This window comes from Papio anubis, chromosome 14, assembly GCF_008728515.1.
Source record: "Papio anubis isolate 15944 chromosome 14, Panubis1.0, whole genome shotgun sequence".
Taxonomy (NCBI): domain Eukaryota; kingdom Metazoa; phylum Chordata; class Mammalia; order Primates; family Cercopithecidae; genus Papio; species Papio anubis.
Window position 1 is genome coordinate 24706084 of NC_044989.1, and position 120441 is coordinate 24826524.

At 48.3% G+C, this 120441-nt stretch overlaps 1 protein-coding gene and 1 pseudogene across 3 annotated transcripts; one reads left to right on the forward strand and one right to left on the reverse strand.

The window, feature by feature from the left end:
* Nucleotides 1-4206: 4206 nt before the first annotated feature.
* EFR3B (EFR3 homolog B) lies at nt 4207-118149 on the forward strand. 3 transcript variants are annotated; one of them, XM_009183800.4, is made up of 23 exons: nt 4207-4418; nt 52906-52982; nt 54581-54708; nt 64909-65059; nt 83906-84027; nt 87489-87638; nt 89269-89403; nt 89847-89925; nt 90657-90792; nt 91031-91192; nt 92112-92223; nt 92596-92647; nt 94641-94813; nt 95662-95737; nt 96419-96580; nt 98138-98269; nt 100347-100414; nt 102181-102308; nt 103420-103511; nt 108766-108814; nt 110971-111077; nt 112766-112815; nt 113294-118149. In XM_009183800.4, exons 1-23 carry the CDS (start codon nt 4412-4414, stop codon nt 113397-113399), a joined length of 2454 nt encoding a protein of 817 aa, XP_009182064.1. In that variant the 5' UTR covers nt 4207-4411; the 3' UTR covers nt 113400-118149. The 3 variants fall into 3 exon arrangements, with proteins under 3 accessions (XP_009182064.1, XP_009182065.1, XP_021780339.1); XM_021924647.2 differs by lacking the exons at nt 4207-4418; nt 52906-52982; nt 54581-54708 and adding an exon at nt 57817-61001; XM_009183801.4 differs by lacking the exons at nt 4207-4418; nt 52906-52982; nt 64909-65059 and having other exon boundaries at nt 54616-54708.
* Nucleotides 40815-42679, reverse strand: LOC101010169 (annotated as a pseudogene).
* Nucleotides 118150-120441: the final 2292 nt, after the last annotated feature.

Consider the following 120441-nt stretch of genomic DNA (forward strand, 5'->3'; position numbering starts at 1 on the left):
CACCTCAGAGAAGCTGGGTATGGGCCGGATTCCTTTGCCACTGAGTACATAGAGCCCAGAAAACAATGTTGGCTGCTGAGCCCCGGGGGAGAACAGAGAATCAGAGCCTCTTTTCATGGTTCTCACAGGCCATATGACACACAGATGGGAGAAGCTGGCATCTGCAGGGCCAAAGGCCTCTGGCCAAGGCACCCATACCAAAGGGGACAGACTGGCCAAAGTGGCCTTATCCCTGTCTCCTTAGGAGCCACATTCTAGTGGGATCTGTTTGGTGGCACAGGTTGGGAGCATGGATGTGGAGGCCTGCTCCAGGCCTGGTTCAGTCATGAGGATCCGGGAGCACCCTCCAATGGCTGGTGCTAACTCCAGTTGCCAGATAAAACACAGGTGGAATCTGAGTTTCAGAAAACAAACAAAAAATGTTTTTAGTATGTCTCACAGAGTGCCTGGGGCGTACATTAGAAATCAGTCCTTATATATTTGAAATTCAAATTACATTGGGCATCTTGTATTTTTATTTTTTTGAGACAGAGTCTTACACTGTTGCCCCGGCTGGAGTGCAGTGACGCGATCTTGGCTCACTGCAACCTCTGCCTCCTGGGTTCAAGTGATTCTCCTACCTCAGCCTCCTGAGTAGCTGGGATTACAGGCACCTGCCATCATGCCTGGTTAATTTTGTATTTTTAGTAGAGACGCGGTTTTGCCATGTTGGCTAAGCTCGTCCGCCAACCCTAGAGCTGACAGGAAGGCTTTTGGGTTGGGCGGTTTTACAGGGAAAATTTTCTCTAACAGCATTTTTCCTTTACTCTCACATCACAACAATCAACGCAGAAGAGTTGTGACCAAATGTGTGGGGGGTTTTCTCCACACACCAAGCAGCTGGGTGTCCTCTAATGCCGTTCTGACACTGAAAGATACTGTCAGATCCCACAGTTGAGGGCTCCGTCCCCAAGACTGTTCCCCCTAACACCAGTTGTAAGTCCAGACCTCCAGAACTTCTGACAAACTGGCTTCAAGTTGGGGTTCCCGTGACCCCCTCTTCGGGTTCAATTAATTTGCTGAAGGGGTTCGGAGGGACTGAAATTTGCGAAGGTCAGAGATGGTAGAGGAAAGAGTATGGTAAGTGTGGTGTGCAAGCCCGTCTGGTGGGAGCACAGTTGAGGAGGGAACGGGAGGTGGAAACCAGGTAGGAAAGGAAGTCTGGGGCCCTGTTGGGAGGACCTTGAGTGCTGTGCTGTTATGATAGACAGTTTTCCTCCACGATTCCTGGCTCATAACTCCCATAGACCTTGTTACAGTCTTTTGTTGTAATATTGAGTGTGTTAGGCCACAGGAAACAAAATCTCTCCTTCTCCTGCCCTCCTTTCAACTGCCCCAAGGCAGGACTCTAATCTTTCCTGGACTTTCCAATGGTCGTTCTTAAGATAATTCCCAGAGAGGTTCCCACCCTATACCCTGGGGGAAGGAATGTTGACGTTATGAAGCTTTCATAAAAACCCAAGAGGACAGGGTTCAGGGAGCTTTTGGATACCTGAACATATCGAGGTTCCTGGACGGTGGCGCCTGGGGGAGGGCCTGGAAGCCCTGTGCCCCTCCCCCCACACCTGAATGGTTGTTTTTTCTCTTTCCCTTCACGAAACTCTTCCCTGCTCCTTATATGAGCCTCCATAGTCATTATAAGATTTTATGATAATTTTGACATGTCTCCCCGCTCCTAAGTACCTTCTACAGTGTCTAGCACGTCATAGGGAGTGATCGGTAAATGACTGATAGAAAGAACAAATTAAACCATCAGCCTTATAAGTCATCTAAACAGAGATCTATACTTCTCATGCAGAATTGACCATGTTTTCTTCTTGCCCAGTTATTTTTCTTTTTTTCTTTTCTTTTTTTTTTTTGAGTCGGTGTCTCGCTTTGTCACCCAGGCTGGAGTGCAGAGGCACAATCTCAGCTCACTGAAATCTCTGCCTCCCAGGCTCAAGGGTTTCCCCTGCCTCAGGTTCCCAAGCTGCTGGGACTACAGGCATGCACCACCATGCCCGACTAATTTTTGTATTTTTAGTAGAGATAGGGTTTCACCATGTTGGCCAGGCTGGTCTTGAACTCCTGATCACAGGTGATCCTGCCTTGACCTCCCAAAGTGCTCAGATTACAGGTGTGAGCCACCACGTCTGGCCTCAAGTAATGTTTTTATCAGTATTCATCTGGAATTCCTTGCTAGACCTTTCATTCTTTGAAGACAGACACTGCATTTCCTTCTGTACTGCAGACACCAATGTTTCATGAGTATATTTTGTGTTGAGCAGAATTGTGGGAAGGGAGTGTCTCTGGGTGATCATATCAAGTTAGAGCCGAGATTCTTCTTCCTGCTCCGGTTCAAGTCTGACTCTCAGTCAACCTCAAAGCCACCTGGCCTGGTCCTGGAACTGAAGAACAGAGACAGAGCTTATTTGTGAGATGCAGTGAGTGTGTGCCCAGGGGCAGGGGTCTAGACTAAATGTGTGTTCCAGGAACCATCCCATGGTTTCCCTTGGGGCTGGCATGCTGCTAAGAGAGTCAAAGAGGTCAAGGAACAAGAAGAAAACCTGGAAACAGCAAGAGAGTGGGGCACGGGCATGAGGTGGAGGCCCAGACCAGAGAAAAATAGGAAACATAAGTTTTGAGGGCAACAGACTGAGCACTGTTTCAAGAGTCTGGCAACCTGGATTCTTTCTCTGGCTCTGTCCCTGCCTTGAGCCATGAAGGAAGGAAAAAAATATTCATGAGTGCCCACTGTATCATTTCATGTAGATTTTATTCCAGTTTCCCAACAGTCCTGCAGGAAGCTGGGGTTGAGAGAGTAGATCACTGGCCTACAGACACACAGCCCAGCATAACAACATAAATTAACCTCTCAACATTAAAAGAAGTAAAATGAAGTTAAGTTCAGTTCTTAAATATCTTTAAGTTCCTTTCTTCTCTAACTTCTACTAGTATAATATTTCTACCAGTAGAAAAAACAAAACCAAACCCAAACAACTCTCAACCATGGGGCAAGAAGAACTAAGAAATCGATGTTGAAAGGCCAGGAGGGTCAGGAGAAGTGTCTCAGGCCTGTAATCCCAGCACTTTGGGAGGACGAGGCGGGCGGATCACTTGAGGTCAGGAGTTCCAGACCAGCCTGACCAACATGTTGAAATCCCTTCTCTACCAAAAAATACAAAAATCAGCTGGGCGTGGTGGCATGCACCTGTAGTCCCAGCTACTCTGGAGGCTGAGGTGGAAGAATCGCTTGAACCCGGGAGGCGGAGGTTGCAGGGAGCCGAGATCGCTCCACTGTACTCCACCCTGGGCGAGAGTGAGACTCTAGGTCGGGAAAAAAAAAAAAAAAAAAAAAAGACAGGGGAACGTGTTCAATGTAGAGAAGGCTGGATGAGAAGCCCAGGAAAGTCCTGAGCTAGCTTAGGAGAGATCTTCAGGTGTGGGGCGTAAGCATGAGCCCCTGCCTCTCTGTGCCTCTTCCTCACAGGGTCACGGCAGGTGCAGAGCTGGAATTCAAGTCGGCCCTGGGGCTCAGCTAGAGAGGATCCTGGCGGCAAAGCTTGCGAATTACACATATAAATCGGGGAGAGGAAAAGCAAGCGGACTTCCTGCAGCCCTTGGGGGTTGGGAGTGGGGTGCGTTTCCTGCGTCCCTGACCCAGGAAGGACGCTGTTTGGTGGTAGCAAGCACCTAGCCAGAGTGGCTGGGCACCTAGCAAGAGAGTAGCTCGTAGGACGCAGCTGAGGGCTGGAGGGCTTCATCAGAGAATGGCGCTCAGCTAAGGTAGCCAGGAGAGGGTGGAGGTTATCCCCCAATTCCCATCCTTGCACCCCCGGCTTAGCCCACGCAGCCTGGACAGAACTGGAGGAGGGGTGCACCTGCAGCTCCCAGCGCCCCGGCTGACCTCGAGGACCCCAGGTTAGGGAGAGCTTCCGAGCGCTCCCACAGGAGCAGGGAGTTGGGATGGGTAGCTCCGCAGGTGCACGCCGCAGCCCTTAGGGCGACAGCCTCGGAAAACGCGCATCTCAGGCTGTGGGTTTCTCGGGGGCGGGGCACAGGGGCGGGGCGGGGCGAGGGGCTCGCAGCGGCCGCGGGTTGGCCGAGCCGGGAGGGAGGGGAATCACATTAGCATAGCCCCCGCCCCCTGCGCGCAGCCGGGCCCAGCAACCCGAGCGGAGGCGGCCGCGGCCAGCCCGGCACTGAATGGGCTGGCTGTGCCCGGCTCCGTCCCGCCCGCGGCCGGCCCCCGCGTCTGCTCCCTCCCCTCCTGGGCTCCTGTCGGCCGCCGCCAGCCCCCGCCCCGACTGTGAATGAAAGGCGGGCGCCGCAGAGGGCTGGCTGGGAACGCCGCTGCGACGCCGGCCTCCCGGGAGGCGCGCGCCCCGCCGAGATGTACGGTAAGGAGGGCTCCGCGCCCGGGCCCGAGCCCGCGGGGGCGACTCCGCAAACTTCCCGGGCGCGAACCATTGTCCCCCTGCGCGGCCCCGGCGCGGGGCCAGGCCGCCGACCCGGTGCCCGGCGGGGCTGTTGCGGTTGCTCTCTGCGCGCGCGTCTGCGCTGCGAGGACAAAGATGCCTCGGGCCGGGGACCCTGGGGTCCTCTCCAGGCCCGGCGCGTGTTGGTGCTGGGCGGTGGTCCTTCGGGGGGCGGAGGCTCAGGGGAAAGCGGGTCTCCCGGAGCCGAGCAGACCGGGAATGCTGGTGGAGGTGGTCGTGTGGCAGCATTTGCGAAATTAACAAAAGCGGTTTGTGCCTGGTAGTTTTCTGCGGGAAGCCGGTCCAGGGCTGAGGGAGACGCCCGCGGCCGGTCGTCTGCGCGGCTCAGAGAAGGCGGGAGGCGGCGCCGAGGCCCGGGAAGCAGCCAGTGGCCGAGTCTCGTCTCGCCGGCCTGAATGGACTCGGCCTCTGCCTGCCCCTGCCGCCCTGCGGGATCCAGGTTCCCCAACTTCCAGATTTGTCCTCCGCAGTGATGAAGGGAGGAGACGCTGCTGAGAGTGCAGCACAGCCCTGACCTCTCCCCGCCTCCACCGCCATCCCCTCAACTGCCGTGCAACAGTTAGCCAGACCCTCACGATGCACGGCTCTGCTTGATCATTTGCCAGGAATCCCTCTGGTTTTGCAGGCAGTGTGGGTGAAGAAGAGAGAGCGCGTTGGGTCCCACAGTGCAGCTCTGATGAATGGAGCACTAGAGACCTAGACCAGTCTCAGAATGGACTGCATTCCCGAACCTGCAGCCCATCAAGGGCTGTGCGTGTGTGTGTGATCCCAGTAGACGTAAGTCCATGAAAACCCACGTCTCTGGCAGCTCTTCTAGGGCCAGCAAAAGAATTGAAGCTGTGCTCACCTCCCACCCCCACTGCAAGGTAGGGGCTCAGGCTGCACTTGAGGGGTCAGTGTTTGGAGAAGATTGCTTTCCCAATTTAACCCATCGTTCGGATGCTCAGCTGCCTCGCTCCTGGAACAGACTGTGAGTCACAAAGTTTGTTAGAGGCAGAGGAAACTGAGAGCCTGGTGGAAAGGCTCAGCAATTGGTGGGCCCCCCTACTGAGAGAGAGAGAGAGAGAGAGAGAGAGAGAGAGAGAGAGACTGACTCAACTTTTTCATCAGTCTCCTTCCCTGCCCAGTTGCTCAAAAATACATTTGCATTTCTGATCCAGGGTGAGACATCAGCAGGTCCCCTCAGCAAGTACCATTTCTCTTGGACCAAGTGGGGGGAGGGGGAGGTTGGCCTGAGAGGCTGTGCTGCTGACCACTGGGGACTCTGGGGAAAGGTAACAAGGCGGTTGTGCTTTATAAGCCAGAGGTTGTGAGCTATATATATATATATAGATATAGATATTTTTTACTCTTTCTGTTTTACCCCTATTCTTTTCTGCAGAGGGAGCAGCCTGAAGCTGCAGATCATTTGACAAAAGCATGTGACTGCAGGGGCACCTGCAGTGGGGAAGGAGTTAGGACAGGCTCATCAGAATGGGTCAGAATTAGGAACTGGGTTCTGCTGGACTGCCTCATTGTACTTAGCCCCAGATAATTTGAGATATCTGAAGGTGGGGGTCCCAGGCTGCCTCTGTTGTATGAAGCAAGACAAGGAAGAGCTGGATAGTCAGAAAGGTGAACTGGGGAGCCAATGCATCTGGGTGCTATTTTCAGACACATCACAGATTTTCATTTTTCTTTTATATTTTTATTTCCCCAGATGCAAACAGAGATGGTATTTACCCTGAATGATTCATAGAAAGATTGTAATGGAGGAATCCTCTGGGCAGTTGCCTGCAGCAAAGGAAAGTCACACCAAGCTTGGGTGGGAAATTATTACTGAGTTGCTGGGTGCAGAGTCTGATCTTAGGAGGTGTGGGAGGGAGCCCACTCCCCCTGGTGAGGACTCAGCTGCCTGGATTTTAATATATTCCTGACTTTCATGAAAAGAAAGGGTTTGTGTGATATTTAAAGTCATTTTCTCACCAGAAATCAATAGTGATGAAAAAAAGTGAGTAAGGAGGTCGAGGGGGAGCATGGAATTACAGACTTCTTATAATTGCTATTTTCTTCTTGTTTTACAAGTTATTTTTCCAGAGTGACACAGATGGAACAGGGCAGAATGAAAACAGGGGCCTCCTGGCACTGTGCTTCTCCCCCTCCCACCTCCTAGCCTCCACCATGTGTCCTATAAAGGCTCATTAGAAAAATACCACCAGGGGTTTTATTAACTGATGGGCAGAGAGGCCCCCCTGTGGAGCCAAAAGTCACCTAAGCGCTTTAGGTAAAGGTGTCCCTTGTCCACCCACCTTGGTGACTTGTGCCACTATAAATTTGTCTTCCCATCTTTCCAGCTCTGGAGGATCTCCCATCCTTCCTCCTCCTCACCCTGCCTCTGCCCTCCACAGCTCAGCCTTCTTCATTCTGCTTATGGGAGACTGGGAGCCCCATGTCTTTGCTGAAGGACACAGTGCTATCCAGGATAGAAGGAATCCTTGTTCTGGGGTCATCCCATCTTAATCCAGGAGCCCTTTGATGGCTGGGTGACTTTAGGCAAGTGGGATTGTCATTCAGAATTAAATCCCTGTATACAAAAGTGAAATGCATGTCTGTCTACCTTCCAGGTCCGTTGTGAGCATCACAAGAGGTTCCGAGCTCCTGAAACTGGTTGCTCAAGAGCCTGTCCCCTTTGGGCCCCCTTGGACCTGTTCCCTCCTCTATTCTCTGCCAACTCGGGCACAGGCCTGTTTGTATCACCTGCCACCCCCGCTTACACTCGCACATCACCTCGACTGTGCCAGTGCCAGGCCGCTGAGCCACTTCTCTTTCTCAGACTCACCCCAGCTGTCTCCTCACCACTCAGTCATCCCTAAACCCATCGCTTTCTGGAAATGGCTCTCCAAAAGGACACAGTGACTGCCCACAGTTTTGTGTGGGAATCCTATGAAGGCAGATTGACAAGGGACATGAAAAAATGAAAGCATTTTTACTGGGGTGGGAAGATCATTAGCAAATTCTCTGTAAAAATGGATTCCCATGAGCTTTTCCTTTTGTTAGTATTATACAGCTAAGGCTGGGCGCAGTGGCTCACGCCCGTTATCCCAGCACTTTGGAAGGCTGAAGTGGGCAGATCACCTGAGGTCAGAAGGTCAAGACCAGTCTGGCCAACATGGCGAAACCACGTCTCTACCAAAAGTACAGAAATTAGCCGGGCGTGGTGGCAGGCACCTATAATCCCAGCTACTCAGGAGGCTGAGGCAGGAGAATCCCTTGAACCCGGGAGGCGGAGGTTGCAGTGAGCTGAGATTAGCGCCATTGCACTCCAGCCTGGGAGACAAGAGCGAGACTCTGTCTCAAAAAAAAAAAAAAAATTATACAGCTAAGAGTTTCCCTGTTGCTCTCATGTGGGCTGGAGAATCCCATTTCCCCGCTGAGGTGAGACAGAGCTCTGAGAAATGCCACCCTCTGAATTAGGGCAGCCGGCTAGGAGGGACATTTGGAAAGGATTTCCCCAACCACAGTCTGCGCACCCCGATCCCACTAACACCAAAGCTGCCCTAATTCTTCCTCACCGCTGAGTGCTGCCTCATCCTCAGCAAATGCCTCTCGTCCTGCTTAGTGGTTGAGAATGCTGACTGTAAGGAAATAGCAACAGCAAACAACTTTTTGAAAATGTGCTTGGGCTGGGCACAGTGGATCAGGCCTGTAATCCCAGCACTTTGGGAGGCCAGGGTAGGTGGATCACCTGAGGTCAGGAATTTGAGACCAGCCTGGCCAACATGGTGAAACCCCATCCCTACTAAAAACACAAAATTAGTCAGGCATGGTGGCACACACCTGTAATTCCAGCTACTGGGGAGGCAGAGGCAGGAAAATTGCTTGAACCTGGGAGGCGGAGGTTGCAGCGAGCAGAGATAGCATCACTGCCCTCCAGCCTGGTCAACAGAGCAAGACTCCATATCAAAACAAAACAAAACAAAACAAAAAACCACACCAAAAATGTGCTTGACGGAATCCTGTTTGGTGAGTGAGACTGATGCCAGAAGGGTGGAGAAACTACAGGGCAAGGCAGGCTCCCCCTGAGGGGCAAAGTCTTACCTCTGCAGAAATCTCCATGGATGCCCTGCTCCTCCTCACGGGCGATCCCACAGCACATGTGCGCATGTGCACACACATGCATCAGCCTCCTCCCCCAGATCCTGAGGTTTCTGCAGCCCCAAGATGCAAGGTATGGTCTGTGCATGTGGGAGCTGTGTGCCCTTCCCCCTCCTACCCACCACTCCAACTCTTTTATTCCCCGTGAGAAGGGGGCCAGGTGAGCCTGTTTTCTCTCTTGCTGCTCACAGTTCAGTGAATACAAGTGGTCACAGTTTTTTCCTGTACATAAATAAAAATAAAAAAGGTAATATTATATTACAGAAAATCTGGAAAAGAGTGGAGAAAAAAAATCATCCACAATTTACCCATTTAAAGCAAACTTCTATATATGACATCAATTACCGCTCTGGTTTTGTGTTCACCTCCTCCAGCCCTTTCCTTGCTATTTCTTTTTGATCCTGGCTTCAAGGAGCACCAAGAACCCCACAGCCTAGGTCTGAACCCTAGCTCCGACCCTCGGGTAATCTTGAACTCGAGCATTTCTGAGCCTCTTTCCTGCCTCTGGAAAGATGACAGCAGTGTTTATCTCATGGCAGAGATGAATTAGGATAAGAGAGCTGCCCCCACTTTCCCTGCCCCTTTTCTTAACTCTCCTTTCTCTGTTTCCTAGTTAGTTTTTTTTTAAATTTTTTAATTATTTATTTATTTTGAGACAGTCTTGCTCTGTTGCCCAGGCTGGAGTGCAGTGGCGTGGTCTTGACTCACTGCAACCTCCACCTCCCAGGTTCAAGCAGTTCTCCTGCCTCAGCCTCCCGAGTAGCTGGGATTACAGGCGCGTGCCACCACGCCCAGCTAATTTTTGTATTTTTAGTAGAGATGGGGTTTCACCACATTGGCCAGGCTGGTCTCGAACTCCTGACCTCACACTGATATGCTCACCTTGGCCTCCCAAAGTGCTGGGATTATAGGTGTGAGCCACCATGCCTGGCCCTTAATTTTTCTTTTAAAGGCAAAAATAAAACAAATAAGAATTTTTGTTCCATAAGATTAAGAACAGTACTGTGATACCGTTCCTTGTATCAAACAAAGGAAAAATGTAAACAATCATCTAATCCCTCCAGAAAATCTAGAAAATACAGTAAACTATAAACATAACATTTACTATTCTAGTATCTTTCTTTCCATGTGTTTGTTTAGGTGGTTGGAACCATTCATTATTTTAGAGACAGGGTCTTACTCTCCCCCAGGCTGGAGTGCAGTGACACTATCATGGCTTACTATAGCCTTAACCTCCTGAGCTTAAGTGATCCTCCTGCTTCAGCCTCCTGAGTAGCTGGGACTACTCAGGAGCATGTTCAACCATGCCCAGCTAATTTTTTGTTTTTTGTAGAGATGGGGTCCCACTATATTGCCCAGGCTGGTCTTGATCTCCTGGCCTTAAGCATTTCTCCCACCTCACCCTCCCAAAGTGCTGGAATTACAGGCATGAACCACCACACCTGGCCTGAAATCATTCATTTTAAAATGTTTCGTATCCTTTTTTTTTTTTTTTTTCCACTTGGCACTAGAATATAAGCATGCCCCACAAGTTAGTACGCTCGTTGGCTATCATTTTTAATGTCTATGTAATGGTGCACTGAAAGGATGTATAATTTTGTTATTGTACATTTAGGGGTGTTTCTGTATTACTGCCCCTGGAGAAGTACTTGGTACTCAAAGCTTTCTGTGAACTTTGGAATTTTTCCCTAGACTGTAGCCCTTCTAATGGATTGGTCAAGGTATATAAACATTTTAAGACTAGTTACATATTGTCCAATTATTTTCAGTTTGTATCCATTATACTCCTACTAGCAGTTATAAAATCACCTATCTCTCTGTACTCTCAAGAGCATTCAAGATTAAGATTTTTTTCCCCTAGTACTTGCTAATTTGATGGAAAATGTATATCACTTTAACTTGCATTCTTTATTATTAGTGAAACACTTCTTTATCTTCTAACTATTTGCGTGTTAGTGAATTGTCATGGGAGTATGAGTTATTAACTACTTGCCTATCTTTTGCTGTCTGCTCTGTGTTTGGAAGGGATATAGACTAGGGATATAAGCTATCAAGTATTTATGGAATAGCAGCTATGTATGATACTACAGAGGCCATCATGAGGGATGGAAGAATATGCAAAAGTAGTTTCTGTCAAGAACATTAGAATTTAACTGGGCAAACAAGTTATAAAACATGCAAACAATTAAATGATACAAAGTTCGGTAAAATTGCACTGTTCTGCAAAGTGGAATGGAGTTACTCATCAGGTGTTCAGCCAGCAGTATCTTGAAGTGGAAGAGACCCGTGCGAGGTGGAGCCATCTGGGCAGGCTTCAGAAGCAACAGCCATTTCTCCTCTACCGAGGAGTAGAGGAGAAGGGAGGTGGGTGTGGCTGGTGGAGGCACCAATGTGAGGAAGTGTGTGTGGAGGTGGGGATGGAGAAGACCTGTCCAGGGAGAGTCGGGGGGCTCGCTGGGTTTGAGCAGAGTTTAAGGGGAGAATTATGTGATAGATGAAGAGATAGGCCAGTTGCGGTGGGTCACACCTGCAATCCCAGCACTTTGGGAGGCCAAGGCAGGCAGATTACCTGAGGCCAGGAGTTCGAGACCAGTCTGACCAACATTGTGAAACCACATCTCTACTAAAAAAAAAATACAAAATTAGCGGGGTGTGGTGGTGCATGCCTGTAATCCCAGCTACTTGGGAGGCTGAGGTAGGAGAATCACTTCAACCCGGGAGGTGGAGGTTACTGTGAGCTGAGATTGTGCCACTGCATTCCAGCCTGGGCAACAAGAGTGAAACTCCGTCTCAAAAAAAAAAAAAAAAGATAAGGCGATAATGTCAAGATAAGGAGTTTGCACTTATTCCTGTGAGCAGTGGGAGCCATTGATGGTTTGAAACTGTCTAAGGACTGATTTGCTCAAGTGATGTGAAGTGAAATCAAGCTGGGGGCAGCTGTGCAGGGTGGTGGGAGGTGATATGAAAATGAAGAGAAGCAGAGGAGGAGACAGTTATTGCAGCCACAGGTGGTGGCCTAAGGAGCAAGAAAGCTTTGGACCACAAGTTTCTGTGCATATGCAAAGGATGATGTTGGCTCCTTTAAAAAAAAAGCTCCGTGTGGGGGTGCAGGGGTAAGGGTGAGGAAAAGGTGAACTGAAACTTAAAAAAATTTTTTTCCATGGTACCTAAAATGGGGGTTATATAAGCAGTTATTTTTAAAAAGTTGATTTTAAAATAGAAAATAAATTACCTAGAGTTATACATTTATTCTGAAGAAGATTTGGGGCATATGTTTTACACACACATGACAATACATAAAGAGATCAAAGCAAAGAAAATCTTAGACAAAAAAAAAAGCCAGGAATAAAGTCATTTCAGAGAAAAAAATGCATATAAGCAGGCCATGTTGCAAATTCCATTTTGAGCTTACTGTAGGCCAAAATTAAGAGGGGGAAAGTCATTTACAAGATTCATTAGCATTGTAAAATTAATGAGATTGCCTAGGACGAATACAGCTTTTTTGGGATGCTAGGATTTGAGAGGAATTCATCCTAGAAGAGGAGATACTGCCTAAACCTTGGTCTAAATTAGATATTTCTTTTGAAAATATAGTCACCTTAATCTGCTCTTTATCTATTTGCATGGTATTAGGATTGGTCCAAATGCGAGTTTGTGGAGAGGTTGAGTGACTGATTTCCTCGGTGGAATTGCCACTGACCCTGCTCTCGGCTGCCTCCTGGTTTGCTCACAGAGGCTCCAGCCCCTTTGCAATTGTGGATATGATTTCTGTTTTTTTCCTTCTTTTTTTTTGAGACCGAGTCTCACTCTGTTGCCCAGGCTGGAGTGCAGTGGCGCGATCTCAGCTCACTGCAACCTCCGCCTCCTGGGTTCAAACGATTCTCATGCCTCAGCCTCCCAAAGTACTGGGATTACAGGCGTGAGCCACTGTGCCTGGCCTGATTTTTCTTTTGATGGATGATGTGATCTTCTGAGATCTCTCACTGAGAAGCTGTTCTTGCTTTCACCATCTCAGGAGGCCATCTGGTCACACTCCTTTGCATACCATATTTTAATTCACCGTATGGCCATTCATCACTAATATTTCCCTTGTTTGTTTCCCCTAGTAAACTGTAAGCTCCATGAAAGCAGAGAATACATTTCTCTTTTGTGGTTTTTTTTGAGACACAGTCTCGCTGTGTCACCCAGGCTGGAGTGCAGTGGCGCAATCTCAGCTCACTGCAACCTCTGCCGCCCAGGTTCAAGTGATTCTCCTGCCTCGGCCTCCCAAGTAGCTGGGATTACAGGTGCGCACCACCACACCTGGCTAGTTTTTGTATTTTTAGTGGAGACGGAGTTTCACCATGTTGGCCAGGCTGGTCTTGAACTCCTGACCTCAGGTCATCCGCCCACCTCGGCCTCCCAAAGTGCTGGGATTGGCTGGGTTTAGCGGCTCATTCCTGTAATCCCAGCCCTTTGGGAGGCTGAGGTGGGTGGATCACCTGAGGTCAGGAGTTCGGGACCAACCTGGCCAACATGGTGAAACCCTGTCTCCACTAAAAATACAAAAATTAGCTGGGTGCGGTGGCATGTGCCTGTAATCCCAGCTACTCAGAAGGCTGAGGCAGGAGAATCGCTTGAACCTGGGAGGCAGAGGTTGCAGTGAGCCAAGATCACACCACTGCACTCCAGCCAGGGCAACAAGAGTGAAACTTAGTCTCCAAAAAAAAAAAAAAGAAAAGAAAAGAAAAGAAAAGAAAGTGCTGGGATGGCCGGGCGCGGTGGCTCAAGCCTGTAATCCCAGCACTTTGGGAGGCCAAGGCGGGTGGATCACGAGGTCAGGAGATCGAGACCATCCTGGCTAACATGGTGAAACCCCGTCTCTACTAAAAATACAAAAAAATAGCCGGGCGAGGTGGCGGGCGCCTGTAGTCCCAGCTACTCGGAGGCTGAGGCGGGAGAATGGCGTGAACCCAGGAGGCGGAGCTTGCAGTGAGCCGAGATCGCGCCACTGCACTCCAGCCTGGGCGACACAGCGAGACTCCGTCTCAAAAAAAAAGAAAAGAAAAGAAAAGAAAGTGCTGGGATTATAGGCATGAGCCACTGCACCTGGCAGAGAACACATTTCTCTTGTTCTCTACTGCATGTTTAGGGCACAGAACACTGCCTGGTCCTCAAAAACCGTGTTGAATGGATGCATTCTGAGCGAGGCATCATCTTTTCCATTTGCTTCTTTGTAACTTCTGACTCACTGTATATATTTCAGCCTCAGGTGGGTTCTGAATAACAGCACAGTTACTGTTAATGTGGCTTCCATTCATTGGGCACCACTGTGTGCCAGGCAGAGCTCTTCTTTTTTTTTTTTTTGAGACGGAGTCTCGCTCTGTCACCCAGGCGGAAGTGCAGTGGTGTGATCTCTGCTCACCACAACCCCTGCCTCCTGGGTTCAAGCGATTCTCCTGCCTCAGCCTCCTGAGTAGCTGGGATTAACAGGTGCACGCCACCCTGCCCGGCTAACGTTTTTGTAGTTTTAGTCGAGACAGGGTTTCACCATGTTGGTCAGGCTAGTCTTGAATTCTTGACCTCATGATCTGCCCGCCTTGGCCTCCCAAAGTGCTGGGATTACAGGCATGAGCCACTTTGCCCGGCCTGTGCCAGGCAGAATTCTAAGCACTTTTTTTATGGGGATAAACTTGTCTGTACTAAGCAGTTTTTATGTCTTATATAATCTTCCCCAAACTCTATGATGAAGGATTAGTATTCCCATTTTAGAAATGAGAAAACTGAGGTGTAGAGAGGTTTAATCACTTCTCCATGGCCACCCAGTTATGTGAAAAGTCTGGGATTTGAACCTCAGCATTCCAGCTCCGGAGTGTGGACTCAGCCTCCTGTCACACTGTCCCTAGAACATTCTGAATAGTCCAGAGAACACAGGTCTTTCCTCTGTGGAGCTCACTGTACTTCAGACTCATGCATTATTAATAATTTGGGAAGGGCAAGAGAATGTAAGACGCAGGGCTGAAGGTCCCAGGCCAGTCAACAGCGAGGCTGCGAGCTCTCACTTCTGGATCACTTCTCTCACTTCTCACTCTTGGCACCTTTCCCACCTCCCTTTACTTTGTCAAAGAGAAAGAAGGGCCCCAGGAAGAGCTTTGGGGACCATAGTGAGGATAGGTCCTGAGAGACAGGCCAGAGAGCAGGCTGAGGAGGGCGGAAGACAACGCAAGCACCGACAATGGCCTGGAAAGAAAGCGTGGGCATGCCTTTCAGAGACAGGCAGACTGCACGGTGGGGTGTCACCACCAAGGCTGGGTCACACACACCTGATGGGCAGTGTTCTTAGAGATGGGTTCCATGGTCAGTCAGTGCTTGGCCTGGAGAAGAGCAGAAACCGGGAACCTGGCATTGCAGGAGGAGCTTCTGCTCTTCTGATGGTTTGGGTGTGAATTAAAACTCCTTCCCTGGCCAGGCGCAGTGGCTCACGCCTGTAATCCCAGCACTTTGGGAGGCTGAGGTGGGCAGATCATGAGGTCAAGAGATTGAGACCATCCTGGCCAACATGGTGAAACCCCATCTCTACTAAAAATACAAAAATTAGCTGGGCATGGTGGTGTGTGCCTGTGGTCCCAGCTATTCAGGAGGCTAAGGCAGGAGAATCGCTTGAATCCGGGAGACAGAGGTTGCAGTGAGCGGAGATTGCACACTGCACTCTAGCCTGGTGACAGAGCGAGACTCTGTCTCCAAAAAAAAAAAAAAAAAAAAAAAGAACCAAAAAACACACAAACGAAAAATTCCTTCCCTTCATCTTCAGGTCCAGGCAGCAACTGGTGCTTCTAAGAGGTGGAGCTGGGACCGGGCTGTGTGGTGCAGGCCCAGTCCTGTGCAGATCCCTTATCCTTAGACAGCAAAGCTGTGCAGTCCATGGGTTAGGCTGGAATTGATGGACACATGGTGGTCCAAGTCCCAGATGACCATCTTCCAGCCAGAGGGCCCTGGACATTTAGTTCGTCTTTGTCTGAGCTCATTCTTCCCCCTGGAGAGGTGGGATAATTAGTCTGCCCCACTCGTGAGGGTGTATGAGGGGGATTAAATGAGATAATGTCTATGTACATGGACTTATATTGCAAGACACCATACCTGTGAAAGGTGACATTATTACCATGCAAGTAATTCTTTTTTTTTTTTTGGAGATGGAGTCTCCCTCTGTCACTCAGGCTGGAGTACAGTAGTGTGATCTCGCCTCACTGCAACCTCTGCCTCCGAGGTTCAAGCGATTCTCCTGCCCCAGCCTCCCAAGTAGCTGAGATTACAGGTGGCTGCCACCATACCTGGCTAGTTTTTTGTATTTTTAGTAGAGACGGGGTTTCGCCATGTTGGCCAGGCTGGTCTCAAACACCTGATCTCAGGTGATCCGCCTGCCTCGGCCTCTCAAAGTGTTGGGATTACAGGCATGAGCCACTGCACCCGACCCATGCAAGTAATTTTTATGGATGCTTCTGGAATATAGCCATACCCTTTCCAGAAAGTGACAGTCCCTGCATACAAAGATGAGTGTGTCATATATAGGCTGTATTTGTTAATGAAAATCCTTAGAAGGGTCTGGGTAGTAAGAACATAGAAACAGGGCTCCTGAGATACTAAGGAGCCTGCCTCAGTGCTGTCTATCCACCCTGAGAGGGGACAACCATGAACTGATTACCTTGAATACGTCCTCATCCTCTAGAGGGCTGCCCGCAGGTCAGCAGTCCATGACTGTGTCCCTCTCATCTCTGCACTGGAAAGACAAGAAAATCTCTTAAGCCACAAAGAGGACAGAGGTGACATCTTTATCTAAATCCTTATGCAATTCTAAATTCGTATGCATGACTAAAATTTTGCAATGTTTATTCCATGCCATTCTATTCATTATCTCAATTCAGAAGAACTCTCTGGAGGTGGATGTCATCATCATTTCTGTGGTTGGGTGGAGAATGCTGAGATTCAGGAGTTCAATAACTTGCCCAAGGTCATGCAGCTGGTTCAAGTCTGTTCACTCCATTGCCTCCTAAGCAAGCATTCACAGAGCTTCACATGACATTAAAACACTGCTTTGTGCCTGACGGCAACTGCACATGTCTTATGCCAAACAGCAAATTTTACTATTAGAGAACTCCAAATTGAATATTTTCATAGATTTTACATAGATAACTTATGGCCTTACGTCTAGGACTTGGGTTATACAAGTCCCTCATTGGGGACCCACAGGGCCTTTTAAGCTCGGTGCTCTATAGTACGTCCTTTATCCTGACAGAGTGGTTTGTCTATAAATCTGAGAATTAGGGTTCCTAGATTCAAATGCTAACTGTCTTATTACCGTGCAGAAGGTCCCAGATAAACTCAAGCATTCAGAAGCCAGGAGTCTTGAATCTTAGCTTGGCCGAGCTCCCATCCCACCCTTGTCGTAGCTATTCATAAAGACTTCTTTCCATTTCCTCACTTTCTTTTTAGCTGGGTAAAAAGAAATACTGTTTGTGCATTGCATGAAGGATAACCCCTAAATTACGAGAACATTTTTGAAGACCTTGCCTGAAGATCTTGTAGAAATGAATGAGTTACAGTGAAGGGATGCATCCCTAGCACCGTATAGCTGCTCACAGTGTGTGCAGGAGGGATGCTTCTAGAGCAGAAGCATACAGGGTGGATGCTGGGAAAATCTGGAGCTCTGCAGGCTCCCTCCAGGTCTCCTCTACTGTATCTTAGAGTTTACTATTGTCATTTATTTCTTTACACAACAGATCAGTGAACCTCTTGAGGACACTATCTTAATCAGCTTTGTTTTTCCTAGCATCTGACAGGGAACTTTGGTATGTAGTAGTAAGAGTCCAAATGTTTGCATCTGACTATAAAATAATGATACATATCATCCATTAGTCTACACCTACATAGCAGCCGGTGTTTCCAGGGTATCAATGAACATGGGCTGGGGATTTCTCTAAGGTCAGAGAGAGTCCTGTAGTGACAGCAATCATATTTTGTCATCTCAACATGTCTTTTCATGGATTTTTGTTCCAAATAAATAAAGAATATATTAGAATACAGCCGTTTGGGTTTTCCTCCATACTTGGAGGTGTTGGTTGCCGACACAGCCCCTCGGCCTTCCTGCTGAAACGGTTAAGGCTGTTAGAAGGACTTCTCATGTATTTCCTCCTTGGTTTGTGGCACTCAGGATAAATGTCACAGTCTTTTCTTCTGAAAGGAAGGTCATTTAATGGTATAATTACGGATAAGTCTCTATTTTGATTTCCATTCATATTACTTATGCTTTTTCTTCTTTACAAAACAAGAATGATGAAAAGGCCCTTTGAGGCAGAGGCAGTAAATGTCTGTATCTCGTTGCCTGGAAGCAGCCAGCTGGAGTGTTCCTGAGAAACCACTAAGCAGCCTTGTGCACCTTCAGCTTGTGTGCAGTAGCAGGTCTTCAGGTCATATACAGACAAAGCAGAAGAGGGAAAAACAGCAGGGTCTTCCCATTGCTGTCATCCAGCTCCTAAAAGTGCCTGATCCTACAGGCAGGCCTGGGCCCAGCAGCTGGCAAATACAGTAAGCACGTCTGACCGTCCAAAAGCTTTTCCACAGGGCTGCTCAAAACGTCCTCCTCTCCCCCAGACAGCACTCTCAGAGTGGGCTGAGTGTTCTGGAGAGGCATGGGTGGCACTGGGAGGCGCCAGCACCGTCCTTCTATTTTATCAAGGACATTTCTGGACAAGGGGGAGAGTTGGCCATTAGAGGTGATTGCTGTGTAAATTTGGGCAAGATTCTCAACCTCTTTCAGCTTCAGTTTCATCATCCGTAAACTCAGAGAGCTGGAATGAACGGGCTGGAAGGGTTTTCCAGCTCTTCTGTTCTGCAGCTGAGGCACCCGGGGCTGGTGGTACAGCCAGAGTAGAAGTTTTCAGAAGATCCCAGAGGGAATGTAGGTGCTGCCATCTCAGGTTCTTTATGTAACCTGGCTATGCGTAAATCTCCTCATTGGTAAGACAGGGATAATGCTCCCTTTGTGAATTCAGTGTCTGTCTGTCTAATGGCATGACCCCCACTGGTGTAGCGGTAGGTAGGAGCCGTGTCCCTTCCAAGTGCTGGTGCTACAATTCTTGCTCTGCATGCATTCTGGTTTCACAAAACTTCTGCATGGTGGGTATGCCTTTCCCTGCTTCCTCTGCCATTTTCAGATAAGTTAAATGCCTTGTGCAAGTCACCCAGATCGTTAAGTGGCATGGCTAAGAAAAAAAAAACAGGTCTGTTTTATTCCAACGCTCTTCTCTTATATCCCACATAGATTCTTATTGAAAACACCATTATCAGGCTAGACGTGGTGGTTCACGCCTATAATCCCAGCACTTTGGGAGGCTGAGGCAGGTGGGCCACCTGAAGTCGGGAGTTTGAAACCAGCCTGACCAACATGGAGAAACCCCATCTCTACTAAAAATACAAAAATTAGCTGGGCACGGTGGCACATGCCTGTAATCCCAGCTACTCAGGAGGCTGAGGCAGGAGAATCGCTTGAACCCGGGAGGTAGAGGTTGTAGTGAGCCGAGATTGCACCATTGCACTCCAGCCTGAGCAACAAGAGCGAAACTCCGTTTATTAAAAAAAAAAAAAGAGACCATTATCAATTGAGCTACAGTAAAATTAAAAACTTTTGTGCGTCAAATGATGCTTTTCAACAGTGAAAGGCAACCTACAGAATGGGAGAAAATATTTACAAATAAATATTTACAAATAATATCCTGGATAATAGGTTAACCTCCAGAATATATAAAGAAAAGAGCACCTAAAGCTCAACAAAAACAAGCAACTTTGATTAAAAATGGGCAAAGGATTTGACTAGGCATTTCTTCATAAAAGATCTATAGCTGGGCATGGTGACATGTGCCTGTAGTCCCAGCTACTCCAGATGCTGAGGCGGGAGGATCACTGGAGCCCAGGAGTTCTGGGCTGTAGTTCACTATACCAGTCTGGTGTCTGCATTAAGTTTGGCATCAATATGGTAACCTCCAGAGAGCAGGGGACCACCAGGTTACCTAAGGAGGAGTAAGCCAGCCCAGGATGAAAACGGAACAGGTCAAAACTCTCATGCTGATTAGTAGCGAGCTTGAGCCTGTGAATAGCCACTGCACTCCAGCCTGGGCAACAGCGTGAGACCCTGTCTCTTTTAAAAAAGAAGTGGCCAAGAAGCATATGAAAGACTCCCAACATCACTCATCATTAGGGAAATAGGAATCAAAACCACAGTGAGATACTACTTCACACCCATTAGGATGACTATTATCAAAAAAAGCAGAAAATAAGCAAGTGTTGGCCAGGCGTGGTGGCTCACGCCTGTAATCTCAGCACTTTGAGAGGCCGAGGCAAGCAGATCACGTGAGGTCAGGAGTTCGAGACAAGCCTGGCCAACATTATAAAACCTCGTCTCTTCTAAAAATATAGAAATTAGCCAGGCATGGTGGTAAGTGCCTGTAGTTCCAGCTACTCAGTAGGGTGAGGCACAATAATTGCTTGAACCCTGGAGGCGGAGGTTGCATTGAGCCGAAATTGCACCACTGCACCCCAGCCTAGGTGACAGAGTGAGACGCTGTCTCAAAAACAAAACAAAACAAAACAAAAAAACAATAACCAAGTGTTGGTGAGGATGTGGAGAAACTGGAACCATCACTGTGTACGGGTAGTGGGAAAAAAATGGTGCAACCACTATAGGAAAACAGTATGGTGACTCCTCAAAGAGTGAAAAATATAATTACCATATGATCCAGCAATCCCACCAATAGACATAAACCCCAAAGAAATGAAAGCAGAGATTTAAGACATCTCTACACCCATGTTCACAGCAGCATTATTCACAATGGCCTAACCATAGAAGCAACCCAGGTGTCCATCGACAGACAAACGGATAAACAAAAATGCAGTATCTACGTATTATTCAGTGTCTTTTTTTTTTTGAGATGGAATCTTGCTGTGTCTCCCAGGCTGGAATGCAATGGCGCGATCTCGGCTCACTGCAGCCTCCGCCTCCTGGGGCCAAGCCATTCTCTTGCCTCAGCCTCCTGAGTAGATGGGATTATAAGCATGCTAATTTTGTATTTTTAGTAGAGACGGGGTTTCACCATGTTGGTCAGGCTGGTCTCAATCTCCTGACCTCAGGTGATCCACCTGCCTGGGCTTCCCAAAGTGCTGGGATTACAGGCATGAACCACCACACCTGACCAACATTCAGTCTTAAAAAAGAAGAAAATCTTGACACATGGTACAACATGGCTGAACCTTGAAGATATTATGGTGAGGGAAATAAGCCAGTCACTCAAGGACAAGTAGTGTATGATTCCACTAGTATGAGGAAGCTAGAGTAGTCAAATTCATAGAGACAGAAAGTAGAATAGAGGTTACCAGGAAATGGGGGGAGGGAGAATGGGGAATTGTTGTTTACTGGTTAGAGTTTCAGTTTTGCAAGATGAAAAGAATTTTGGAGATAGATGATGGTGATGGTTGTGCAACAGTGTGAATGGACTTCATGCCACTGAACTGTACATTTAAAAATGGCTAAAATGCCAGGCGTGGTGGCACATTCCTGTAATCCCAGCTACTTGGGAGACTGAGGCAGGAGAATCGCTTGAACCCAGGAGGTGGAGGTTGTGGTGAGCTAAGATCGCGCCATTGTGCTCCAGCCTGAGCAAGAAGAGTGAAACTCTGTCTCAAAAAAAAAAAAAAAAAAAAAAAAAGACTAAAATGGGCCGGGTGCAATGGCTCACGCCTGTAATCCCAGCACTTTAAGAGGCCGAGATGGGCGGATCACAAGGTCAGAAGTTCGATACCAGCCTGGCCAACATGGCGAAACCCCATCTCTACTAAAAATACAAAAATTAGCCAGGCATGGTGGCGCACGCCTATAGTCCCAACTACTCAGGAGGCTGAGGCAGGAGAATTGCTTGAACCTGGGAAACGGAAGTTGCAGTGAACTGAGATCACACAATTGCACTCCAACCTAGGTTACAGAGCGAGACTCTGTCTCAAAATAAATAAATAAATAAAAAAGGCTAAAATGGCAAATTGTATATTGTGTATATTTTACCATAATTTTTTTTAAAAAGGTTTTCATACACACGTTATCAGAGTTCATCATACCCTTTGCCAATGGCATGGATCAGACCACGTTGATGGCTTTGTGTAGTCACCTTATTGCTCAGGGGTGTCTATAAAAGGAGACTCAGAAGCTGGCATCTTCATATTCTTTGGATCTTTGGAAAACTCTTCCAACTCAAATTAAGACTATCATTAAAGTGCCATTTTTTTCAGTAAAGAAAGTTTAAATAAAATTAAGAGAATGTCTGCTACCGTGTTTTGTGAAAGTGCCTGGAGGAATAATTGTCAAAATTGGAGTACCTGTTGGGGTGGTCTGAGTTAATGGCAAATGGGCTATTCACCTTGGGGAGGGGGCAATATCAAAAAACTAGCTGCTGTCTGCTGGGCGCGGTGGCTCACGCCTGTAATCCCAGCACTTTGGGAGGCCAAGGTGGGCAGATCATGAGGTCAAGAGATCAAGACCATTCTGGCTAACACGGTGAAACCCCATCTCTACTAAAGATACAAAAAATTAGCCCAGTGTGGTGGTGGGCGCCTGTAGTCCCAGCCACCCAGGAGGCTGAGGGAGGAGAAGAGCGTGAACCCAGGAAGCGGAGCTTGCAGTGAGCTGAGATCATGCCACCGCACTCCAGCCTGGGTGACAGAGCGAGACTCTGTCTCAAAAACCAAACAAACAACAACAAAAAACCCCAAAAATCTAGCCACTCTCCTTCTGAGTGACAAAACCGAGGTACTGCGAGAGACCCATGGTGACTGCTGCTGGAAAGAAGAGAGCCAAGCATATTCCACAGAAGAGGATAAATGTGAATTCCGATGTTGGCTCCAACTCAGCCACAGGGGTTGACACCTTGAATTGGAGGATGATTTTTTTTTTTTTTTTTGAGATAGTCTGACAGTCTCACTTTGTTGCCCAGGCTGGAATGCAGTGGTGCAATCTTGGCTCACTGCAACCTCTGCCTCCTGGGTTCAAGTGATTCTCATGCCTCAGCCTCCCGAGTAGCTGGGACTACAGGCGTGTGCCACCACACCCAGCTAATTTCTGTATTTTTGGTAGAGACAGAGTTTCACCATATTGGCCAGGCTGGTCTTGAACTCCTGAGCTCAAGTGATCCCCTTGCCTCAGCCTTCCAAAGTGCTGGGATTACAGGTGGGACACACTGTGCCCAACCTGGAGGTTGATTTTTGCTCAAGCTGCCTCTCACACGGGCAATGTAGATGGCCTACTCAGAAGTGAACAGCAACGAGCTTTATTTATTTACTTATTTATTTATTTATTTATTTATTCTTGAGACAGAGTCTTGCTCTGTTCCCCAGGCTGGAGTGCAGTGGTGTGATCTCAGCTCACTGCAAGCTCTGCCTCCTGGGTTCATGCCATTCTTCTGCCTCAGCCTCCTGAGTAGCTGGGACTACAGGCACCTGCCACCACGACCGGCTAATTTTTTTGTATTTTTAGTAGAGATGGGGTTTCACCATGTTAGCCAGGATGGTCTCAATCTTCTGACCTCGTGATCCACCCGTCTTGGCCTCCCAAAGTGCTGGGATTACAGGCTTGAGCCACCGCACCTGGCCCTTACTTTTTTTTTTTTTTTTTTTTGGAGACGGAGTCTTGCTCTGTTGCCCAGGCTGGAGTGTTGTGGTGTGATCTGGGCTCACTGCAGCCTCCACCTCCCAGGTTCAAGTGATTCTCCTGTGTTAGCCTCCCAAGCAGCTGGGATTACAGGTGCGCACCACCACGCCTGGCTAGTTTTTTTGTATTTTTAGTAGAGACGGGGTTTCCCCATGTTGGCCAGGCTGTTCTCAAACTCCTGACCTCAGGTGATCCACCCGCCTTGGCCTCCAACTGCTGGGATTATAGGCATGAGCCATCCTGCCCAGCCTACTTATTTTTAAAAAAAAAAAATCTAATGCCACACCGAGGAGCCACCCTGTAATAATTGCGGATGTACTGGCCCTGAAAGAAACCCACTAGAACACGAACAATGGTTATTTCTAGGTGGAAGGATCATGGGTGATTTAAATTTTCTTTTAATTTTTTTTTCTTTTTTCTTTCTTTCTTTTTTTTTTTTTTTTTTACTGTTCCTTGAGGAGCAGGGCCACCTCATAGGCCATAGGCAGTGTATGCAATGGTTTCAACTTTCTTTTAAAACGTATTTTGTATTTTCTACACTTCATGTAGTGAGTGCGTATTTTTAATTTTTAATTTTTTCCCCTACAACTTAATGCTCAGAAGTGAGCATGTATTTTTAATGGCAGAACGTAAATATAATTAAAAGTGTTCTTCATCACCAGGGGCCTTGTGGGTAGCTGTCTAGACTCTTCTAATTACGTTTCAGAAATCATTATGTAAGAATATATGCAAAAACAAATCTATGATAATAGAAATCAGATAGTTGGGCCAGTGGGTTGACTGGAAAGGGGGACTTTGTGAGGGGATTAGCAATGTCCCACCTCTTGTTTGGGCGATGGTTACACAAGTGTAAAAGCAGTCGTCGAAACTCAAGGTACTGAATGCTTAAATGTGTGCATCTTACTGCATGTTAATTATATTGCAGTAAAACAGGAAACCCTGGAAGAGAAGAAAACATCCGTGCAAACAATCCCAGGGCTGTTTTGCAGTGCTGGCAGTGGGTATACTAGGAGACGGATGGTCAAGGGCCTGTGCCAGCCCGCACCAGGACTCTTACCAGCAGCCCAGCACCAGTGAAAGGGCTTATTGAGAACTGCTGGTCGGGGCTGCAGGCTGGGGCCGCAGGCTACAAGACAACTTACGTGCCGAGTAGCAAGCAGTGGAAGCTGACCCGGGAAGTCCATCCAGTTGGCAGCTGGGAGGCTGATGGTGCCGGCAGGGCAGTGGGTGGAGGCCTTTACAGCAGGACCATCTGGGTGTCAGACCTGCCTTTTGGACACTGCCATTAGCATTGCTGACTCTCAGGGGACCTTCAATGACAAAACCTGACTCTCCTAGGCCTCTGGCACTGTCTCAGCACAATCACAGACATAGCTGAGCAGATCTGGGTATGGATTGATTTTTCTTTTCTTCTTTCTTTCTTTTTTTTTTTTTTTGAGACAAATCTTGCCCTGTCGCCCAAGCTGGCATGTAGTGGCATGACCTCGGCTCACGCAACCTCTGCTTCCCATGTTCAAGTGATTCTCCTGCCTCAGCCTCCCGAGTAGCTGGGATTACAGGTGCCCCCCAACCTGCCCCACCCACCACCCCCGGCTAATTTTTTTGTATTTTTAGTAGAGACGGGGTTTCACTGTGTTGGCCAGGCTGGTTTTGAATTCCTGACCTCAAGTGATCCACCCGCCTCAGCCTCCCGAAGTGCTGGGATTACAGGCGTGAGCCACCACGCCTGGCTGAAGGATTGATTTTTCCATTTCCTCCTTGGGGCTTTTGTGACCTCACAGCTCACAGTAATGCCATTCTCCTAAGAACACAGAGGCTTTAATGACCTTATTCACCTGTTCCTTAATGTGCTGGCTTGTGACATCTCTGTGTAAGGATCTATACCCCCTGGCTAGGAATAGTATATTTTTTTCTAATGGCACACTGAAATGGATTAATCTCAGTGTGTGCTTTGCAGGCCGGGGGTTAAGTGTGAAGACCCTGCAGTCAGACAGCCCTGGGTTTGAATCCAGCTACCCCGTGTAGCAGTTAATGTGACTTTGGAAATGTTACTTAACTGCCCTAAGCCTCATTCTGCTCATCTGTAAAATGGAGATAGACCCCACCTCAGTGTTGTTGGGAAGATTAGGTAAAAAATGCATTCAAACCTCCTAACAGTTCCTGACCGATTGTGAGAGCTTTATAGATGTTAGCTGATGCTCTGATGCTGATGTTAATTACAGAGCTTGTAATACATATTTTACCATCAACCGATCCTTTTAATGACAGTGTGGCAGTAACAGGGTCACCCTCTCCAGGGGCCTGAGGGTCTGCATTGGAGGAAGGGTTTTCCACTCCTCATTTAGAGCTTTTCAGGAGCTGTCTCTTTCCAGCTGCGTTCTCACTCTGTCTGCTCCTGGCTTCTTGCGGTGGGCAGAATCTGCTTGAGGGACTTCCTTCCTCATGCAGGTGTTCCCAGAAGGCCCATGCGCATTAGAGCTGCTTCATTAAAAATGGGTCTTGGCTCTGCTTGGCCTGCTGCTTACTTGGCATTTTTAGTAGGGCTCAACCTAGTACTTGTTTTGCATTTTTGCAGAATTCTGGTGCTTGCTTCTGATTCTGTTTTGCATTTCAAAAGTGTTGCTTCTGAAATTTCTCTTTGGCACCATGACCACCCTGGCCCTGGCTCTACGTTTCGGAGGCTCTGGGCATGGCGCCTGTCTTGTGTTCTGGCACTACGTGCATGCTGCAACAGTCTCTCTGATGATATATTTGGGCATTTGAATGATTGATCTTGGATCTTTAGCTTTTTCAGAATCTGCGTCTTAAATCTGTGAGTTCGTCTGTATATTTAAAGCACTTACACTTGATCTCAATCAGTTTGGCTCCATAACAATAAAGCTTCCTCTGTTTCTATATTTGACACTGTGTGTTCATTGAGAAAGCTGAAGGTGAGTAACCCTGCTTTTTATAGGCTGCCTGCTGACCACAATAGGAAACTGGGCATATTTTGGGAAAGGGGAAAGCATAAATGTGTTGTAAAGCCCAAATCCTGATTTCTAACACTATTGTCTTCATGTGATAGATTCTACTCGCTATGATGCAAGCTCTTTGAGAGTACGAGTTATTTATTGGAATGCTTCTTACCCCCAGAGTCCACATGCACTTGAAAAAAATCAAATGCCTCGAGGTGCCAAATAGGAGGTATTCAGATGAATGAATTCCCATGAGGAGCTCAGATCACCTTAAAGAAAGCTGTATACGGAAGCATTAACTTTTTTCCCTTTGCTCCCATTTATTGGGATTGCTGGAGCTTAAAAGGCTTACAAAGCACTTCCTTCCAAAAATGTAACCAATACATTACTTACACTGATAAATAACATTTTTAAAGTGAATACCAATCAAGTTATAAAATACCAACAATAAATTAACAGTAATTTTATCATCAAAGCTATAAAACACATTTTGGATTCTAAGGACACAACTGGAGCCAGGTGTCAGGACCACCTTAGCAGTTCACCCCTAGCCTGGGGTCACTGGTTCCCAAAGACCTGCACTGCTGGTGTTAGAAGCAGCCTGCATCCCTCAATTGTTCCCACCTAGGGGTTGGGGGGGGCACACCAAGGTGGCACATCTGCCCCGATCTATTCAGAGACAAAGCAACAACAGCTCCCGTTGTTATTGTTGTTAAATAAATTATTCCTATAACATTTATTTATTTATTTTGAGACAAGGTCTCGCTCTGTCACCCCAGTTGGAATTCAGTGGCACAATCATAGCTCATTGCAGCCTCGAACTCCCTGGCTCAAATGATCCTCCCGCTTCAGCCTCCCGAGCAGCTGGGACAACAGGTGTGCATCACCATACCCAGCTATTTTTTTTTTTTTTTTTTGGTTCAGATGAGGTCTCACTGTGTTGCCCAGGCTGATCTCAAACTCCTGTGCTCAAGCCATCCTCCTACCTCGGCCTCCCAAAGTGCTGAGATTACAGGTGTCAGCCACCGTGCTCAGCTGATTATATAATATTTTACAGTGCTCTTGAGCCAGCAGTCATTGAAGCTGAGATTGTACCTTTCCCCCTTTCATAGTCATTATTCACTTCATGCTATTTGAAATTCGAATGTCACCTCCCCACTGACAACCTCTCGGGAAGGTCACCAGTGCAGGCCTGAGGGCCAGGCCCTGTGCCTTCACCTGCTTCTCAGTTCTCACTGCTTCTTCCTCTCTCAGCCATTTTTTCTTCTCGAAATTCACCTCCCCTAAGCTGTCAGGACCCAGTGCCCTGGGGTCCTTGTCTCCTTTTGTGATGATGGCCTCTGCTCTGGGCTGTTCCCAGCCCACCCATGTCACACACTCACCCGGTGTGAACGGGCAGGTGCTGGGAGGCTCTTCCTGAAGCCCTCTGCTGTCCTCTGCCTCTGAATGTCTCCTTGGAAACCCCTCCCACATGAAGGGAGGGAGAGCAGCAGATGTAGCCTGTGTTCCACCCACCTCATCTCTGGTCCTCTACTCCGATCCCACATGTAACCATTTGGCTATGGGGCAGGTGGACGCCAGTCAGAAGCCTCTGCTTTCTTTCTGACTTTCTTTTGTAATTCCCTAGCACTTCACTGCAGGCCGGAGACCAGATATCCCCCGACCTCCCCACGTCACACACTAGCCCAGTGTGACGCCCCCAAGTTTGTCACACTTCCAGCTGGACATTTATAGTTCAGGGCCTTGTCTTGCTCTTCTTCCAGGAGAGAGACATTCTTAGTGGCCTCCTGGGAGGTTCAGAGCTTGCTCCATTTGTTTATCCACGGGAAGTAGATTCCTTACGCATTCTAAGAGCACCATAGAAGGTGATAGTGGCTGTTATTTAGTCATAATGACAGCACTCCCCTCTTGGCCTGGCATTTAAGGGCCTTTCACCATCAGTCCCCTCCCTGACACCTGCAGCTTCACCAGTGCTACTCTAGACAGGCTGGCTAGCTGATATCTCTCAGAACATTCCCTTGTGCTTGGCACCCCCACGCTTTTACTGATGCTGTTCCCCCTGCCTGGAATGCCTTCCTGTCTTGTCTTTGTCCACCTGTTACTGATACTTCATCTCCATGGGGAGGCGTCTAAACCAAAACAATGTCTCCACCCTCTGAAGGAAGTCCTAGCACGCTGGCTGTCTGACCTCAGTGACGCTTGTGCTTTCTTTCATTATGGCCTCATGCTGTCACTCTAAGGGGACAGGGACTTGTGCATTCTATTTCTTTTCACCTTCTATGTCTAAAGGACTTGATGCATTTTGTGTTGCATGCCATGTGTGCATGAATAAACAAAATGACTTCTAGATCTTCAATCAGCTCCTTTGGTTCCAAATTCCAGCAAGAACGGAGCCGAGCAAGTTTAGAAAACAGTTACTGTATGTATACGTGTGTGCATGCGTGCTTTAACTCCAAGATTCCAAATCTTTAAAAGACAACTTTTGCTCATCAGATTTGTAAGGAGTTTTATCCTGAAGAGAAAATGGGAGAAATAGTAAAAATTACGTTTATTTTAAATTACATGAGTAATACTCCTGCAATGATGTCAGTGCTCTGTGTCTCCACTGTCCAGTGTGGTAGCCATTAGCCACAGGTGGCTAGTAAGCACACAAAATGTGGCTAGTTTGCTGGAGGAACTGAATTTTTTTATTTAATTTAATTTAAGTAGCCACAAGTGACTAGTGGCTACCATATTGGGTAGTGCAGTTTAACTCGTTCCTCACCCCTCCATCCCTAGGCGCCCCCACCCAGCTCTACGCGGTAACCAGTGTTAACACTGTGCTGTATATCTATTACAGATCTTTCTTTGTTCATAACAGCATATTTCACGCACATAGTTACATACGCACCCCGTTGGTTTGGCCTGTGAGGGTGCACACAAACGGAATCATATCATAGGTGTTTTACAGCCTCCTTTTTAGTTTTTGTTTTTTTGTTGTTTTTTGTTTGTTTTTTGTTTTGTTTTTGAGATAGACTCTCGCTCTGTCACCCAGGCTGGAGTGCAGTGGCATGATTTTAGCTTACTGCAACCTCCGCCTCCTGGGTTCAAGCAATTCTCCTGCCTCAGCCTCCCGAGTGGCTGGGACTACAGGCGCCCGCCACCATGCCTGGCTAATTTTTTTGTATTTTTAGTAGAGACGGGGTTTCACTGTGTTAACCAGGATGGTCTTGATGTCCTGACCTCGTGATCAGCCTGCCTCGGCCTCCCAAAGTGCTGGGATTACAGGCGTGAGCCACCGCGTCCAGCTACAGCCTCCTTTTGAATTAACAGTATGTTTGAGAGCTGTCTGGGGCGGTGCTCAGAGCTCTGCTTCATTCAGTTCAGCTGCTGCCTAGTGTGCATTGCATGACTGTTTCCTTCCTTATTTAGTCAGGCATCTGTCTTCTTTTTAATATTAAAACATTTTTTTTCTTTTGGAAAAACAATAGAGATGGAGATATTGCCATGTTGCTCAGGCTGGTCTCAAACTCCTGGGCTTAAATGATCCACCCACCTTGGCCCCCAAAGTGCTGGGATTACAGGTGTGAGCCACTGCACCTGGCCTATCCAGTCCTCTATTGATGAGCATTGTAGGTTGTTTCCAAACAAAGGCACCAGATCCATCTCTTACCTGCTTCTCTGTGCATACGAGCAGGTGCAGATACCCAGACACGGGCTTTCTGAGCCAAGGGGAGGAAAAGCGTCCATATTTCTCCTGTGGTGCTCTCACCCCTGGTTCTCCTGGACTGTGTATGCAGGGTCAGGGCTGACATGTGTATGAGCCATAAGTCTGAGATGCGGCTGGGGAGCCGTTATTTATTTAGTTTTTTTAAGGAAGCTGACAGTTGTGTCCTACTCTGATCTGTTTCCACTCCCCACACTGAGGAGCTGAAACTTAGATTTTATCAAACAGGCTGTGATGGGCCCTAAAAATACTGAGACATTAATAACAATTTGAAGCTGACAGACACAGACAGCAGGCATCTGCAAGCTGAGTCAGTGCAGACTTGAGCAAGATCAGGAAGGCTCCACGCCTCGTTTTCTAAGTTACATTTCTCAAGCCTCGTTCATTAAGCTTATCCTGGGGCACAAGCGTAAGATAACTGGGTTTAAGGACCTATGTGTTGGCTAGCATTTGAATATTAGGTGTCGAGCAATGAATAAAACAAAGATTCACCATATGATCTCTACCAGACTCACTTTTCCTTTTTTTTTGAGACGGAGTCTCACTCTGTCGCCCTGGCTGGAGTGCAGTGGCATGATCTCGGCTCACTGCAAGCTCCGCCTCCCGGGTTCACACCATTTTTCTGCCTCAGCCTCTCAAGTAGCTGGGACTACAGGCGCCCGCCACTGCGCCCAGCTAATTTTTTGTATTTTTAGTAGAGACAGGGTTTCACCGTGTTAGCCAGGATGGTCTCGATCTCCTGACCTTGTGATCTGCCTGCCTCGGCCTCCTAAAGTGCTGGGATTAGGGATGAGCCACCATGCCCGGCCTCTTTTTTTTTTTTTCTTTTTGAGACAGAGTCTCACTCTGTCACTCAGGCTGGAGTGCAGTGGCACGTTCTCGGCTCACTGCAACCTCCGCCTCCCGGATTCAAGTGATTCTCCTGCCTCAGCCTTGCCACCCCACCCAGCTAATTTTTGTATTTTTAGTAGAGATGAGGTTTCACCATGTTGGCCAGGCTTGTCTTGAACTCCTGACCTCAGGTGATCCGCCTGCTTCGGCCTCCCAAAGTGTTAGAATTACAGGCGTGAGTCACTGTGCCTGGCCTGTACTGGAGTCACTTTCTAAGTAAGCAAAGGAGGCCAGACCTTGGGCACAGCAGAAAAGCCAGGGTCAATTAAAGCGAGGTGAGAAGCCATCACTTGTCTCTGGTGGCCACAATGTATCTTGTCTGATGCTTTTTTTTCCCCTCTTCCTGATTTCAAACCATGCTAACATGAAGATTATTAAAGATTCAATACTAATGTAGGCTAGGCGAGCCCCAAAGTGAGGCTTAGTCTGTGAGGGTTCTTGGCTTTGCCCAGGAAAGAATTCAGGGACAAGCTAGTGATAGAGTAGAAGAAAACAGCTTTATTGAAGTGGCAGCATTACAGCTCCAGTGGTGTTCCAGCTCCATGACTGCTCCTGCAAGGCAGGGCTACCGCGTAGACAATCTGTCTGAGAATGGTGGCTCAGGGCAGTTTTGCAGTGGTATTTATACCTACTTTTAATTATATGCAGATTAAGAGGCAGTATGTGCAGAAATCTCTAAGGAAGGGGTAGTAACTTTTGATTCATCAGGTCATTGCTGTGGAAAGGGACAGTGACTCCTGGCTGTTGCCATGGCAGTAGTAAACTGACATAGCACACTGGTGGGTGTGGCTTATGAAAAGATGCTTCTGCCTTGCCTTGTTTTAGCTAGTCCTCAATTTGGTCCAGTGTTCAAGGCCCCCCCACCCCCACCCCAGAGTCAAGTCCCGCCTCCTACCTCGTTACACAATATTTTCCCTGTGATTATTGGGGGCTTCTAATGAATTTATTTATTTATTTATTTTGAGACTCTGTCACCTAGGTTGGACTGCAGTGGTGCAATCTTGGCTCACTGCAACCTCTTCCTCCCGGGTTCAAGCAATTCTCCTATCTCAACCCCCTGAGTAGCTGGGATTACAGGCACGCGCCACCATGCCCGGCTAATATTTATATTTTTAGTAGAGATGGGGGTTTCACCATGTTGGCCAGGCTAGTCTCGAACTCCTGGCCTCAAGTGATCCGCCTGCCTCAGTCTCCCAAAGTGCTGGGATTACAGGCGTGAGCTACCGCATCCAGCCGGCTTCTGATGATTTTAAAATTCCACTCTGGAGGAGCTAGTGATGGCTGATAAGAAAATGAAGGAGGAAAGCAGTGCACAGCAAGTGACAGCCCTTCCATTTGAAATGTCCCTCCAGCAGCCGGGAGTGGGAGATATTTGGCGGGAGTGGGAGATATTTGGCAGGAGTGGGCCACTGTCAATGAAGAGCTGAGGAAGGGAGAAAGGTGGAGTGGACGTGGGAAGAGATGGAGGGCGCAGAGGCTCAGAGGGACAGACTGTTCATCTGCTCATCTGACAAGCTGTGAAGGCACACACACAACATTGGAAGGGTGAAGATATCCATTCGGATTAAGGCAGAGATCCACACGTGTTAATGGAAATGAAAACAAAGGAGAAAATTCACTGTTGTTTAATCCTCCACAGGCCAAGCTTTTTTTTTTCTTTCTTTTTTTTTTTTCTGAGACAGTCTCGCTCTGTCGCCCAGGCTGGACTGCAGTAGCAGGATCTTGGCCCACTGCAATGTCCGCCTCCTGGGTTCAAGCGATTCTCTTGCCTCAGCCTCCTGAGTAGCTGGGATTACAGGTGCACACAACCACACCTGGCTATTTTTGTATTTTTAGTAGAGACGGGGTTTCACTATGTTGGCCAGGCCGGTCTTGAACTCCTGACCTCACGATCCACCCATCTCGGCCTTAGAAAGTGCTGGGATTACAGGTGTGAGCCACTACGCCTGGCCAGCCAAGCTCTTTTCTTTTCTGCACATCCCCTGTCCTAATGTAATCGTAACTTTCATAGTTTTGGTCCTACTTTGGATGCAGTTGAGTATATATCTTTCTCATTAAATGCTCTGGCCTAGGAATGTTTCCATGTGGTTGCCTAAATTATGTCTTATTTGTTGCTGAAATTATTTTGCTGTCTTCCAAATTATGTCATGGAGGTTTGTACTTATTTAATCGATACCTTTCAGCCAGCTGGCTAAGCTCCACTCAGAGTTGCTTTGTTTACAAACATCCTGGTGAAGTGTGTCCTGTGCCTGTGATTGGCAGTTGTGAGAGAAATAGATGCTGGTTCTGGAAGGCTCCTGCCTGTGGCTTTCCCCCCTGAGTTTTCATCAGCTTTTCAATGTATCTGTTTTACTGGGCAGTCTTCAGACTCTGGCCCCAGTTCCTCTTGTTTCTTATGGCTGGTATCAAACCTCGCACATCACCCTGGTGGTGTGGTTTTATTGGTGCCAACCTTCCTTAGTGGTGGGATGAGTTTCTAATCCAGTTTGCATTGCCAGTGTGGCTATGAAGCTCCGGGGGTGGGGTCCCCGCTTTCGTCATCAGTTCCAGGCGCTCAGCTTCTCCCTCTGGGTGCTAGCAGTTGTGGATGTGGGTGGCTGTTACTCAGTGCTTGGGCCATCTGGCCCTTCCTTTCTGTTCTCTTTTCCCCACCACCCAGGCTCCGGCCCTTATTTTCTCTTCTTATCTTTATTTTTTTGAGACAGGGTTTTGCTCTGACACCCAGGCTGGAGTGCGGTGGTGTGATCTCAGCTCACTGCAACCTCCGCCTCCCGAGTTCAAATAATTCTCCCACCTCAGCCTTCTGAATAGCTGGAATTACAGGCACATGCCACTGCACTGGGCTAATTTTTGCATTTTTTGGTAGAGACGCAATTTTGCTGTGTTGCCTGGACTGGTCTTAAACTCCTGGGTCCAAGCGATCCTCCCACCTCAGCCTCCCAAAGTGCTAGGATTACAGGCGTGAGCCCCTGCACCCGGCATCCTTATTTTCTTATGCCTTGACTTCTGCTTCTTCTCTAGATGTTCTCCCTTCTTCTGAGCTCTTTAAACTCAAATTCAACCATAGCCAGACCCATGGCTACCCATCCTAATACACCATTCTCATCCTCCAGTACCTCCTCTTCAGAAAGACCTCAAATGACTCCCCGCAGCTGCAGAATGCCACCGAGTTCCTCACCTGGGCAGTCAGAGCTTCTTGCAGCCTTGGGGCCCACAGGACTGCTCCTTGGAATCTGCCCTCTAGCTACTCTCAGGCCTTTCCTGCTCCCGAAGAGACCATTGAAATTCTTGAGTCTTAAAAATATGCGTACCTTTTGACTCCATTGCTGGAAATCCAGTCTAAGGAAATAATCCACAAAATGGAAACAGCTATAATGTCTACACACTCTTTCCAGCATTGTTTTAAATAGCATGAAAGTGTAAACAAGATATACGTCAAACAATATGGAAAAGATTTGATGCATTATTGTGGATCTTCTCACTGGAATTTGAAGCACACATTCAAAATGATAATTATGATGACAATTCAACACCAGGATAAACACTTAAGAAACAGAATGAAGAGGACTAGGGAGCTGCCAGCTACAGAGCCCAGTGTGTGTCCCAGCACATATTCAGTGTTTTGCTCACCTCCCACAGACAAGGAAACCCACAGAGGTGTGGCACACCTGCCGGAGGTCACATAGCTCATGGTCCCAGTTTTGCTGAATTCCAAGGCATGTTCTTCTTATGCTATAAAATACAAAACTGTGTATGTTATTTAAGCTATTTAATACTTTATTTTTAGACAGAGTCTCGCTCTGCTTCCCAGTCTGGAGTGCAGTGGTGCAATCTCAGCTCACTGCAACCTCCACCTCCCAGGCTCAAGTGATCCTCCCACCTCAGCCTCCCAAATAGCTGGACTACAGGTGTGTGACACCGTGCCTGGCTAATTTTTGTACTTTTTGTAGAGATGGAGTTTCGCCATGTTTCCCAGGCTGGTCTCGGACTCCTAAGCTCAAGTAATCCACCTGCCTCAGTCTTTATTGTGTCTTTTGTCTCCAACTAGACTGTAAGAGCCTCCAAACCAGTCCTGTCTTGGCAATGTCTCATATTGCCAGGTAGCTCTTGGCACAGTGGGGGGACCCGTAATGGATACTCAATATATGAGTCAGCAAATCTTATTCTCCCTCCAGTTGTGACCAACCTGGTGTGGGGCTGGTTGGTCACTCTAGGGGGTGGCAGGAGAGGCTCTGGCATGATGCTGGGATGCTCTTGTGCTCCCATGGCTCATCAGGCTCCTGAGCCAGAATCCTCCACCAGTTACCACCTCTACTCAAAGGAAGCATCTTTGGCTGAGCACAGTGGCTCATGCCTGTAAACCCAGCACTTTGGGAGGCCGAGGAGGGTGGATCACTTGAGGTCAGGAGTTCGAGACCAGCCTGACCAACATGGCGAAATCCCATCTCTACTAAAATACAAAAGTTAGCCAGGCATGGTGGCGTATGCCTGTAATCGCAGCTACTCAGGAGGCTGAGGCAGGAGAATTGCTTGAACCCGGGAGGCAGAGGTTGCAGTGAGCCAAGTTCGCGCCACTACACTCCAGTCTGGTTGACAGAGTGAGACTCCATCTCAAAAAAAAAAAGAAAGAAGCATCTTTGCCTTCACTATCTGCCAACTTTTTTTTTGAGACAGAATCTTTCTGTGTCGCCCAGGCTGGAGTACCATGGCACGATCTAGGCTCACTGCAACCTCCATTTCCCAGGTTCAAGTGATTCTCCTGCCTCAGCCTCTTGAGTAGCTGGGACTACAGGCGTATGTGCCACATTAGGCTAATTTTTGTATTTTTAGTAGAGATGGAGTTTTACCATGTTGGCCAGGCTGGTCTCGAACTCCTGACCTCAAGTGATCCTCCTGTCTCCACCTCCTAAAGTGCTGGAATTACAGGCATGAGCCACCATGCCTGGCCTATCTGCCAATTTTTTAAAAACTTTTTATTTTGAAATATGGATTCATGGGCAGTTGCAAAAAAATGCACAGAGAGGTCCTGTGTACCCTTCACCCAGCCTCCCCCAGTGTGAACATCTGCATAACTATAGTTCAGTATCCACACTAGGAACTTGATGGTGGTACCATCCACAGAGCCCATTCAGATTTCATCAGTTACACGTGACTTTTCAAGAATAATCTGTTCTGGAAATTGTCCTTTCCTACTTGAGCACATTTTCTTCATATCCCCACCTGGAATATTTACTCTTAGTTCAAATCTCCCACATCTCCGAAGTCAGAGGGCCTCCCTGGCTCTGTTCCTGACTCTGTTCCTCACTTCCTGTGTGATCGTGGGCGAATCAGGCAACCTCTCTGAGCCCTGGTTTTCTCTTCTGAAGACGGACAATACTAACCTCATGGTATTTTATTTTTTTAACAAAGTGCTCAAGTTAGGCAGTTAAAATAATAGGCAGTCAGGAAATGTCTGTTTTCTTTTCACCCTTTCTGACATGGAAAACCCTCTTTCTTACCAAACAATGGAATCCTTCTCTTTTAAATAATGTTCAAAATTAGTCTCCTCGGACACCTTCTATCCCATCTCTAGTTTCCTCAGCAACCCTGCTCTGTGTGTGCGTAACAGTTAATTCGTATGATCCTGATTATATGTTCCATGTTCCTGGTGAATGTATTTTCAGTTCTATTTTTTACCTACCAATAATACAAGGTATTTGCAGGCAGAGACCTCAGTTCTTTAATTTTACAAGTCAACATATGAGATAAGAGCCTAGGTTTAGTGCCATCTGTAAAACAAGGATAACTGTATCAACCTCATAGGCTTTTTGTAAAGATTAAAATGAAAGAATGCATAATGCCTGGAACAGACAAGCTCAAAACACGTTAGCTGTTGCTGACGGTCATCATGACGCCCTTTCACTTGTGTTTCCTCATGGAGCTTTGTCCTTGGGCAGGGTCTCATTCTGTCACTCAGGCTAGAGTGTAGTGGTATGCAGTGCAGTGGTATGATCACGGCTCACTGCAGCCTTGACCTCCTAGTCTCAAGCAATCCTCCCACCTCAGCCTCCCAAGTAGCTGGGACTACAGGCATGCGCCACCATGCCTGGCTGATTTTATTTTTATTTTTAGAGATGAGGTCTCACTTTGTTGCCCTGGCTGGTCTCAAACTCCTGGGCTCAAGTGATCCTCCCACCTTGACCTCCCAAAGTATTGAGATTACAGGTGTGAGCCACCATGCCTGGCCTTGGATTTAGATGTCTTAACCGTGATTGGTACTTCACATCCAAGAATAAAATAAAGAGAAAGGACATTAAGGGCTATCGTTGCTCCAACATTCCATTTTTTTCTACCCTGCCTTTTTTCTCCTAAGTTGGGAAAAAGATTTTAATAATAATTATCATAGTAATACTGATGATGATGATGATGAAAGCTAACAATTACTGAGTTCTTATTGTGTGCCAGGAATAGTTGTAAGAACTTCACTGTGTTAACTTATCTAGTCTTCACCACAACCCTATTAAGTAGATTCCCTTCCTCCCATTTTGCAGATAAGTAGACCAAGGCACACAAGATTGTACAGCTTGCCAAAGCTGGAACTGTATTTGAAACCAGGCTTTCTATTTCCCCAAAATGGTTGGGATAAAATTTTCCTGCTGTTAGTGGTCCCGAGAGACAGAGAATGGAAAAACATTCTGTTTATTTTCATCTATTCTTTGCTTGAAGAGCATATCGAAGCCGAAAGAAGCCTGTAGTTCGTGAAGAATTGAAGCCCTGACATTAAATCAATCAGACACTTTTCTCTCCTTTTAAATTCCCATCCTCAATTAAGGTGGCAATCAGATTAACCAAGATTGGCCGGAAACGGGTGAGCATCTCGGAAGCTCCAGAGCTCCAAAAGGTCAGGCCACTGACAGCTACTGATTTGTCTGTTACTTCAGGCAAGTCTCACCCACACTGTCTCCCCAGGGAGAACTCAGATGCTGTTTAATTCTACTCCCAGTAAGATCTATTTGGAAACTCAAATCCTGCCTCCTTCCCCAAATTCATTTTCATCAGCATTTCCTCTTGATCTCTTCAATCCTGAATCTTTCCCAGACGAGATATAGGTCCCGGCCCCTGCAGATGTGCCCCTCTGCTGCACACCAGTCCTGCAGCCACGTGGTGCTGTTCGATTTCCTTATCACCAATAAAACAAAACCAGGCTCTGCCTGTATGATTCCTGGCTTTAATTACCAAAGGCAAATTGCTGCGTCACTCAGAATAATGAAAAACTGGAAACAACAGAGAATGATTAAATAAATCAGGATCCAGTCAAAAGATGAAATAATAAGTAATCATTAAAATTAAGTTTTGAAACATTTTCTTTTCTTTTCTTTTCTTTTTTTTTTTTGAGATGGAGTCTTGCTGTTGTCGCCTAGGCTGGAGTGCAATGGCACGATCTCGGCTCATTGCAACCTCTGCCTCCTGGGTTCAAGCGATTCTCCTGCCTCAGCCTCCTGAGTAGCTGGGATTATAGGCGCCTGCCACCATGCCCAGCTAATTTTTTTGTGTATTTTTAGTAGAGACAGGGTTTTGCCATGTTGGCCAGGCTAGTCTTGAACTCCTGACCTCCTGATCCACCTGCCTTGGCCTCCCAAAGTGTTGGAATTACAGGCATGAGCCACCATGCCTGGCCAAAAAATCTTCAGTAAGAAAGTAAGTGCTCACAATATAAGAAGAAATTAGGTTTTAACACTACCCTGTAGGATCCCTATTTTATGCATATATATTTAAAAATATACATAAACATGGACACAAAAACTAGAACAAATACACTGAAATTCTAATAGTTATCTTTGAATTACATGATTCTAAGTGATGTTCATTTTCTTTCTTCCCCCGTTTTATAAATTTATACCTGTGAGCATCTATTCCTTTTAAATTCAGAAGCAAGGAAAAAGGGAAAAGAAAAGAGGGAACATTTTTGTTTTTCTTAAAATTGTCCCTATTGGAGGGTTATTGATTTTTTGTTTCATGGATTCACCAGTACTTACCAGCTGTCTCCACCCCTCACATCTCACATGTCACCTCTTCCAGGAAGCCTTCCTAGATTCATTAAACTCAGAGATTTCTTCAGTTTTATGGACTCCTTAGTCTCATTGTGACATATCCTTGACCTTAAATGTGTGCAGGTTTTGTGTCCCCAGCTAGAGAGTAAGTTCCTCCATGGCAGAACCTGTCTATTTTAAACTTCCTTCTCTTCCCCACGCTACCCAGCAAGTGCCCTGCAAACTGCTGGGGTCCATTAATGTCAGTGAACACAAGTGCCTCGTGGAAGGCACTTGAATGAGACACACCTCTCTCTCTGAGCTTTGTTCCATTTCCTCCAATTCATTTGGAGGGGGTGTCCATGCCATTAGCCCTGGGTCAGATTTTATTGTAAATTGTTTAAAAAGAATTCCATTTGCTTTGGTAGGAATGATCAAGTCCAGCCCTTGTCTTTACAAGAAGATTATAAAGCTGAGAAAATAAATACAAACTATATTGAGCAAAAAGGCATTTTTCTTGGTGAATGGGGATGAGGGAGTTGATGTTTATAAGAAGGAAAGGAAAGGCCAGGAGGGGAGGTGACTTCCCCGAGTCTCACGCTGATCAAAGGCAGGTGAAGTCACACATCACGCCAGCTTTCCTCCAGCCCTGCTGGGCTCAGGATACTGTATTGAGGTCAGAAGAAAATGAGACCTAGGAATTTACAGTTTATCTTGGGAGAAGAAACGATGAGTCACTGAAATAACTTCACCTGAACAAGCAGTGGGAGAAGATTATATAAGGTGATACAGTGCGAAGGATGCACAGAGGTTGAGCTGGCAGAGAGCACGCTGTGCCTGTGGTCGGAGGGTGTTCTTCATGGAAGGCTTCCAGAGAGCTCAGCAGGTGTCAGGATCCGCCAGGTGTCAGGTCCGTGGGGCTGACTCTCCTGCTCTTTCAACATCTCCAGCTTGTGACCGGTCCCCGTCACCCAAACATCCTCTCATTCACAGCTACGGGGCTGTGTGGCTCCCCCAGTCTGCTTCTCTTCCAGCCTCCCAGACGTTCTCACTGTGGATTCTGGCTGCTGGACACAGAGTATTCCAGGAGGCAGGGCATGGGTGAGAGGACCCCCTACAGTGGAGGAAGGACTTGAAGATGAAGCAACTGTCCCCACCTCTATTGGGGCATCCCTTGTTAAATCCTAAGTTGAAGGGTTGACATTTAATGCAGCACAGGCCTTGCTACCTGCTTGACCATGAAGCAAACTAAATTAAATATTTGCCTTAGAGCTACATAAAGAATGAATTGAAGCGATGAGACTGGCCAGGTGCCCGGGACTGAGTGGCAGGTGTTAAGGAGGCTTCCAGCAAGGTGGCTGTGGCAAAGGAGAGCACAAGATGAACTTGGGAAATTGTTAGAGGTATGTTTTTTCGAAAGTGATGGAAGAATTAGGGAAGTTTCATGGCAGAGAAGAACATGCTATGTGACCTTGGGCAGGGCACTTAACCTCTCTGATCCTGCCTTTTTATGTGTAAAATGAGAATAATAGTATCTACTTTATGGGGTTGTTACAAGTCTTATATAAAATATTTGTAAAGTGCTTGTCCTAGTGCTTAGTGCAGAGCTGGTGGTAAACCCTGGAATTTTTTAAAATTTATTTTATTTGTAGGACTCTTATCAATGAAGAACTTTGTATCCAACAATAATAAACAGACATATTGCAAGTTACATTTTGTAGAAGAAGCAAATAAGACTGGCTGCAACAAAAGAAATTAGATACCTGCATTCTAGATTCTTTATACAAACAGTCCATTCTATAAATAGTAGAATTAAATGCAACCCAAATGCTTTTAAAAGTTTGTATACCTACATGGCAATTACAATCTCCACATGCTAAAAAGAACAATAACACAGAACACAGTATTCTTAATGATTATAGCACATTTAACACCTTCAGCCATCCTCTGGGTTTTCAGATCATATTGGCAACTGAAATTTCACATCCACATGCGCTTGCTTGGCTAAGGTCACTGTTTCAGAGAGCCTTCTGACCATTCTAGCAGCTTCCTCCAAGTGGTCACAAGCAAGAATTTTAAGCCCACTGTCTACTCTCAGTGCCTTAGCATCATCAACTCGTGTACCTTGTAACCCCCACAACAGGTATTTTAATTTCCACATCTTTTACTGCCGTGACTGTACCCTGTGCAAAAACACCACACTGCATGATTCCTCCAAAAATGTTGACCAGAATAGCCAGTACCTTTTTATCTGAAGTGATATGCTTAAGTGCTTTTGTTACTTGATGGACTGTAGCACCACCACCACCATCAAGGAAGTTGGCTGGAGTCCCTCCCCAAAGCTTTTTTTTTTTTTTTTGAGATGGAGTTTTGTTCTTGTTGTCCAGGCTGGAGTGCAGTGGCACCATCTTGGCTCACTGCAACCTCCGCCTCCCGGGTTCAAGCGATTCTGCTGCCTCAGCCTCCTGAGTAGCTGGGATTACAGGTGCCCGCCATCACACCTGGCTAACTTTTGTATTTTTAGTAGATACGGGTTTTACCATGTTGGCCAGGCTGTTCTCGACCTCCTGACCTCAGGTGATGTGCCCACCTCGGCCTCCTAAAGTGCTGGGATTACAGGCATGAGCCACCATGCCCAGCCCCTGAAGTTTTATTATATCCATTGTGGGCATGGCCAAACCAGCACCATTTGCTAGACAGTCTATATTTCCACTGAGGTCAATGTAGTTGAGATCTGCCTTAGCAGCATCTTTGTCACTTTCATCTTCCTGGGTTCAGTCCTATAAATCAAAGATTTTCTTTTGGTGATAGGCTGAATTAGAGTCAAAATTGATCTTTGCATCCATCACAGCACAGCTCCATCTGAATCTTCCACCGTTGGATTTATTTCTTATCATGGTTGCATCATATTTCAGAAAAAGGCTGTAAAGCTTGACCATGTTTTCTGCTGCAGAATCCACAGTATTAGGTGGAAATCCCATCTTCTGTTCAAGCCGGAGAGCTTGTTCCTTTTTGATGCCTTCTACAATATCAACAGGTTATTTAATTGCATCAGGAGTCTCAGCAGCAACATCTGCAATGTTGACATCACCATATGAACTTCCTATTAATACAGGACCTTGAAATGACCTTTCCATCACTATTGCAGAGTAGTCTTCTCCCCTGGGGTACTTTCGCTCCAATGCTTGATTGCATATTCTGCCCTTTTCTCCCATTTGCTTGGTGAACAACTTTTTCCCAATCATTTGTGAGGAAACATCTTTTGCTTCTTCTGGAGGGAAAACTGTCTTCACTCCTCCTTTGAGGCCACTTTCAAATGTTCCTTTTCCTCTACCATCCACTAAAACCTGCGCCTTCATCTCAACATCTTTTGAACCTGCTTCTTACTACTTGTGAGTCCCAGAGAACTTGCCAGCACTACTCATAGTTACAGTTTATCCTGCACATGTTATTTCTTTCTACTGTACCTACTTTTTTGGCAATTGCATAAGCTTCATCTGGTGACTTTGCCACACATATCCTTTGGGAACAGAGATGCCAGCTTCTTGCAATAATTCCATACTCATGTATTCATGTAGTGAGAGATTCCTGTGCTGTTTTTGCTGTACTTGGAGTCCATGGTTATTCAACAATCCAGAACCTCCTAGAGCTTGAGCAGTGGCCCGCAGGGCCATCCAGGGCAGGTGGCTCCGAAGGGTGGCTGTAGCCAACAGCCGGCTGTAGAACATGGAGGCTGCCATTTCTGAGTCAGACCCATCCCCTCGGTGCCTTCCGCAGCCATACAGGCCCCTGGAATTTTTTTAGATTTTAAAATCAGCATGAGAGAGACTGGAGTGGCAATGAAGGAGAGGAAATAAATCAAAGGAAATAATGTATCTCAGTGAGCCTGGCAGGTGATGCTGGGTTACTAGTAGGGAGTTTGGGGGAAGGGACCTAGATTTTGAAAAGTATGATGTAGTGTTTGAGACTTTGTTTGTTTCAAACCACCAATCTCCCTGAGTAGGGGGTGGCTGTGATCAAGGGGACAGCTCAGTCAGGCAAACAGGATCCAGCAAGCAGGCCAAAGAAGAAACAGGGCTGCGACACCTAGGGGTCATGGGGACCCAGATGCTGCTGGTGGCCCAGGTGAGGGTCCTGCATCCTCTGTGGTGAGGCTGCCAGCAGCTGCAGGATCTGCTCTCACATGTTGGACAGACAAGGAGCTGGTGGCACCTCACCCTGGCTGTGTGCCGGAATTGTGTTGGAGCATTTTAAACACCTCTGGGTCCTCTTCACAGCACAGGGGTCATTCTGATGAGCAGCCAGGATTACCGCCACAGGCCAAGCCAGGAGCCAGCTAAGGGGGTTGGGGGAGTGAGGACAAAGCAGGCTAGAGGCCTTGGGCAGACAGGAGGAACTCTGACCCAGGCTCCCTGATGTCCGGCATGTCTGCCTGGAGAGAGACTGGTCCCAGTGAGCCAGGCCTCAGGAGCTACAGGTGTGGCAGCCCTAGAAGATGGGCTGGGCACCGAGTTCAGGAACAGGAGCCAACTGTTCTATAACAGGAACTTTTCCCCAGAGTTCCCCTGGGAGCACTATCTTGCAAGCACCCGGAGATCCTTTGCTAAGTGCCTCATAGACTTTGACTTACTGACTTTGAAATTACTGACCTTGAAATTCATCATTGCTTTTCTGCTCAATCACACCGTCGTCCCTTCATTTGACAAACCTGTATGAGCACCCCCTGCCACCACCACCCGTGGGTTGGACCCTATTCCAGCCCTGGGACACAGTGGGGACAAATGGACAAAGGTCCCATACTTGAGGAGCTTACCTTCTAGTGGGGAGATGGAGTGTAGACATGATGAACTGTGTCCATTGGTAAAAAGCACTATGAAAAGGAATAAATCAGGACAGAAAATTCAAGTGGAATGCTGGTCAGGGAAGCTCTTTCCAGCTCGGTGACATTTGGGCAGAGACCTTAGGGACATGAGAGTGGGAGGCCAGAGGACATGGGAAAGAACATTCCAGACAGGGGGTTTGGGGCAAAATGAGCCATTGAGGGAGGTCTCACCATTCTTATGGTTTTAAAGGAAGAAGCTGCCAAAATCATGTCATTGAACATTTGGTTTATTCCCACCGATTTGCCTTTTCAGTGGCCGTGCAGCTACATACTAGGGAATTGGCCATATCACGTTTCCCTCTCTTCCTTAAAATAGGTATGAAAATATCAGGTAAGACAGCTCCTCGTGACAGAAGAGGATCCTTCATAAATTTACCTTCGGCTACTGTGGTTGGATCTGCCAGACACGATCCCCAGAGAGTGAAAGACGACCCGTTGGAAAGTGCTTCTGTCTTAGAAATAAAATGACTCAGAATTAAATGATTCTTTTATAGGCATATAGTTGTGAGTTAAACTCCACAATTTGTATGTATGAATACTAACATTAAGAATAAATACCATCAGAGTAAGATTGAAGAAATATATAAAAACATATTACTTAGTGTCTAGTTACAATGAACTGTTTTTAGTTTCTTTTTAATGTCTATTATTTGTTTCTTTCCTAGCTGGGTTTTGTGGCTATTTAGAATTCACCATGGTTGGGTTGGAAGCTTTCTAGGGGTGCTTGTGGGTTCCCAGCACCCAGTAAGCTGCTTTGGGACCCAGAGGCTGGGCGCTCCTGACCAAAGCTCCCCCATCTATCCTCTTGGAGAGGAGAACTGGGAATCTCCTGCCATCAGCTTCGATTACCTACCCAGGAAGTGTGGACTATTGCACAGGGCCAGAGAGTAAGAAATGAGAAGAGCTAGGATTTCATCCTAAGCCTGTCTGACCTCCAAGCCCAGATTCTTAACCACCATGCTCTGGTGGTTTGCAGACTCAAAGAGTGGTCCTAGGACCAGGGGCATCAGCATCCCCTGGGAACCTCAAAGAAATGCAGAGTCTCAGGCTTCACCCCAGAGTCTAATCGGAGCTTGCATTTTAACCAGATCCCCAAGGGACTCGTGCACTTTACAGCCTGAGATGCACTGGCCTAGTGGTTCTCTTTCCACATAGGCCTCAGTTTCCCTAGCTCTGTGACAATGGTAACGCATCGCTTCTCTGGTTTTATATTTCAGAACATGGACTCTGAAGGTAGATTTTTGGGGTTCAGATTCTAGTCTGCCATTTATTAGCTGTGTGGCTCTAGGCAGGTAACTTAACCACTTAATGACTCAGTTTTCTCATCTATAAAATGGTGATAAAAATAGTACCTATGCTGGGGCTGGGCGCGGTGGCTCACACCTGTAATCCCAGCACTTTGGGAGGCCGAGGCGGGTGGATCACGAAGTCAGGAGATGGAGACCATCCTGGCTAACACGGTGAAACCCCGTCTCTACTAAAAATACAAAAAAATTAGCCGGGCGTGGTGGCGGGCGCCTGTAGTCCCAGCTACTCTGGAGGCTGAGGCAGGAGAATAGCATGAATCCGGGAGGCAGAACTTGCAGTGAGCAGAGATTGTGCCACTGCACTCCAGGCTGGGTGACAGAGCAAGACTCTGTCTAAAAAAAACAAATAGTACCTATGCCCTGGGTTTGTGAACCCAGAACATCTGAGACAGGTCTCTGTAAATTAATTAATTTATTTATTTTTACTTTTTATTTATTTATTTTTTTGAGAAGGAGTCTCACTCTGTCATCCAGGCTGGAGTGCAGTGGCGTGATTTCGGCTCACTGCAACCTCTGCCTCCCAGATTCAAGCGATTCTTGTGCCTCCGCCTCCTGAATAGCTGGGATTACAGGAGCACGCTGCTATGCCGTTCTACTTTTTTTGTATTTTTAGTAGAGACGGGGTTTCACCATGTTGGCCAGGCCGATCTCGAACTCCTGACCTCAAGTGATCCACCTGTCTTGACCTCCCAAAGTGTTGGGATTACAGGCGTGAGCCACCATGCCCGGCCAGTCTCAGTGAATTTAGAAAGTTTATTTTGCCAGGCTGAGGACGCTCTCATGACACAGCCTCAGGAGGTCCTGACAACATGTGCCTAAGGTGGTCGGGGTACAGCTTGGTTTTATCCATTTTAGGGAGACATGAGACATCAATCAATATATGTAAGATGTACATTGGTTCAGTTCAGAAAGGCGGGACAACTTGAGGCGAAGGCAGGACAACTCGAAGTGGAGAGGGGGCTTCCAGGCCATAGGTAGATAAAAGAGAAATGGTTGCATTTTTTTGAGTTTCTGATTAGCGTCTTCAAATGAGGCCATCAGATATACATTTATCTCAGTGAGCAGAGGGGTGACTTAGAATAGAATGGGAGGCAGGTTGGCCCTAAGCAGTTCCCAGCTTGACTTTTCCCTTCAGCTTAGTGATTTGGGGGCCCCAAGATTTATTTTCCTTTCGCAGGTTGTTGTAAGGATTACAAAAGTTGGTGCTTGTGAAGTATTTTAGAGCTGTGCCTGACTCACAAGGAATAGGACCCACTGTCTTCTTCACTGCCATGAACCCTACCCCCTGTCTTCTTGTAGCTCTCTTCTGGGAAGCCTTCCCCAACTATCAGAGCTCAAGATAATTTCTCTCTTTTTAGATTCTATGGTAAATGATCTGGGATTTCCATCATAAAACTGTAACTTAGGGAAAATCTGTTATTGTATTAATAAGGAAACTTAAGGTCGAATGACGGAATTGGGCCTGGAACTCAAAGGTCGAGTGACTGAAGCAGGACTTAAACACCAGTACGCTTTAAACTCTAAAATTAGGGCTGTTCCTAATGTGATACATTTATAGTATTATATTCCTTACTATTTCCCACCTGTTTTTAAAGTAGGTAATAAATGTCTTGAAAAAAGCATAATAAAAATATTCATCACAATGATTTTATTGATTGATTGATTGATTGATTGATTGAGACGGAATCTCCTTCTGTTGCCCAGGCTGGAGTGCAGTAGCACAATCGCAGCTCGCTCCGTCCTCCACCTCTCCGGCTCAAGCGATTCTCCTGCCTGTCTTCCGAGTAGCTGGGACTACAGGCCTGTGCCACCACACCTGACTAATTATTATATTTTTAGTAGAAACAGGATTTCACCATGTTGACCAGGCTGGTCTAGAACTTGTGACCTCAAGTAATTCGCCTGCCTCAGCCTCCCAAAGTGCTGGGATTACAGGCATGAGTCACTGCACTTGGCCAAAAGGAGGGTGCTGGTGGCTGTTGACTTTTCAGAATATATTTATTTGTGCTATGAATCTGGTATAGGGGGATTTAGTATGCCTGGCTTCATATATTTATTTGTCCTTGGAGCCTTTTTCTGGGAAATGCTTGTTAGCATCACACAGCTAGTGTTTCATGGAACACAGTTTGGGGGCTGTGGCTCTGCTCTCCAGAGCATCTGCTCTCCTACCCCATGTACTTTTTCTTTTTTCTTTGAAGACTCTATTTTTTTTTTTTTTTTTTTTTGAGACTGAGTCTGGCTCTGTCGCCCAGGCTGGAGTGCGGTGGCCGGATCTCAGCTCACTGCAAGCTCCGCCTCCCGGGTTCACGCCATTCTCCTGCCTCAGCCTCCCGAGTAGCTGGGACCACAGGCGCCCGCCACTTCGCCCGGCTAGTTTTTTGTATTTTTTTTTTAGTAGAGACGGGGTTTCACCGTGTTAGCCAGGATGGTCTCGATCTCCTGACCTCGTGATCCGCCCGTCTCGGCCTCCCAAAGTGCTGGGATTACAGGCTTGAGCCACCGCGCCCGGCCTGAAGACTCTATTTTTTAGAGCATACAGTATGTAGCTTTTTCAGATTGGCTTCTTTCCCTTAGTAATATACATTTACGTTTCCTCCATGTCTTTTCATGGCTTGATAGCTCATTTCTTTTTAGTGCTGGATAATATTCCATTGTCTGGATGTACCACAGTTTATTCACCCACTGCAGGACATCTTGGTTGCTTCCAAGTTTTGGCAATTCTAAATAAAGCTGCGGTAAACATCCATGTGCAGGTTTTTGTGTAGACATAGTTTTCATTTCCTTTGGGTAAATACCAAGGGGTGCGATTGCTGGATCGTATGGAAAGAGTTTATTTAATTTTGTAGGAAGCTGCCAAACTGTCTTCCAAAGTGGCTGTACAGTTTGCATTCCCACCAGCAATGAATGAGGGTTCCTGCCGCTCCACACCCCTGCCAGCACGCACTGTGGTCAGTGTTCTGGATCTGGGCCATTCTAATAGGTATGGAGTGGTATCTCATTGTTCTAATTTACATTTCCTGGATGATATATGATATGGAGCATCTTTTCATAGGCTTATTTGCCATCTGCATATCTCCTTTGGTGTGATGTCTATTAAGGTTTCAGGCCATTGACAGATTGATTGATTGATTGATTGAGACAGAGTCTTGCTCTGTCTCCCAGGCTGGAGTGCAATGACGTGATCTTGGCTCACTGCAACCTCCGCCTCCTGGGTTCAAGTGATTCTGCTACCTCAGCCTCCTGAGTAGCTGGGATTACAAGCATACACCACCACACCCGGCTAATTTTTGTATCTTTAGTAGAGACAGGGTTTTGCCATGTTGGGCAGGCTGGTCTCGAACTCCTGACCTCAAGTGATCCGCCTGCCTCAGCCTCCCAAAGTGCTGAGATTACAGGCATGAGCCACCCTGCCTAGCCCCATTTTTAATTGGGTTATTTTCTTATTGTTTAGTTTTAAGTGTTTGTATTAGTCCATTCTCATGCTGTTAAGGAAGACATACCTGAGACTGGGTAATTTATAAAGGAAAGAGCTTTAATTGACTCACAGTTCAGCATGGCTGGGGAGGCCTCAGGAAACTTACAATTATGGCAGAAGGGGAAGCAAACACATCCTTCTTCACATGGCAGCAGCAAGGAGAAGTACAGAGTGAAGCGGGGAAAAGCCCCTCATAAAACCATCAGATCTCACGAGAACTCACTCACTATCACAAGAATAGCATGAGGGTAACTGTCCCCATGATTAAATTACCTCCCCCCAGGTCCCTCCCATGACACGTGGGGATTATGGGAACTACAAGATGAGATTTGGGTAGAGACACAGCCAAACCATGTCCAGAGTTCCTTATGTTTTGAAGACCCCCCCCCCCCACACACACACATTCTTTATTAGCTGTCTTCTACAAATACTTTCTCCCAGTCTATGACTTTTTATTCTCTTGATAGCACCTTTTGAAGAACAGGAATTTTTTTTTTTTTTTTTTTTTTTTGAGATGGAGTCTCGCTCTGTTGCCCAGGCTGGAATGCAGTGGCGTGATCTCAGCTCACTGCAACCTCCGTCTCCCGGGTTCAAGTGATTCTCCTGCCTCAGCCTCCCAAGTAGCTGGGACTACAGGCGCCTGCCACCACGCCCAGCTAGTTTTTGTATTTTTAGTAGAGATGGGGTTTCACCGTGTTGGCCAGGCTGGTCTCGAACTCCTGACCTCAAGTGATCCACCTACATCCGCCTCCCAAAGTGCTGGAATTACAGGCTTGAGCCACCACACCCAGCCAAAGAGCAGGAATTTTTAATCTTCATGAATTCCATTTTATCAGTTCTTTCTGTCATGGATTGTGCCCTTGGTTTTTTATCTAAGAAGTCATCGGAGAAAGCAAAGGTCATCTAGGCTTTTTCCTATGTTATCTTCAAGAAGTTTGATAGCTTTGTGTTTGACATTCAGGTAAATGATCCATTTTGAGTAAGCTTCTGTGCAGGGTGTAAGGGCTGTGTCTACATTCATTTTTTTGCATGTGGATGTCCAACTGATCCACCTGTCAGTTCTTTCACTAGAAGCACACTGCCTTGATTGCTGTAGCTTCCTCATGCACTCGTCAGTCCCTTAAGGTTCACCTCCTCTTCCCCTACCATGCAGCAGCCACTCCACTAGTGGCCTTCCAATGGCAAGTCCCATGGATTCTCTGCAGCATGCCTCTTGTTTGTGACTCCATTCTGTTGTGTGACCTCATGTTGTGTCACCTTTGCATTGGGGTTTGTAGAGTTGGTGCTGAGGTTCTGGCTTTGGGAAGGTGGCCAGACAGGAATGCAGGTTGGGGTCAAAGTATCATTACTTGCAAGTGCACAGAGCTGCCTTGGGGAAGTGGTACGTGTTTCAGACCCACAGTATTCTGAAGGGGTGTACTGTGATTCTCACTTCTTACTCCTTTGGATGGGCCTTGGTCACTGTGGCCAAGCAAGTGGTCAATGGGATAGCCCTGCTAAGATGTACCAAGCCTGCATGGACCAGCTGGCATGGATGGAAGGGCTCAATGGCACTGGGCCTGGGGGAAAGCAGAAAGGGGTGGGCAGCTTCCAGAACCTTCCTGAGGCCTGACAGTCCTGGCCCTGCTGTAAGTGCTTTGTAGCCCTGGACTGGCTCTGGACTCCTACCAGACCTGTGGGATAGCCCTAGCCCTGTTATAGAGATAGGACACCCATGCACAGAGAATGTTGTTACTTGCTCCAAGTCACAGTTTAGGAAGTGGCAGTGCCAGGATTTGACCTGAGAGCCCATGCTGTTGGCCACACTGCCTCCCTAGCCCCTACCCTCAGAGGTTCTGACGAGGTTAGGAAGAAAGGAAAGACAAGAAGGAGGTTGGGGAGTAAGCCGGGAAGACCTCACCTTCCCCTCTTGTTCTTTAGGCCTTCTTACCTCCTCTCTACTGGTCCAGAAGGGCCCTGGGACTGGTTCCCACCATGGGCCCTGTGTGGTGGCAGCTCCTGGAGGCCTCTGCGCTGGAGAAGGTGCCTTCCCTGGAGGGCCTGTGGACCAGAGAGGAAGGATGTAGCAAGGGGGGGCCTGAGGAGCTCCCCTTCTGGAATACAAGAGAGCAGGAGGCAGCAGCCTATCTGGTTTTCATTTGAGAAGAACAGAGTTGGTGTCCCCAGACCAGGACTGTCCCGGCCTGATGCCTCAGGGAACCCTGTCCAGCTGGACTAGCTGCACTGACAACCCCACAGCCCCCTTGGGGCGCTATGTGGAAGTTTCTATTATGAGTACCCAGGATGGTATTGAGCTTTCTCCTTGACAAGCCTGGGTTTAGCTGTGAGCTTGGCCTTTGTCCAGTGCAGGCCTTGGCTCACAGGCCCTTCAGAAAGTTTCAAGGGAGGAACTGACACTACAATTTTTTTAGTCCTAACTTCCCCATGTTCCTATTTCCTCACCCCCTGAAAATGCAAAAGGCCAGTGTTCCTGGTTTAGGGACTGTGACAAGGGAGGCTGCTGGGAGAGCGTGGAGCATGTGCTACCTGGACACCTTGGAAAGACGCATCCTGGCAACTGCACCAGGCAGAAGACTGGGCAGCTGCAGGTTTAAACCCTGGACTTCCAGGCCCAAGAAGGGGGACTGGGCCCTGGGGAGCTGTCCCATCACAAGAAATAACCCTGGATGCCAACCACCCAGAACCCTAACACCTTTTCTCAGGCAGGGGCAGGGAGGGGTGAGGAGATGCCAGGAATGAGGTCGGGCAAGGAGGCTAAGCCTGGAGAGCCTGGGCATGCAGCCCGCCCACTGGTCTGCCTGGTCCCTTCCATGCTGGGGTGGGCGGAGGCTGAGGGTGGTGGAGGGGATCACAAATAAGTTATCTGCCCCTGGGCTTTTGCCATCCTCTTGGTGCCCCATGGCTACTCCAAGGACGTGCCCATCCCCAAACCCAAATCACCCCAGAGCCGAAACTGCTGCTCTTTCCTCCTGAGTGGCACCCACCCCACCCCCTCCCAATCAAAACTCCCAAAGAACTCTTTTCTCTGCCCTGTGTAAACCTCTTTTGTGATTAAAGTAATTCCCAATGAAGGAACACATTCTTTTCTGAATGATCTGTAGGCTTAATCTTCCCAGGGCATATTTGCATTTCAAGTGGTGTGCTTGTACAGATAGAATTCATCTGTAATTGGCAGAATGAAGGGGTGCTTACTGCGGGGGAGGGAGGAGGTGGACTTTCCCAGGCTCCCAGGCCCCTCCCTGAAGTCCTCCTCTCTCCTCCTCCACGCCCGCCCCCTCAGTGAGGGGTGGAGCTGGGTGGATTTGGAGGTTGACTGAAGAAGCGCAATGGCTATTATTCCTTTACTAATTGAAACTTTTTATGGTGAGACCTAGAGTTGCCAACTTCTAATTTTGCGGGTTTGTTTTTATCACTGGTTTCCTAACACCATCACTTCACAGCAGCAAAACATGAAGGAGGAGGTCACTTCAGTCTTCTCAATGGAGTAAATTTAGCTTTACACAAATATACCACAGGGTTGTCAGATTTTTCATGTTGCTACAGATTGGTGCAAACCTCACTGGGGTCCGGCATTTGAGAACCACAAACTGGATGGTCCTCAAGGCCCTGCCCAACTCTAAAAGGCCGCAGTTTTCAAATTCCACCGTCACACTGCGTTAAAGATGCATCGTCAAATGTGAATCATTGATGATGATGTCAATTTATCATAGTTGCACATAACTTTCTATAATGGAAATGGCTCCAGGAGATAGGACAATAGAGGGAGACTGAAGAGCAGGGAATAAAGAAAGTTAGGAGCAAACGAGGGGGCAGATAGGAAAGAACACCTGTCCCCCAAACCTGTGTCCATCTTCCCAGGATGCTCTGTTAGATTCTTGAGCTGCAGAAGGCACTTTCATATTCCTGTCCCGGAAACGTGTGTGTGTGTGTGTGTGTGTGTGTGTGTGTGTGTGTGTGTGTGTAACAGCACAGTAGGTGGGCACAGCACCTGACCTTTATGTAAGTTCCCACCCACGAAGCCTCACCCCTGAAAATGCTCCCTGTGGCCTGGCCTTGCATTTGACACCGTGCCCAACCCCCAAGCAAAAGACATGAAGATGCCAGAATGGCACATGGCAGATGTCTTAGAATGTGGGGACGGGGGACAATGAGAGATGCCCACTCTGAGAGGACAAGGTCCCGAGCCCTCCAAGGAAGGGGCCTGTTTCCAGCCTTGGTTTGTTTCCTCACAGGCCGCCCTGGCCCTGGCTCCCAGCTTTTCTGGACCTGACCAGGAGGCTTTGCTCACAGTTTTTCCTGTTCTCATTCCAGGTGTGTGTGGCTGCTGCGGTGCCCTACGCCCCAGGTACAAAAGGCTGGTTGACAACATCTTCCCTGAGGATCCCGAGGTGGGTCACGTCTCTGGCACGCATCGTGGCTCTCACGGTCCAGGCAGGGCCTCTGACGGGGGCAGCTTGGAAGCCAGGCCTCCTGCCGGGGGGGAAGGCAGGCCCTCTCAGGGTCCCCGGGCGCTGAGCCTTCCCAGAGAAACTGGAACCTGGGCCACACCACCTGGGCAGTGGTGAGAGGCTGCTAGGGACATGAAGGATGAGGGCATTTGGATCCACAGAAGGCAGCTGAAAGTGCATCTCGGTGTGCTTGTGGCCACCACTGTCCAATCCAGACATCTTTCTCCTGCATGTCTCTGCACGATCGCCCCTGAAGCTGCTAACTCTGAGTGATCGTAGCTCCCTGCTGCTCAGTGTGGGGACTCCCCTGTCTTGGGTTGGGCTCAGGAGCCCAGGTCTTTCCCCCTGGCTGCCACCCTCTGTGTCTGCCAGGTGTCTAGGGGCGTACACACACAGGGCCTGGCCTCCAAGCCACCTCTCCACCCATCAGGCTGCTTTGTGGGTTGTGGTCTGGGAAACATTGGGATCTGATGTACTTGACTTGCTCTCTGGGAACCAATGGCCTGTCTTGATGGGAGCATCCTCTATAGAGTTCCCTAAGAGCTGCAGAGCTGCCTTCGTCCTGTGTGTGCCTTGGTGCCGGCTCTCCAACATGTTTTAATTTGGGGTGTTTTTTGTTTGTTTGTTTGTTTGTTTTTTGGGGGGAAGGAGTCTCGCTGTGTCACCAGGCTGGAGTGCAGTAGCACGATCTTGGCTCACTGCAATCTCTGACTCCCTGGTTTAAGAGATTCTCCTGCCTCAGCCTCCTAAGTAGCTGGGATTACAGGCATGTGTCACCATGCCCAGCTAATTTTTTGTACTTTAAGTAGAGATGGGATTTCACCATGTTGGCCAGGATGGTCTCGATCTCATGACCTTGTGATCCGCCTGCCTTAGGCTCCCAAAGTGCTGGGATTACAGGCGTGAGCCACCGCGCCCGGCTTGGATGGCTTTTAATGACGCTGTATCATCCATTCCTAGACACATACACACACGGTGTATATATATACACACACCCATACGCACATACACATATGCATTCATGTATATATATCCATACACATGCACATACATATATACATTTTATACATTTGTATCACTTGCTATTCTTTTTTTCCCCCCTCTGAGGTGGAGTCTCGCTCTGTCGCCCAGGCTAGAATGCAATGGCGCGATCTCAGCTCACTGTAACCTCCACTCCCCGGGTTCAAGCAATTCTCCTGCCTCAGCCTCCTGAGTAGCTGAGATTACAGGCACTCGCCACCATGCCTGGCTGATTTTCGTATTTTTAGTAAAGACAGGGTTTCACCATGTTGGCCAGGCTGGTCTCAAACTCGTGATCTGCCCACCTCAGCCTCCCAAAGTGCTGGGATTGTAGGCGTGAGCCTATAACTAAAACTATGTTTTAATCATCTGCCTGTCACTGAAACCCACATGTGGCCGGCACATCCATAAAGGGCACTCTGTAAATGCTGATTCAGTCGAATGATTATTTTTCTCTAGACTCGAACTCGTCTAGCTGTAGTGTGGCCACAGTGAGCACAAGTTGTTTTCTCCTGCAGGATGGGCTGGTGAAGACCAACATGGAGAAGCTGACCTTCTATGCCCTCTCAGCTCCAGAAAAGCTTGATCGTATTGGCGCCTACCTCTCTGAGAGGCTCATCCGTGACGTGGGTCGCCATCGATATGGGTAAGTAGTTTGGAAGGGAGAGAGGGAGAATGTCAGGAACTATATTGTTAGGCTAAACATAGGGTCCTTTTAAGAAAATGATGGCCAGGCAGAGTGAGTCACACCTGTAATCCCAGCACTTCGGGAGGTCAAGGTGGGAGGATCACTAAGTTCAAGACTAGCCTGGGCAACATAGCGAGATTCCATCTCTACAAAAAAATTAAAAATTAGCCAGGTGTGGTGGTGCACACCTGTAGTGCCAGCTACTTGGGAGGCTGAGGCAGAAGGATCACTTGAGCTCAGAAGGCCGAGGCTGCAGGGAACCATGATTGTGCCACTGCATTCCAACCTGGGTGACTCTCAGAGTAAGGCTTTGTCTCAAAAAAAGAAAAAAAAAAAGAAATAGATTATCAAACAGACCAAGAAAACTGGGGACTGGGGCTAAGGAGTGTATCCCATGTGATCTTCCAAAGGCAGGTGATGCTGCTGCCGAGGTTTGGGAAGAAGAAGGTGTTGGCTTCCTACAGCACCTCTTCCAGCATCCATTCTCTCTTGTGTTTCCATACAGAAGCCCTCATACAGTCTGGGGCCTTAATAAAAATTGAGGCTATGATTGCACCACCATCCTCATCCAACCTATCCTACCTTATCCCACTTACTGTCCTGAAAACTAAGGAGGAGTCATCTACATTCTAATAAGAAGACAGAGTTAAGGGCAATTTGTCCATTAAAAATACACTTAGGTGAAATATTTATCAACCTTCTGAAAGAGAAGGGCTTTCTATGTGTAAAGAGAGAAGAACTCTTAAAGCAAGTGACTGATCAATAGACTTAACTGTTGAAAAATTTAAATATTTTGATGTCAATAAAGAAACACTCAGACCAGGCACGGTGGCTCACGCCTATAATCCCAGCACTTTGGGAGGCCGAGGGGGGAGGATCACTGAGTCCAGGAGTTCAAAACCAGCCTGGGCAACATACTGCCCATCTCTACAAAAAATAAACAAAAATGAGCTGGGCGTGGTGGTATGCACCTGTAGTCCCAGCTACTCGGAAAGCTGAGATGGGAGGATGGCTTGAGCCAGGAGGTCAAGGCTGCCGTGAGCTGTGTGTGCGCCACTGCACTTTAGCCTGGGCGACAGATAGAGACTCTGTCTCAAAAAATAAAAAAGAAAGAAAAGAAAAAAGAAACACTCAAAGTTTAAGAGACAAACAAGAAAAAAGTATATTTGAAAATTAAGACAAAGGATTCAAACTTATATATTAGTAGCTCATACCAAATAGTGGGTGGAGTGGAGAAACTGAGACACTAAGAGATTTGAGGCAAGGGCCACAGACAAGCGACTTACAGGAAAGGAGAGAGAGCTTGCCACACACGTGGGATGACATCCAACAGACTTGTGATCAAAGGTGCATAATAAAATACTAAGATGCTAGCTTATTAAATTCATCACAAAGGAAATATAATTACCAGTATTAAGCAATAGATGGCAAAATGGGAGGCATTTTCATTCTTTTCTAGAAAGAGTACAAATTGGTTGAAACTCTCTAGAAAGTAATTTTGAAATAATGTGTCAAGAGCTTTAAAAACACTTAGGCCCTTTGACTCAGTAATTCCATTTCTATTTGTTGATCCCAAATAATCTTTTTTTTTTTTTTTTTTTTTTTTGAGACAAGGTCTTGCTGTGTCACCCAGACTGGAGTGCAGTGGCATGATCTTGGCTCACTGCAACCTCAGCCTCCTGGGCTCAAGCCATCCTTCCACCTCAGCCTCCCACATAGCTGGGACCACAGGCGAATGCTACCATGCCCGGCTCATTTTTGTATTTTTTGTAGAAATCGGGTTTTACCATGTTGCCCAGGCTGGTCTGGAACTCCCAGTCTCAAGCAATCCTCCCGCCTCGGCCTCCCAAAGTGTTGGGATTACAGGCATGAGCTACTGCGCCAGGCCCCAAGGAATCAATCTTAAATACAGTCTACCTTCACACACAGAGATGTTCGTTATCTTGTTATTTATAAAAATGAAAAAGTGGAAATGAAATGTCCAGCCAGAGGAGAATAGTTCAGTGAATCATGGTGTGTGTCATTTGATAAAATGTTATCTAGTCAATAAAATTGGTGTTTATAAAGATGCTTTCCATATAATTTGGAAAATGCTTTAAGTAAATGAAAACCAGAATCCATAATTATGTAGACAGTATCTGCAATCAAGTTAAAAAATCAACAACAACAACAAAAAATCTAAATGGCTAGAAAATATAGTAAAAACGAACATACTGGCCAGGTGCGGTGGCTCATGCCTGTAGTCCCAGCACTTTTGGAGGGCTGAGGCGGGTGGATCACTTGAGGTCAGGAATTCAAGACCAGCCTGGTCAATATGGTGAAACCTCATCTCTATCAAAAATACAAAAATTAGCTGGGTGTGGGGGCATGTACCTATAGTCCCAGCTACTCAGGAGGCTAAGATGGGATAATCGCTTGAACCCAGGAGGCAGAGTTTGCAGTGAGCTGAGATCACACCACTGCACTCCAGCCTGGGTGACAGAGCAAGCCCCTATCTCAACAACAGCAACAACAACAACAACAACAAAGAACGTACCAATATGTTAGGAGTATTCATTTTATGAACAGTGTGACTGGGGATTTTTGGTTTGTTTTGTTTTGTATCTATTTTTTCTACGTTTTTCCTAAATATTCTTTATGTGGATGTGTTACTTCTACAATAAAAAACATGAATTGCAGGGCACGTTGTGTTTGCTGCCCAGACATCATGCCACAATTCAGAGACTGAATGTCAGGAGAACGCTCAGATATTCCTGGTGGCGTTGCTCATGGGGCTGAGGGTTAGGTGGATTCAGGATTCAGGCTGGGGTTCTCAGTCCTGTTGGTTCCATTCTCCACTGAGTCTTTTTTTTTTTTTGAGATGGAGTCTCACTCTGTCGCCCAGGCTGGAGTGCATTGGCGTGATCTCGGCTCACTGCAACCTCTGCCTCCTGGGTTCAAGCGATTCTCCTGCCTCAGCCTCCTGAATAGCTGGGACTACAGGTGCGTGCCACCATGCCCGGCTAATTTTTGTGTTTTTAGTAGAGACGATGTTGCACCATGTTGGTTAGGCTGGTCTCGAACTCCTGACCTCGTGATCCACCTGCTTTAGCCTCCCGAAGTGCTGGGATTACAGATGCAAGCCACCACACCCGGCCTCCACAGAGTCTTTTATAGCCATCCTCTACTTTCATCGACTCTAGCCTTTCTCCTGGTCCAGGCTCTTCTCTTTTCATTCAGATGATGGCAGTAGCCTTGGACATAGTCTCCCTGCTCCCCATCCTGCTCTTGTCCTTCCAGGTTAATACTGCTATGTATGATCTTCAACACACAGACCCCAAGCTGTGCTTTCCTAGCTCTTTGAGAAAAAAATCCAGCATCCTCAGCTTGACTTCTGGGGTCTTCCACAACCTGCCTGTAACCCAGCCAAGCCCACCACCCCCGCCGCACCTGCTGTAGACCCACTCCACATGGACTGGCTGACCACCCGGCTGGCTCTGTGGGTCTTTCTGGTGCTCTCCCTCACTTTGATCTCTTTGATGGGCCTCCCCCTGCAGCTGCCCATCAGCCCCACTGCCATCCAAGGCCCCTTCCTCCTGGCAGGAGAAGACAGAGCCAGTCTTGAACTACAGTGAAATGTGCATGGTGCTGATGGGGTGGAGAAGTCTAGAAAGCACAGGCCTCGCCAGCGAATCTTAAATCAAGCCACTCTTGGTGTAAAAAGCAGGATCCAAATCAATATGTTTCTGTAATCATTTTATATAATAAAATGAGGTTACATCCTGAATAAGAGCAAATCTACCGTACATGCTGATTATATTAAGGGCCTTGACATATTGTAAATTATACTCAAGCAAGTAAAAATGACTTTATCCTAGGTTGAACCTAAAACTAATATGCTAGCTCTAACATTAAACACTTAATACTAATTTAACCGGCTCTCTCTTCAGTGATGGTTCTCTCAGTAAAAAATGTCCTAGAGCCAGCAGAGCCACTTAGAATCATTCTGCTGCCCTTACAACTGCAATTCAAATTTAGTACCATTCTGTTAAAAATAGCCATTGTAGCCTCTAAGTATTTAAAACCTGAAGGCCTCACTGAGGGCTTTGTTCATAAACATTTGGAGAAGAAAAATCTGTTAGATTTGATCTCTTATTCTGTCTCTCTTTGCCCTCCCCGTCTTTTTGTACCCAATGCCACATACATCATCATTATCTTCCTCATCACTGATGGCAGCTTTGGAAGATTAAAATATTCTCTTGCAGACAGGGTGAGAGGCTGTGTCTTCCTGCCGTGATGCAGGTGTCTGTATTTGGCGTTTGACCATACGGACATGAACCTTGGATGCTGGACCCAGGGGCAGAACCACCCTCATCTGCCCCACTGCCTCCCCACATTGTCACCCCATTTCAGTTGTGTGTGGACTCTGGCTCATAGGTGTTTAGCATAGGGATGGTGGTGGGCAGCCAAATGTGAACAGAGAGAGGATGAGATGTGAATTTCAAGGCATTGTTCATGGGCCTGCAGTATGATGGGCAGTGATGTGCAGAGCAGCGAAAACCGAGCAGTCCTTCTATTTTCCCTTCTCTTTACATTTCCCTTCCAGTTCAACTCCAATGTCAGCACGTCCCCTAGAAACTAAGGGAGAGCAGGGGAGGGAACAGCAGTGCTGGGTAAGACTCACTCAGTCGACAGTGACCCCTGAGCACTGACAGATACAGAATGCCATATAAGACACCGTCAGTGCCTGGAGCTCTCACCCAGCCAGGACCAAGCCCTGGTGGATGGAGATGGCCACGCCAGAGGGTTGGGCTTCTCTAATCTGAGGACCCTGGCCCTGGAGCTGACCCAGTGGCACTCCTAAGAGATACACATTCACCAGGAGGACCCTGAACCTGGTTGGAGGATGGCTGACCTTGAGATAGGGATACCGCAGACCCTTACTAGATGAGGAGGGTCATCCCTCCCTTCCTTAGCTGAGGTCAGCCCTCTCTCCCTACTTCTGGACTCCTAAAACCCAGAAGGTTCTGTCTAGGAGTGGGCTGACCAAATGCACTCAAACCGCCTGGAACAAGAGGTTCTTTGTCCAGGCCACTGCTCTTGAGCAATTCTTGCGCAATGTCTGGCCCTACTAAAGCTCATCCTGCCTGCTGACCCTAATCCCTGACCCTGGATCTGCCTTTCCTCACCAACTAACCCTGGTTCCCAGACTTTACTCCCCACTCCTCCTTTCTTAGGCCAGTTCAGATTCTCAGACCTGTTTTGACTTTGGACCCCTTCAAGGACACCCACCCCAGATCAGATCTCTGCTGGTAGTAACCTTCTGACCTGGGGATCCCAGGTTCTGTTCCTTTTGAGTGTGTAACAGGTTAGACACACTCAAGAAGGTTACAATAAAATAGCACAAACACGGAGAGCATTGGACTCGGGGCTTCCAAGGTCCCATTGACTTCGAATTATCTAAGATGCTTTGAAAAGCTCCAGTTCATAATTATAAACATTCCATCCTTACTATTGGATCAGAGATGAGGAACAAAGGATCATGTGTTCAGAGAACTGGGCCTTGTACTCCTTTACTTTTCAGTTTCACTTCTACCATAATTTTCGCCTTCTACCAAAATGGAAATTTTCCACTTTCCACTGTTGGTAAGTAGCCAATTTATTTTTTTATTTTTTTATTTTTTTTCATAGCAGATGGTTTTTCCATATCAGGAATTTCTGGAATTTTTTGCAGGAAGAGGAAAAGCAGTAATCTAAGCCCTGGGGCTCGCGAGGCCTTGAGTTTCTTCTCTTGCCCAACCCCACCCCTTCCTTTACATCATTTAAACACCGTAATAATGGTGAAATGCCGCAGATCCCTTCATACAGAAGGATGCTGGGATGATTCATAAGGGAAGAGATTCCCAAGCTGACTGCCCTCATTTCCTACCCGCCATGCTTGGCTGCCTGAGGGTGTCCAGGTCTCTCTGCAGGGAAAGCCTGTCCCCTTTGGAAGGGCTCCAGCCCAGTCTGCTTCCCCAACCCTGTGCAGAATTCAGTCTCTACACAGTGGACCTGAAACATACTGGGACTGGGTCTGCAAGGCACGGCAGGTTTCCTGGATGGTGATTGTGATGGCCTCTGAAGGGCGAGGCTGCAGAGCCAGGAATGGCTGTCCCGGGAGCAAGGAGGAATGGTAGGCGTGGCTCCCGCTCACCAGAGGAGCTCAAAGAGCCAAGACTGCCTTTGTATTTGAAAAACACTCTGTGGATAGAGCATGCCTTGATCCATTTGTGAGTAGACCCAGAAAACTATTCAATAATACTTTTATTTAATATCATTAAAGAATCATTTAATAATAGTTGACTCAGCTATTCTAGATAAAAGAAATAAACATTTTGTAAAAGTGGAAAAGAACATTTCAGCATTTAAAGGCTGTTTTATTTTCTGGTTGCTTGGTATAGAAGTTAGCTCAAGGGTACGTAAGAAGTAGCTGATGTCTTTTTAAAAATTTAGAAGTCATGACTGCTGTTAATTTTTTTTTTTTTTTATGTTTGAATTTGCAAAGCTAGCTTAAGTATGAGGTAGTCTGACTGCAATATCTGAAACTGGGTAGCTGTCCCAGGAGGTATTGTGGAGCCTTGTGTTGTAGCCTTGAAACAGATCCTGAAATTGTCCTATTGTCATTCTCCCTATGCTTTTTGTTCACCCAAACTTTGTTAAAAAAAAAAAAAAAAGACAAAGACTAGCTAATCAAGAATTTTTAAATAGGCCAGGTGTGGTGGCTCACACCTGTAATCCCAGCACTTTGGGAGGCTGAGGCGGGAGGATCATCTGAGGTCAGGAGTTAAAGACCAGCCTGGCCAACATGGCTTTAAGTAAAATGATTACTCCCTTCTTTACGATAAATACAAAAATTAGCCAGGCATGGTGGTGTATGCCTGTAATCCCAGCTACTCAAAGGCTGAAGTGGGAGGATCACTTGAGCCTGAGAGGTCAAGGCTGCAGTGAGCCATGATTGAGCCACTGCACTCCAGCCTGGGGGACAGGGTGAGATCCTGTCTCAAAAATAAACAAATTAATTAATTAATTAAGAGAAAGTGATGTGAACAACATCAGCATCTGTTGATTATAAGACACGATTGCCCTCTGTGTCCTCTCTCTCTCCCTCTTCCTACCAGCTGGGAAGTGGAAACAACTGGAGACCCAGAGAGGAAAGCCATGTGTTGAAGATCTCTGAATGACCTCATGGAGCAGAGCCCACTGGCCCACTCCAGACTGATGTGAGAGAGAGGAAAAGCACTTCCATATTGCTGGAGCCACTGTCTTTTGAGTTTCTTTATACTCTAAATAGCACAGGCACCTAATAATCAGGTTTGGGAGTGCTTTAGAAACCGGATGGCACCAATAAAGGTGAATTCTGAGCAATCCAAAGCAAACCAAATGACTGGCCTCATTGGAAAGGGAAGCAAGAGCTAGAAATGTTTCCTATCCTGCTAAATGGGAGACCATTGCAAGGCTTCATGAACTCAGAGTTTGGGCTCATGTGCCCATTACAGGATGGTGATCCTTCTACTTGTAATGTCAAATCATGTGGAATAGAAAAGTACCTCCTGATACAAAGAAAATACAGGGGAGGTAAAGTAAGCAGAAAACTGTAAAGCCTACTTGGGGTGCCCAGGAATCAGGTTGATGTTCCCTAAGTCAAAATAAAGTAGCAAAAGGCCTCTCCTGCAAGATCGCAGCAAAGCTGCCACCACAGGACTTTAAAATGTTAAAGGTGCCTGAAACTCTAAAGTCAGGTTCACCTGCTATAAATGTAATAAAGGATGAATTAAAAGATTCGTTCTTCTTTATGTCTTGACCCAAATCATATCCATCATTGCATGTTAGGCAGATATTTAAAAACAAAAAATTTCTTTTTTTTTGAGACGGAGTTTTGCTCTTGCTGCTTAGGCTGCAGTGCAATGGCGCAATCTCGGCTCACTGAAACCTCTGCCTCCCAGGTTCAAGCGATTCTCCTGCCTTAGCCTCCTAGGTAGCTGGGATTACAGGTGCCCACCACCATGCCTGGCTAATTTTTTTGTGTTTTTTGTAGAGATGGGGTCTCGCCATGTTGCCCAGGCTCTCTTGAACCCCTGGCTCAAGCAGTCTACCCACCTCAGCTTCCCAAAGTGTTGGGATTCCAGGTGTGAGCCACCATACCCTGGCCACTTTCCCTCATTTTAATGGCAGTGTTTTAGTCATGTGGTCTCACCTCATAGCAAGAGAGACTGGGAAATGGAGTCCCAAGTGAACAGCCACATGCACAGCTAAAATTCTGAATTTCTAGGGAAAGGCAAAGGGACATATTTTAGGGGAGACATCTAGCATTCTGCCTGGGAAATTTAACTCCAAAAATGTAAAGATTTTAACCAGAATAATTTCTGAAAGGTTTGCAGCAGCTTCCTTGTTAGAAGTTCAAAACAAAACAAAACAAAAGCAAAAACAAAAAACAAAACCTCTCTTTCTTTAGAATGCAAATGCTTTGTAAGTGAAGGATGTATGTTTTATGATGTAGACATTACTAGTTATGTGACACTCTTGGAACAAATATGGAGTTTGAGCTTAGAGGTGCCATTCTCCTTCTCATTAGGAATTTGATTCTTGGCATTTTTCTTGGGATTTAGGAGAAGCATTGAAGAAGACAACTAAGATAATTGGGGGTTGTCCTGTGAAGGCTAGTTTGGGAGAGCTTGGGTATATTTAGCACAGAGGAGAGAACAGCAAGAATAACAAATGAGATTGTTATTTTCAGGGGTTGAGGAGCTGGAGGTAGGAGATGGCATGTCCCTCTTTTTTGCTTCTTCTGAAAGTAGAATTGTGAATAGAGAGTAGAGGATATTAGGCTTGAGGCTGACATTTTATTTCGTTACATTAGTCCATTCTCAGGCTGCTATAAAGAAATACCCAAGACTGGGTAATTTATAAAGAGTTTTAATTGACACACACAGTTCTGGAGGGCTGGGGAGGCCTCAGGAAACTTACAATCATGGCAGAAGTCACCTCTTCACATGGCGGCAGGGGAGAGAATGAGAGCCGAGCGAAGAGGAAGCCCCTTATAAAACCATCGATCTCATGAGAACACACTCACTATCACAAGAACAGTATGGGGAAAACCGCCCCCATGATTCAATTCTCTCCACTTGGTGTCCCCCTCAACACGTGGGGATTATTACAATTCAAGGTGAGATTCAGGTGGGGACGTGGAGCCAAACCATACTAGTTGTCAGTCATCTAGTGAGAGGACTTGGCTCTTTGCCATTGGATGTTGCGTATTCCTGGTTTCTGACGTTGTTCACTCAGTCTTTAGACTTCAGAGGAATTGTTTAAGTAGTTTAAAGACTGAGTTCACATAGGGAACATTCCTCATGAGAAAAAAGTTTATTCTGTGTCCATTTTGTCTGTCTTATTCCCTAGGTAGGGAGTATCATCCAAACATAGTAATGCTGCTAACCATATTGCTTGCATAGTACTTTATCATGGAACTTCTGAGGCTTCCAGACACAACACCTGCAAATTTTCTATTCCATAAAGCTGGTCCTCAGGCCTGTCTTAGATTCTTCATAAAGATCTTGACTTCTTCCCCACTCGAGCCATCTCTCTCCATCCTTGGAAACCTCATGGGACATCATGCATGATTTTCTTGTAGGATTTATTTTCCCTTTAAAGGAATATCTGTGTATTTATCTCAGCTCGTTAAGTTGAAGGACTGCCTTCTTCATCCTTATGCCCCCTGCACTGTCTAGGACAGAGCCTTTCCACAGTGGGCACTCAATAAACACTTCTTGACTTCGATCGGATAATTCCCCAACCTCACAGAGTTTAGACTTAGAGTTTGCTATTGGGAGCATCAATCTTGCTCTTTGTGTTGACTCATGAAATGCTCTATCTCATCTGTCCTCCTGCTCTTAATCTGTAAAATGAGGGGCTGGATGAGTTGGTCCCTAGGCTTCCTTCCAGCCCTGATTCATTCTGACTCAGTTCTGGGCTGGAGCAGACACTTGTTGGAAAGGCTATCCAGACGTTGGCAGCCTGTGGGGGAGCCTCATAACCCGGATGCTGCATTGCCCAGGTCACTGCACTGACACCTTTCATGCCCCGGTCGGGCCATGGGGTGGCAGGGCCACAGCCGGTGACGGCGTGTGCTGCCCTTCCCAGGTACGTGTGCATTGCCATGGAGGCTTTGGACCAGCTGCTCATGGCCTGCCACTGCCAGAGCATCAACCTCTTCGTGGAGAGCTTCCTCAAGATGGTGGCCAAGCTACTGGAGTCGGAGAAGCCCAACCTGCAGATCCTCGGCACCAACTCGGTAAGGAGTGGCCCAGGGGGCTCCAGGTCTCCCAGCCGCATCCTGGGGATTGGCAGGGGAGAGGGAGACCTTGGGGTCGTCACTGTCATGTTCTGTTTCTATTTGGTTCCCAACCCTAAGTGTGACACACTGCTTGTTTTAGGGTCTCCCTTTGTGTGAACAAAGGGCCCTTTCATTTTTTAATTTAAACAAGTATATAATTTATATAGATATATAATAAAACAATTTTTAAAAATAAAATTCACCACTTTCAAGCATCCTATTTTAAACCCTGTGGTGGCCGGGCGCAGTGGCTCACACCTGTAATACCAGCACTTTGGGAGGCCAAGGCAGGTGGATCACTTGAGGTAAGGAGTTTGAGACCAGCCTGACCAACATGGCAAAACCCCCATCTCTACTAAAAATACAAAAAAAAAAAAATTAGCCAGGTGTCATGGTGCACACCTGTAATCCGATCCCAGCTATTTGGGAGGCTGAGGCAGGAAAATCACTTGAACCCAGGAAGCAGAGACTGCAGTGAGTCGAGATCGTGCCACTGCCCTCCAACCTGGGCAACAGAGACTCCATCTCAACAAACAAACAACAACAACAACAACAACAAAAATGTGGTTTTAGTGTATTCACAAAGTTGTGCAACCATTATCTCCATCTAATGTGTTTAGCGCTAGATTGATGATCTCCAAACTTTTTACTAATAGAATTTTTTCCCCTCAAATAATTTTAAGTGGGGCCCCAAATGGATATAAAAATCGATGGAAACAGAGGCTTTCTTTGGAGGGCAGGAAGAGCCCAGGGCCCCCACCACTCAGCACTCTATGGGGGCATATCTTGAAAGCTATCCAGGTTATGCCTCTTTCAAAGATAGAGCAAAGTGATGTCCCCAGGACAAAGGTACCAGATCAGTGGAAAGACCACGGGGAAGCAGGACACAGGGCTTCTGGCTTAGTTTTGCCCTTTCCTCACTGTGAAGCGTCGAGCAGGTTACCTTTTATAGGCCTCAGTCTTTTCATCAGTACCATGAGCAGGTTCAGCTTGGTCTCTGTTAGTCCTCCAAGCTAATGCTGGTCTCAGTGGAGGTGGCTGCGGTCGTGGGAGAGTATGATATTGTTAGAGAAGAGCTATCAGATATGTCAGAAACTCCCTGCTTCATGTGTGCATTTAAACATACTCCCACACCCTGGTTGTCTTTAATATCTTGCCATCTTTCCCATTCCTTCCCCTTCAGGACATACTTTAAGCTCCAGGTCTTCATGCAGCTTAGATATGACTATTTTACAGATCTTAAGTGAAGCCTTTATCTATCTGCAGATATCACAAAAGTTTAAGGTTTGCCCCTTAGCCTCCCAACCTGAATTCTTATTTTTTTATTTTATTTTATTTTTTTAGACTGAGCCTCTTTCTGTCACCCAGGCTGGAGTGCAGTGGCATGATCTTGGCTCACTGCAACCTCCACCTCCTGGGTTCAAGTGATTCTCTTGCTTCAGCCTCCTGAATAGCTGGGATTACAGGCATGCGCCACCACACCTGGCTAATACCTGTGTTTTTACAAGAGACAGGGTTTCGCCATGTTGTCCAGGCTGGTCTCAAACTCCTGGGCTCAAGTGATTCACCCACCTCAGCCTCCCAAAGTGCTGGGATTACAGGCGTGAGCCAGCGCGCCCTGCCCCCAACCTGAATTTTTATGGCATGGGTCAGAGCTGCTTTCCTGTTCTATATAAGTTGATTCAACCAGAAGAGAGTCTTCCAGCTTTCCTTCCAAGGACCAAGAGTGGCAACCTATACAGATTCCCTTCTCTTTCCTCTCCCTGGGAGCCAGCTGCCTTCGACACATTACACATATTATAGCTAAGGGGAAAGTCCTTTGTCAAGTTGCCCTGGCAACGGCTTCAGATACTGTTTTAGTTGTCCTGTTTAAGATAACTCCAGAGAACATCTGAATGGAAAATGAACCAGCCACCATGCATCTGTGGGGGCCACTGGAAGCAGGTGGCCGCCAGCTCTAGCTTCGCCCACAGGAAATCCTAGCCCAGGGTAGGTGTTTTGTCGGCTACGGCCTGGAAAATTCAGTGTCCTGCAAATTCCCCATCGCAGTGAATCATCGCATCAGCCAGAGCAAGTTGACTAATGATTGCTGTACTGCAGACGATGATGATGATATAAGGACAAGCTCTTGTCAGTGAGTTAAGTCAAATATTTGCAGTAGCTCCAGAGTGCAACTTGGAAGGCAGCCTTTTCTCTTGCTGTCCCTGTCTGATGCTCTTTCCGGCTCTCCGAGCCCAGACCTTCTTGAACCTTCCTGAGAAGAGTGTTCTTTTGCTCCTCATCATTTTAGACCTGCCAGCATGCTAGTGCGTGACATTATCTTAGAGTCTAGCCCAGGAGTTCCAAACAGGTCTTCACAGGGATTCAGGGCTTTGTGGGGGGAAAGGGGAACTGAGGGAGGAGGAATAGAGTCTCTAGGCCCTTTACTGCTACTTCATCCAGTAGCCACCTCTGGGGTTTTTTTTGTTTGTTTGTGTTTTGTTTTACTGAGGCATAGCCTTGCTCTGTCACCCAGGCTGGAGTGCACTGGCGTGACCTCGGCTCACTGCAACCTCTACCTGTGAAGTTCAAGTGATTCTCCTACTTCAGCCTCTCCAGTAGCTAGGATTAGCTGGCCAAATGCCCAGCTAATTTTCTTTTTCTTTTCTGAGACAGAGTCTCGCTCTGTTGCCCAGGCTGGAGTGCACTGGCATGACCTCAGCTCACTGAAACCTCTACCTCCGAGGTTCAAGTGATTCTCCTACTTCAGCCTCTCCAGTAGCTAGGATTTTCTTTTTCTTTTCTGAGATGGAGTCTCGCTCTGTTGCCCAGGCTGGAATGCAGTGGCACGATCTCGGCTCACTGCAACCTCCACCTCCTGGATTCAAGTGATTCTCCTGCCAAAGCCTTCCAAGTAGCTGGAGCTACAGGCACCGGCCACCATGCCCAACTAATTTTTAGTAGAGATAGGGTTTCACCATGTTGGCCAGGCTGGTCTCAAACTCCTGATGTCAAGTGATCCGCCCGCCTCAGCCTCCCAAAATGCTGGGATTACAGGCGTGAGCTACAGCGTCTGGCTCCAGTTAATGTTTGTATTTTTGGTAGAGACAGGGTTTTGCTGTGTTGGCCAGGCTGGTCTCAAACTCCTGACCTCAAGTGATCCATCTGCCTTGGCCTCCCAAAGTGCTGAGATTACAGGTGTGAGCTACCACGCCCAGACCTTTTCATTGTTTGTATGGAAGTTTGCAGCATTTTATTTGGATAAAAGGTTTTGCTGCCAGGAAATCAAAAGAAAGGGAAGGAGAGAAAGAAGGAGAAAAGGAAAAGAAAGCAAAATGAATCAAGCTCATCTAACCCCTAATTTTGTTGGATTTCTCAGTGTAGAGATGGGATCCCAAGAAGTGAGATGGTTTGTCTGTGCTCACACAGCTAGAGTGCTGGCTTTAGACAGTGATTCTTTTGGCCCCTGTGCATGTATTAATATTCTCCCTAGAATCTGAGGGGTGGCAAGGTCAAAAGCCCCTCACTGGGCCCTAGATTCCAAAGCGTGGCACCCAGTCTCTGTGCAGATGCCCCCCTGACCAGACTTAGTCTAGCACAAGGCAGCCCCTGGCCTTGTGGGTGAGAAGCCAAGAAAAAAACTTAACCTGAGCCCACTCTTCCTCCCTGTAGCTTTTCCCTCAGACCTGGTTTTGCTCCCTGAATCGGCATAGCACAAATCTCCCCTCTGTAGAGTGTCTCTTCGGAAACCATATGCCCTTCAAGGTCCCCAACGCAGATCAATGAGCTTTGGAAACCTACCGATTCCCAGGGCTCAACCAGACCCGCATCTCTGGAGAGGAGACCTGGGAGTCTGTATATTTTTGCTTCCCATATGATGCCATTTAGGTCTGGGAACCACTGACCCATTCTAGTCTTAAGCCTGTGTAGGATTCCTTCCCTCCTTTCCTTCTTTTATTCTTTCTTCTCTCCCTCTCCATGTCCCTCCTTTGCTTCCCTCATCCCAGGTAGATATTCATACAGCTTGTGCTTGATCACCCCAAGGAGGAAGTTGTCCAGAGACTTGTCACAAAATCCAAATTTGCTAATACCACTTCTGTACATTACATCCAGTAAAGTACAATTTAAAAAATGTAAGTGATGCTTTTTTTTTTTTTTTTTTTTTTGAGACAGGGTCTCCCTCTGTTGCCCAGTCTGGAGTGCAGTGGTGTGATCTTGGCTCGCTGCAACCTCCGCCTCCTGGGTTCAAGCGATTCTCCTGCCTCAGCCTCCCAAGTAGCTGGGATTACAGGCACCTGCCACCATGCCCGGCTAATTTTTGTATTTTTAGTAGAGACAGGGTTTCACCATGTTGGCCAGGCTCTTCTCAAACTCCTGACCTCAAGTGATCCACCTGCCTCTGCCTCCCAAAGTGCTGGGATTACAGGTGTGAGCCACCGTGCCCAGCGAAAATTTAAATGATGCTTTCCAGCCCTTAATGAGAATACTTGGGCTTTGGATCATGATGAGGGACTGGAAAAGCCAGGAGAAGGTGGGGAGGCAGGGCCAGCTAAGCTCCTTACTCGCTGGGAATTCACTTCTGCACACCTGCCTCATTGCATGATGGGTGCAGATGCATGTCTTGGGGACAGTGTTAATCACTACATGTCCTGACTTTTTAAGGGCACTTACTAATGATAAACTAAAAATATTAAATCTGATGATGCCGAGATCCTCTACATAAACAATCTAATATATTAGCCTAGTGTATACAAATGGTAAAATATTATGAAGATTCATAGATTGAAAGTTTATACTTTCACTTCTATCTCACACCACACACAAAAATTAACTCAAAATAGATCAAAGCCTTAAATGTAAGAGCTAAAACTATAAGACTCTTAGAAGAAACTATAGGGATAAGTCTTTATGGTCTTGGACTTGGCAATGGATTCTTAGATATGATATCAAAAGCAAAAGCAACTATAGAAACAACATAGATAAATTGGACTTCATCAAAATTTAAAACTTTGTCTGGGCACAGTGGCTTACACTTATAATCCCAGCACTTTGGGAGGCCAGGATGGGTGGATCACTTGAGGTCAAGAGTTCCAGACCAGCCTGGCCAACATTATGAAACGCCATCTCTACTAAAAATACAAAATTCAGCTGAGGTGTGGTGGTGCATGCCTATAATCCCAGCTACTTGGGAGGCTGAGGTGAGAGAATTGCTTGAACCAAGGAGACAAAGGTTGCAGTGAGCCAAGATCACTCCACTGCACTCCAGCCTGGATGACAAAGTGAGACTTTGTCTCAAAAAAAAGAAATTAAAACTTATATGCACCAAAGGACACAATCAAGACAGTAAAAAGATAACCCACAGAATGGGAGAAAATATTTACCAATCATATATTTAATAAGGGTTCAATAACCAGAATATACAAATAATTATTAAGACTTAACAACAACAACAAAATAATTAAAAATGGACAAAGAACTCTCATAGACATTTTCCCAAAAAAAGATATACAAATGGCAAGAAGCACATGAAAAGATGCTTAACATCACTAATCATTAAGGAAATACAAATCAAAACCACAACAAGACACCACTTCACACCCACTAAGATGGCGATTAAAAACACAGTCCCACACACAAAAGATGGCAAATGTTGGCAAGGATGTGTGGAAACCGGAACCCTCATGCATTGCTGGTGGAAATGTAAAATGGTGCAGCACCTATGGAAAATAGTTTGGTGCTTCCTCAAAAAGTTAAACATATGGAATTATATGGCCCAGCAATTCCGCCGGGTATATACCCAAAATAATTAACAACAGGTTCTCAAACAAACAGTTGTACACAATTGTTCATAGCAACAGTATTCACAAGAGCTGAAAGGTAGAAACAACCAAAAGGCCACATATTTATCATCCCACTTACATGAGATACTCAGTTAGGTAAATCCGTAGAGACAGGAAGTAGACGTGTGTTTGCCAGGTGAAGGGGGAGAGAGGAATGGAGAGGGACTGCTGAATGGATATAGGATTTCCTTTTGGGTTGAGGAAAATGTTTTGGTTGCAAAACATTGTGAATGACTTAAATGCCGCTGAATTGGGTGCTTTAAAATGGCTAATTTTATGATATGTGAATTTTACCTCAATTTTTAAAATGTTGGACTCTGAGTAACCCAGAGTCAATGGCACACAGGCATTTATGCTTTTACTGTGCCACAACCTCAAACCAAGCCCACTTTGGAGGCTGGTGCAAAGCGAGTCACCCAGCAGGTGAGGGGGAGGGGGGCTCCCCTGCAGCAGGCCAGGGTTATGGGGATCCTGGAGACGTCCCTCCTTGTGACTCAGGTTGTGCAGCACCCTGTTCCCCCTACCCTAATGCCCCCACCTCAGAAAACCACACGGCCTGTGGGTTGGGGCCTCTACGCATATGTGCATTAGGAGTTTACTGGGCTTTCAAGCAGCCTCCTCTCACGTCCTCCAAGTGGTCCTTACAAATCTTCCATTTCCCCCTAAACTCCCCTCCCAAATCAGCTTCTTCAGTCTCAAATTGCCTTTGCCTTCTTCTCCCACTCAGGAAATGGGGGCTGTCCCAGGGCGCTTCTTCCACTTCCTATGCCCATCTTGTTCCTCTCCAAAGGGTCCCCAGCCCTTCCGGAGCCTCCCTGGATCCATTCTTTCTGCCCCCTCCCCATCTCCACTCTTTGCCTTGCTTTGATTCCTTCCCTCAATCTAAACACAAGTTCAAGTCTCTTGCAGCGTAGTAATAAATTAAATTAATAAACAAGAGAAAAACAAAAAAAACTACATTCTCCTGCATAACTACAAAATGCCATTAGCTTGCCTGACAAAATCAACCATCATTCCTGATCTTATTTTAATATGTCGTCCAAATCCAGATTTCCCTAATTGTCCCCCGTTGTCTACATTGCTATCCTTTTTCAAATCAGAACTTAGTAAAGACTATTTCTTTGTTTTCTACGTCCCTTACCTCTCTTAGCAGCTTCCCAACCTCTCTCTGCCCCTCTTTTATTCGTGACGTTGACGTTTTGGAGGGCAGGTCAGTTGCTTTGTAGAATGCTCCCCATTCTGGATTTGTCCGGTTCTTTGCTGTGGTGCCACTTATCTGACTCTCCTGTCTCTTGTATTTCCTGCAAACTGGAATTAGATCTGAAGGTTTGATTGGATGCAGGTAACTACTTTTGGCTATAATACTTCATGGGGGTTTTGGGTTGCTATACCGGGTATCACAGCAGGAGGCACAAATGTCTGTGTCCCACCTTTACAGATGCCCAGTGTGATCCCGGTCTAGGGTGTGGGAGCCACCCCTCTCCACTGTAAAATTACATTTTTATCTTTGCAATTAGAATCTGTGGAAACCATGAAAATAACCCACTCCCCACCCCCCTTGCCCCTCATGTTTTTATCTTTTGGTGGCATTTCTCCCTGGGGTTGCACCCATTTCTCCCTGAATTCACGCCCATTTCTCCCTGGGATCGCGCCCATTTCTCCCTGGGGATCGCGCCCATTTCTCCCTGGGGATCGCGCCCATTTCTCCCTGGGATCGCGCCCATTCCTCCCTGGGGATCGCACCCATTCCTCCCTGGGGATCACACCCATTCCTCCCTGGGGATCGCGCCCACCTCTCCCTGGGATCGCGCCCATTCCTCCCTGGGGATCGCGCCCACCTCTCCCTGGGATCGCGCCCATTCCTCCCTGGGGATCGCGCCCATTCCTCCCTGGGGATCGCGCCCATTCCTCCCTGGGGATCGCGCCCGTTCCTCCTTTGGGATCGCGCCTATTCTCCCTGGGATCAAGCAAGGCCATTCTCCCTTGGGATCAGCACACCCTCCCTTTGATCACAGCCTATTCTCCCTTGGGATCAGGTTTATTCTTCCTTGGATCAAGCACAGATTTCCTCCTTGGGATCGTGCTCATTCCTCCCTGGGATCATGCTTCATTCCTCCCCTGACGCGCCTGCTTCTCCCTTGATCGTGACTTATTCCTCCCTGATCGCTGCCCCATTGCCCCGGGGACGTGCCCATTGCTCCCCTGGGATTGGGCGCCTCGCTTCTCCCGATCACTCCCATTTCTCTCTGGGGATTGTGCCCGTTTCTCCCTGGGATCACGCCCATTCCTCCCTGGGATCGCACCCATTCCTCCCTGGGATCGTGCCCATTTCTCCCTGGGATTGTGCCCATTCCTCCCTGGGGATTGTGCCCGTTTCTCCCTGGGATCGCACCCATTTCTCCCTGTGGATCTCACCCATTTCTCCCTGGGATCTCACCTTTCTTCACACTCCCTGGGCTTCTTCAGGCCTGTCACTCCAACTGTTCCCACTGGACTTGCCCTGCTTAGTTTCTGTGGTAGGCTGAATGATGCCCCCACCCCACCGTTGCCTATGTCCTAATCCCTGGAACCTGTGAATGCCACCTTATATGACAAAAGGGACTTCGCAGATGTGATCAATTTAAGAATCTTGAGCTGGGGGAGAGTATCCTGGATAATCCAGGTGTGCCTGATGTAATCTCAAGGGTCATTATAAGAGGGACACAGGAGGATCAGAGTTGGACAGAAGGGGACGTGATGATGGAAGCGGAGGGACAGAGACAAAGAGATCTGAAGATGCCCTGCTGCTGGCTTTGAAGATGGAGAAGGGGGCACAAGCCAAAGGATGTAGGTGGCTTCTGGAAGCTGGAAAGCCTGAGAAAATGGATGCTCCCTGGAGCCCCCAGAAGGAATGCAGCCATGCAGACCTATTGTAGACTTCTGAGCTCCAGAACTCAGATAATAAGTGTGTGCTGTTTTAAGTCACTAAATTGTGGTAACTTGTTACAGCAGCCACAGGAAGCCAAGACAGTGTCCTTCAAATAATTCTCTTTTTCCTCATCCCCCTGAGTGTCTGTGGTCTCCAAGGCTCTGTGCTCTACCCTCTTCTCGCTGGATATACTGCTCCTGGACAATTTCATCAACTCTTGTGGTTTTAACTGTCATCTGTGGACTAGATATGCCCCAATCTTCAGCACTTTGGTTCAAAACTCAGCACTGCTGGAGACCAGCAGGCCGGAGGTGGGTTCTGTGAAGTCAGGTGAGGTCAGAACTGCAAGGCCAGTGGAATGGCCCAAGGCATGGGCTCAGCCCCAGCTAGGGACAGGCTCTGAGAGCAGAGGCAGCAGCTGGTGCTCCCCAAGGTCTGTGTTTCCTGAGTGCAGGCCTTGGAGTCCAGCAGATGGGGCTACCCAGGGCCAGCAGGGATGGTGTCCTGGGGCCAGCAAGGACTAGACTTTCCCAGGAGTCCTTCAAACCACAGCCAGTTTTGCAAAGAGTCTTGAAGGAGGGACTGTGTAATGTGGATGGACAGGAGAGTATGTCATAGATCTGGGGAGTTACTATGCTTTGGCTGGTAGTCAGGAGGTTGGCAGGACATGATCAAGTTAAGATGGGATAGACTGTGCCTCTGGCTACAGTGAAAACTGCCCCAGGGAATTGCTATAAACAAGGGCAGTGGCAAGAAAGGGACAGGCAATGGTAAACTCAAAACCATGTTTTGATTTGCTTTCCAGCTAGGACTTATCTTAAATTTGGGCAACGTTTTTTGGTGCTGATTTTTCTACCCAGGTTAAGTCTAGTGAAGCAAAGAAGCAGTTCTCCTTTCTCTTTGTGTAGGTAAATGCAGCAAAAAGACCTTCTGTCCTTGAGCTGTGAGAGAGTTGGGTTTTATATATGCCCCGTATTTTTAACTATAGTTCTGTCACTGACAGCAGGAAGTTGGTTGGTTCAGAAGGCCCACCTATGGAAGAGGGAATGGCTATCTTCTGTTTGGAGAGACTTGGCCTGTGATAAGACCAGGGGAGAGCTATTCCTGCAAGGCCAGTCTTTGGAGCTTTCACTCTCTATTGACCCTTAGTAACCCTCAGTTTTCACACCATTTTACCTCCTGGCTGCCTGTACCACAGGGTGGGTGATCACTCCAGCAAGCTTGGCGCCCTTTGTTGTATATGAAGAGCTGAAACTTTGATCTTGAAAGGGTGGCCCTAGCAGTGCCCCTGGCCTTTGAAATGTCACATGTTCAAAATCTTCAGTTTGTTGCTATGGTGACTTTCCTCATCATTGCTGTATCTTAAAACAAACAAACAAAAAACCATGATCTTTCATGATCTCATGCATTAGAACTCACATTTTAATAAAAGTCATCTGTAAAGTATGAATTCACAATTGTAGGGGTGAAACATTTAGGAAGTTCTCGCTGTAGTATGCATTTAAAGAAATAGTGACCAGTCACACAGGTAAATGGGCCCAGTGGAAACTCATGGAGTGTTGATGACGGGCCAAAAATGCACTGGGGGAGAAAATGAGGAGGCAGTGCGTAACTGTGACAGGCGAGGCAGGTAGAGTTCTGGTCAAACCAAGCCTACAAGGCAGGTGCTTGGGTTACCCCTACTTGATAGGGAAACTGAGGCACAGGGAGCTTCAAGTAAGCTGGGACAAGTAAGCTTGTCCCAGATCACCGTACTAATAATTAGGATTCAAATATGTGGTCTGGCTCCAAACCCCTTCCTGTAGTCATAACACTACACTGCCTGTTTAAGAGGGAAAAGGCCTTACTCACTCTAAAACCTAAGAGTCCCAACCTCATCTCAGCCAGACACTGGCACATTCTGAGGTGGACTTCTGCAATAGGTGTGGTCCTTTGACCAGGGTCCCCGGGAAAAACCCCATCAGACCCTCTGAATCACTGTCACCAAAATTTCCAGCTTAGCCCCCTCATGTCAACCCCTGGAAGATTCAGGAGCCACATAGGGAGCTGCCCCTACAGGGACGCATGACCGGCGCTCCCTGTCCAGGTGACCTAGCTGGGCTGCTGGGACTGTGCTTTCATACTTCCAGCCTCAGGGAAGGGAAGCGCCTCCCCACAAGCTATCACACCAAGGGATCCTAAGGAGGCTCAAGATCCTGAGGTGCTTTTTTTCTTAGATAGCCCTGTTGCACACACCTTCTCCATGGGAGATCAGGGACTGGCATTAAGTGCAGTCTCACTAGAATATCTAACAGAGCAAGAGTCCTGGCAGCCCGAGGGAATGGAATGGTCAACAGCCCGAGACTCAAGGCTACAGCCTCCTAGGCAGTCCTGGGCCCCGGAGGGCAAACTGTGCTCCAGAGATGGAGCCATGCTACCCTTGGTTCAAGCCCGAACCACCCCAGTTCTCCCCTTCAAAGGAAGTGGCTGTCCATCCATCCAGCCTTGACGGACCTCCATAACCAAGAACATACTTCCCTAGCTTTTCTCAAGGTTCTGTGAGAGCTTTCTTCCCCCCACCCTGCCTCAGAACATTTCTATAGCTGTGGGACGAGTTTACCCTGGGCCAAGTACATGTGACCTGTAGACCCCCTGCCCTAGAACAGGGGGAGCGGGCACTTAAGGATGCAGATACCCGGCCGGGCGCAGTGGCTCACGCCTGTAATCCCAGCACTTTGGGAAGCCAAGGTGGGTGGATCACTTGAGCCCAGGAATATGAGACCAGCCTGGGCAACACTGAAACCCCATCTGTACAAAATAAAAAATTAGCCAGGCATTGTGGCACACACCTGTAGTTCTAGCTACTCGGGAGGCAGAGGTGGGAGAATAGCCTGAGCCCAGAAAGTCAAGCCTGCAGTAAGCCGTGATCACGCCTCTGCACTCCAGCCTGGGCGGCAGGAGTGAGATACTGTCTCAAAAAAAATAAAATAAAATAAAATAAGATGCAGATACTTAAGCCCTACCCCTAGAGAGTCTGTTCAGTAGGATAGCAGTAGGCTGGAGTGGCTCAGAAATCTGTATTTTAAACAACCTCCCTAGGTAGTTCTGATACACATTAAAATGTAAAGAGCTAAGATCATGGGACCCAGTGTGAGAATTCCCAAGCCTGAGGCTCAGCTCCACCTGTCACAAGTGGGCTGAGCTGAAATAATTCACTTGCTCCCTTAATAAGCCTCAGTTTTTTCATCTCTCTAATGGGAGCAACACATGTTCTGCTAAACTCACAAGACTGCTGAAAATCGTATCAGATAAAGGATGTTGTGATCAGCTGGAAAATGATGCATCAATAGATGGCTCCATCTTAATCCCTGGAACCTCTGCATGTGACCTTATATGGAAACAGGGTCTTAGCAGCTGTGATTAAATTAAGGACTATCTTAATTTGAGATTGGGAGATTATCGTGGATTTTCCAGGTGGGTCTAAATGCAATCACAAGCATTTTATTAGAGAGAAGCAGAGGGAGATTTGACACACAGGGGATAAGACGGTCAAGACTGAGGCAGAGACAACACAGTCACAGACAGTTAACACTGATATGTTAAGCAATGAGTGCCACAGAAATATTTACTGTTGTTATTACTTAGACTGTAGGTGTTAACTGGGCCTGGCCTGGCCATTCCTGATGAAAACTCCTATGTCTATGAATAGCCTCTTCTAGAACTCGGGCTTTGTGATGTCTTTTAGATATTCTGAAGGCTTCCAACAGAACAAGGCATGGGTTAAATGAAAGCAAATAAGCTTTACTACAACCATATCTGAAATTTGTTTTTCTGATCAAGTAGGATGGGAAAGAACAGTGGGTGGAGTCCCGGGCATGTTAAGAATGGCGTGTTGTTTTTTAAGTGGTGAGTGGAATGTATTTGTTCATTGCCCCAGCAAACACTGCTATTCAATGATTGTGTGGTGTTGAATCCTGTAGGGTCATAAAAAGTCTAAGCCTCTTAGAATAAGAACCTTACTAATAATATGCCTTGAGTTCACACAGTTCCTGTTACTCCAGGAGCTCAGGGAGCTTTTCTGAATCTTCTCTACTTTATTCATGTTCCTAGGAGGTGATAGATACATTTTAAAGAAAAGAAAACAGGCCAGGTGCTGTGGCTCACGCCTGTAATCCCAGCACTTTGGGAGGCCGAGGCAGGCAGATTGCTTGAGACCAAGAGTTCAAGACCAGCCTGGCCAACATGGCAAAACACACCATCTACTAAAAATACAAAAATTAGCCAGGAGTGGTGGTGGGTCCCTGTAATCCTAGCTTTTGGGAGGCTGAGGCACAGGTTACTTGAACCTGGGAGGCAGAGGTTGTAGCGAGCCAAGATGGTGCCACTGTACTCCCTCCTGGGCAACAGGGCGAGACTGTTTCAAAAAAAAAGAAAAAAAAAATTTTTTTTTTAAGACTCAAAACTAATATGTCGGGGAAGAAGAGCACCGAAGAACACACATCCAGGGACTCACGGAGCCGCAGAAGGAGAGAACAAGGGAGTTTTCCAGTGAGGTTAGCAGCTATGGCTGACCCGCTTGGGATAGATTCAGGAGAAACTGCTGACCTGGTCTGGAATGAGGCCTTCTGTGGTTTTAGGAAAGGGAGTCCCACTTACGTTTTCTACCTCGCACCACCTCAGGGGGTAACTGCAGAACTTTCATTTTTAAAAAAATTGATTTTAATGTCAATTCTGACCTTACAGCCAGGGATAATGATTGAAATATTTAACAGCATAGACAGCAGGGATAATGAGGACAGATGCTGGCCGTGAGCAGCTGTGTGGCCTGACTGGCCTCAGTCCTATGGCGCCACGGCTCCCTGAGAAAGAGGAGAGTCAAAGTTGAACGTGGAGGGGTCTTGGTGTCCCAGTTCCACCAGGATCAGGAATGGGTTCCCAGGGGCATGGGTGTGGGGAGGGGAGAGGAGGAGAGAAGGCGGGACTGCCCGTCAGCCCCTGCCTGCGGCTCCCAGGCGTGGCTTCCCAGGTGTAGGCCTCAGACTGGCCCACTGAGATTCCCGGGCCTCTTCCAGGACAGAGTCAGCATGGGGGTGGGGGGGGGCAGAAACCAGTGTGGTCAGCAGTGCCCCATGGCTCTGCTATCTGGCAGTGTTTGAAAAGCCGAGTCCTCCCACCTCTAGCCCCACCCTACCTGTCCCCCACCCTCTTAATAAAACAATACTAAGGTGCCTGTTGCCCACTTTCTCATCCACCTCTTGTTCTTCCCTAACAATATCATCCCCCCTCCCCAGCAGCAATGTTCCTGTGTCATCTGGCCTGAGGCTGGAGGAAGCAGAAGGCGGCAATAAAAACTGGAGAAAGTTTGTACCCTTTGACCAACGTCTCCCTATTTCCACTACCCCTAGGCCCTGGCAATCTCCCTTCTACTCTGCTTCTGTGAACTTGACATTTTATTTTATTTTATATTTAATTTTAATTTAATTTTATTTTGAGATGGAGTCTTGCTCTGTCGCCCGGGCTAGAGTGCAGTGGTGTAATCTTGGCTTACTACAACCTCTGCCTCCCGGGTTCAAGCAATTCTCCTGCCTCAGCCTCCCAAGTAACTGGGATTACAGGCGCCCACCACCACGCCTGACAAATTTTTTGTATTTTTAGTAGAGACGGGGTTTCACCATGTTGGCCAGGCTGGTCTCAAACTCCTGACCTCAAGTGATCTGCCTGCCTCGGCCTCCCAAAGTGCTGGGATTACAGGCGTGAGTCACTGCGCCTGGCTGAGATTAACCATTTTAGATTCCACATATGAGTGAGATTAGGCAGTGTTTCTCTTTCTGTGTCTGATTTGTTTTACTGAGCATAATGTCTTCCAGGTTCATCCATTTTGTTGCAGCCGGCAGGATCCCCTTCTTTAAGGCTGAATAATATACCACTGTGTGTGTATACACAGATGACACAAATGGATACGCAAATGGATTTTCTATATCCATTTATTTGTCAGACATTTAGGTTGTTTCCACATCTTACCTATCTTAAATGTTCTTACCACAGAAAGGAAGGAGAGAAGAGGAAAGAAAATGGCAGTTATATGAGGTGATATGTTAACTGGCTTAACCATGGTGACTATTTCACAGTGTATGTCAGAAACATCAAGTTGGAGGCCTAGGAGGGAGGATTACTTGATCCCAGGAGTTTGAGACCAGCCTGGGCAACATAATGAGACCCTGTCTCTACAAAAAAAAAAAGCCAGGTGTGGTGACTCACGCCTGTAATCCCAGCACTTTGGGAGGCTGAGGTGGGCAGATCACGAGGTCAGGAGATCGAGACCATCCTGGCTAACATGGTGAAACCCCGTCTCTACTAAAAATACAAAAAAATTAGCTGGTTGTGGTGGTGGGTGCCTGTAGTCCCAGCTACTCGGGAGGCTGAGGCAGGAGAATTGCTTGAACCCAGGAGGCGGCGCTTGCAGTGAGCCAAGATCGCGCCACTGCACTCCAGCCTGGGTGATAGAGTGAGATTCCGTCTAAAAAATAAAACAATAAAAAAAAAAAAATTAGCCAGCCATGGTGGTGCACACCTGTAGTCCTAGCTACTCAGGAAGCAGGAGGATCACTTGAGCCCAGGAGTTCCAGGCTGCGGTGAGCCATGATTACACCACTGCACTCCAGCCTGGGTGACAGAGTAAGACTCTGTCTCTATAAATGAGTGAATAAATAACTAAAACATCAAGTTGTACACCTTAAATATATAGATATGATTTCTATTTGTGCATTATACCTAAATAAAGCTGAAAAATAAAAATAAAACAAAACAACCAAAAAGCCAAGGTTTTCAGTGAGGAAGTCCTGCTGGAGACAGGCAGCAGGATGTGGGGGACCGGGCACCTCCTGCAGGGCCTTGGGCAAGTTGCCTAACTGTTGTAGATGCCAGTCTCTTTGTCTATAAAATGAGAATAGAAACCACTCTAACTTAGAATCATTTTAAGAAATAAAAGAGATGACGTGTGTACAAGTCTTAGGGTAGTACCAGACATTATATAAGCTTCTAGGCCAGGCGGGGTGGCTCACGACTGTAATCCCAGCACTTTGGGAGGCCAAGGCAGGAGGATCACTTGAGGTCAGGAGTTCAAGACCAGCCTGGCCAGCATGGCAAAACCCCGTCTCTACTAAAAATACAAAATTAGCCAGGCATCGTGGCTGTAGTCCCAGCTATTAGGGAGGCTGAGTGGGGAGAACCACTTGAACCCAGGAGGCAGAGGTTGCAGTGAGCCAAGATCACACCACTGCACTCCAGCCTGGATGACAGAGCGAGAACCTGTCTCAAAAAAAAAAAAAAAAAAAATTGCTTCTAAAATGTTCATAGCCATTAGCCCACAAACTCCCAAACCAGTGAACATAAAGTTTGGCCATTCATTCTCCTGAGGTACATTTGAGTCTACACAGTCACTACATCCTGGGGACAAAGTCTGTGTTTGTTTCTTTCTCTTTGTTATTGGCTTCTTTTTTTCACTGTTTCTTTTATTCTAAAATGCAGGCACTCTTACACACACAGGGAGTCTTAATCTGCCTCATCATATTCGAAGTAGACATAGTACAGATTTTTGAAACTTTAAAGGAACCTTAGTGACAACCGGGCTGCTTACTTTGCACATGGGAAAACCAAAACATAAAAAGAAGTTAAATGTCTCATTCAAAATCCACACCTCCAGTTAAGAGCTAGATCTGCATTTAGAACCTGCTAGAGCTGTGTGTCTCCTCTGAGTGGACAGACATCCTGACTGGACCAGACTTTGCCTGTGTCGGTGGCTAAGGGCAGTGATGCACCCAACCTTAACTTCAGCCAAACCTGGTTCATGGCTTCAGCACCTCAAGTCTGTGTTCCAGCCTTGGGGGCTTATGAAGGCCAGGCAGCCGAAGGCCGACTTCAGCCTTCTTTCTGGAACTCTCCTGAATTTGCACGTAATCGATGATCTTCTGATCACATGGATTACCATTGGATCCACCATTGTGCCTCTTCTGCATCACCACATCAGTCATGCCAGCAATGTCACTTGGATTTATTGCTGATATCAGAATATTCTCTCCCAAATATATGAATCCATTTTAGATGTAGCTTGGAAGGAAAGATCTCCTTATTTGCTTATATGTTGGGATTCTCTCAGTCAACAGAACGTAGCTGTTGTGTTTATTATTGTAAGAATAAAACACTACAATAATTAATGATGTTTGTGGAAGCTGCTAATTTTCATTCAGAAAAAGTTATTAACAACTTTTAAGTCGTTAAATACAGATACAAATTGACAATACTAAATATGAGAGTCCACTAACTAGATACTTTTGGGAAGAATACCATATCCTTTTTGACGCAACACATGTTTATAAAAATTAAATAATAATACAGGGCAGAATAATGGAGAATATATTGTATAGTGAATCTAACCTTTTTAGTTGTTTGAGGGTACTAGATTAATAACAGTAAACAAAACAACCTGTAAAGGCTGGGCGCTATGGCTGATGCCTGTAATCCCAGCACTTTGGGAGGCTGAGGTGGATGGATAACCTGAGGTCAGGAGTTCAAGACCAGCCTGACCAACATAGTGAAACCCCCTCTCTACAAAAAAAAAAAGAAATTAGCTGGGCATGATGGCAGGTCCCTGTAATCTCAGCTAGTTAGGAGGCTGAGGCAGGAGAATCGCTTGAAACCGAGAGGAGGAAGTTGCAGTGAGCCGAGATCGTGCCATTGCATGCCAGCCTGGGCAACAGAGTAAGACTTCATCTTAAAAAAAAAAAAAAAAAAAAAAAGCCCTGGCCGGGCACAGTGGCTCACACTTGTAATCCCAGCACTTTAGGAGGCTGAGGTGGGCAGATCACAAGGTCAAGAGATCAAGACCATCCTGGCCAACATGGTGAAACCCCATCTCTATGAAAAATACAAAAATTAGCTGGGCGTGGTGGTGCACTCCTGTAGACCCAGCTACCCGGGAGACTGAGGCAAGAGAATCACTTGAACCCGGGAGGTAGAGGTTGTAGTGAGCCGAGATCGCGCCACGGCATTCCAGTCTGGCGACAGAGCAAGACTCCGTCTCAAAAACAGCAACAACAACAACAACAAAAGCCCCATAAGAATCATATTAAATATTTAGTAATTTAACTTCATTTAGTTCATGATTGTTGCTTCTCTGCAGGACTCAGTTGAAATTAAGTCCCTATTTAGAATTGCAAATGTGCAGCATCCTGGTGCAGAAGGAACCTAGCTGCCCAGGATGCCTATCAAGACCTACTGAACTGAAATGGCAAACTCAAAAAACGGACTCCATTTTTGTTGTTATTGTTGTTTTTGTTTGTTTTTGTCTGAGATGGAGTCTCGCTCTATCGCCCAGGCTGGAGTGCAGTGGTGCGATCTCGGCTCACTACAACCTCCACCTCCCAGGTTCAAGTGATTCTCTTGCCTCAGCCTCCCAAAGTAGCTGGGACTACAGGCACCTGCCACCGTGCCTGGGTAATTTTGTATTTTTAGTAGAGACAGGGTCTCACCATGTTGGCCAGCTGGTCTTGAACTCCTGACCTCAAATGATCCACCCACCTCAGCCTCCCAAAGTGCTGGGATTACAGACATGAGCCACTGCACCTGACCAAATTCCAATTTCTAACAATAAAGTGTAATTACATTTTTAAGTCAAATTTTAGATTTGTTCTTGTGTCCTCGAATTCATTGAGGGTGGTGCTGCTGCTTCATCGCTGGCTTTCACTCAGGTTCCATGTTATTCCTAACAGCCTCCCTACCCCGGTGTGTTTGCGCAGTTCTGGGTGGAGGGGTGAGGGCAGGTGCTTCCGTGAACCCCTTCATGTTCCCTTCTCTTCCATCCTCTGCTCCCACAGCAGGGTAGGCCTGAGAAGCGCCATGGTTTCCAATCTTGTTGTGCAACGGGAGAGGTGAGCAGGATTGGGAACTCATTTCCCCAGTGTGCTCTGCGAGGCCGGCCGAGCTGGCTCCGGGATGCGTGGTTCCCATGGCTTGACCATGGCAGGGGGTCTGGGGATGCCCAGCAGTGAGGAGCACAGTGGGTCACCTCTCTCGTGTATTTCTCTCCTTCCTCCCTGATAGTTTGTGAAGTTTGCCAACATCGAGGAGGACACCCCATCCTATCATCGGAGCTATGACTTCTTTGTGTCCCGATTCAGTGAAATGTGCCACTCAAGCCACGATGACTTAGAAATCAAGACTAAGTGAGTAGGGGAAGGCAAGGGTGGGTGGTTCAGCTCACAGCAGAAGCAAAGGTGGGTCCTGTAGATAACTTCCAATCTGCTATTGCGTGTCTGCTTTTGTTAGTGTCTGTGTCTGCTCTGATGTTGCTGGGCAGACAGGCAGCACCCAGCTCCCTACATGTGGTTTCTCCTTTTTTTTTTTTAAGACCGAGTTTCACTCTGTTGCCCAGGCTGGAGTGCAGTGGCGCAGTCTTGGCTAACTGCAACCTCTGCCTCCCAGGTTCAAGTGATTCAGAGACTTCATGGGGCCCTTGATCATGGGTAGATCTCCACTGTGCCCATTAAGAGGAGTAGTAAGGGCCAGGTGTGGTGGCTCATGCCTGTATTCCCAGCACTTTGGGAGACTGAGGCAGGTGGATTACTTGAGGTCAGGAGTTCAAGACCAGCCTGGCCAACATGGCGAAACCCCGTCTCTATTAAAAATACAAAAAATTAGCCAGGCATGGTGGCACGCAACTGTCATCCCAGCTACTCGGGTGGCTGAGGCACAAGAATTGCTTGAATCCGGGAGGTGGAAGTTGCAGTGAGCTGAGATTGCGCCACTGCACTCCAGCCTGGGCAACAGAGTGAGACTCTGTCTCGAAAAATAAGTAAATAAATAAATAGGAAGAGTAAGAAGTTCCTCCTCCCCCAGGCCTGATCTTTCTGAACTTCTTTTGAAAGGCATGGTCAGCTCTGGGTGTCACAGAATGAATCATGTGCATTTGTGGAAGGGATTCTGAGGAGACTGAAAGAGTGCAAAGTAGGAAAAGAAGAAAAATTAATTCACATGTACACATAAGGGAGCCCTTGGTAGAATTTTTTCTGCCAACCAGGCCTTGTTTCCTGCCAGCCAGGCCCCCTTGGGTGGGACAAACGAGCCCAGCACGCCGGGGGTATGTTGCACTTGTCCTTTGGGGAGTGCCTTTTTAAACTGAAACCAAGAAAAGTCAGCAGGACAGTATTCCTGGTCGTTCATTCCCAAGTCCAGACAGCTGCCAGCTCAGGGTCTTGAATGTGGTCAGGGTCAGGTCAGCGTGGCCAGGTACTTCCGGGGAATCCTTGCCCATTGCCAGTGGCCCTAAAGGCTTCTGGGCTAGGGTATCCTGGTGTTCATAGGCTTCTGCCACCTCCAGTCACAGTTCCTTGGTAAGGCCCAGGGTAGCACCCTGGCAACCCCAGTTAAAACTGAAGTTAAAAATGCAACTGGCAACTCAACCTTGAGAAAAACTGCTCATCTCCAATAATCACAAAAGGATGTGAATTGAAATAGCTACAAAATGTAAGGATTTTTTGGACTCATAAAATTAGAACAGATGTTTAAAATAAGATCCTAATACCGCCGCAGGCACTGTGAGAGTGGCATTCTCCTGCCACATGGGCAGGGGGTGGGGGCAGTTATTTTGGCAAATCGGGAGCCTTTTGTTTCTTTTTTTGAGACAGAGTCTCACTCTTTCATCCAGGCTGGAGCGCAGTGGCATGATCTCACATAATCTCAGCTCACTGCAACCTTCGCCTCCCAGGCTCAATCTGTCCTTCCACCCCAGCCTCCTAAGTATCTGTGACTACAGGTGCACACCACCACACCTGGCTAATTTCTTTTTTTTTTTTTCCCTCTTTTTTTTTTTTTTTTTTTTTTTTGAGACAGGATCTTACTCTGTCGCCTAGGCAGGAGTGCAGTGGCACGATCTCAGCTCACTGCAACCTCTGCCCCCTGGGTTCAAGTGATTCTCTCATCTCAACCTCTCGAGTAAATGGGATTACAGGGGCCTGCCACCATGCCCGGCCAATTTTGTATTTTTAGTATAGATGGGGTTTCACCATGTTGACCAGGCTGGTCTCGAACTCCCGACCTCAGGTGATCCACCCGCCTCAGCCTCCCAAAGTGCTGGGATTACAGGTGTGAACCACCGCGCCGGGCCTAATGTTTTAATTTTTTGTAGAGATGAGGTTTTGCCATGTTGCCCAGGCTGGTCTCGAACTCCTGAGCTCAAGCTATATACACTGGCCTCGGCCTCCCAAAGTGCTGGGGTTACAGGTGTGAGCCACTGTATCTGGCTGCCTTTTATTTCTTACCTTTTGACTCAGTGATTCCACTCATGGCAATAACTTGAAATGTAGTAAAATATTTTATACAATGATGCCCATCACAGCATTGTTATAAAAGTGAAACGTTTGGCCAGGCACGGTGACTCACGCCTGTAATCCTAGCATTTTGGGAGGCCGAGGCGGGTGGATCACGAGGTAAGGAGTTCGAGACCAACCTGATCAACATGGTGAAACCCTATGTCTACTAGAAATACAAAAATTAGCCGGGCGTGGTGACACATGCCTGTAATCCCAGCTACTCAGGAGGCCGAGGCAGAAGAATCGATTGAACCTGAGAGGCAGAGGTTGCAGTGAGCCGAGATCGCGCCACTGCACTCCAGCCTGAGACAGAGCCAGACTCCATCTCAAAAAAAAAAAAAAAAAGCAAAACGTTTGGAAACAACTTAAATGACTACTAGTCACTAGTTGAGAAAGGCCTTATGATAGTGTATCAGGCAACCATTCGACATGTTTATGAAGAGTTAATGACACAGGAAAATGCACAGAATGTATGTTAAAAAAGCCGTTACAGATCAAATATGCAATAGGTTCTTAATTCTGTTATCTATTATGCACAGAAGAAAGGAATTACATCAAAATGCCAATAACAGTTATCTCTGATAACAAAGATAACAGTGGTAGTGGTGGTGGAAGTGGTAAATCTTCTCTTCTCTCTACTTTTCTATGATTAGCATGTATTATTTTATAACCAGAAAAAAGGCTTTATAAAAAAGAAAGGAAGAAAGAAACTTCAGGCTGAAATAAATGGCCAGTAAAGAGGGCTCCCTCCCACAGGGCTGTGCTGACTCTGGGTTAGCATAGCAGAGACTGGGGGTGTACAAAAGGGGCTCCTGCTGTGCTGTTACTCAGTTTCCCCTCTGGTTAAGCCTAGCCCCAAGCTGAAACCCCTTTGTGCCCCAGAGAGCCTGCAGCTCTGTGCCTCGCCCTCTGGATCCACCTCCCACTGCCCCCGCAAATTGCTCACAGTCTTGGATTCTGCTTCATCAGTTCTTGGTAGCATTTTGAGCTTTCACATCTTGGGCCCAAGCTGGAACAACCCCAGCTAAGTACTAAAGACGGGGAGCTGGAGCACCCAGCACCCTAGGGCTAGAGCCCAGACGGTACCAAGGCAAGGGCAGCCTGGGAGTTTCCAAGATGAATCAAAAAACATGGCTTCCTGGGCTCACGTCTGCCAGCACCAGGAGGTCCCATGAGAGTAGCAGGTGGTCTCCATTCTGCCTTCTGATGGACAAATGTATCCTTGACCCCCAAGCTGCGCTCCTCTCTTAACCACTGAAGCTGGACTTCTCAGGACTGGAAGACTTCCGAGTCCCACTTCACCCTTTTCCTTACAGAATTCGAATGTCAGGCATCAAAGGCCTACAAGGGGTGGTGAGGAAGACGGTGAATGATGAACTGCAGGCCAATATCTGGGACCCACAGCACATGGACAAGATCGTCCCATCGCTGCTTTTCAATCTGCAGCATGTAGAGGAGGCAGAGAGGTAAGCAGGCCGGGGTGGGGCAGAACAGTTGGATATGATCAGCCCTTCAAGGGCTGCTTGGGAACCACATGGTTTGGGTTGGTCAGTAAAACTCAGCTACGAGGCCAGGGACATGGCTTTGTGGCTTGTTCTGCAGTGAGTCCAAAGCTGACTCCCTAGGAGCCATGGGTCTGGCTTTGTGCCAGCCCGCAGCGTCCCTTAACATCTGCATTACCGAAGGAGGACAGTGTTGGTGCTGGGCTCCCTGGGGGTAAGTCTGTTGGTAATAACACACAGAACCAAGAGTCTAGTTACCTTTGTCTCCCTGGAAACAGGGCCAAGGAGGCTTTAAGGTGCCTTTCGTGGGCCAGGTGCGGTGGCTCATGCCTGTAATCCCAGCACTTTGGGAAGCTGAGGCAGGCGGATCACGAGGTCAGGAGATCGAGACCGTCCTGGCTAACACAGTGAAACAGTGTCTCTACTAAAAAAAAATAAATAAAAAAAAATTAGCCGGGCGTGGTGGCAGGCGCCTGTAGTCCCAGCTACTCGGGAGGCTGAGTCAGGAGAATGGGAGCCTGGGAGGCGGAGCTTGAAGTGAGCTGAGATCGAGATCGTGCTACTGCACTTACAGCCTGGGTGACAGAGCGAGCCACCGCCTAAAAAAAAAAGAAAAGAAAGATGCCTTTCGTGGCTCCAATCACTGTGGACTTTCCATCTGGACCTTCCTTCCTCTGTTGCTTCCCGATGCTATTTCGGGCCCTGAAAACGTGCATGCTTGGCCAGCCCATAGCCACTCAGCAAGAGCTTGCAGACACTGGGTTTTAATCCTGGATCCCTAAGCATGGGATTCATTCCTGTCCCTGCCCCCTCATTTTTCCACTCAGTGAAATGGAATGGGGAGAAAGGTCTATGTTGCTGTCCCACCTGGGCTATCTGTTCACTAGGCTGGTTAAGTCTGTTGAGCCCAGGCTACTAGAGCTAGACTTGGGTGGACGGGGGAGGCAGGGGGGCGGGGGTGGGGGTGGGGGTGAGGAGGTAGGGGGTGGGGGTGGGTGGGTTCGTATGCCCTCTGGTGGCTGTTTCTGGAATAGCGTTTCACTGACAATATGGTCTCTGGTGGTCTCTGGGCTGGGAGTCCTCGGGCTCCTCTTCTGTCCAGATGTGGGCCGACTCCCTATGACTTGAGGATCATTGACTCTTGCCTGAGCCAACCACTGTGGCTCTCCTTTTCCCTCCCTCTCTCTCCTCTCCTTTCTTCCACTTCTGTTTTGTTTTTTGCCTCCCTTCCCTGTCTTCATCTCCCATCTCTTCCTTCTGAAGCCTTAGGTGCATCAAGACACACATGTTCTACACCTCACCTGGCCCATGGTGCTCAGAGCCTCCTTCACACAGTGGCACATCTGGAAATCTTTAAGGATTTCCAGAAAAAGAACTTTATCTTTTCTTCCCCAATCTTCCCTCACTTCCCCCAGTGGGGGCTTTTTTACCCCCATTTAATTTCTGACAGCTGTGACACCTCCCCTATTGCCTAGTGCAACCCGTGTCAAATTCCTGTGTGTCCTGCGTGGATGAAGAACAGAAAGGCAGGACTGCACAGAGCCTGACCCCAGCCTGCATGCCACCCTCTACCCATGTGCCTCTGTCTCCCCAGCCGGTCTCCCTCACCCCTCCAAGCACCTGAGAAGGAGAAAGAGAGCCCTGCGGAGCTGGCTGAGAGGTGCCTTCGGGAGCTGCTGGGCCGGGCTGCCTTTGGCAACATCAAAAACGCCATCAAGCCTGTTCTCATGTGAGTGCCCCCACCCACTGCCTTGGCCCCAGCCTTCAGCCTGGACATGTTTTGGGTCCCTGGCATCTCCTGGCTGGCTGGGGGGAAGGGGATATTACAGTGGTAGTACCGCAGCCAAGTTGATCCCTTCCCTCTGCCTGTGTTCCCTGCACTGTGACAGCAAAAGCTGCCACAGGGTGGCCAAGTGCTGCGCAGTAGGAAGGCACCCAATGCTAAGCGAAGGTGCCCAGCTTCACCACACATGTCCACCACTGCAGAGCGCTGTCCTTGGCCTCTCTCCAGCGCTGGACTGGGACTACCCCAAGGCCCTTCAGGCTTCACTTCTTCACCCAGGAACTGTGCGAGGGGCTCTGAGGAGGTGTCCCTCTCCCTCCAAGCTAATCTCCTCTCCCTGACACCGCCGGGAGTTTCACAGTTGTTCCCCCACGTTTTCTCCCTCACAGACATCTGGATAACCATTCTCTTTGGGAACCCAAGGTGTTTGCCATCCGTTGCTTTAAAATCATCATGTACTCAATTCAGGTATGATGGCTCCCCGGGCCAGCATGATCCCGGGACAAAGGCCCCTCTGGGAGCTGGACGGGCACTAAAGTGGAAAGCCAGAAGTCCCCTGTGACTCCTCCGAAGCCCCCGGTTGCCTAAACCAGTGCTGCTTAAGCTAGCTGTGGAGAAGGACCGGCTGATTTTATTTCCAGTACATCACAGACCAACACTTTTATAAAATACAATTAAAACAAATAATTTCTAGAAAAATAAAATGAAAAACTCATGCAAAATGCAAGCCTACAGATCACACCCTTGGCTGCTACAGCATTGACAAATTGTTTACTAAACACTGACTCTCCATCCCGTCCTTATCTCAGTGTAAACCAGTATCAGACCCATCTTGAATGGGCACCGGCCCAGGGGCCCCACTTTAGGCAGCACTGGACTAAACCATGTGACCTCCCGTGGCCCTTGCGGAAAGACCTGAGGCACCGGAAGTGAAAGGAAGACCCTATTTTAAAATGGTCTTTTGACCCATTTTGAAGTAAAAGGGCCCTGGAACACTGTCAGCCGAAGCCTCCACTGGGATTTGGCTCTTTGTTGGAGGGAGGAGGGAAGGATGCAGGAAAGGGCACAAGGTGACAGTGCCACCTGCAGTGCCCGGGGCCCTGGGACGTCCCTTTAGTTTACCCCCGCCTTTGGGTGCCAGAAGAGGGCTGCGGCCCCGTGGGGTTACTGTCCAGGCCCAGCTCATCTTCCTCCCGCAGCCGCAGCACTCCCACCTGGTCATCCAGCAGCTCCTGGGCCACCTGGACGCCAACAGCCGCAGCGCTGCGACGGTGCGCGCAGGCATCGTGGAGGTCCTGTCGGAAGCGGCGGTCATCGCCGCCACGGGCTCTGTGGGTAAGGGGCATGGCGAGGGCCTGAGGGCCGGGGACCCCGCGGAGGCTGCCGCCTCTTCCAGAGAGATGCAAGGGGCAACAGGGAGGGGTCGTTTTCCTCGGGAGAAGTCCGCCGAGAAGTTGGAGGCGCAGAGGAAGCCCAGGCTGGAAGGGGGCGTGGGCCTGCCCTGCCTGCTCGCGGTGCAGGGAGGAGAAGGGTGCCAGCCCTAATCTCGGGCGCCCCGCCCCGCCGCTCTCAGGGCCCACGGTGCTGGAGATGTTCAACACGCTGCTGAGGCAGCTGCGGCTCAGCATCGACTACGCGCTGACCGGGAGCTACGACGGGGCGGTCAGCCTCGGCACCAAGATCATCAAGGAGCACGAGGAGCGCATGTTCCAGGAGGCCGTCATCAAGACCGTCGGTGCGGCTCGGGGCCGAGGCTCGGGGAGGGTTGGGGCGGGGCGGGGCCAGGGGCGGGGCGGGGCCGAGGGGAGGAAAGAGGGACCCTGGAAAGGGGCGGGGCCCCGGGGGCGGCCTGGGGATGTGATTGGAGAGGGAGGGACCGCACTGGGGCGAAGGGCATCCATCCGGGGCTCTGTAGGATCGTCCCGCACCCACATGCTATTCGCGGACCTCGGAGAAAATGAAGTCGGTCATGGTGCGCTGGCTGGGCAGGGCCCGAGCGACAGCGCCAAACAGTGGGATGGGTTTCCCAGATCTGAAGTCTCAGGCGAACCTTCCTTAGTCCCAGTCTCCATCAGACCTGCCTGATGCTTCCAGGTTAGGGCTTCCAGGAGGGAGAGGTGGGGACTAAGAGGAAAGAATGAGGAAGGGGGCAGGCCATGGAGAAAATGGGTGTGCTTCTGGGAGCGGAGATGATAAAGCCGCTTTCACAGCCTGCCTGCCCTAGCCATGCGAGCTTCGCCTCAGCCTGGAGTAGGCAGGTTAGGAATCCAGAAGCATCTTTTTCTCTTAGTTCGTGGGAGGAGGATTTACCCTAGGGCAGCCCAACGAGAACTTGGGCTTCCTCCGCCCTGGTCCCAGGGCCCAGCATTCACCATCCCCACCCCCTAGCCAAGGAGCCAAGACCTTAACCACAGCCTCAGGAACAAGTGAAAACACGGAGCCTGGAAGAGTCCTCCAGAACCGCCTGATGCCTCCCCTTCCTGGAGAGGAAGAATCACACACGGGCTATCCTGAGTTCCTTTCTCTGGTCCTGGATTGACTCTGGAGAGCGGCAACCCTCGCTCTCTGCAGGGGTTTGTGCAGCTGAGAGGCTGAACCAGGAGGGGCCCTGCAGCCTGTGCCTCACTGGGCACCCTCTCCGCCACCTCCTGCAGGCTCTTTTGCCAGCACGCTGCCCACCTACCAGCGCTCCGAGGTGATCCTCTTCATCATGAGCAAGGTGCCGCGGCCGTCCTTGCACCAGGCGGTGGACACGGGCAGGACGGGGTGAGCCACCAATCTCCCCCAGCCTGGAGTCCTCCTCTCCCCTAGCTGCATTTTCTGACTCCCTCCTTTATCCCTCTTAACTTTCTTGGCTCTGGCCTCTCCTCTCTTTTTACTCCCAAATCCCGCAGCAGCCTTTAGTGGGGCTCTTGGATCCCACAACAGTTTCTCAGGCTGCCCCATCAATAACCACCTCCCAACGTGGGGGGAGCCAGTCGCCCCTTGGTCGGCTTCCTGGGTCCGGAAGCCACTGTCCTGGGTAACTCAACACCATAAGCCTCATGGAGAAACGAATCAGGGGTAGAACTAAGCTGGCAAGTGTGTGATCTCCGCCCCATTACCATCCTGGTGAGTATTTGTGTCTCTGGTCTACAGGGAGAATAGGAACCGTCTGACCCAGATTATGCTGCTAAAATCCCTCCTGCAGGTGAGCCCCATCTATCCCTATTCCTGCTCTTCCTCTGCAGGAGACAGCTCCTTCCAAGGGACCAAGTGAAGGCCTCCACATACAGTCGTGCACATTGCATACTGCACAAATACACCCAGTCAGTTGAGTCGGGGCTGAAATCTAGCCTGTGTTCCACTCACTAGCCAGGCTGGGCACCCACAGAGCTGGGTCAGCCACAGCAAATGGGGAACCTGTTTCTAATTTTCACAAAGGTTCTTTATTGGCTACTGATAGCCTTGTCACTTAGACATGATCTGTCTCAAGATGGAATCTGTTGGTTCCCACCCTGGTTCCCTCCAGGTACCCCCTATTTCCCTTTCCCCTCTGTTTCCCCTGTTTTGCCAGCACATGTTCTTGGCACATGTGCCCACCTCAGTCTCCCAGCCCCCATCCTTCCCATCCTGTAACTCTTATATGTAACTCTTCTTTACATCTCTGCAGCCATCACTGGAGTCTAGATCCATTGCTCTCAAACACCATTCTGATGACAATCTTGTGATAAATATATGATTCCCAGAGGTTTTGAGCTGTTAGCCTGAGTGAGGTCCTGGAATCTGTATTTGTAACACGTTCCCAGGTATTCTGAAGTACAGCCCTGGGCCTAAACCTGACATCTCACAACCACCTCTCCCCACCTGTCAGGAACTCAGGTATAAGAATAATTGTCTAGAAATGCTGTTCTCTACCAGGTGCCTCTTATTTCAGAGTAAGTCTCATATTATAATTTTTTTTTTTTTTTTTTTGCTCTTGTTACTCAGGCTGGAGTGCAGTGGTGCAATCTTGGCTCACTGCAACCTTCGCCTCCCAGGTTCAAGCGATTCTCCTGCCTCAGCCTCCCGAGTAGCTGGGATTACAGGCATGTGCCATCAGCTAATTTTTTTTTTGTATTTTTAGTAGAGATGGGGTTTTACCAGGTTGGTCAGGCTGGTCTTGAACTCCTGACCTCAAGTGATCCACCTGCCTTGGCCTCCCAAAGCGCTGGGATTATAGGCGTGAGCCACTGTGCCCGGCCTCAGTTTATAATTGATGTACAACCAGTTCAAACTTCTCAGACTGTTGGGAGGTCCCCAGGCCCCTCTCCCTCCCTAGACCTCCCATCTCGTCTCTCAGTCTCTGTCTCCGTTCCAGTCATGCCAGTCTAAACAGACCCCCCCACCCCCGCCGCCACCTCACGCCTTCCCTCCCCTCCTCTCCAGTCCATACTCTTCTCCAACACTGCCCTCGTATGGTTATCACCTTGGTCTCCATATTCCTGCCATTTCTTTGCTGAGTTTACCCTCATTAATTTGTACCCAGCATCTTCTTAAGATGACAGTTTGGGGTACATCCTCAGGGACCTTCTGAATCATCAAAGGCATTGTTTTGCAATATGGATTTAACAGTAAAGGTGCTTTGCTGCAGTTGAATGCTTTGACAACAGCATATATGGCATGTCTATTTATGCCAAACTGGCTTTAGTCACAAAGCGCCATTATTGCCAGGCTAACAGACCTGTTACCAAATGCTTCCTATGTGCACTATTTGGTGCTTGCCGTGTGTGTGAGTTCTGATCCTTCAGCCCAGCTGTGAGTTCTTCCACTGTCTTGTTCTTTGTGATGATCATTCTCTTAATAAGGCATTGTGTTCCTTGTGGCTGTTCATCAGTTGTGCCCTAACTGGCTGGAATGTTAGGCTCAGAGATTGCCTGGCTCCCGCTTCCCTCCAGGGCTCATCCCTTGCTTGCTTTTTAACACCCGAATGTCCCTGCATGCTGTCCCCATCCATTCACATGTCTACTGAGCTCGCTGTCATCTAGGTGGATGTTGGAGTGTTCAAAAAGTTGCCTGGGCTGCAGGGTAGGGGAGGCTGGATTGGGTAATGTCTAGAGAGCATCTGTGCATCAGACCTCACTTCCGCTGGCTGCTCCTCCGCCTCCTCCTGCACCTGAGAGGGACAGCATTCCTAGGCATACTTGTCCATACCTCCCTTGCAGGTATCCACAGGTTTCCAGTGCAACAACATGATGTCAGCCCTGCCCAGCAACTTCCTGGACCGCCTTCTCTCCACTGCCCTCATGGAGGATGCAGAAATTCGACTCTTTGTTCTAGAGATTCTCATCAGTTTCATTGATCGTCATGGCAACCGCCACAAGTTCTCTACGATCAGGTGAACTTGGGGTGTTTCCTCCAGGTGATGCAAGATGGGGAGAGGACTCTCCTTTAGGTCCTGTCCTTTGGTCCTGTCCTCATACCCAGGTGGGAGGACAATTCAGATACTCAGTGAGACTCGCCAGAGAACTGATCACCAACATTGACCCTGGGTTCCTGCAAGAGGAGGCGAGACCAAAGGGCACTTGTGTCTGAGAGAGGAGGAGGGTGAACTGAAGATCTAGAAGATAGAGAGTAGGCATTAAGGGAGTGCCAAGTGTGAGAAGGAAGGGGATGCAGGTTATCAGTACAGACTGAAGGGATTTGTGGGGAATAAGAGGAGGAAGAAAATAATCAGGATGAAGATTTAAGACAAAAGGGGTCAGGGGTGGTGGCTCACGCCTATAATCTCAGCACTTTGAGAGGCCAAGGTGGGAGGATCACTTGAGCCCAAGAGTTCAAGACCAGCCAGGGCAACATAGTGAGACCCCCATCTCTACAAGAAAATTTAAAAATTAGCCGAGCGTGGTGGCTCACACGTGTGGTCCCAGCTCCTTGGGAGGCTAAGTTGGGAGAATTGCTTGAGCCCTGGAGGTTGAAGCTGTAGAGAGCTGTGATCACTAAGCCACTGCACTCCAGCCTAGGTGACAGAATGAGAGCCTGTCTCAAAAAGGAAACAAAGAGAGAGAGAGAAAAGGACAAATTCTTGAGAGCTTGGGAGAAGAAGGTAATTGGGCTAAGAACCAGGGCCAGGGAGCACTGGAGGCTTTCTACCAACTAACAATGTTGGGGTAGAGCCCAGTGACCCGTGTGAGCTCAGGCTGGCCTCATATAAGGGCTAAGGAGGCCCTTTGCATCCTTTCCCAGTACGCTTAGTGACATCTCTGTCCTGAAGCTGAAAGTGGACAAGTGCTCCCGACAGGACACCGTCTTCATGAAGAAGGTAAGCAAGCATGACCTCCAGACACAGTGAAGAGCGGGCGCGATGGCTCATGCCTGCAGTCCCAGCACTTTGGGAGGCTGAGGTGGGTGGATAGATCACGTGAGGTGGGGACCTCGAGACCAGCCTGACCAACATGGTAAAATCCCGTCTTTACTAAAACTACAAAAATTAGCCAGGCATGGTGGTGGGCACCTGTAATCTCAGCTACTCGGGAGGCTGAGGCCAGAAAATCGCTTGAACCCAGGAGGAGGAGGTTGCAGTAAACTGAGATTGCACCAATGTACTCCAGCCTGGGTGACAGAGCAAAAGTCACTGCTGACCTCTGCCTTGGTCAGAGGCCTGCCTCCCTCTGCGGCTATGCGTCAAGCTGACTTCTCTGAGGAGTCAAGCCCAGAGTGATGAGCCAGTCCAGGGCCAGTGACTGTGTTCTGCTCCTATACCTGGATTTGGGCAGCAGCCTCTGGTGCTGGTTTCACTGGAGCCCATCCCTCTCTATGCGAGCCTACCTGTCTGTGTCCGCTTCTGCCAGAGCCTGCTTTAAAGGCATCCCCTCTGCAACAGAGGAGGGGGCACACACAGCCATCCTGCCCCCCTTCAGATTGGTCTTCCTCCCTGTTCTCCTTGCCCCTCCTGTCCCCACCCTACTGACCCTGGCCTTCTCCTGCCCGCTTCTGTCCCCAGCACTCCCAGCAGCTCTACAGACACATCTACCTGAGCTGCAAGGAGGAAACAAACGTGCAGAAACACTACGAGGCGCTCTATGGCTTGTTGGCTCTCATCAGCATCGAGCTGGCTAACGAGGAGGTGGTGGTGGACCTCATCCGTCTGGTGCTGGCTGTTCAGGTGGGGCCTGGTGTGCGCAGGGCATGGGGCTTGGGATCGGGGAGGGACCTGTTTTGGGCAAGCCCTGATAAGAATATTGAGTAGCAACTGCTTAACACTGTTTTGGAGCCCAGGAATAATGCACGCGTGGTTGGCCACTCCTCCCTGAAGACCCCAAACCATGGTCCTGTTTGGGGAACCCCAAAGAACACTTCATTCATGGCCTTGCCCCATCCTCAAGCTAAAGAAGACCCAGAGAACGGGGTCATTCAGAAACATCCCTTAGCTACTATATATCAAATCTCTCGCAGAGTCTGAGTGAGACTCCAGGGATTCCTAAGAGGATGCTCTTAAGCCCTGAGTGATCCCAGACAAACTCATTTGTCCAGAGAATCTCTGGTTCCCTTGGCCGGGCGTGGTGGCTCACGCCTGTAATCCCAGCACTTTGGGAGGCTGAGGTGGGTGGACCACTTGAGGTCAGGAGTTCAAGACCAGCCTAGCCAACATGGTGAAACCCCGTCTCCACTAAAAATACAAAAATTAGCCAGACATGGTGGTGCACACCTGTAGTCTCAGCTACTTGGGAGACTGAGGTAGGAGAAGCACTTGAACGCGGGAGGTGGAGGTTGCAGTGAGCCAAGATCTTCCCACGGCATGCCAGTCTGGGCAACAGAGCAAGACTCCATCTAAAAATTTTTTAAAAATTAAAAATTGAAAAAAAAAAAAAGATTCTCTGGTTCCCAAACAGAGCTGTGCTTCAGAATTGCTTTGAGTACTTGTTTAAAGTATATATTTCCTGGAAAGGTAAGTCAGAGTCTCAAAGTCTGGGGACCGGTCTACCAAGCCTCCTTTGTGATGCATAGACAGCCAGTGTGGCACCGGACAGGGCTTGAGACTTTCATGGTGTTCCTGGGTGCATGTGTGCACCCAAGGCTACTGGGAGTCAGGGTGGGTCCTTTGGACCTCAAAGGCTGGGTCTCCAGGGTCCTGAAGCCAGGCAGGCATCATATTCCTGAATCAGGGCAAACCTGGGAGTTCAGTCACAGAGTCTCACCTGTCTGATGGTGCTAAATCCTGCAGGACCAGCCTAGATGCTACAATTTTAAAATTCTATTTACCCTCAAGAGCTAGAAGTTGGGGTTCCTTTATATCCCAATCCCCTGGTAACTCCCACAGCTAATGTAGCTTAACATATGAACCCAGTTTAGCAAGCCAATCCAGTCCTCTAAGGATCCACTAGAGTGAAGGAGACAGTGCCCTGGCAGTGGGATTAATGATAAGGGTTTGGGCAGTGAAGGTCGCCACAGCTGGAACTGCAGAGTGGGGAGTTGAGGTCATTGCCTCTCTAGTCTGTGAATACTCAAGAGCCTCCTAGTTCATGGACTGTTCTACCCCTCCCTTCAGCTTTAATGAAGGTGACTTTTTTTCCCCAGGAAGTTGTGGGTCAAATGCTGAGCAAGACTTAGTCTAGGAAAGCAAGCATTTCTGAAGAAGACTGAGAAGAGATCGGGTGGAGGGTTGGCACCCAGTGTAGTCTGTCAGTGAAAAACTCTGGAGGCCTTGTCTCTGTTGCTGCAGGACGTGGCCCAAGTCAATGAGGAGAACTTGCCTGTCTACAACCGCTGTGCCCTCTACGCTCTGGGCGCAGCTTACCTGAACCTCATCAGTCAGCTCACAACAGTGCCTGCCTTCTGCCAGCACATCCATGAGGTTGGTGTCCTCACGACCAAGAGCTCAGGGGCCCTCAACTTGGGGTTTCCTGGGAACGGCTTTTCCTTAATTGCATTAGTCCTGTACCTACTCTTAGGCAGTGAAGACAGGGTTGAAGTAAGAACCGCTAATAGTGAGAAGTTACTCACGGCATCTTTCCCTCCTGTATGACTTGACGGAGCAGGGTGGGGTTAGGCACAGGGGTTGGGGGGTCTTCCGTACCTGTTTCTAATACTGTCTGCCCCTCCACTTCCTGCCCCTCTGTCTTTCCCCTACTCATGGGAGCACATCTGCACACATGCCTCAGATCATGCAGACTACAGCTATGAAATACGGCAAAAGTGGCCTGAGTAGAATGGTGAACGAATGTCTGTTCACGCCCACTCAGAGGAAATGAAGAGCTACGAAAATTTCTCCCCATTTGCTTCATGTATCTCCCTTTCCTTTGCTGAAAAAATTTTAAATACTTTAAAACAAATCCCAGCTATCCTGTCCTTTCACTTTACATATATCCGTCTACATGCCTGAAACAGCATGAGCACCTCCCTACATGACTGCCACACCCTTAACACAGCTCATTAAGTGATCAGTAATTCCTTGGTATTATCTGACATCCATTCTATAGTCAAATGTGTTCTCAGTTGTTGCATAAAGATGTTTTAAAACACATGGAAGTGTTTGGAAGTTGAATGATACCAACATATAGGATTAACTTTAAAATATAGTAGCAGGCCGGGTGCGGTGGCTCATGCCTATAATCCCAGCACTTTGGGAGGCCGAGGTGAGTGGATCACTTGAGGTCAGAAGTTTGAGACCAGCCTGGGCAACATGGTGAAATCCCATCTCTAATGAAAATACAAAAATTAGCGGGGCATTGGCGCACGCCTGTAATCCCAGCTACTCGGGAAGGTGAGGCAGGAGAATCGCTTGAACCTGGGAGATGGAGATTGCAGTGAGCCAAGATTGTGCCACTACACTCCAGCTTGGGTGACAGAGCGAGACTCCATCTCAAAAGTAAAATAAAATAAAATATACTAGCAAAACAAAATAAAACAAAACAAGAAATTTTAGGTCTCAACTAGCCTGGGTTGACTGGGAGTCACAGGGGAGGCTGCCATGACACTGTGACAGAGACCACCCCAAGGGAAGCAGGACTCTTCCAGCTTCTGGACTGATAAGGGAGTGCAAGAAAGGCAATGCCCAGACATCCTCCGCCTGACAATTGTGGGACCTTTACCTCCTCACCCACCACACACACCTGTATGCTGACCATCCCTCCACTTCTCACCACTTAGTAACTTCCACTTTTCTTGTCAAAAATTTGCAAAGAATACTGAGTAAAGCTCAAGATGTCACTGTCCATCAGGGTGTTTTTGCAGTGCACTTGGGTACTGCAGTACCGAGGTTTGGGACATGGTATTAGCTACATTCCTTTGTACCTGTTTAAATAAAAAACACAGGAATGAGGCCAGGTGCAGTGGTTCAGCCTTAATCCCAACACTTTGGGAGGCCAAGGCAGGTGGATCACTTGGGGTCAGGAGTTCAAGACCAGCCTGGGCAACATGGTGAAACCCCGTCTCTACTAAAAATACAAAAATTTGCCAGGCGTGCTGGCATGCACCTGCAATCTCAGTTACTCAGGAGGCTGAGGCAGGAGAATTGCTTGAAACTGGCAGGTGGAGGCTGCCATGATCCAAGATTGTGCCACTCCTCTCCAGCCTAGAAAAGAGAGCAAGACTCTGTCTCAAAAAAAAAAAAAAAAAAAGGGCATAGGAATGAGGAATGAGGCACCAGAGCCAGCAGCTGCAGTCTCTTAAGAGTTAAGTTCCCTGCACTGGAGGATACTTAGTGCACATGTGTCATTGATGGCCATGGCCTGAGCAGGCAGCTTGAGCTTCTCCAGCTGCCCTGAGGGTCCCTGTTGATGGGAATTTCCACTGAAGAAGCTCAGCTGAGGACACTGTGCTGAGGAGGCTGCGGGAGGGAGGAAGTGCCAAGCCGGGAGCTCTTTCATTGCCTGTGAGCTCCCTCTCCCTGCTGAACCAGCTCTTATCATCTGATTCCTCCCAACCACCAGGTGATAGAGACCAGGAAGAAAGAGGCTCCATACATGCTCCCCGAGGATGTGTTTGTGGAGAGGCCCAGGTGAGGAGAGGACGGGGGATGTGGTCAGGGATCCCCAGGGCAGCTAAGTAAGCAGGCGGGTGGTCTGAGGTCAGGAGGGGTCAATGCCAGGAGGCTCGGGCATCTGTGGACTCAAGGGCAGAAGGTGGGCTCTGCCTGTGGTCCAGGAGTCCTGGGTAAAGTTAAACCCCATCACATTACTGCAGTCCATGCCTCGAGCATGCCATGCTGAGCCGTGTTTGCAGGTGAGACACAGCCTCCAGGGGCTTTGGCCAAGCCCATGCTAAATGCATCCTGGAGGAGTCATTCCTGACAAGACGTTCCTATCAATCCAAGTGATGTTTTTGAGTGTCGTTTCAACATCAGAGGAACTCAAGGGAAATATGTTTTGCAAACCCAAAATGTCTAACAGTAGGGGATGACTTATAAAGTACGGCCCATCCATATAATAGACAATCATGACATTCATTTAGAAGAATATTTAATGTAAAATAACCACTACATAATAGGTCAATAAAATAGATCACAGAACAGCAGGTGTGGAAGGGGATATCTATGTGTATATGTAAAAATACGGGACTAAGCTGGGTGCGGTGGCTCACGCCTACAGGCCCAGCAACTCAGAAGACTGAGCAGGAGGATCTCTTGAGCCCATGGTTTCGAGACAACCATGGGCCACAAAGCAAGAACCCATCTACGAAAAATTTTTAAACAATTTGCCTGGGCTGGGCACAGTGGCTCATGCCTGTAATCCCAGCACTTTGGGAGGCTGAGGTGAGCAGTTCACTTGAGGTCAGAAGTTCGAGACCATCCTGGCCAACATGATAAAAACCTGTATCTTCTAAAAATACAAAAATTAGCCGGTTGTGGTGGTGCACACCTGTAGTCCCAGCTACTCTATTCGGGAGGCTTAGGCAGGAGAATCTACTTGAATCTGGGAGGCAAAGGTTGCAGTGAGCTGAGATCATGCTACTGCACTCCGGCCTGGGCGACAGGGAGAGACTTGGTCTAAGAAATAATAATAATAATTAATAAATAAATAAAATTAGCTGGGTGTGGTGGAGCATACCTGTTGGAAGGCTGAGCAGGAAGATCACTTTAGCCCAGCGGGTCAAGGCTGTAGTGTGCTGTGATGGCACCTGTGAATAGCCACTGCACTCCAGCCTGGGCAGCACAGTGAGGACCCTGTCTTAAAACAAACAAAAAAAAGTGACTGAGGGATGTGATTGCTGTACATAAGAATATATTATAACGTGAATAGTGGTTATCTCTGGAAATGGGACTGGGGGTAACCCTTTTCCTTTTGCTTCTCTGTCATCTTGCATAGTGAAGATGTTACTTTTGTAATAAGAAAAGTTGGCCCTTTTGCTTCTCTGTCATCTTGCATAGTGAAGATGTTACTTTTGTAATAAGAAAAGTTGGCCGGGCATGGTGGCTCACGCCTGTAATCCTAGCATTTTGGGAGGCTGAGGAGGGTGGATCACCTGAGGTCAGAAGTTCAAGACCAGCCTGGCCAACATGATGAAACCCCATCTCTACTAAAAATACAAAAAATTAGCTGGGCGTGGTGGTGGGCACCTTTACTCCCAGCTACTCGGGAGGCTGAGGCAGGAGAATCGCTTGAACCTGGAAGGCGGAGGTTGCAATGAGCCGAGATCGCTCCACCACACTCCAGCCTGGGCGACAAGAGCAAAACCCTGTCTAAAAAACAGAAACAAAAACAGTTATTCAGAAGTCATTCTAGATACGGCGGTTCTAATGAGCTTCCTCCCTCCTTCATCTTCCAGGCTGTCTCAGAATCTTGATGGGGTGGTGATTGAGCTCCTCTTCCGCCAGAGCAAGATTAGTGAAGTCCTGGGAGGCAGCGGCTACAATTCAGACCGGCTTTGCCTGCCCTACATCCCTCAACTGACAGGTATGAGCTCTGTGCAGGGATGCCTGGGCCCGCCTCTGTCTTTCTTTGGCCAGGTAAGGGCCTGAGCGTAAGGGACTTATGGCCCTTTGATTGCCTGTGAGGCACCTTGGATATCATGAGAGCTGAAAGACACAGTGGAAATTTATGGTGAGGTCCTCTTGATTGCCCCATCTCTCCTCCTCAGGGCAGGGTCCTTGAAAGTACCCGGCCCATGAGATGGCCCGGCCTGAGGATGGGAGAGGCTCCATTGTGCTGGAAAGAGCATACATGGCTACAGAACCAGAGACCCAGTTCGAGTCCCCTGTGCAACTCACTGCCTGAAAGATCTTAGACAAGTGCTTTGCGTCCCTGAATTTCAGTTTCCTTGACTGTAAAACAGAATGTTAACAATAGCTGCCTGCTGGGGGCAGTGGCTCACGCCTGTAATCCTAGCACTTTGGGAGGCCGAGGCGGATGGACTGCCTGAGTTCCAGGGTTCAAGACCAGCCTGGGTAACACAGTGAAAGCCCGTCTCTACTAAAAATACAAAAAAAAGTTAGCTGGGTGTGGTGGTGTGTGCCTGTAGTCCTAGCTACTCTGGAGGCTGAAACAGGAGAATTGCTCGAACCCGGGAATTGGAGATTGCAGTGAGCCAAGATCGCACCGTTGCACACCAGCCTGGGCAACAGAGCAAGACTGCGTCTCAAAAAAAAAAAAAAAAAAAAAAAAATAGCTGCCTTAGAGGGCTGGCATGATAAGGTACCTGTATTAATGCAAATGCGCTTAGTAAATACTTCATGAAATGCTTCATGAAGAGCTACTGGTGCTCTTAGCAGATGATGCTTACACATAAGGTGAGATATGTATTCTGGTCATAAGCACCTTCTTTGTGTTCTCATTGACAATTTCAAAATTTTAGCCCCAAAGAGCAAAACTGACCACCCTAAGATGGACAGAGAAGGCCCACAGCAATTGGAAGCTTCTGGAAACTCCAGGTGTAGCCTGAGTGTGCACTGAGCCTTAGAGGACTGTGGACCAAGCAGAGGCAGAGGGGTTGGGAGGTGGGACTAGCGGCTCAGTCCTGGATCTCCGAGGGCTGGGAACTAAAGCCTCCAGGCTGCTTCTTCCCCAGATGAGGATCGCTTATCCAAGAGGAGGAGCATTGGAGAGACCATCTCCCTGCAGGTGGAGGTAGAATCGAGGAACAGCCCAGAGAAGGAGGAGGTGAGTGTCTCTGCCACCGTCCTGGGGCAGCCCCACCTCCTGTAGATTGGATGCTGGACTCCAGGCTCCCCTGCCCACACAGTGTGCTTAAGGCTGCAAGGAAAGCAAGTTTCTCGAGTAATTCCACACTCGCACTGACTCTCCCCATGTATGTGTCATAGATACTTCCCTTTGGAAAAATGTTTAGGGTCCTCCCTGCTCCCATGAGGATATCATAAAACTCACTCTTGAAAGGCCTGGCTGGGGATGGTGGCTCACACCTGTGATCCCAACATTTTGGAGGCTGAGGCAGGAGGATTGCTTAAGCCCAGGAGTTCGAGATGATCTGGGGCAACATAAGGAGACCCCATCTCTACAAAAAATAATTTGAAAAATCAGCCAGGCATGGTGACGTACACCTGTGGTCCCAGGTACTCAGGATGCTGAGGTGGGAGAATCACCTGAGCCTGGGAGGTCGAGGCTGTAGTAAGCCATGATGGCACCGCGGCACTTCCGCCTAGGTGACAGAGTGAGACCTTGTCTCAAAAAATTAAAAAGAAAGGCATACTGGTCATCATTCCCCACTCACAGGGGGACTGACATGCTCTGGGTTGGAAACTGGAAGACTTAACTGGAGAGATAAGGGTGAGAACAGCTTTCATATTGTTGCTTCCGTATGTATCAATAAAGAATCTTTTTTCTTTTTTTAAATTTAGACTATTTTTAAAGCAATTTTAGGTTATAGCAAAATTGAGAGGAAGGTACAGAGTTCGCCCTTTGCCCCCTCCCCTCCCCCGACACATGCACAGCCTCCCCTCCTATCCACATCCCCCAGCAGAGTGGTACATTTCTTACAGTTCCGCCTGCCTTAATGCAACGTTATCATCTGAAGTCCATCGTTTACACTGGGGTTCACTCTCAGCGTTGTACATTCTGTGGGTTTGGACAAATGCATAATGGCATGCATCCCCCACTAGAGTACCATGCAGAGTCGTTTCCTGCCCTAAAACCCCTCTGTGCTCCACCTCTTCATCTCTCCCCTAACCACTGACAGCCAAGATTTTTTTTTTTTTTTTTGAGATGGAGTCTCGCTCTGTTGCCCAGGCTGGAGTGCAGTGGCACGATCTCAGCTCACTGCAAACTCTACCTCCCGGTTTCAAGCAATTCTCCTGCCTGAGTCTCCCGAGTAGCTGGGACTACAGACATATGCCACCATGCCTGGCTAGTTTTTGTATTTTTAGTAGAAACGGGGTTTCACCGTGTTAGCCAGGATGACCTCTATCTCCTGACCTTGTGATCCGCCCGCCTCGGCCTCCCAAAGTGCTGGGATTACAGGCGTGAGCCACCGTGCCTGACCCCAAGATTCTTTTTTTTAAGAGAAAGCTGCCACAGTGCCTTAAAGACCTCTCTTCTTCTCTCCTTTCTTGAAGACTGTAAACATTGAATTTTTGTTCAAATTTACATGTGATATCTCCCCTGCCATTATCTCATTTCTTCCACCTCAGTGAATGAAGCAGATGTACCCATGAGTAGGGAAGAATCAGGAATCATAGTGGAAATACAAAGCTTCCTCCCCCAAACGAGAAAGAAATGGAGGTGGAGGGCAGAGGGGAGGAGGAAGGAGACTTGAGGGAACTGAAGCCACAGATGCAATATGCCTTTTTTTTTTTTTTTTTTTTTTTTGAGACAGGGTCTCACTCTGTCATCTTGGCTGGGGTGCAGTGGCTTGACTTCAGTTCACTGCAACCTCCACCTCCTCAAGCGATCCTCCCACCTGAACCTCCCGAGTAGCTGGGACTACAGACACGCACCACCATGCCCAGCTAATGTTTGTATTTTTTGTAGAGATGGGGTTTTGCCATGTTGCTCAGGCTGGTCTCAAACTCCTGGGCTCAAGTGATCTGCCCACCTCGGCCACCTCATAGTGCTGGGATTACAGCCGTGAGCCACCACACCCAGCCTTTTTTTTTTTTTTTTTTTTTTTTTAATGCTGACTGTCCCAGTTCACAAGGAGTATAGAGGACACACATCTGGATGGGACCAGGACAGAAAGACTTACATGGTCCTTGGGCATGGACAGGCTGTCATTCCCGAGCTTCTCTGCCCATTAGGGCTAATATAGACATGGAGGACAGCTTTGACATCAAGCCTTTCCCCAGATGCAATCAGAGGTAGGAGAAGTCTCAAGGGGTCAGGATCAAGCCTCCCCCTAATGGTGCCCTTGACCACTTCATTTATTAGGGCAGATCTCCACATCAGGGCCCTCAAAGCTTATCTAGAACCTTCCCACAGAAGGAAGCTGTGACTTGGGCTAATTAGACAAGTAAAATTAGGTTGAATGAGGCGTCCTCCGTGGCCCTTCCAGCTCCAAGGACTGGGAACCTGCAGTGCATTAGGCATCGGGATGAGCTGGCTGCTCTCTCCCCATAGTGGCGATTCTCCCTTCCCAAGAGGTAAGAGACTCTCGGCAATTGAGGAGTGAACTGACACAGAAGTGGGAGGCAAAATGCTTACGCAGCTACAGAGCCACCTCCACTCGTGGCCTCCTGGGCCACCAGTATCAGTTCCTTCCTCCCTTCGAGAGTCAGCTTAGCCCAGAGGTGGCTTGGTGGCAAAGCAGGTGTGCAGGGGCCTTCATCCTGTGCCCTTCTGCCATGCCACAGCTCTCTCCACTCTCAGCCATCAGTGCTAGTCCAGAGTCCCACGGTGGTTCCTAGGACTGTACTGCCCAGGCTTGCTGCAGGGGTGAATAAATGCTGCAGGGGTGAATAAATGCTGGTTTGGTCAAATCTGAATCCTGGTGCCTGGCATTCCCAGCCCTGCATAGTCTGGGCTCTGCCATTTCATTTTCCCCCACCTGCTCTGGCCTGTATCCACTGTCCCACTCTGGCAGGGCTGCTCTCGGTCTCTCCCGTGCTGTGCTCAGCCATCTGCAGGCCTTTGCTAGTGTAGAATGCCACATCTGAACCACCCTTCCCCTCCACACTGGTGCAGCTGAGCACCTGTGAACTGTCAGTTCTCCGGTGCCCGGCCCCTGTTCGGTTTCCTCCATAAACTTCTCTCTCCCTGCTCTTGCCCAGGGAGCATCCCTTCTCTCTTGCCCAGAGAGCGGCCTTTTCTTTGACTGTTGCCACCACACAGTTCCCTAGCACCCTGCAGGTGACTATCCAATGTTGCTCAGTGCTGACAGTGGATGAATGGATGGACGTACAGAGGATAAGTCCTCAGAGCGAGTTAAAGCCGAGCACAGCTCTCTCTTGCATGTAATTCCTATGCTAACAAATTGTGCAGTTTCTATGGACTCACCTACAGTCCTGTATGTAGTTGGTACTCACTTAATGTTTGTTAAATGACTTTATATCATACCTATTCTTCTGTCCTCTCCTACTCAAACAAAAATGCCAAACAAATCAAAAAGTGCACAACTCAGTGAATTTTCGTAAAGTGTATATGCCCATGCAATCACTCCCGGATGAGAGAGTGGAACACTGTCATTGCCCTGGGGCCCTGCCCCGTGTCCCCTCCCCTAAGGGAGCTCCTAGCCTGAGTTGCGTTACTTCTGGAACTTTATATCATTGAAATCATTCTGTGTCTGCTGCTTTTGCTTAAGATTAAGTTTAAATGATAGAGCATCAGGCTGGGCGCGGTGGCTCACGCCTGTAATCTCAGAATTTGGGAGGCTGAGGCAGGAGGATCACCTGAGGTCAGGAGTTCAAGACCAGCCTGATCAACATTGTGAAACCCCGTCTTTACTAAAAATACAAAAACTTGGCCGGGCCTGGTGGCGGCCACCTGTAACCCAGCTACTGGGGAGGCTGAGGCAGGAAAATCACTTGAAACCAACTGGGAGGTGGAGGTTGTAGTGAGCTGAGATCGTGCCATTGCACTCCCAGCCTGGGTGATGAGAGCAAAACTCCATCTCAAAAAAAAAAAAAAGATAAAGCATGGGTAAATCATAAGTCTAATAGTTCATTGTCTAGTGAGTAATTTCTGGAATTTAGTCCAAATTCCTTCACTATTTTCAGCATCTGTGGAGCTCCCTTCTTTGAGTGTTATTATTTTCCATCTCCTTTTATAGGCTTTGCAGACGACTGAGTGGGGCAACTCCTTGGAACCTCAGCAGTCTGTGGGGGCCCGGTCACCTCTTTTTTTTTTTTTTTTTTAAGACAGAGTCTCCTTCTGTTGCCCAGGCTGGAGTGCAGTGGTGTGATCTCGGCTCACTGCTATCTCCACCTCCCAGTTTCAAGCGATTCTCTTGCCTCAGACTCCCCAGGTAGCTGGGATTATGGGCGTGCACCACGATGCCTGGCTAATTTTTGCATTTTTAGTAGAGACGGGGTTCACTATGTTGACCAGACTGGTCTCGAACTCCTGACCTCAAGTGATCTGCCCGCCTCGGCCTCCCAAAGTGCTGGGATTACAAGCGTGAGCCACTGCATCCGGTCTGTCACTTCTAACCTTCCATTTCTTATCTTTATTAAATGCTCAAGTCACGTTGGTGGGTAATTTAATACTTTAAGACTTCAGAACTGATATTCAGTTCTTGAAATTTACATCTGAAGTTATGTTCACCACCTCTCTCCTCTTGCTTCCAATGTTTTCTGTTGTGTTCTCTGAAGATATTTTAAAATTACAGTATTGGCTGGGCATGGTGGCTCACACCTATATTCCCAGCACTTTGGGAGGCCGAGGCGGGCAGATCATGAGTTCAGGAGTTCGGGACCAGCCTGACCAACATGGTAAAACCCGTCTCTACTAAAAATATAAAAATTAGCCAGGCGTGGTGGTGCACGCCTGTAATCCCAGCTACTTGGGAGGCTGAGGCAGAAGAATCACTTGAACCCAGGAGGCAGAGGTTGCAGTGAGCCGTGATTGCGCCACTATGCTCCAGCCTGGGCAACAGAGTAAGACTCTGTCTAAAATAAAATAAAATAAGATAAGATAAGATAAGATAGCAGTATTTTCCTCTTATGGTGCTTGATGGACAGGCTTGGGGAGGAGGCAGGGGACAGTGCGTTCTTTTACATGAGACTCAGGACTCTGTTCTGAGTCTGAATCTGATGAGGAATGAGCTTCCCCGCTGCATCTCGCTGTCCTCTGTGCCAGCTTAGGGAGCTTCCGAGACCCTGATGGGGCTGGGGGTATCCTGAGGGACTTCCTGCCCATTGGGACTTTCTTCTAAGAAGCAAGGGGCTGCCAGAGAGCTGGGGGTGCCAGGGCTGCCTCCTTTCTCTGCCCCCTGACTTTCTGAGCACCTCTGTCCCTTCTCCTTCAGCGAGTGCCCGCCGAGGAGATCACCTATGAGACACTGAAGAAAGCCATTGGTAAGTCAGGCCAAGGGACTCTGGTTAGAAGGCAAAATGGGGTGGGGTCCTTGGGCCTGTTCCTACAGATGCAGCAGGACCTACCACCCTCTGCAGTGGGATCCAGCACCTGCATGAAGGGAGAGGCTGGTGGCTTTTGACCAACTCATCACAGCCACCAAAGCTGCCACTGAATGTCCCTCCTCTCCTGACGGGGGTCAGTAGTGGGGCCCTGTGTGGCCCACAGTGGGCAACGCTTTTGCCACTAAGGACAGCTGACTTTAAAAGTAATCAGTTGGCCGGGCGCAGTGGCTCACGCCTATAATCCCAGCACTTTGGGAGGCCGAGGTGGGCAGATCTCAAAGTCAGGAGTTGGAGACCAGCCTGGCTAACATGGTAAAACCCTGTCTCTACTGAAAAAATGCAAAAATTAGCCAGGCATGGTGGCATGCACCTGTAATCACAGCTACTCGGGAGGCTGAGGCAGGAGAATTGCTTGAACCTAGGAGGCAGAGGTTGCAGTGAGCTGAGATTGCACCGATGCACTCCAGCCTGGGCGACAAAGCAGGACTCCATCTCAAAAAAGTCATCAGTTGGCTGTGAGTGAAAACAATTCAGAGTAAATTTTTTTTTTTTTTTTTTTTTTTGGTGAATTGTGATACAAAAGAACAAGCTGGCCAATGGAGAGATATTAAGAATGAATCATATGAATGTCTATTTAATAAGGGCAGATGATTTTAAAATGCATTGTTACCCCTCTATCTGGATCATTGGACAACAACAGATGTTTTCTAACTGTTGACAAATTATGCCTGTAAATGCCAAACTTTTAACTTTTTGTCATCATTAATGGTAGTCTCTCTGAATGTACACATTTCTTGCCCTTTTTCTTTTTTTCTGAGACAGTCTTGCCCTGTCACCCAGGTTGGAGTGCAGTGACACCATCTTGGCTCACTACAACCTCCGCCTCCCGGGTTCAAGCAATTCTCCTGCCTCAGCCTCCCAAGTAACTGGGATTACAGGCGCCTGCCACCACACCTGGCTAATTTTTGTATTTTTAGTAGAAACAGGGTTTCACCATGTTGGCCAGGCTGGTCTCGAACTCCTGACCTTAGGTAGTCAGCCCTCCTTAGCCTCCCAAAGTGCTGGGATTACAGGCATAACCCACTGCACCTGGCCATTTCTTGCCTTCTTAAACTGAGTCTGGGCCAGGCATAGTGGCTCACACCTGTAATCCCAGCACTTTGGGAGGCCAAGGTAGGAGGATCCTTTGAGCCCAGAAGTTTGAGACCAGCCTGGGCAACATAGTGAGACCTCATCTCTATTTTAAAAAACCCAACAGTATGATGGACATGTGTGACACACACCCGTTTTTCTTCTTGGTGCTAACTCATCTTGGATACCAAGCAGCATGTGTAGAAGCCTTAAACTAAATGGCCTTGGGCTGCCCTGCCACAGGTGTTCCATGTTGACTTTCGTGGTCTGTGCGGCTTTACCATTGTCAATGTCCCTTTTCTTTTTTTGTTTATTTATTTTTGAGATGGAGTCTCGTTCTGTCACCAGGCTAGAGTACAATGGCGCAATCTTGGCGCACTGCAACTTCCACCTCCCTGGTTCAAGCAATCCTCCTGCCTCAGCCTCCCAAGTAGCTGAGACTACAGGCATGTGCCACCACGCCTGGCTAATTTTTATATTTTAATTAGAGAGGGGGTTTCACCATGATGGCCAGGCTGGTCTCAAACTCCTGACCTCAAGGTATCCTCCCACCTCGGCCTCCCAAAATGCTGGGATTACAAGTGTGAGCCACCACACCCAGCCTCGATGTCCCTTTACAAAATGCCCACAGAGTACTCGAAGGACCAACTGTTCAGGACCTTCAATTTAAGAGTCCTGGTGGGAGAGCAGCTACTTGGGGCTATAGGAGCCCCACTGAAAGGTCCTCCCATATAGTTCTCAAATTCTTACATGAGGAAGAAGGCTGAGCCCTCAGACAGAATCAGGAAGTGGTCCTGCCTTCCAGGGCTGAGTGAGGGCCCCACACCTCTACGCCACTGTCCCCTACTCTTCAGACGAGGGGAGAGCCCAAGCAATGCTCATGGACAGTGCTCCCCGGAGGAGTCCCTCCCCTTCCCCTCAGTGAGCAGGGCCTGGCACTAACCCAGCTCTCTGCGTCGCAGTGGACAGCGTAGCAGTGGAGGAACAGGAGCGTGAGCGGCGGCGGCAGGTGGTGGAGAAGTTCCAGAAGGCACCCTTCGAGGAGATTGCCGCACACTGCGGGGCCCGGGTAAGTGAAGCGTGACATGGGTGAGTCCTAGGGAGCCGAGTCAAAACTGAATTTGGGTCCAGGACAGGATTAAGTTCCCAGGAGATCTTGGCTCTTTGACCACCCCACCTCCATCCCCTGCCAGACATTAGGGCTTGTATTCCAACGCAGGGAGCTCTGCTGTTGCCCCGCCAGGCTTTCCCCAACGCCCCAATGCTGCATTGCTCCCCTATGAACCAAAAGACTTGGGTGTTTGTCTTGGGTCTCTCTGAGATCTCACACTTTTCACTTAAAGAAGTAGTCCTGAGCTGAGGCACCTGTCTGGCAGTCAGATCATGCTCACTGTGGTCCTGACAGCAGGCACACGAACAGCACTCACTGCGGACAACAGCTTCTTCTATTCATGAGCCACTTTCATTCTCATGATAAGTCCATGAAGTTGGTGCCATTATGATCCCCACGTTATGGAGTGATGGGGGAGGGGTGTGTGGCAAAGGAAGATGGTCAATGTTGGCAGCAGGACCCTCCTCCAACCAGGGTACCTTAGCAGGGGGATGGAACAGCCAGGCCTTGGCAAAGAGACCAGAGAGAGAGGCAGCTGGACACGTAGAAACGAGGAGCCATGTCTAGACTGGAGGGAGGAGCTCAGACAGTCCTGAAATTGATTCTACGCCGGGATTTATTAGCCCCGAATGTCAAGCTTAGTAACAATGAAACATAACTGTAAACATTCAAAATCTACAAATAACCTATTCTCCCAACAAAATATAATACGTATAATTTTCTGTTTTATATATTTTATATATAATATTCATATATAAGTATATATATAACATGTAGATTTTCACGGGCCTGGGTTGTCCTAACCTCTCGTCCCACTTTGAGAGGGATACCCATTTCATGAGCTAGGAATTAGGGCCCAGTCACGGAACACGTGCAGTCCCACTCTGCATTCATTGACCTCATTACAGCCAGAAGTAATCAGAGATCATCTCTAAGCCACCAGTTTTGCAGCGCTGCCCCTTGCAAGTTAGAAAAGAGCTGGCACAGGCTGGGCACAGTGGCCCATGCCTGTACTCCCAGCACTTTGGGAGGCTGAAGCAGACGGATCACCTGAGATCAGGAGTTCAAGACCGGCCTGGCCAAAATAGCAACACCCCATTTCTACTAAAAATACAAAAATTAGCCGGGCGTGGTGGCAGGCGCCTGTAATCCCAGTCACTCAGGAGGAGTTGGGAGACTTGCTTGAACCCAGGAGGCAGAGGTTGCAGTGAGCTGAAGTCATGCCACTGCACTCCAGCCTGGGTGACAGAGCAAGACTCCTTCTCAATTAAAAAAAAAAAATTTAATTTAATTTAAAAAAAGAAAGAAAAGAGCTGGCACTAGGGCAGTCTCCTGACTCCATGCCCAGCAGCCCTTACTGCCCCATCTTAAGGAGAAGGACCTTCCAGAGCTGCCTGCTGACATCCTCCCTGGTGATTCTGAGCCTCTGTCCTATCCCCAGCCAGCCTTCAGTAGGTGGCTTTCCCTGATCCAAATCTGCAGTCAGGGTCCAGTGGATAAGTGCTGGAGCATGTTCACCTCTGCCTGCCTTCCTAAGGCTGTGGTTGCCCTGTACCTCCAGCGTATACTCTGGACACCCTGAGCCAGCTGGCAAAGATTCTGAGCCCCCCACCCCTGCCAGCTCACTTCCCCCTGTTTGTGTCTAGGCATCGCTGCTCCAGAGCAAACTCAATCAGATCTTTGAAATCACCATCCGGTAAGTGGCAACCCTGGGCAGGGGACCTTAACCTCTGTGACCCAGTATTGGGGTTCCTCATCCTGAGTCCTTCTCTCACCCCTGTCTTCCCTCCTCCCCTCCCCCACTCCTCCTACCCCACCGCAATCTCTATCCCCTGGGCTGGAGGCGGCCACCAACTCTAACCCTCCCTATACAAGGAAATAGAGACCAGAGAGGGAAAGAGGCCGCCTCAATGAAACCTGGAAAGACCCAAGAGTCCTAGTGTCCCAGGCTGGCACTTTCTAAAGCAGCAGTGTCACTGCGGAGCCTGCAGAGAAGCTTGACTCCAAGCTGTAGATTCTAGTAAAATCTGGAATCCTGGGAACCTGTGGAATGAAGGGGTCACTGGTCCCTGTGCAAAAAGAAACCCAAGTCACCTACTCTGTTTGGTTGCATAAAGGTGGGATCCTGAAATTCTCTTTTCATGCCTTTCTCCCCATGTGTTCCTGCCGCCTAGGCCCCCACCAAGCCCATCGGGAACCATCACTGCAGCCTACGGTCAGCCGCAGAACCACTCCATCCCCGTCTACGAAATGAAGTTTCCCGATCTGTGTGTATACTGAATTCTAAGAGCCGGAGCCCCTCTAAGGGATGGGGTCTGAGGAGGGGCTCACTTCACGCCCACCCGACCACATGGAGATCTGGCTGGGATCTCTGAGAAAATGTCACCTTGGATGGCAGCGCCTCCCAGGCTAAGCCAAGGTGGAGACTCTCTGGTCCTTCTTGGCCCTCCTACCTCCTCCTCGTCTTCCCTGAGGGAGATCTCACCAATCAGCGTCTCACCTGCGCCCTCTTCGTCTTCTCTTATGTCAGCAGGGGCAGAGAATCGTGGGGTGTCTCTCGAGAGAAGCCGGGGGAAAGGGGCTTAGAAGCTCCTGCTTGGTGTTTTGAGTGAAGGGCTTCCACAGGGGGTGCATGTCCTCCCCAGAGGAGGGAGCTGGATGGAGACTTGGTTGGTGAGAGGAAGCTAAGGACTCTACTCCCCTGCGGAAGGAAGCTGAGAGGGGGATGGCTCTCTCCTCCCCAGCACTGCCCCTGCTCCCCGCCCGTGTCCCTGCTGTGTCTCTCAGTCTCTTGCTCATCTCCCATTTGTCTGTGTTTCTACCATTAATGAATGCTGAGCCCTTGTAATGGAGCTGGGGTGGAGATACCACGAGGGGTGGGGGGGGGGCAGCAAAGGGTAGGAAGCAGGATGCAAGGCTGGCAGGAGGCGGGCCTGTGGCATCAGCAGTCCCAGCGGGCAAGTGTGGTCCCTGTAGCAGCTTCTTACCTCCTTTGTTCTTAAGGAGCTTGTGTTGGGCTCCCACGGTCCTGTCTGCTGGACGTTTTCCAGAGTTGGGTTCTCTCTCTGTGATGTCTTTCTTCTGAGGGTCCCAAGGTGTTCCTGGCGCCTCTGGGTTGAGGAAAGGCCGAACAAGATAATCTCGGAGGGGAACTGCAGGGTCCTCAAGATTTGCCTATATCACCTCCTATGGAAAAGGCTCCCAGCCTGACCTGGGTTGTAGGAGAGTGGGGAGGGTGGGATGAGTGGCGTTTTGGGGCTCAAGGATATCAGAAGCCAACTTTTTAGATGTTCCGTTTGAAGAAAGAAGGATCTAACACCTAATATTAGGATGATTTCTTCACTCTCTGGACAAAGTCTGGGACATTGGCACCACCAGGCAACGCGTGTGGCTTGGGAGAGGCCATGGAGACCCCTTTGGGTTCTGGGTTCCTGTTTTCCTGGTGTGCCGTCTGTGTCTGTGTAATGAGGGTGTGCGGAGAGGAGCTAACACGGAGCCGGGCGGGGCCGCCCAGGAGGCAGTTTGCTACCTTCTTTGCCAATTCCCCTTTCTGGCCCCTTCTCCAGGAGCCTTTGTGTCTCCCGGGGTGCCACTGACAGAACCTCACCTGGGGCTCCGCCCGTGGCAGTGCCGTGTGGTCCAAAATCGTCCTTTCCTTCTCCGTTAGTCACATTTCCTGTAACTCCTCTGAGCCGACATAACCTACAGTAAGATGTGAGTGTCAGATGTTCTCTCCCTGGAGTCTGCTTTCTAAAGGGGGCAGGGTGAGTAGATTTCTTGATCCAAAGGAATCTATTTTTTTTTTTTTTTTTCCTAGAGATAGGGGTCTCACTATGTTGCCCAGGCTGGCCTCGAACTCCTGAGTTTAAGTGATTCTCCCGCCTCAGCCTCCTGAGTAGCTGGGAATCCCTTTTTAGGGTACAATTTCAGGCAGTGTGGCATGGAGTCAGAAGCAGCCTGTTTCTCCTAAGGGGAGGGCAGGCTTCTCAGGATGGCCTCAGCTCATAGCCCCATGCGTGGTGCACACGGATGTGCAGGGAGAGCCTGATTGTTAGGTGGATGTATTTTCCAGAATCGGGGAGAGACTGAACATGAGCATTTCCCATTAATATGTGCAATAAATATCTTGGGGAAGGGGCTATTTGACCTTCATTCCCATAGTTTCGGCACTTCAGATGAAGCTCTTTCCTGTGGTCACCATCTCCGCTGTGGGCACGCAGCATCTTTTTCTTGTTTTTTGTTTTTGATTTTGTTTTTGTTTTTGTTTTTTTGAGACGGAGTCTCGCTCTGTCACCCAGGCTGGAGTGCAATGGCACGACCTCGGCTTACTGTGACCTCCGCCTGCTGGGTTCAAGCGATTCTCCTGCCTCAGCCTCCTGAGTAGCTGGGATTACAGGCATATGCCACCATGCCTGGCGAATTTTGTGTTTTTAGTAGAAATGGGGTTTCACCGTGTTGGCCAGGCTGGTCTCGAACTCCTGACCTCGAGCGGTCCGCCCGCCTCAGCCTCTCAAAGTGCTGGGATTACAGGCGTGAGCCACTGCGCCCCCAAGGCTTTTTGGCTGTGTTTTGTGGTCTCTGGCTTATGCTCAACCCAATTTTACAAGCATGACTTAGACTTCTCTTTAATATTTTTGTATTTAAAAACCACCTTTAAATTAACTCAAACTTGACGGCAACCAACCTTTGAAAGAAACTTTAAAGAAAATTGAAATCTTGATTCACAAACATGTTCTTTCCTCACTGGCTCCTCCCAGGTTTTATCCTGTGCCCAGCTTGAGTGAGAGACCCACTGTTTCTTGGGCCTACTTGACATTACGGTTCCCCAGCGGCAGCTTCATCCTGAGCACTGCCTGTGAACGCTGGTTCTGTGACTTGGCAGTCGCGTCCCTGGAGCATCTTTCCAGAGCCAGCATTAGAACCAGAGACCCCCAGGTCCACTCAGATGTTTCTGCCCCTCATCCCCATCCTGTGAATAGAGAGACAGAAAAGGCGCAGGTTCCTGCTGCTTAGACTCTGCTGTTACCTCTCCATCTGTCCCAGGCAGCTTTTCCTTTCCATCACTGCTGCTTGGCAAAAAAAGTGCTTCTTTTGAAGAACTGGTCATTTTTTGAGTGCCCTCTTCTCAGTTTCATTTAAACTTACACTCAGGAGAGTGTTGGGTTGTCTGCTGACATGGAGTAGAACCTGGATTCTGGCCAAATAGGCCAGAATCAGAAAGGTGAAGGTGAGTGTGATAGTAGGTAATCTCCTCACCCCAGCACAGGCCCTGAGAGAGAGGCAAAGCAGTTTGACGGGATCCGGAGGGGAGGGAGGCACCCCGGCCCTTGGCCTGGCATCAGTGAGTCCTGCCTTCCAAGCCCCCGGAGGCTGGTGGCACTGCATTGTGCCCCTTTTTGCCACCCTTCTCTGCTGTGATTTTGAGCGAGGAGGAGTCAGTAAGCCCATTGAGACCAGCTGCTCCCAAAGCCCAAAGACTCCGGCTCTGTGGGGAAGGGCTAGCGTTGGTCAGGACTCTGCTGACAGCACTGAGAAGGCAGGAATGTATTTGAGATTTGGAAGTTCTGTTAATTTGGTGGAGTCAGGTGAATGGATAAGAAGCAGATCGGCAGAAAGCACCAGTGTGGTCCCGAGGCTCCCTCTGTTTTCCTTGCCATGGAGTCCCCAGCGCCTTGTGCCTGTTTCCATTTCCCTCTTTGAAAAGTAGAAATCAGTGGTTTCCTAACTCCTGAACAGCCTTCTCACTGTAGAAGGAGCCTGAGCAGGTCAGAAGACCTAGAAAAGTCCTCAGATACCCCACTCTGTCCAACCCCCTTTCTCATGTACAAATATAAATGAATGAGCAGGAAAAGAGGAGGTCTGGACCCACTAAAGTACTTGAAGAAGCACAAGTGTCGTAGATGTGCCGCCTTTTGCCCTGGGTGTTCTAGATCCCATAGAACACGTTTCAGCTGGACTAAGAATCAGACTAGTCAGGGGTTCTTCTGAACAGCTCAGGCCAGACCTCTGGGCTCCTCTGGGGACCCTGGGATGTGAGGCCTTGCAGTTTCCATTCCATTGTCCCCAGGCCTCCTGACCTGGTGACAGAGAATGCCCAGGAAATGTGAGTCTGTTTTTCCCAGTTCCTCTTCATGACCAGGAAATGGCAGCTGGTCGGTTGGGGTCCTGTGGGAAAGGGCTAACCTGGGCTGTTAGGTAGATACTAGGTTTAAAGGTAGACAGGGAGATGGCATCATCAGGGCAGACCAGGCCTACTTCCTGTGACCCCAGACCTTGGCAGGCAGGTCTTGCTGAAACCAGGCATCTCCCTCACACCTGGGGAAAGGTTTAGGGCAACGTGTTGCCTCTTCATCCCGTTAACCCTAGAAATCTTCTGGTTAGAGTGGCCCCTTACCCCAAATCTGGCCTAGGTCTGAAGACTGCAGAAGGATAGTCATGATGGGCCCATCCTAGAGCCTGGCTTGCTGGGTATGGCGGGGACAGGAGGGCGGGGACAGGAGGGTGTCGGGAAGGGCCTGAGGCCAAAGCCAGTTTTCTGTGCTCCCTTTAGCCCCAGCCTGGCTGGCCAGATCTCCTCTCCTTCAGGGGACCATGGGGCCACCCAAGCCAGTCACCTTCCTCTTCCAAGCTCTACCCCCATGACTGTTGATTTCTGGCACGTGGAGGCAGAGTTATGAATCCACAAATGCTGCAGCCCATACCTCGTAATGTGTCTGTGTCCACTTAGAGCCTCACAACCTGGCTGAGTGTGTGTGTGCATGTGTGTGTAGTATAGTTTGTAGTTGACAATATGTGTATATAATAGCTTGTGTATTTATATGTGAGTACAGAATTAGTGCCCGTGGCGGTTTTCTGTATTTTAAACCCATTGAATTGATTAGTTTTATTTTCGGGAAGTGGGAAAGGGGGAGTGGGGGGAAGTGTAGGAAGAAGGACTCTTAGCCAAATCATTCTCTAGGACTATTAGTCGCGATCTCCCAGTGAGCCGTCATGATGCCCTTTTCAAATAAATGTTAATGTTGTCACCACATGGCTGTTTGATTTCTTTAAAGCAAATGGTTTTTTTGAGAAGCAAATGCGATCTGAAAATACCAACAGTGTACTACTGACATTTAGCCACCTCCACTAACCATGACTTTACCTGTCTTAGAGGGAGAAGGTGCGGGGGAAAGGAGGCTACCAAGATGGAAACCTCAGGCCCAGCATGCCCAGCATGGGAGCATCCTGTTAGGAAGGCCTAGGCCATTATTCATTCTAGCACATTCCATGTAAGCCATATTGGGGAACACCTTGTCTTAAGAATCTGGCTTCCTGGCCAGGTGCAGTGGCTTATGCCTATAATCCCAGCACTGTGGAAGGCCAAAATGGGTGGATCACTTGAGGCCAGGAGTTCGAGACCAGCCTAGCCAACATGGTAAAACCCCGTCTCTACTAAAAATACAAAAATTAGCCAGGTGTGGTGGCGGGCGCCTGTACTCCCAGGTACTCAGGAGGTTGAGGTGAGGAAATCACTTGAACCGGGGAGGCAGAGGTTGCAGTGAGCCGAGATTGCACCACTGCGCTGCAGCCTGAGAGACAGAGCGAGACCCTGTCTCAAAAACAAAAAAAGAATCTGGCTTTCTGACTCACCGCATATCAAAACTTCACAGGGAGAATTCCCAATTATTTTCTCATTGTGAACTCCCAGAGCATCAAAATAACACAGGGTACATATGTCAGCGCCACACACAGAGGCTTCCCAGCTGGCTTTGCTCTGTACTGCACTGGTCTATCTAATGCATTTGACATGTATGTGTGCATCTCTATGTGGTAAGTCTCATGTGAATTGTAAATGCATGTAAATGTGCAAACCTGTGGTCCCAGCATTGTGACAGCACTATGGGGAGATACAAAAGAAACACACACCTGGCTTCTGCCCTTGCAAAGCTTGAAATTTTCCTGAGAAAAGATAGGCATGGATGCAGCAAGGAACTTGCCATCCAAGCCGGACAGCATGCCCTCTAGTGTGGAAGGGGCTGATGGAAGAAACACTGAAAATGAACAGGGCACCTGGCAAAGGGCATCACTTGCCCCACAAAGGTGGACATGAGCCTGAGTTCATACTGAAAAGAGAGTTGCATTCAAAATGGTAGGGGAGCCAGGGGCGGTGGCTCACCCCTGTAATCCCAGCACTTTGGGAGACCGAGGTGGGCAGATCACCTGAGGTCAGGAGTTCCAGACCAGTCTGGCCAATATGGTGAAACCCTGTCTCTACTAAAAATACAAAAATTAGCTGGGCGTGGTGGCGCATGCCTGTAATCCCAGCTATTTGGGAGGTTGAGGCAGGAGAATCGCTTGAACCCGGGAGACAAAGGTTACAGTGAGCTGAGATTGCGCCACTGCACTCCAGCCTGGGTGACAGAGCGAGACTTCGTCTCGAAAACAACAACAAAATTGCAGGGGAGGGTGGGGGATTCCAGGCAGAGGGTATAGGACGATGCGAGGCCTGTGAGGAGACCAGCAAGTGTGAGGCAGCGCCTTCATCCAGGGAAACTTGGGAAGCAGGGTTTGGTAAAGAGAGAGTGCCCATCTACAAGGGTCCTGCCCACCATGCTTAGTAGTTTGGAATTGACAGAAATTGGGGTGGGGGCACTGTTTTGACTCTTGAGCCTGGGACTGTGGGGCGGGGGGGGGGTGGGGAAGCAAGATTTTGTATACACTAATACGAAGAATTCATATATGATGGGCTGGGGAAAGGGCTGGAGTCTAGGAGACCAATTGGTTAGGAAGCTGTTATCAGAGAGGCCTGGGGGAAGTACTAAGGATGAGGAGAAAGGTTGGAGCTGAAATATGTGGGGAGGGAGGAGCTTGGGCATAGCAGGAGAGAGCAGAGGGCCTCAATCAGGGCTTAAGCCCTAGGGGCTGGAAGAAGCAACTGTAGAGTATGTTGTATTAAAACAGACGTGTGTCTCCATGAGTGTGAGAGAGACCGTATGTTTGAGCGCATCTGTGAGTAGCCTGGGAGTGCAAATTGGGACTGATACCAACTCTCAGCTCTCACACTTAGCTTCTGTGATGAAAAGATTATGTCCATTTTGTCCTTTAATCTTCACAATAACCCTCATACTGGGAAGGGAGGGATAGATGACAGAACTAAATTTTGGAGAAGTTCAGAGACTTACCTAAGGTCCTATGGATTGTCAGGAGCAGTCAGGACTCAGTTCCCCGGAGACATTACCAAGACTTCTCACGTGACAGTCCAGAGCCCTCCCAGGCGTGGGTAGGCCTCAACCTGTACAACTGGCTTTTGGAGGTGGACAGGAGCCGGGGAGCCCCTGAGCAC

What these genes read in the sequence shown, in the direction of transcription:
- EFR3B (XM_009183800.4), top strand. An exon ending in GTGGGTCGCCATCGATATGG is followed by an intron (nt 54,709 to 64,908) that starts GTAAGTAGTTTG and finishes TGCCCTTCCCAG; the next exon opens with GTACGTGTGCATTGCCATGG. An exon ending in GTCTGGTGCTGGCTGTTCAG is followed by an intron (nt 96,581 to 98,137) that starts GTGGGGCCTGGT and finishes CTGTTGCTGCAG; the next exon opens with GACGTGGCCCAAGTCAATGA.